Here is a 121,896-nt window from a genome sequence, read left to right on the forward strand (position 1 = left end):
CCTCAGTGCCCATCACCCATTCACCCCCACCCCTTGCCCTCCTCCCCTTCCACCACCCCTAGTTCATTTCCCAGAGTTAGGAGTCTTTATGTCAAATACTGAGATTAAAGAACAAAACCAAAGATTAAAAAACCTCTTCGCTGTAGAGGATAAGGCCTTCCTTATAAAGATGCTTTATGTGGTCAAAAAATGACACCTACAGTTGCCATAATTTTTTATATGTAAAAACTTCAGTCAAAACACGAATGGAATAATATCATTGTCCACTTGAGTCTTTACGTACGTTCTTTTCTTTTTTAGTTAGCAATAATCATGCCTCGTGGACTGACGGGCTACAATTCTGCTAGTGCGCTACGTACGCTACAAATTATTTTTTTAAGCCTTTATTTTTTAGGATAGTTTCAAGTTCACAACAATATTGAGAAGGAGGTACAGAGGTTTCCCATAGTCTCCCTGTCCCGACATGTGCTCACCTGCCCCATCCATTATCAACATCTCTCACCAGGGTAGTAAGTTTTTTGGCAAAGATGAACTTGTATTGCCCCATCACAACCACCCAAAGGTCCATAGCTTCCCTTAGGAACTATGGGAATACTCTTGGTGTTGTATTCTCCGTGTGTTTGAACAAATGTGTAAAGACACATATCCATCATTATTACACATCAAGAATATTTTTACTGCCCTAAAAATCACCTGTACTCTGCCCATTCAGCTCTTTCCCTCCCCTCCTACTGTCCCCAGAAAGCGTCGATCTTTTTATTGTCTCCATAGTTTTGCCTTTTCTAGAATGCCAGATAGTTGGAATCATAGGGTATGCAGCCTTTTCAGATTGGCTTCTTTCACTCAGTGATATGCATTGAAGATTTCTCCACGTCTTTTCATGGCATGACAGCTCATTTCTTTTTAGTGCTGAATAACAGCCCGTTGTCTGGATGGGCCACAGTTTATTTATCCACTCACCTACTGAAGAACAGCTTGGTTGCTTCTAAGTTATGGCGATTATAAATAAAGCTGCTATAAACGGCTGTGTACAGGTTTTTGTGTGAACATGTTTTCAACTCCTTTGGGTAAATACCAAGAAGCACGATTGCTGGATCATATGGTAGGAGGACGTTTAGCTTTGTAGGAGATGCCAGGCTGTCTTCCAAAACAGCTGAATCCTTGGCATTGCCACCAGCAATGGGGGAGAGTTCCTACTGCTTCGCATCCTCACCAGCGTCATAGATTCTGGCCATCCTAATAGGGGTGTGGTGGGGGAATTTTTAAAAGTAAAAAAAGTCCCCCTGGCAGCAGCATTAAGGTTCTGATCAGCCCATGGCTGCAGATGGAGGCAAGGTGGGCGAAGCCTGCAAGCTTTCTCTAGTACACGGCTGATGAACCCAGCATCCCCGGGAGGCAGGTGGAGGGCTTCTTCCCTCTGTGCTATTTAAGCCACATGTGTGAACTTCGGGGTCCTTGAGCTGTAGCCACATCTGAGTTTTCCATTGGGGTTTTCAGACTAAGGGTGGGCCTGGATGAACCAGGAAGAGATGCCGAGATCATAATGGTGATCACCAGGTTAGAGGTCTCAGAGAATAGTTTTGCCCCGTAGTACGGAAAATCTCGACAGACAGACCCATACTTGAAAAGCCCCCGACACACACACGCACACAGTACCAAAGATGAACTTCAGAGGGGCCCGGGGTGATATGACAGAGAAGCAGCATGGTCAGTCTCTGGGAGCAAGAAGAGAGGTGGGTTAAGGTGGGATATGCTGACTGAAAAGGTAATTGTTGCAGACAAATGGGAGTCCTGGCCTGCTCCCCTTCTTGTCTGACTTGTGCTCTGGGAAAAGTCAGAACCCTCTAAAGAGACCAGTTGGGGTAGCCTTCCATTCGTCCTCCAGATCTACTTGTCCCCTGCTCTGTGCCTTTGGAAACCGACTTCTATGAACTCTACCAATGGCTGGCCCTCTGGTTTCCTACTGGTGAGAATCTGCCAGAAATCAAAAGCACTCCATGAGCTGGCCAGATCCCTAAACCAAAGGTCTCGGTTCCAAATAGGAAGCTCTCCTTCAACACATTCACCACTGTCTCTAGATTCCTGTAAGTGGCTTTTGCCGCCCTTTGACCCTCAGGCCTAGAGATGGCAAAGAGCACTTGTTAGTGCTTGACCATCTCCACGCTAATTCTGGTGGTTTCCCAACACCGTACACCGTACACAGAACTCCCTCTATTCTATTTGAGTAGGCCATCTATTTCACTTGGAGACCCAGAAAACAGCCCAAGACATAAATTAATAAATTTTAAAGGGTATACATTGACCATTTTAGTAGACAATTTTTCCTTTTGGAAGTTCCTGCTAGCATATAATTAAATATCCCACCGCCTACATTCATTCACAATTTTTCTTCCACCCATCCCCATCTCCTCGCTTGCCCACCCCCAATGGGTTCTCCAGGTCTCCACACTCCAGCAGCCCGACTCCACTCAATTTTTCAAGTTGAATATCTGGTATTCATTTTCACTTTATTCTTTCCATATTTGATCTGCCCTTTTCTCTGTATCCACCTACCTTATTGTCCCTCATGTGTAGTAATAGTAGCCTCAGAGCTGCTCTCCACTCTGAGAACTGAACTTAACTGCACATAAGCAAAATGGGTCCAGGTCATGGGCTGTGTTCCCAAGATGAAGCCCTGAATTGGCTTAAAGCTACTCACATCACTCAATTTCTCCCTTTCCAGTTATTGCTTCTTCCCTTGTCCACACTCCTACCTTCTCTGTGCTGTCGGTGTCATCACCTGTTTATTGACTGTGTCTATTCTCAATACATCCACTTGCTCCCTAGCATCACATTTCCTTCTCTCTTCTGGAATGCTGCTCCCCTGGACTGACATATCACTAATAAATACCCTTTCCTCCCCCCAGCCCCCAAAATAAATCTAACCATTCAACATCTGCCATCTGCAAAGCTGAGAAGTGCTGGAGAAAAAAAAAATCACACCAGGACATATGATATCAGCATAACTTTATAGTGACAACCTCAACTGTGTGCTCTCTTATTTTCCAGAATAACTGTTTTAAATCTTCTTCAACCTCACCTGCCACATCACAGAGATAGTAGAAGTCAATCAGATGAGGGCTCAGTAAACTCTGCCATTCTCACCTACAAAAGTGTCTACTTATCCTTTCATCACCATCTTCTATTACAAGATCCGAAGCTCAGGACTCCAGAGCCTTCCACCTTCTTGGAGACCTTGAACTATCTATTATCTCTCCTTTTTCTGTGTCTTTAATCTCTTTCTCTCTACAGGATCCTTCACAGGATATCTTCAAAATAAATAAAGAATAATTTCCAGGAGCACCTGGCTGGTTGAGTCAGTAGAGCATGTGACTCTTGATCTAAGGGTTGAAAGTTCAGGCCCCATGTTGGGCGCAGAGTCAACCAAAAAAGAAAAAAAAATAGAATAAATTCTATCTCTGTCCAACCTCTCCCTCCAGCTGCTGCTTAGCTTTCTCCTCCCTTCATGGTCACCCTTCTTGAGAGAATCCTACTCACACCTGGGACTGTCCTTCCCCAAGAGCATAAACCACTTCTATGTTGCTAAGTTCAGTGGAAACCTTTCAGTTCCTTCTTATTGAACCTCTCAGCAGCACTCAACATAGTCCATGCTCTCCTTCTGCAAACGCTCTCTTCCCTTTCCTTCTCTTCTGTGACACTCTACTTTATTAGTATATATCTTTCTACCTACCGAGCTGTTTTATGTTAATCTCCATTTCTCACTCTTTATCTTGCATTTACTTTGAAAGGTTGGAATGTCCCATGGCTCAGCTCTAGGGCTTCCTCTCCTTCCACACGCCTCCCCACCCTGGCAAATCTGCTTCATTTCTGTAGCTTTCCCTGCAATCCACATTCCCACAGCATTGTACCACTCTTGGGATGAAGCTCTTAAGGAGACATGCAAGACCCTGAGTGATGTCTCCTATCTGCCTCTGAAGCTTTTGCCCTCACTTCCTGCACTCCCAACAAACTGACTTTTTTCATTTCCATCACAGCACCGTGACCTTCGTACCCCTGGCCATTTGCACATTCTTCTCCCACAGCTTGTTACAGTCATCCCCATACCTCTCGAGTTTGGCTGTCTGACTTTTAGTCATTCTGCAGGGCCGAGCCTCAGTGGCACTTTCTCAGGGAAGCATTTCTTGCTTGTCCAATTAAGACAGGCTCATTTTCTTTTCAGGTTCAGTTCTGGTTTTTCTTTTAAGATTTTATGTATTCATGAGTGACACACAGAATGAGGCAGAGACAGAGGCAGAGGGACAAGCAGGCTCCCTGCATGGAGCCCGATGTGGGACTCAATCCAGGACCCTGGGATCATGACCTGAGCCAAAGGCAGACACTCAACCACTGAGCCACCCAGATGCCCCATCAGGCTCAGTTTTTATATAATTTTACAGTATAGTGTATCTCTCCAGATTATAATTTATTTATTTCTAATTGTTTACTATTCATTCCCTCACCAGACATTAAGTTCCATTGCCTGTTGCTGAACGTCCCACATATAGTAGGTATTCAATATAATTCATTAATTCACTGAGCAAATATCTTCTTTCAAGAGTCCTTTCCAATTTTATAAGGTGTAGCTCTCCTGATGCATCTCTAATCGCTATCTTGACAGTTAATGGGAGATCCCATTCATTTTTAAAAGTACAACCCCACTCTATCTCTTTGACTCCCCAGGAGTTTTCTGGAAAGGGTAATCCGTGTGGCATTCATGACCCACTGCCTGCTGACCAGTGAGGCAGGGAATTCGGTCATTGCCCTTGGTGATCATTAGAAGGGGCTCTTTGCAAGCTTCACCAGCTGTATGAGAGCCTGGTGCAGACCAGAAGTGCTAAGGTGGTGATGTGCTGACTCCGGCAGGAATGGGGCTAGTTTCATCAGCTGCTGTGCACCTGAATGCTGATGTCTAGATGAGGCTCAGAACGATGCTACTTGCTCTTTGAGCCTCCTTTCCAGGAGTTTGGGCCAGCTTTTGAGATGAAGAAGCAGACAGCAGAGGTGGTGAGGCAAGCTTCATCGGTGATAGACTGTCTTTTGTAAATAGGAAGACTGGCCATCAGCCCCACGTACTCTCCTCATGCCCTGAGGAAGCCTGAAAGAGTGGTATCCAGTCTCACTTTCTGTGGCTGAACAAGCCTACTATTGTAAGGAATAGATCTGCTGGCATTGTAGGATGGAAGGCCATTTTGTATCAGGGTTATAAGAAACTGCTGCAAGGAGTATAATTGGCTGGCAGCCCCTGGCTGCCACACTTTGGAAACGGCTGCAATGGGCTTCACTCAGCCAATAGCTGGTTCATTTTATGCCAGCACTCTCCCTCAAGTCCTAGCTTGAATTTTCCCTCGAGTTTTGTCTCCCCTTAGCACTGCATGTACTGGGGTTGCCTTCAGACACAGGTCGTGGTGGAATTTGATGTAGGAGGTAATTTCCTAGGGTGACTGGTCTAGAGGGTGCAGTTCTATATTTTAGGGGAAAAGGGATGAAGAGTGCTCCCTCAAAAGTCCTCTTTCTGGGTATCTGAAGAACAAAGGCCCATGAGGGAGGCTCACCTTGGACTTCCCTTCATTGATGGCTGGTAGTGATTTAGCTCACAAATCAAAGCCAACCAAATTTCTAGAATCCTGTGCTTTTCTTGGTGTTATTTATGGAAATGACAGGTAGCCACACTGTTCATCCTGCTGATTCCTAAATTTCATATGAAATATGCACTCATCCTACTAACATTCAAGTTTCCCATGAAATACACAGCACTCACAGGATATTCTCAACAGAAACCTAATCGAATCTATATCTCTTTGGGGTGTTTGGGTGGCTCAGTAGGTTGAGCATCTGCCTTTGGCTCAGGTCACGCTTCCAGAGTCCCAATATCGAGCCCCACATCGGTCTCCTTGCTCAGCAGGGAGCCTGCTTCTCCCTCTCCTTCTGCCTGCCACTCTGCCTGCTTGTGCTCTCTCTCAGTCAAATAAATAAATAAAATCCTTTTTAAAAATCTATATCTCTTGGGATCCCTGGGTGGCGCAGTGGTTTAGCGCCTGCCTTTGGCCCAGGGCGCGATCTTGGAGAACCGGGATCGATTCCCACGTCGGGCTCCCGGTGCATGGAGCCTGCTTCTCCCTCTGCCTATGTCTCTGCCTCTCTCTCTCTCTGTGTGTGACTATCATAAATAAATAAAAATAAAAAAAAATAAAAATCTATATCTCTTCTATTACTTTAGGATTATTTTGCTTGCAGTTTGACTCAAACTCATATTTGCCAAGCCCCCCCAAAAAAGATGAATTTATTCATTTAAATAACAAAGAAGTCCAGTAGATAGATGTAGCTTTGCACATTATTTCTTATTAATGGAGCATAAAAGCTTCCAACAGCCCCAGCTTACCTGGTCTTCACAGGTGCTGATCTTAAGAAGGAAGAACTTATTTTACACTAGGACTGGTAAACTACAAGACCTTGGACTGGCCAGTATAAGCTATAAGCCCATTTCTGAATCAATCACTATGGTTAGGTAGTAGAGGCGTTTCACTTGCAATACATATAACCGACAAATGACATAATTTTTTTATATTGAGCATACATTAAAAACTCCTATTAATAAGAAAAAAGACAAATGACCTAGGAGGAATATAGACAAAAGCCACAGAAGAGGAAAACAAGGAACAATAAAAATATGAAAAATTCTCACTACCAATAGTATTTGGTGAAATAAATGTAAATTAAAATGATGAAATACCAGTTTACTCTCTTCAAATGTAGGAAATCAGAGGCAAATGATGATGAGAGTGTGGGGAAATGGGGCCCCTCCTACACTGCTGGGGAGTAAATATACCATCATATATCCATAATTCATGCCTATGTTGTCAATAGATATAATGGAGAGTGTAGTACGTGTTAGCATGGTAAAGCCTCTAAGACATTGTTCAGTGGGAAAAGGCAATTCGCACAGTGGAATGTTTTGGAAGCTGTGGAGGTACACCTTCAGGAGACCTTGCTGCAAATGTGACGGGCTGACAGCCCACAGCTGTCAACTCCATGGACTCATAAGCCCAATGAATGAGGAGACATTAACACAAGGCAAAAAATCTTAAAACAGTGAAGGAAGAACAATGATAGAGATGTGTATGATACACACACATACACGCACACACACACGTATTATGTACATGTGTGTGCCCAGAGGAGGCAAATCCAATGCCACTTGGGATACGGGAAGAAGATAGGGGACTTTTAGTCTGGGATGGCTCCCAGGAGGAGCTAATGATCAAGCTGAGATAGATGTTAACTGTGCAGAGAGGAGGAAAGCATTGCAAGCAGCAGAACAGCTTGAGCAATTCATGGAGAGAAGAGAGCTGCACCTCGGGAACTTACGACAGGTTTCTAATAGAGGCTTGGACTGTAACAGGTGAGGCGAAGGAGATGGGCAGCATCGGGCGAGGCCTCCTTGGTCGAATTAGAAAAGTCTGAGTAGGTTTATGTGGTGAGGAGCCACGGGAAGCTCTTGAGCAGGAGGGTTCATCTGAGAAGAGGTTAGAGGATAGCAAGCCCTAGGCGAGGACAGACAGGATGCTATCGCCATCGTGCCGAGAAGGTGAATGTCTGGAAAGGAGCCTGGGATCGCCTTAGATGAGTCGGCATCAATGGAGGGGAAGAAATCCAGGAATACGGAGTTGGTACCATGTGTAGGAATGGGGAGCGGGCTGGAAGTAGGCGGTGGGGTGAGACATGGGGAGGAGCCCAATTAGATAGACCCAGGTTCTGGCAGGAGGGCGGAGAGGTGGGGAACTGAATCAGATCAGGAAGCCTACACCTCAGGGAACACGGTGATGGTTGCAAAGGCATCTGGTATTGTCCTTCTGCCACTGTCTTAAAAGGGATTCTAAAGGGATTTTCTTTCCCTTGTTCCTCCAGCACTACACTTGCATTACTGGCCTAAGTGGATACTCACCAGCTGGCCGTGTCCATCACTACAGCCAAGTCGGAGAATTCCTGATTATACTTAGAGCCTGTGGAGCTGCTGACACAAACAGTCATTAGCAGACAACCCTTTTGTATCAAAGTATGCTTTAAAATGTAAACTGTGGGCGCATTTTCCTTGCATTGTCCAGAAGGAACTTTCTCCTGCCTGAGCCTGGATTAATCATGAGAGAGCTGGTCAACATTCCACTGGTACATATCCTTACTTTGGTTGCCTTCAGCGGGACTGAGAAACTTCCAAAAGGTTTGTTTCAGGAATCTTGTCTTCATGTTGCCTTGTCACAGTTCTAAGTGCATGTGTGTGTGTGCGTGTGTGTGCTCTGATCACGACTGCTTTGTGTTCTGGGGGCCTGAGTTCTACTTGGTGAAGTAGGGGTGCAATGTACGGAGAGGGAGAAAACTGTATAAATAAGCATCTGATTGATGGTCTCATTTCTACCGGTATCCCTCCCCCGCTTAAGTTCCGCAATACAAAGTTGAGCTGCACAGTGTGCATGAGGAGCTCTGGCTTGGAGGGAAACGTCAGCAGGTAGACTGCAAGTTATCAAGGTCCGTGCTGTTTATGTGTGTGTCAAACTTCAGGGTGGTCTAAACGGATGATGAAAACCTTTTCACGTTGGGGTTGCCGGGAATATAATCAACCCTACTCCCAGATGTCCACAGTGTTTGCTTCTGAACCAAAATCATTTCTATTTTCAGTTTCAGTTTTGCAAAATTTTTAGTATTTTAGGTCCTAAAAACCAGAATTACAGAGGGACTCGCACGATTTGCCTATATAATCAAAGGCTGAAGACAATGAGCTCTCAATAACGTTGAGGTTGGAGGCATGATTGGGCTTGGCAAGAGACTGTGAAAGTTTTTTTTCAGAGCCTTTGGAATGTACCGGAAATAACACCACCTCAGGGAAAGGAAAGGAACTTAAGAAACTGACAGACACCTGTTGCCGCAGCAAGAATGTCCACAGTGATATGGTTTCTGGCCAGTGTATTATGAAACTGAGGCTGGCGTATTTCAAATCAGGAAGAAAGACAGGAAAATATGTGATTTGTAAAGTGACTGAGGGCTTCTTTGAAATGTTTTTAAAGATCCAAGTAAGATGGAATGATATCAATTAAAGAGTCTTCAGATTAAATGTAGTAGAGTAAAAAAGAGTTCTGTGTTTCATGACACTTGGAATTAATTATTTTCCCTTTACGTTACCTTCCCAAAGAACCGAACATGTTTGTGTTGTGTAGATAAGTGAAGGTAGTGTCTGTATGTAGGTGGGCAATGTAGCTGGAGGTATTGTGGTTCGCTAGAATTTCGGGAGTCACACGGGCAAGGCTGCTAATAAGATACAGCTTTCCTCACAAACAATCTGATTTCACAGTTTTATGTTGTTTTGTTTTCCTTTTCTATCTTACATTGGGCAGAGTGATATCTTCAGATGTACTTAAACGTTTAATTGCCAATTAATACTTTAGGGTATCTCCAGATAAAGAAGAATCTAGATCTTTTCAAACAGCTAATAATAGACAGAAAGACTTAACATTGGCTTCAGATTATTTTAATACTTCCTGGTCATACAACGGATGTCCGGGAAGATGGCACCTGAATGTTCACACTTATGGATTATGAGAAGTCTTATTTGCGCTATTCTAAACTACTAAGTTACATAAAAACAACATGGTTAAATGCTAAAATTTACTAAAATTCAATTTACTAAATTGCATAAAGAGCAAAACAATTGATTTTGATGGTTAACATCAGGATTCGGTGCATTAGAAAAAAACCCCAAAACCCACCCCTCTATATAAACAACTTCTAATTTATATTCTAGAAAGAAATGATTTATAGTTCCCAAACTTTATAGGTAAGGCCCTTAATTCAAATGCACACTATCTCTCTTTTGAAAAATTCAAAATATGGTGACATAAGGATAATAAAGCCAAACATCTTGGCTTTTAAATAAAATGATCAGATTGTCAATCCAACTTTGTTTGTTTACTGCTATAATTTCTTATAAAATGAAAATTTTAAAAGAATATTTTTGCCCAGTCCACTCTATTTATGGTAAAATATAAGCTAGTATGAACTTAACACCAACCTTAGCCAAGAACACCAGGCCTAGTAGAATAAACATCCATTAAACTACACACACCAGCTCTGAGAATAGACATTTTCATAAAAACACAGTCCCTTAGAGTTCATGGAATATATCAGCACAAAACCCCCCAAAATATGCTATTATTTTAATACTACTAAAAGTAATAAAGATGTTCTACACAAACTATCTCATAGTTATTTTCTCTGTTCTTGACAGAGAATAAAAAGAATTTTTTAGATGAATACCTTTGTCCTAAGTCCTTTATCATGAACGGATCAAGGAATCTCCACAATACTGTGTTATGAAATAGACTGACAGATTTTAAATAGTGCAAGAGTATTTAGTGGATTCTTTTCTAACTGTCCACATATCATTTCCTCAATAAAATTAATTGTAGCTATTAATTGTAGCATTAATAGTTTGTTGTTTTCATTTTAGTTTGAGATTCCTAATGTTCAAAGACAAGGGGAAAAGACACTCGTTCTGACTCATTATGACTAGTGATACTTTCAGCGATGAGCTCAATATCATAACCCATAAGTAGGAGAGATTTACAAACCTTCATATATGAAAGTAACCAACGTTTCATTGAATACACATCCAAACCACACACTTCCATAGTATTTAGTGCTTTATCAAGGAGTATGAAGTCTGCAGTGGGAGTTAAAATCTGTAGGAGTATAGGAGTTCAGGTAAGCAGCACTAAGTTTGTTTAATACGTACAAAGAACTCCTGTCCAAACTCCACTTTCTAAATTATTCCATTTACCCCCATCCCTAGAAGTTTCTGAGTCTAAGTGATTTCTCTTCAGATATATTTGAGTAACTTCCTCTTCTAAATCGTACGTATACAAAGATAGGATTCACAGATTCAACATATGACTAAGTCAGAGCAGGCACAGCTGTCATTGAAATCCGGGACACCGAGTCCTGGATGAATATTGACGTGCATTGAAAGAGCAACTCATTGCGTGTTTGGGGAAACACAGTTGCTTTAAATATTATTGACCTTAAAGAACAGAAAAAAGGAGCAGAAGTGTCAAGATTTCTGTCACATTTCCAGAGCAGGAGGCAACGTCTCAGTGAAATAGGACTTAAGGTGTGGGGGAAAGGGACAAGAGAGGGGTGAGGACCAGCCCCAAAGGATGTGGCCCTATTCAGGAAAGTCAGCAAAGGAGCAGACCAGAGAATGCAGAAGAACAACATGGGTTGTGCTGAGGACCCAGCTGGGGTTTGGGAGTGAGACTTTGTCGTGGCCTTGATTTACACCACCATTTCACTGCATCTAACAATACCATTAGCACATAGGGGCAGCAAGGACAGCTGGCTGGATTAGTTCAAGGTTGGTGCTTCCCAGGGTCAGTGCAGCTAAAGGACTAGAGGGTATGGGAGCTGAGATTATATGGCAGCATGCCGGGCAGTCAAGGCTGAATAGCGAAGGCAGTGAAGTGAGGACATTTAAAGCCTGGAAGAGAATGTTAAGATCGAGTTCCTTTTCCTAGTCTCTAATGTCTTTCCGTGTGTCTTTAGGGACAGCACATGGTCTCCGTTAGCCTCTGTTTCCTTGTAAAACGAAGAAGTGCACACTCGTGCTCAACGTATAATGCTATGTACCGTGCTAAGGACTGTCAGTGATTGGGGAAATACATGTTCACTCTTGGGTAACATGCCCATTTTAGATGGGTCTCTATGAGACCATGTCTTAACCCAAATGAATTCCCTCAGGAGAGGCAATTTCAGAGATTCTAACAGGCTACCAGCCTATGCCCCACACCAGTCTCGAAGGCAAAGACCAAAAGTGTGTTCTGTAACAAAGAATGAATGATACAGCATTAATAAGTGATTGAGATTATCGATGAAGTTTACAAACTCCAAAGGCATCATAATCAAAGAACTTACATTTTATTATATCAACAGGAGAGTGAATGTGTCAGTTTCTAAGCTAAGCCAAATGATGAGCAATACTGAATATCCTCTTTCTTTGGGGAATCTGAAAAAATTTCTAGCACCAGAGTGTTTTTTCATACTGAAAAAACAATACTGTATTTATGATATTAGGAAAAAAAACATGAATACATCCCAAGTCTGAGCTCTAATTTTATTAAAACAGAAAGAGGCAAATACACTTGGCTTCTTGGTTTTTTCAGTCATTTGGTCGTGTTAATCAACAACTATTCAATCAGAAGCTAGCACGTCAATGGCCATGCGGTAGAGCCCATAAAAGGGTAATGTCATGTCCTTCAAGTTAAGCTACTCTTTGGGTACAGGAAGTGTTGCGCTCATTTTCATGTATTTATTATTCATGTGGTCCTTGGATTGAGGGAAGAAATAGTGCCCTAGTTTAAACAAACTCCAGCTGAGATGAAAGCTGGATAAGAGAATGAAAGTAAACATGAGACAATCTGCTGAGTCAACAGATATCATTAAATACAACAATGTGATTTTGTCACGATTTGAAAGTGGATTTGTTTGGATAATTTTCAAAATTTGAAAGATAGGCAAAGTGAACTTAACCAACTATATCCTGCCTATATAAGTTAATATTAATGTAAACCTTATTCTTCCCCTCTGTCTGTAACTAGTATTATGTTGAAGACATGGAATAGCTTAGAGTTAAAAGAGAAACTTTAAACCAAACTTCACTTTGACATTCAGTTCTAACACTTCATACTTTCATTATGTTTAGACAAGTTATTTAACCATTCTTAGCCTCCATTCCTTATCTGCGAGTGAGAATATAGTATCTGCCTTTATGTTTGTTGTGGTAAATGAGATAATGAATAAAAAGTATAATGCATGGCCCATGGCAGGTTCTTAATTTTGGATGCTAAAATTATTTTTTTTAATATTTTATTTATTTATTCATGAGAAACACAGAGAGAGAGAGGCAGATACACAGGCAGAGGGAAAAGCAGGTTCCCCACAGGGAGCCTGATGTGGGACTCGATCCCAAGACTCCGGGATCATGCCCTGACCCGTAGGTATATGCTCAACCACTAAGCCACCCAGGCGTCCCTAAAATTATTTTTAAAAAGAGTCAAACATGACACAAGACTGCCGTGCCACTGTACATGATGGGAAGGTGTTAATCTAATAAATTTCTTCATAACACCTCATGTATGTCTCCGTAAGCATCAGGACATTGTAACATTACTTCCTTCATCCTAACTGGTCTCTCAACAGTTTGTAAAAATATTAATAGTATGTCTGTTACCTCTGTCACTTTGAAAGTATCAAGTGAGAAGCTGATGAATCAAGTTTATTTTCTTGTAATAGATGGCCATGAAGAATGATTTTGAAAATACAAAATATAGAAAAGCTTAAAATAGAAAAAGTCATCCTGACTTCCAAGACTTTTAACATGTTGGTATATTTTTTTCCATTTTTTCCTAGGTATCATAAAAAACTGTTTATAAAATTCTGCTACCTGCCATTTCTACTCAACATGAATGCATGAGCATATTCTATATTATCTATACTCTTTAACATACCACTTACAGTGACTGTGTAAATAATGTCCTGTTTAGATAAGAGTTGCTGATACATGTTTAATATCCACCTCTCTGATACAAAAAAAAAGGCCCTCATTTGTTGTATTTGTTGTATTTGTTGATTTCTGTACTGTAAATACTCCAACCACACCCAATTTCAAGCTAACGATGAATACTGAATTGAGAAGAGATGGGCAGTAGCATGCCTTTATATACTATTTCTACTGCACAGATACATTGACTGTAAATTACTCCAAGAGTGTAGATAACAGTAAAATATAGTAAAATAATTAGGAAGTAATAAATTTTGAGGATTAATACTCTTTGACATGATTTATTTAATTATTATTATTTTATTTTAATTTGTTAACTTGGGTCTTGTTAACACACAATGTTAGTGTTAGGTTCTGGTGTACAACACAGTGATTCAACTTTTCTATACGTTATGCTACAAGTGGAGCCACCAACTGTCACCTAAATTTATATAATTTAATTTTTACTAGTGGCTCTATTTAACAACTGTCTCACAAAATTCTTGAAAAATTAACACTTGGCTCTATCTAGCAAGCCAATACTAGCCAGCACTAGCAGAGCACAGTCAGAAAGCAGAACCGTATGCTGGAACTTCGTTCCACTGCAGCACAATTAGTACAATTTAGTACAATTAATCTGTTTTGCACAGTGAAAGTCATCTATGTGCCTTTCCACCTTGAGATTATTTCCTTGGGATAGATTCCCAGAAGTAAATATTAATAATAAGTTTGCAAGTCATCCAGAGACCAGCAGAACAACTGAGCTGTTCAGGCTCCCTTTTCTAAATTACCAAGTCAAATAACACACAGTGTTCCATATGGGCAAAGGACAATTTTAAATGCTTCGCCTATATTCGTTTAATGAGTCCTCCTGACAAGCCTCTGTCGTGGTTTTATTATCATCTCCATCTACAGCTGACAATGCCGAGACACTAGCTGGGTGAGTTGGTGGATTGGGAAGTGATGGAACAAAGATTTAAACTCAAGCCCTGTGCTAGCACCTTCCACTGTCCGGCTGCTTAATGGTCCTTCCTTTCAAACAATGGAAGCATTCAGTATTATTAATTCAGCTTGGGGCCCATCATCATCCGCATCCCACAAGCTTAATACAATATCACTGTTTTTATTTCTTAACATCTCTATTCCTATAGAACTCGTAGCTTATTTTATCCATGGGAGCCTTAACACCTATGTAGAAAAGCTGTTATTTCACCTACAAATTCTGCTTTTTTATTTCAGCTATTCTCTTTCAACCTTTTAAAAAGTATATGCCTTTCATAAAGGCCTCAGAAACACAGTTCATTTAAACATCACATCAGTCAATGTGCCCATGTTAGGGATAGAAGAAGGTGTAAGACATGGTCCCTGGCTCCAAGTTCAAGGTTTTTTATAATTGAGTAATGGGAAAAAGACATAAACCAATCATCCTAACAGCGTCTGTGTGACAAGTGCTGTGAGAATGACATTTACAGCATGAGCTAAGGTTAAGGAAAAGGGCATTTGGCTCTGTCTAGCAAGTCTGGAAAATTGAGAGGAGATGCTGCTTTAACTGGATCTTAAGAAAAGAACAACATTAAAGAGGAAGATGTGGGCTAAGTGGGATGCTCCCAAAGGTACCATGTTCCCTTATTCTCAGCCCACAAATGTGTCTCTAAGTTTACTGAAAAAATAAGGTTCATTTAGACAGCGGATGCATGTTTCATGGCCAATGTGCCAGTTTGTTCCAGGTGTTTCATGAGGCTATCACCCTCTACCCTGCATCTAAAATATGGTTCACACTACTTACTTGGCCGTCCTGTGTGCCTTGCATTTTAACAAAAGCAAACATATAAATTTATTATCCAAGTCAGGTACTTGCAGAGTACAGAAAGCACTAGTAATAATTATGTCAGGATAGCAGGCACAACTATTATAGCTGATCATTTTATGTATCTACCCATCCTCATTATCTAGATTGTAGCAGAGATGGGTTTTACACATCTTGTTCCTTCTAGTCAACCTGGTGCTTGCTACATGGAAAACAGTAAATAGATCTCTGATAAATAATAACAATATAGTAATGATGATAATTATTATATTTTTAAAGATTTTATTTATTTATTCATGAGAGACACACACAGAGAGAGAGAGAGAGAGAGAGAGAGAGAGGCAGAGGGAGGAATAGGCTCCATGCAGGGAGCCTGACGTGGGACTCGATCCCAGGTCTCCAGGATCACACCCTGGGTTGAAGGCGGTGCTAAACCGCTGAGCCACCCGGGCTGCCTGATAATTATTTTAAATAAGATTATGCAACGCGGTAGATTTCTGGACTCACCCAAATACAAGTGTGGGCACTGGCCCACACCATCCAGCCCGTGAGATGCCCAGGACCCCACCTTGTTTGCTTCGGTGTATTCATAGGTTTCCTTAAGCATTAAAGAAGGGTGTATCCTACTACCAATAACTTCTCATCCTTCTTAAATTCTTTATCCTTCAAACTTTTATAATCCAAGTGACCCTCATTTCATGGGGGGGGGGGGGGAGGAGGAAAAAAGTCACCGTGTCACAGCTTGTCCTCTTGTTGTCTTTCTTTTTGTAGAATAAACAAATACACACGCATGCGCACATAGAGGTACATACACACACAAACAAAACAATAACAAAACACAAAAACAAAAAACAAAACCAGCTTTGGGATATAACTCCCAAACCACGCACTTCACCCATTTAAAGTATACAATTCACAGAGCTGTGCATTTATCACCAAAATCAAGCTTAGGAAATGTTCATTACACCTAAAAGAAATCCTGTGTCCTTTAGCCATTGATCACCCCCGATCCCTCCACCCTCTGTCCCAGTCCTAGGCAGTAACTAATGCATTTTCTGACTACAGATTGGCCCATGTGGGCATTTCACATAAATGGGATCATACAATATATTGTGCTTGTGATTGGCTTCTTTCACTTAGCTTATTATTTCCAAGGTCTATCCATGTTGTGGTATGTATTGGTACTTCATTCCTTTTTATTGTCAAATAATATTCCATTGTGTAGATATATCAATTTTGTTGACCCTTTAATCTTTTTTTGACACTTGGGTTGCTTCGACCATTTAGCTATTATGAATAACACTGCTATGAACGCAGTTGTGTAAGTATCTGAGGCCCTCCTATAATAGTTTGGGGTACATACCCAGCAGTAGAACTGTTGGATCATATGGTAATCCTAGGCTTAATTTTTTTGAGGTACTACCATACTGTTTTCAACGGCGGCTGCACCATTTCACATTCCCACTAGCAATGCACAAGGGTTCTAATTTTTCCACATCCTCGCCAAGATTTGTTGTGAATGTGGAGTGGATCTAATTGTGGTTTTGGTTTGCATTTCCTTAACGGCTAATGATATTGAGCATCTTTTCACATGCTTGTGTCTCCAACACAAATGAAATTCATATAAAATTTTTGAAGAAATGTCTGCTTGGATCCTTGCCCATTTGTTATTTGGGTTTTTTTTTCTTTTTTATGTATTGAGTCTTTTTCTCATCTACTCACATGCAGATCTGATTCCTTTGTAAATCTGGGTAAGCTTAAACTGTAAAGTCTTTCGTTTGCAGGAGCCCCCTTTTCAAAGCACTCAGTGGGCTCTAGCACTGTGTCCATATGGACGTATATTATTATGAAATTTGGAAAAAATTGTTTTTAAACAATTGTTAAGACCTCTTTCCTTTCTGATTCCCTGAAGTCACACTTCCCTTCACATTGATTTGTGTTGGGTGGCCACAGAGGATTAGTGAACAGTATTCTAGAAGGTTCTCATCTGATTTCTCTTTTTCTTGTAGCTCCTGTCATCACTACTCCTCTAGAAACAGTGGATGCCTTAGTTGAAGAAGTGGCTACGTTCATGTGTGCAGTGGAATCCTATCCCCAGCCTGAAATTTCCTGGACCAGAAATAAAATTCTCATTAAGTAAGTGTTCTGCCTTTTTTCTGGTAAGAATGCCCACTGCTGCCTTGCAATTTAACTGTGTCACAAATGTAATCACAGCTCTTTGGAGTATAAAAGCTCAGCTTCTAGAATATGAAAAATGCCAAATCCCTCATTTTATAAATGTAAGATCTGAATATCAGTGAGGTTAAGAGAATTTCCCAAGGCAAAACAGAGATTTAATTGACTTGGAGACATCAGGGTTATTTCATGGACCCTGGGTTAGGACCCAGAGGAAATTTCAAGTAATTAGGAAACATCATGACATCCTAGGTCTGGGGGCATACGGCACATGTCTCAGGACATGCTGGGGAATTAATAGGGACCAGATTTATCTCCTCTATTTCTACTATCCCAATAAAGTCTGTTGTCTAGAAACCTGACCTCTAGGTCACCATAATTTTGTCTTTTGAGCATCAGAAGGGCCTCCTGATGTATAATGAGGCAGCCTCTCAAACAGATAAAATTCCCATTTGACATGAAAAGGTCATGCTATCTTTTCCTCATTTACAGTAGTTATCTGATCAAAAATACTCTTTAAAAAATCTGTAATGAAGGCAACCACTGGCTTCCCAGCAGGCAATATAGCTTGCATTAGGGCTGGAGTCCTTAAACTGGGATCCAAAGACAGAGGTCTGTGAACTTGCATGCAGAAAAATTATGCCATTATTTGCACCAAACGTTAATGAAATTTAGTGTTTCCTTCTATTATACATGTTGTAATGTGGGAAATCACCCTGTGCCATGGTCACCTTCAGGTTGTCTACCAGGCAAGTTATTCCAAAACTAGAATAGGAAGGCTCAAAATAAGGTGCTTGAAATAGTTTATCAAATCCATTTAAAATATATAGATAGAAATAAGGGGAGAGAAACGGGATAAGTTAATGTACTTAGGAACCTTGGTTCACCTCATGTTTATATGTCCAGTCTCTCTTGTGCCTCAGACATCCCCGCTGCAGTGTTCTTACAAGGACCCACGTGGTGGCTGAGCCCACAGACAGAAGGTACCTGAAGCTAATAACATATACTTTCTCTATTGGACAGATGCAAGCACACCTGGCCATGACTCTAGCTTGCCAAATAGCCAGTTGAACAGCCATGGATTTTAAGGGTTTTTCTTGGGTAGAGTGATGGGGTCATCCATAAAGGGACAATTTTTTTTTTTTGAGAGAGAGAGAGAAAGCGAGCAAGCAGGGAGGGGAAGAGGGAGAGAGAGAGAATCTCAAGCAGGTCCCATGCCCAGATGCAGAGCCTGACGTGGGGCTCACTCCCACAACCCCAAGATCATGACCTGAGCTGAAATCAAGAATCAGATGCCCAACTGACTGAGCCACCCAGGCACCCCAAGGGACATTTTATGTCACCAATGGGTGGTTGATTTAGGGACGACAGAGCTGTCAGTCTAGAGGCGGCATGATTATAGACTTGCCTTTCCATCCCTTTCCACTTGAAGCGATACTCTTCTCTGTTCCAACATATTTTTGATTTATTACATCAATCTTTGGCAGGCTGCTATTTTATTTACTGCCTATATTCAACACACCTTATCAGCTCTTCCTGTGTTTCACAAGTCACTCTCCAGTCTCCATTCAACACGAGTCATTGTGCCAATATCTCCTAAGCTATTGGCTTTATAATTTATATGCTTGATATTCATGAGTTTTCTCTTTTATATGTCTTTGTCTTCTATAACAAGATAAATAAAATAATCTCTTTAAATAATACAGAAAAACTTCATTGTAAATATGGACCATGAATAACAGTGGTCATTAAAGAACCTGTGAAGTTATCACAGAAGTTAGATAGCTCTGTATTACATTACAGTTGTTGCATATATCTTGACATATTTATACTCTTCCCTACTTTGAAATTATAATAGTTGTTAGATACTCAACATTCAGTATTCAAAGGTCAATGTTCAAAGACTACTCTCCCCATCACAGCCCTCCAACTAGTCTGGGAAGGAAGTTTGATGCCTGTATTGTAAATTGCTTTGAAAAATATGGCCCTATGTCCTCTCATGGTTTATCTCTCAATATTATAAGGAGATGAAGAAATGAACAGTGAGAGAGTTTTTAATTACACAAAGAAAAATCATTATAAGTCTACCTCAGAAAACCATAAATATAAGCTCAGCTAACTTGGCTTGTAACACTATGAATAAAATCACTTAATACATTTGAATCTTCCCTTTGTTATAAGGTAAAAATATTACAAATAAATAAGCAAGTGGAGCTATAGGTTTGATTAGTTAGTTGTTAGTCAAAGGATCTGTGAAATAGGAAAAAATGACATTTAGACAACATATTTGAGTGCTCTCTGAGGAATAATGAATAACTGGACACAGGAGAAACCTGACAAGCACTAGCTCAGCCTGGTGATAAAGGTCAATATCAACAGTGAGAAATGACATCGATAGCGTATCCTTTTTATGATGTGATGTGACACTCTGTTTTTGTGATCTTCTTCCCCAAAGCCACAAACCCACTTTTATTGTAATAAAAACATAAGGCAAATTCCAATAGAGGGACCTCCTACAAAATACTTAACAAGGACTCCTCAAAACTGTCAAGGTTATCAAACACAAGGAAAGTCCTAGAAATTATCACAGCCAAAAAGAGCCTAAGAAGATATGACAAATAAACGTAGTGTCCTGGATGAGACTATGGAACAGACAAAGACATCAGATAAAAACTAAACAAATCTGAATAAACAAAGAGTTATATAAACTAGTTAATACTATATCAATATTGGCTCATTAATTTAACAAACGTACTGCACTAATCCAAGATGTTCACAACAGGGGAGACTGGATGAGGGAGGTATAGAGAAAGTACTATCTTTTCAATTTTTCTACAAATCTAAAACTGTTCTAAAAAAAAATTCTGGTTTAAAAATTACTAATATTTGAGTGTTCCTCACAACCCATAAGCAATTTAGCAACAATGATGCAACAGCTTCTAAGTCTTGAAAATTTTCTATTTCACAGGGTGGTTGGACTCTTAGTCCACAAGTCCATCTGCAAAATATTCCAATGTTCATATTTTTCCATGAACACTTAAACCTGGTAAAACAAAACAAAATACAACAGAATTACGTGAGAGTGAGTATCGTGGCTTGCCACAGTTATTTATTGTGATTTAGTAAACTACCCAGTGACTCCATTATTCTTAGTTACATTTGACCAAAATTTTTCCTCTTCAGGATCGGTGTATGATGGTAGTCACCTGTTGAGATTAGAACATCAAGAATCCACTTCCTTTTCCATTTTTCTTTTCACATGAGTTCCTTGTTTCTACTGTAACATATTACCAAAAACTTAGTGGCCTAAAACAATACAGATTCATTATCTTACAGATTGGGGGGGTCAGAAGTCTGAAATAGGTCTCCCTGGGCTAAAATCAAGGTATTGACAGGGCTGTATTCTTTCTGGTGGCACCAAAGAAATTCTTGCCTTTCCCAACTTAGAGAGGGCTACCTGCCTTCCTTGCTCCTTCCTCCACTTTCTATCACTTTGCCCTCTGCCACCACTGTGTCATCTCCTCTCATTTTTCAGCTTCCTTCTACCATCTTTTAATGGCTGTCATGATTACATTGGACCAATCTGGATAAGCTGTGATACTCTATTTTAAGATCCTTGGTATCTGTAAAATCCCTTTTGCCACATAAGATAACATATTCACAGGTTCTGGAGATTAATACGTGGATTTTGGGGGGGGGGGACATGTTTCGGCCTAATGCACATTTTGCATAAAGAATCTAAAAAAAAACAAAAACAAAAAAAAGAATCTTTATTTGGTCCTAAAACCCACTTTTATGTTGATGCTTCCCCTCAAATCTGTTTCCCTAATTCCCTTTTCAACTGATGGCATGTAATTTAATGAGATAATGTATATAAAACATCTGCTTCTACAGTTTGAAGCTGTTCTGCTTCCTTATATATTACAAAAAAAAAAAACAGAACTATGCTTGACACTGGTTAAGCACTCAACAAATATTTGTTTAATAAATGAATACTCAGATAATTGTTAGTTGCTTCCAAAAATATTTAATTCTCCCTGCTGGTCACACATTTACGTGTGTGTGTTCATTCCCTGGCTGTTACTTTGCAATAATTATGGGGAGAAGACTCATATATCTTGGTAATCATAGACTTTCCTGAGTAAACTTCATGTTTGGTCTAATCGACAGACATCACCTTTTGAAAGCATTTTGGAGGGACTCAGTGATGCTTTGATTATTGGAGCATAGGGAAGATTAGAATGCATTGTTAGCATTATATTGCCAACTAAGGTTACTCTAGAATTCTGAACTCATTCAACTTTCCTTTTGCTTTTGATCAGCTTCCTCCATTGACAAGTCATCTTTTTTGATCAGTTTACCACAGCTGGAAAAAAAAAAAAAAAAAAAGATCACACTGGGGTTCCTAACCTGCCATTGCTGTCTGTGACCTGCAGGCTCTTTGATACCCGGTACAGCATTCGAGAGAATGGACAGCTCCTCACCATCCTGAGTGTGGAAGACAGTGACGATGGCATCTACTGCTGCACCGCCAACAACGGCGTGGGGGGCGCCGCGGAGAGCTGCGGGGCTCTGCAAGTGAAGATGAGTGAGTGGGAGAGGGCCTCTGCTCGTGATGTTAAAAGGCTGGCTTGGTGCACCCTGGAGCAGGCAGTAAATAGGGCCTCCCGCACACCTGGAGGCTTAGCAGCCGGCTGAGTTCAAGTTCAAAACACAACCTTGCCGCAGTGAATTCTACACCTTGTATTCCTGTCCTCAACCACAGGCAAGCCCCTTAGTTCTCTAGCTTCTCCTGTTTTCTGGCCTGTCCACAGCTCCTTGTCTGCTGCCCCCTTGCCCTCTTGTCACCAGGGAACTTTCCTCTAAAATCTTCTCCCTGTACCTTTAAAACAGTTCCCTTACGACCAGGTGTGCTTTTTATCTCCAACCTCTTTGCAGACACTTCTGCTCTTTTGCCTTATTTGAAACTTGATGTTCTTGGATGACTTTTCAAACTTGAGTGGTTTATCTTCTTTATTGGAGGCTGCTTATTTTCCCCCCACTTTTCCTGTCTACAAGGCTAGCAAGGACTCCTCACCCCCCTTTCGGTCATTATTGCTGTGCAAAGCCTTTCCTCTCATGAGGGCATGTGCCATTCTACCATTCTCTTTCTATTCAAGTCACCTCCCCATTTTTAAGTCCCTCCCCCCTCATGCACACACACATATACAATATCTGCCAAAGACTTTGATTCCAGACTCATTATCTTTCTATCCAACCTAAGTCCAGGCACCATCCTAATGGATTATAACAACCATGAAACAGCCTCTACGCATTTCAACCTTTCAACTCCTGACCTCCACAAGTCCAGTGATATTTGCCTTTTTATCAGCCAACCCCATCAACGACCTTGTCACCCCTAGGAAATGGTCTGTGTTTAAAATCTTAAGCTCCGGGATCCCTGGGTGGTGCAGCAGTTTAGCGCCTGCCTTTGGCCCAGGGCGCGATCCTGGAGACCCGGGATCGAATCCCACATCGGGCTCCCGGTGCGTGGAGCCTGCTTCTCCCTCTGCCTGTGTCTCTGCCTCTCTCTCTCTCTCTCTCTCTGTGACTATCATAAATAAATAAAAATTAAAAAAAAATAAAATAAAATCTTAAGCTCCAGGATGTCATACTCTGAACATGGGCACTTCTATTTCTAGCTCTGTCCCATGAAGAAAACACTTTCCCACACTCATGATGTGCCTCCAGAGAGAAGGCTCTTAATTCCATCTGTCTCTTTCTCAGCTAAGAACAGAGTCCAGCTCTCTTGCTCCCCTACTCCCACCACACGGCCATCACCAGCATGCTCACGTTCTCCTGCCCTGACTCCCCTGCTCTCCCTTCCACTGACCCCCCAAGTCAAGACTTACTCAGTTCTTGGTCCACTTGGTTTTCTCTCCTACCTGGTGTTCTATCATCAAGCACTCTTACCAGTACCCTGAAATCTCATGACCTCCTGTGCTAGAAGCACTATCTGCTTCCAAACTGTCCACCTGGTAATAATGCAATCTTTATTTTCTTCTGACACCAGGCTGCTGATGGCAAAAATCGCATCAAAATCCATGTGGGTGCCATACCAATCAGCAGGGGCCAGTTCTACCTGGGAATTTTATTGCAAGCTTTGTGGTTATTCCTGATTGTCCTCACTGTTTATCTTTTATCTTTTATCTTTCTACTTTGTTGTCATTGTTTTACTGAAGGGAGTCATTTGCTGCTTCTTTTCAAAGCGTGAGCATGTGATCACATAAAATCTGAGGATGTATCTTCTGAATCATTGCATCGCTGGAAGTCTTTACTTTGCCTTTACTCCTAGATAACAATTTGTCTAGGTACAGATGAGAGTTTAAAAAGGCTCTTCCCTTAGCTTGTATTAAATAACTATTCATCTCACATGGCATTCCATGATTCAGCTGAGAAATCTTTTTCTTATTCCTGTAGGTAAGCCTAGTGTTTTTCTTAAAAATTATAGTACTTTCTCTTCATTTCTGGAATTCATAAATTTCTCAAACTCCCAAGAATATGTTAGGTGGGTTTTCTTTTATTATTCCTACTTAGTTTTAGGTGGGCCTTTTGAATTTAAAACCAACCTTTTTTTTTTTTAATGAGATATACTCTTTTCTATTTCTCTTCTCTTCATTTTATCTCGTTCTTAAACTTTTAACAAATATTAGATCTCTTTCTTTTTCCATTTTTCATGACCTCAATATTTTCTCCTCATATTTTCTAGCTATCTATCCTGATATTCTTCCTTCTTGGAGATTTTTAAAATTTTTCCTTCCCTATCGCGAACTCACTCTTCAATATGACCATTCTATTTTTCTGCCCTTATACTGAGTACTTTGATCTTAAAAACCCATATTTTTAATTCCTGGGAATTACTTCTCTGCTCCTTTTTTTCCCCAGAGCAAACTCTGTGTGTTATATGATGCAGTATTTGCTCAAGTCCCTGTAAGGATATCACTATTGCATTTTTAAAATATAGTCTTCCTTTCCTTGCTTTATTTCTGTTTTCTCCATGATTAAGTTTTGGATTTCTTTTGTTTTGTCTTTTTTCATGTTCGTGTTTTTTTTTTCTCTCAATCATCTACTAATCTTTTATTTTTGATCACACTTATAAATGAAGTTGTAGATTCATTAGAATAGGAATGTTGAGGGGCTAATGGGGCATTGTGGGGAAGTTGATCTGGAGGTTTTGTGAGAAGGGGGTAGGGACATACCCACAAGAAAGCTTTCTTTTAGCATGTGGGGCAGTGAGGAAATCAAGTAAGGAAACTGGGATGTGCTCCTTTGCTAAATAATAAAGGCTTGATTCTGAAGGCAGAGCACATTTAAGTATTTCACTATTTTGTGGTTCTATCTTTCCTTTGAACATTTCTCATATTCTCTGTGGTACTAAATTTTCTTTATTATGGATTTATCCTAAATATTCTTCTCTTCTTTTCTCCACCTTCTCCTTAGGAAAGCTCACACAGTCATGTGGGTATATACTGGTATGGCCATCCCAGTTGCTAACATTTTAGAATGCTCCCACACCGCTTGGTAGAGACCTTCTTCCTGAGATCCCTAAGACCCTGGCCTCCATCACTACTCCAGTTACCCTAGGATCTCTCCCAGGAGCTCCCTCCTCCAAGTTCCTTTTGGTCCATCAACTAAGGGTTTCATGCTGGCATAGCACGATGCTTCTAGCATCCTGCTATAACATGATAAACAGCTCACATTAGCCAATGCTTGTGGCTCCACCTGAAGAGTGTTCCATTACAGTGGGGAATCCATGACTCAACATCAATGCTTAACTCATTCCCAGCTCACTTTATATTCAAGTTCCCATAAGAATTCTCTTCCCTCTCATCCAAAAGATGACCAAGGCTTCTATTTCACTGAAAAAGATGGGAGTTATTTGCTTTGAACAAAGGTTATCTTGGCAGAGGGATGAGTTCAAGGAACCCAAGGGAAGGAATAGGTAATGCTCTTTGACTAGGTCATAGGAATATCAATTCTTAAGCTAAGCTTTTGCCAGCAGTCATATGACAACCCAATCCACAATTGAGGTGCCTGGCCATCATCTAAATGTAGGTGTTCACTGATGTTGATTAGGAAAGTTATGAGCTTTAAGAAGGCAGGCCAAGTAACTAAGTTGATATTTTCCTATAACATGTTTAAAGCCTGTCATGGGGCAGCCTGGGTGGCTCAGTGGTTTAGCGTCACTTTTGGCCCAGGGCATGATCCTGGAGACCTGGGATCAAGTCCCGCATCCGGCTCCCTGCATGGAGCCTGCTTCTCCCTCTGCCTGTGTCTCTGCCTCTCCCTCTCTTTGTGTCTCTCATGAATAAATAAATAAAATATTTTTTAAAAGCCTGTCTTGTAATTTTGCCATAATCCAAGATCATACCAACTCTAAATGGCAATAAATGCCTAGATTAAACATCAAAAGACCATGCAGTCTTTGCAAATACCATTTCCAACCACCACTAACTCCTAGAAACACAATTAAAACAGGAGGGAAAAGTGCTTATGAAATAAGCTTTTTTTTTTTCATGCTTTTCTTCATCAAAGTAACACACTGATTATATAGCATATGACCTGAGGGAAATAAAATGTATCCATTTCTCAGTAGTCTCTCCTGAAAAGACAGTCCTCTGTTTTATATCTGTAACATGAGATCACTAAGGAAATGAATGTAGTTTTCATTATTATGAATGTTTCTAGTAAAATAATAGGCATCCTGAACTTGTCAATTCTTCTACACATTAGATTTAATAACTTGTTCTGAAAGTTTACTATCAGAGAATAAACAGTAGGTGGCATAAATTATTTCTTCTGATAGAATTAATTTAAGAGAGTTTCACAGAACAGTAAATTTAAAAGTTTGCCTCACAGAGTACAGTTACTCTAAATTGTATGACCAAATTTCTCCAATTACTAATATAATAATGTCGAGTTTGGGGGATCCCTGGGTGGCTCAGTGGTTCAGCACCTGCCTTCAGCCCAGGGCATGATCCTGGAGTCCCAGGATCGAGTCCCACGTCAGGCTCCCAACATGGAGCCTGCTTCTCCCTCTGCCTGTGTCTCTGCCTCTCTCTCTGTGTCTATCATGAATAAATTTTTAAAAAATCTTAAAAAAATAATGTCGAGTTTACTTTCTACAAATATACCTAATTCTTAATCACTAAAATTAAGAGTCAAAGTTAGATGAAACTAAAGGGAGAGGGAAAGCAAAATTCAGAATTATATTAAAAGTAGATAAAAAAACTAATAAAAAATAAAAATAGATTAGAAATGTCCCTTCAAATGTTTTCGTGTTTTTTGGTATGAATTGAATACTGTTGAGTTGTTAAGGTAACAGTTTATTTTAATCAACTTTTTATTAACTATCTTTTAAAGTGAAGAATACTAGGACTTCAAACTCCTAATATGTTTCATGAATTTGTGGTTTTCAAATAAGATATGAATAAAACAGATAACCAAAACTTTGAAAAATGGTTTTTGTTTGATATCCCCTCAAAACCTGTCTTAGCATTTGGCATATCTTATAATGTAACAAACTATTCTTAGAGTGGATATTTAGACTTAATGCAGCCATATTGCCTTTTTAATTTTGAATTTTTGTTTCCCTTTAGAGCCGAAAATAACTCGTCCTCCCATAAACGTAAAAATAATAGAAGGATTAAAGGCAGTTCTCCCGTGTACTACAATGGGCAATCCTAAACCATCAGTGTCGTGGATTAAGGGGGACAGTGCTCTCAGGGTAAGTGATTATTATGAAAACATGTCTATACAACTAGTTTTCAAATACAACAAATCTTTGCAAAGTGAGTTACATGAACAAATTTCTAACATGAAAAATTTTCCCATATATAACATTTTAACCAACCTTAAATATTCCTGTTCCCATACATACAAACCGTAAGGCATTCCAGTTGGGACTGGTTAGAGAGAGAGAGAAAAAAAAAAAGAGAGATGGGAACCAGTAGTTCTTTTTAGGGATGAAAAAGGAAGCAAAACAAAAGCAAAGCTAGAATGTTTCTTTGTTGATCAGTTGGTTAGTGGAATTATTTTATTTTTTTAACATTGAAACTTTGAGACACAGGAGATGAAAAAGATGAAACTAAAATCCAGGTTTTAGACCCGACAAACAGTTTCTGGGAGGAGAGTTGACAAAAGAGGTTTGCTTTTCTTTCTTTTCTTTTTTTTTTTTTTAACATTTTATTTATTTATTTGAGAGAGAGAAAGAGCAAGTGCAAGCAGAGAGAGGGGTGGAGGGAGAGGGAGAAACAGGCCCCCTGCTGAGCAGGGAGCCTGGCATAGGCCTCCATCCCAGGATCCTGGGATCATGACCTGAGCCAAAGGCAGGTGCTTAACCCACTAAGTCACCCAGGTGCCCAGAGAAAGGAGGTTTGGAAGAAAAGTAATGAGAACCTCTGGAGTGAAGTTACAGCACAGACATCAAGACTGGTGAAACTCTCCCTAGCAGAGTTTATCTCAGTCACAGAGCAGCCAAATTAAAAATCTATTATGTACATGCTTTTAATGCTTTTGTATCTCATACCTACATTTACTGGTAAATGATTACACTACATCATTGTTGTCACCTACTAAGTGTAAACTCAGGGAGGTTTTTCATTTTACTATGCTGAGAATATTCCACAGAGAAAATGTAGGTGTTGATACACGTCAATTAACTGAAATGAAGTATAATATCAATTAGCTTTATTTAAAATAAAACAAAAATGTTAAATTGTTTATGGTAATTATATAATTTCTGACTTTCCTTTTGTTATAAATATTGGTGGATTTCCTAAAATTAAAAATGCAGGAATTTTTGTATAATACTGAATTTAGAGTACTCAAAGGGAAAGCAATTGTGATGTTTTAACTTCCAACACCAAATTTATGTATTATTGGTAGAAATTTCTAATTTTTCAAAAGACATATATCCCCCTAAGGATACCATATAGAATGTTTTAACTCAAACAGACATGGATGTGACTTTTAGGAAATCAAATAAACGTTTGGTGTCCTCATGTGATGAAAGAAAATGAAAATAAACTCTTACAGAATCATTATTAAAATTAACTTAGGTAATCTTATACTGTCTCATTTAATATTGTGTATTATACCATCTAAATGCCAAATAAGTGTTCCAATGATATTTTTGATGATAGCAGCAATGATGATGACCTGATAAAGTAAGGCAAGTGATTTCTTGATAAAGCCATGGACATTTTAAAATTCCTGTCCCTATCCCTGGCAGGAAAATTCCCGCATCGCAGTTCTTGAATCTGGGAGTTTAAGGATTCATAATGTGCAAAAGGAAGATGCAGGACATTATCGATGCGTGGCAAAAAACAGCCTCGGGACGGCATATTCCAAATTGGTGAAGCTGGAAGTTGAGGGTAAGGAGTTGCATTCCTTCCCATTATGGTGCTATTGGAAGGGCCTCACATTCTACTGTGAAGGCTGGATATTAATTTGCAAAGGCAGAGATGTGGGTAGACCAGTTCCCTCAACTGTTCCCAGATACTAAACCATAAGGTCAAAACTCTGAAAAGAAAAACTGAAAAGAGAAAGAGGCGTTTGCTACTATAATAGCTTATATTCCATCTATTGCCCACAATCACTGGCAATTTTGACAAACCCAGACTAAATTCAGACTAAAATACTAAAACAAGAGGATATCAGTTCAGAACTTATGTCTGGTTTGCACAATTCTCTCTTGCTTATAAATTTGAAAACCCTCATTTTACCTTTTTCAGCATATGGACATGACTTTTAAAAAGAGCAAAAGAAAAAAAAAGTAACTTTTCAGATTGTATTCCACCACACAGGGTTGAAAAAAATAAAATACTCAAAATGTATAACTAAAAATGCTCCTACTTCTCTGACTTACATTGCCAAAGTATTTTTTCATTCTTTAAAATGTTCTTTTAAAGCCAACCAATTCGGCAATTAGTTGTAAAGGTCTTCACTGAGAAATCAGAATCCAGATAGGACTAGGTGTTGTACCCATTTGATTGTCAGATCCTTCTTGACCTAAAATTACATCACATTTTGCTTAAAAATAGAAACTACCAGCATGCCTGTGCTCAGTGAGCAAACTGGGTACAAAACTCTTCCCAGCTCTTCCTGTAATATGCTGTAGAATTAATCTCTGGCTCCCAGTTTTCTCATCTGAAAAGTGGGATTTTTTATGAGTATTCAGTGAGGTAAGGTGTTGATATTATCTAGCTGAGTGGCTGGCCCTTTGTAAACACTCAATAAATGTTGACTATAAGAATCATCACCTGTTTTTCTGATTTTCTCTTTTCTGGTTGATAAAATATTTGGGCTTTCTTACACTGGCCCATATTATAGTTCAATTGAGATTTCAGGAGTTCCCCATAGCTTACTTTGATTCCATCCTACTCGCTTAAGCCCATATCTCTTCCTTCTCAGTCATACAGTGTTTTATTAGCTTCTTTTAGATTATTTTTATTTCCTAGCTAGGCCTTCCTCTCACAGTATTAATAATCTCATATCCCACATCTGCTTCTAATTGAGGTAACATCTTTATTACATCATTACATTGTTCATAAATCTCCACTAACTCCTCATGGAAAAGAATGAGGCTGATGGGAATAATGGCTGTCAGATGTAAAATATATATATATTTTCAGCATAGTTGCTATAATTTAGTATCTTCTACATTAGCAATGGCATTTAAAACTCAGTATGCAATAACCAGTTGATGTGACATATTCAGGGAAAAATAAACATAAAAACACAATCACACATTTAGACACTGACTAGCTGCCTGGATTCAGTGTTTCCTTGAGCTATACATGGAATAATACATAATGAATGTTATCCATTTGTATATAATATCATAAAGATTTTCCTCTTCAAGATTTAAATATAAGACCTATGTATTATAATATAGAATGCAGATTGATTAGGTCCCTATCCACATAGATGCTGAAATTATTTGCTTTAACACTGTCCCAGAGAAAATGAACACAAATCACAATTAGTTGGAGTCCAGTTACAGTTTTGTTTAGGCTTGTCATTTAATTCTGTGTCCCACCTATCACACCTATATCACACCTATCTATATCACACATGAATACAGTCTTCTTTCCTCTTAACACTAAACTGGTCATGCTCATTGCTTTAACAGTTAACGTAGAGAGAGGTTTTATTAAACTTGCTAGTATCAAGAGCTCATAATATTTAAAGTTACTCTAACAATAGGTAGGATGGCCATTATAGCACACATCTATTTCTACTCCATTTTAGTCCCTATTAAAGCAGCCAATATTTGTGAAAATTTGTGACACGCTTAGCATGGTGGCTGGTACATAATAAACATTTAATAAATGGCATCAAGTATAATTATTGCTATTATAGCATAAAAATTGTAGCAAATCTGTGTGGCTTGTCTTGAAGTTCTGAAAGATTGGCTTCCACTTAAAGAAATAGTTAAGGCATTTTCACAAGATATAATGCAGACATGATCTATTTAAAGGAAGGACCAAGTTAACCGACAATTCAGAACAGGTGAAAAACCAACTGAAAAGCAACTGGCACAATTCCGAATGTGTCTGTAAATATCTACTAACTGGGCAATAATGAGGGCTGAAGATAAAGCTGTGCCATAGTCACTGAGGCAGATGAGTATTTGTTATATATTGTGTCTGTCACTCTGAAAATTAGCTTGAGCAAATTAGAATGAGAACTCCATAATGTCATTCAGTGCTGGGCTACACATCCTGCACATGATCGTCATGGAACAGTTGTATAAAATCTTTAAAAACTAAAATAAAATCTTTAAAAGTGGGGAGGCGCCTAACTGTGTCAGTTAGTTAAGTGGCTGACTTCAGCTCAGGTCCTGATCTCGGGGTCCCGAGATCGAGTCCTACGTCTGGCTCCATGTTCAGCAGGGAGTCTGCTTCTTCCCTTCCTTCACCTTCTCCCGCTGCCTCTCCCCACTTCTCATGCCTGTGCTTTCTCCCCCCTCCTCTCAAATAGATAACTAAAATATTAAAAAAAGAAAAAGTAAAGTTGTTTGCCATTTCTAGCTTCTAAAAAAGGAGAGGCATACTAATTGTAGATCTGGTAGCGTGTTTTCGCTAAATCTTAGCTGCCGTAACAAACATGGAACAGTCTTCAACACAAAAGTTAAGCTCCCTCTAGAGACTGCCATCCTCAGGCTGCTGGATCTTTGGAGTGGCAACAGGAAGATATTCCGCTTTTCTGTCTTAACTTAAATGGTTCAAACAGTGACATATAAAATTACTAATGAAACCTTCTAACTCAAGCATAGCCAAACATGGATGTCCTTCCAAAAGGATGAGCAATGGCTAACATTTTTAAATGCTGTTTACATGGATCATTTTATTGAAACCTCACTAACAGTCAGTGAGGAACATCCTATCATGGCACCATAATAAGAAACTAAGGAACAGAGAGGACAACTAACTTAGGTGTCTAAGAGATTGAATAATGCTAAATACTGTGTGTTCTATTAAAGAACAGATGATCACATGTGACATTGCCAAGAGTAGTGACGGGAGGGGAAGCCAAGATTCTATAAATGACAGAGAATGGGAGCTGACAAAAAGAGACAGTGGGTGTCAGCAAATTTTTAGATAAATTTGGTAGAGAAAAGGGAAAAGTCAAGAAAGTGAGCAGTAGCTGGAGGTATATGGTATAGAGGTAAGGTTGCTTTGCAAGATTTCTCTTGTAACAAGATTAAAATGTTAAACAATAGTGAAAATGTTAAAATATGAATGAGAAGAGGCTCAGAGAAAAGGATATTTGAACATAAAAGAGAAGTAGGATGTTCAAGGGAATGTCATGCTTGAGAAAGCCAAAACAGTGTATTCAGGGGACAAGTAGAGTGATATATCCTATACAGAGGGTGACCATTTGTCCCAGTTTGCCCAGGATAGTTCTGGTTTACACCTGTTGTCCTGGAATAATTATTAATAGAGTCCTCCTTGTACCTTCGAAAGTATCCAGGCTTCCATGATAAATTATATGATCACTGTACTTAGGAAGAAGGAACTTCCTTCCTTGTAATAGGAAGGAGAAAGGGGAGGTATATTCTAGTATAAACGAGTTAATGAGCTTGGTAGATGGAATTTGAGAAAGCTCTGTTGGTTTCTATTTCCTTTGGGAAGTAGAAAGTAAGTTTATCTTCTGAAAATACTTCTGTAAAGGGAGGTAGAGGGCTGTGGAAGAGTGGAAAGGTTTTAAAATAGCTGTGGGGAATGGGAGAGATGACTCACAAGGGGAACTAGGATTGCTAGGTAACATTAAAGCTTTCATAGAGAATGGGACTGTGAATATGAATAACATCAATGTGCTTCATCGCAGAAAAAGTAGAAGTTCAGAAAAAGTAGAATGCCAAGTCCAAAGGCAAGATACATGCATTGTAGTTTGCCAGGAAGGAAAACAGGGAAGAGGATTTGAGAATAATTGCAAAAGAATGGTTGAAACAATTAATCAATATTTGTACCAAATATACAAATGTAGGATTAAACACTTATAGCTCCCACAAAATGACAGACAAGATAACATGAACATCTTCCTACTACAAACACCCAGAATTGCTGCGTTAGTCATACAACCCACAGAATAAAATTATATTTCCAGAGGCCATGAATAAATAGGAATTGAAAAAACAGCAGTAAGCTCATGAACTGGTTCTGTATTGTCCTGGAGGTAATGGCACAAGTGTCCATCTCTGTAACTTAGAATACCAGTATTAAGACTCTTAAGCAGATGGGAGACAATGTCTTGAGCCCCTGTTAAGGAAGGTTAGCATTGAGAACTTTCTATAAAGCTGAGAATCATAGAAGTGAAAAGATGGACCAGAAAAATTCCATCTGATGGTACAGAAAGACAATGCAGAGGCTTGTCTCTTCATGAATTCTAGGTGTGAGAAAGAAGAAAACAAGTTTTCCTAGGAATGAATCTATGTTCAATGCTCAGGACTATATCTCATGTAGGTTTGATATTAAATTCACACTGCCAGTACAGTCTGGGGCTCTCAAGCTGGAGAAATTAACATAAAAGTTGACCGCCAACGATTTAACAACAAAAAAACTTTTAAAAATACCTTACCTTACCTTACCTTACAGGATTTTCATGATAAAGTCTCAACCTCAGAGGATTCAACCTCAACACTGAGGATGAATTCACAATGCAAAATTATAACACCCATAGGAAACAAACTGCCATTAGTGAGAGTTAGCTGATATATTTATACAAAGGGATCAAAACCCAGGAAATTCAACTAACACAATATAATAGAGACTTGAAAATAAATATGTTTAAACTAATTAAAGACATAAAAGGAGAAAAAAAAGAAAAATACATTAGAAGAAGAAAGGCAGTTCTGATAAATAATCGAATAATTTTGACAAATGAAAGACATGACTATAATTAAAATTCAATGGATGAATAAGGATATGTTAGAGATACTAGAAGTCATCTCCTCAGAATTCAGTGCAGAGAGATGGGAAAGATAAAATTGAATTAAAGAAATAATTAAGGATGTGCATTACAAAAAGAAAGAATAGAGAAAATATGAGAGACTATACTCAGAAGCTTAATGACTGAGAACTTGCCAAAATTAATGAAAGACTTCAATCTTCAAGAACTAGATACACGAGTCTCAATCAGTAAAAACGAAGAGGAAGGACATAAATAGTTTTACACCCAGATTCACCATAATAAACACCACAGAGGTGATCTTAAATCATTGAAGAGAAAAGAGATTACTTATAAAGGACAACAACTAGGGTGATAGCAACAAAGAAAATCAAGACTTTCAACAATTCCTATTATTTGCTATAGTCTAATGGAGGTGTTTTCCTTTGTTCTTTGCATAAAACAAAATAAAATAAATTTGCACCAAAAGAACACTGATAAAAGTATGTGAAAAAAATCCCATGCAGCTATTAAGAATGCGATCAATCTATATCCTTTAACTTTTACAATTACACACCATATATGTGATTTGGGTCTGTTTTCCATCAATGAGCCTCAGTTTCATCATCTCTAAGAAAGAGGTTAAAAAAAACTAGCACCTACCTCTTAGGTTGTTGCAATGATTACATGAATTAATACAGGTACAGAGCAAACACTATATAATTATTTGCTGTATTATTATTCATTTAATAAGTACCTATGAAGTACTGACTTTGTACAAGGTTCTGTTCTATCTTGCTAGAAATATTAATTCATTAGAAATATCAGTGTGTTCACAAGTGAAAAAGAATGAAAGAATTTTTTTTAAGAATTAAAGAATTATTTAAAGAATTAAGTAATTAAAGAATAGTATGTTTTATATATTCAATATTAGAGTGTATAAATTAAATGCTAATAGTCATCATCTCTCCCTGTAGAATTACATAGGAGGTTAGCACCTATCATACATTTTACATAGCTCTATACTTTATGAATTTTTATAGAGACTTTCATAATTAGAAAGAATACATGTATTTATGTTTTAGAAAAAACATCATTTCTTCCAAACATTATACTACTTTGATAAAGTGACATCAATCTTTCTGTTCATTGGTTTGACATACTATTTTTGCAGTTCTTCTGCTCTAGAACAAACTAAGGGATGAGAAGGTTTTGTCAAAGGCAACTGGTTCCGATGTTGATTAGATATTCACAACATTTAGCCATTGGCTGAAGAACTGAGGTTGAGGGTGAGGTCCTGAAGAACAGAACATGAAACATGCCAGTTCCTTAGGGAAGGAATCAATCCATAAAGACAGAAAGTTCGAGGCCTGCAGGAGGAAGGGAGCCCCTAGGATGGAATGGGAAGTAAAAGAGTTAAGAGGGCAGCATCTGCTAGTGGATTCTCCCTCTATTTGACTCTTCTTTCTTACTTATGGACAGACCTGGAATCTATGATTCCTTAGTGGCTCAGAGGATCCAACACTAAAATTCAATTTGGGTTCTGATTTCTCAGTGAGCATTTTCTACATGGGGTTGGGTGCTATTGACTCAAGGTAAACAAAGGTAAGTGCCCATGGGAAAGTGAAGCCCTACTCCTAGGTGGGGACTATACAGGTATACTAATTTAACATTGGTGGGAAAGTATCTATGGCTTCCCAAATTCCACGGTCACTTGAAATGCAGAAAAGAGTTGTCCATCTCATAACTGTGGAGGCTCTTCCTTGGGAAAGTTCAGCCCCTATCTCATGTACCTCTGTGACAATGGCCTTTAGGATAGGTTTCATGGCAGGATGTGATGAGGGCAAGAGAAATCTCCATATCATATTCCATAGATTCTATAATGTTCATTTTTAAATATTTCACCATTTCTGAGGTGAATCCCAGAGACATTCATTTCTTACAATCACCATTGGCTCACTTTTTTTCTTTGCTGTGTATTTTAGTATCTCTGAAATTGAGATTTGTCTTACTGATCTTAAAGGCAATCACACTTGGTTTGTGGTTTCTACCCTCAAGCTGAGACCATTCCTTAGTTCCTTAGCCGTCTCCAAATACAAGAATGAATATATAATGATAAAACAAAAATAAAGCAATCATATGGGCTCATAAAGATTTCCTAATATTTAACTAGAAATATTCCTTCCTCTTGAGATGATTTTTTTTAATCAGTTCCTCACAGAGATGAAAGCATAATTTTCAGTGGCATGATTCCATGTAGTACCCCCAACCTCACCACCACCAATTATATTTGCTGCTTATTTGTTTTGTTAGGTTGAAAACACAGACTTAGAGACTCTTCAGTGCCCTCTAGAAGGTATTTTAAGTCAAGAGATAATCTTGTCTGTTTCTCCAATCTGCCTCATGTTCTACTTTAGTTATGGAGTGTATCCAAAGAATGATCCATACGGTCTCTCTTATGTATCTTTACTGAAATGGTTTTCTCCAACTACTCTAAAGGCCAGGAAGTCAGACACTCAGGGGCACAGGGATGTGGCAAAGGAATGGGATGATGTGGATAGCAGGGCTGGAGTTTTTAAGGAGGGGCTGCATCATAGAGGCTTTAGATAACCTCTGAAGTACAAGATTCTGATTTTTTACTTTCCTGTTTCTGATCAGAGGAATATTCTCCCTTTAAAAAATCACGTGGATGGAACTGGAGGGTATTATGCTGAGTGAAGTAAGTCAGTCGGAGAAGGACAAACATTATATGTTCTCATTCATTTGGGGAATATAAATAATAGTGAAAGGGAATATAAGGGAAGGGAGAAGAAATGTGTGGGAAATATCAGAAAGGGAGACAGAACGTAAAGACTGCTAACTCTGGGAAACGAACTAGGGGTGGTAGAAGGGGAGGAGGGCGGGGGGTGGGAGTGAATGGGTGACGGGCACTGGGTGTTATTCTGTATGTTAGTAAATTGAACACCAATAAAAAATAAATAAAAAAAAGAAAAAAAGAAAAAAAAAATCATGTTGAGGAATCCCTGGGTGGCTCAGCGGTTTAACGCCTGCCTTCAGCCCAGGGAGTGATCCTGGAGACCCAGGATCGAGTCCCACATCAGGCTCCCTGCATGGAGCCTGCTTCTCCTTCTGCCTGTGTCTCTACCTCTCTCTCTCTCTCTCTCTGTGTGTGTGTCTCTCATGAATAAATAAATAAATCTTTAAAAAAACATGTTGAAAAACACTACACCACAGAAACTGAAGACTTTCTTTTAATTTTTAATTTTTTATTTTTTATTTATTTATGATAGTCACAGAGAGAGAGAGAGAGAGTCAGAGACACAGGCAGAGGGAGAAGCAGGCTCCATGCACCGGGAGCCCGACATGGGATTCGATCCCGGGTCTCCAGGATCGCGCCCTGGGCCAAAGGCAGGCGCTAAACCGCTGCGCCACCCAGGGATCCCCAAGACTTTTAATATGATATATATAATGTAATTCTTTTTTTTATAGCTGGAGTGGAGAGGTCATTGTTGAGTTTTTAAATCATTGGAAAAGATCTACTTAAAAAATTAGAAATATCTCATTTTCTTACATCCTTACATATTTCCCTTACACTCTTTGACTTAACTATTATGAAATGATATATTTGGAACTGAGTGTCAATTTTATTACATTCTGTGAATTTCACATTCAGACAAATTCTGCTTTGTATATAGAAACTGGTTGAGTGTAGAATACTTGAAACTCCATTCAAAATAGATGCACATTGGAATGTACTGGGTGCCCTGTCCAGTGCATTTTCTGTTATTACCTTCTTTACCCTTGGAAGTTTAAACCATGGAGGAGAAGATTAGACAGAAGAAGAGCTGGAACCAGGGGAGGGTTCTCTGTCAGCAATCACTAGTGGGAAGACGTGGCTTAGCACCAGGGCAAAGCTGTAGATGAGAGCCCTTGAAGCAGAACAAGACCAAGAACAGAACCCTTTGAGGTATAAGGTTATTGTAGGCTTCCCAAATATTTAAACAATACCTCATTTGCAGGAGGCCTCAAAAAAGCAGAACCCTGTCTCGGGCCCTTTGAGAGAGGCATTTTGGGGAGTGAGGAGGGAAGGTGAGCCACCTGGTGAATGTAAGTGGCCTCAGTGCATGAGCTTCTATGACTTGTCAAGGCCCTTGAGTGTTGTCAGTCTGTTTTTCTGCAGTCTGAAAGGCTTTTCCATGTATCCTTAGGGCTGACTTGGTTGATCAAAACCTTTTTCTGGAAGATTTTTTATAGATATATGCAGTATATCAGACAACAATTGAATCCCCAAAGATAAAAACAAATCATTATATATACACACATATATATACACACACATTTTATATATATACATTATATATGTATATATACACATAAACATATTTACATACATAAACACACACACACACACACAATGTCCCAGAGGCAAATATCAGTAGATCTAACTATAAGAGATCAGCCCTGTTTTCAAAACTGTTAGACTTCTGGCTGCCCTCTTCCCTAGAGATCAGATTTCCTTATTGCATCTAGAAAAGTGGAAGCGATCATATAATGTTTACACAACATTTGATTTGCTTTTTCCTTTGTTTATGCCACAGCTCTTAATATGACAAATGCCACAGAGAGAGGTATTTAAAACCCAACGTGTGCTGTGCTCTCAGTGATTGCAGTTTTAATAAAATTTGCGGTGGTCCTGTTCCCGGCATCAATTCTACTTGCTTGATGCCACTAACAGGTTTGATTTGCTGTTATGAGTACATTGTGTATCTAAAAACCAAACCAAAGAAAAAGGCATAAGCCTTCGGTATCCCTGGGGGCTATGTGGGGGGGGAATTAAACCTGCATGATTAATAAGGTGCATGCTCTAAAAGAAGAGTACTATCCACTGATTTCAACTTTAAGGGCTGTTATGTTGCATTCCCATCTAAAAAGTTCCATAACGCCTTCAAGAAACAATGGTACAGTGGTCCTTTAGTTGAAGAGTTGTCACTAAAGTTGTCTAAGGAAAGAAAAAGATATATAATGATTATTGCCCCCAAAATATAACTACCTCAAGTTAAAAAACAGGTATGCCCTCTTCAATTGCAGGTTTAAAGAAAAAAAGCTATGCCTCAAAGATTTGTCTTAAATTGTTTAATAATGTGGACATTATATTATTTGAAGTGAAAAGTTACTGTGACCCAAAATATGCATACTCTAATTAGAGTAAGCTTTGATTTTCATTTTTTAGGTATTAAAATGAGATGCACCAGTTCAAGCATACATACACAAAAAAGGAAACATTCTTTCTCTTTAATGCATTGATTCACAGAGACTCCTCTTACACTGTGCAGGATGGAACACCATGCCTTCCTTCGTTGGCCTTGATTTCAAAATATAACAACTTTGAATCATGTAAGGATATAATCGAAAGCTATTAGACTGCTGTGGCAATATGGAATTCAAATGCTATTACTTAAATTATTCCTTTCAGGAATCAAAAATATGACTTTCAAATTGTAATTAGTATGTTCACTGCCATGAATGATAAACTAGGCAAGACATGATTTTTAGAGGGAACTTAACGTACTGGCTAATAACATGGGCTCCTGAGTCTAGAGTAAACTCCTGAGTTCAGATCCTGGCTCTACCACTTGCGTAATGTCAGGTAGGTCACTTAGTCTCTTTGTGCCTCGGTTTCCCCACCTGTACAATGAGATTAATAATGCTCTGCGTCTCATCTCTTATAAAAAGGATAAACTGGGGCAGCCTGGGTAGCTCAGCGGTTTAGCACCGCCTTCAGCCCAGGTTGTGATCCTGGAGTCCCCGGGATTGAATCCCACGTCGGGCTCCCTGCAATGGAGCCTGCTTCTCCCTCTGCCTGTGTCTCTGCCTCTCTCGCACGCGCTCTGTGTTTCTCATGAATAAATAAATAAAATCTTTAGAAAAAAAAAAAAGGATAAACTGGGACGCCTGCATGGCTCAGTGGTTGAGCATCTGCCTTGGGCTCAGGGAGTGATCCTGGAGTCCTGGGATCGAGTCCCACATCAGGCTCCCTGCATGGAGCCTGCTTCTCCCTCTGCCTAGGTCTCTGCCTCTCTCTCTCTCTCTCTCTGTGTCTTTCATGAGTAAATAAATAAAATCTTTAAAAAAACTTTTTAAAAAAATTAAAAGGATAAACGAAGATAACATATTTAAAGCTCTTACAGGACTGTACAGTCATTCAGATAACAGTTACCAGTATTAGTTCTAGGACTAATGTAATGTCTGTGCAGCAGAAGCAATGATTTAAAAACACTTGCAGAGAGAGAATCACAGCTCTTTATTCCGTGTGTCATCTTTATCTTTGAGGTAGAAGCAATCGAGTTCAATGACAAAAAAAAAGTATATGTTTCTTTAAAAGAGAGTTGATTTTTATTAACTTTGGTTCCATCAGAAGAGTAATCATAGGTTTTCAATCTGAAATTGCAATTCTATCCCTCATTCTACAGAACAGGAAATTTGAGACTAGAAAAGACGGCGCTTTGTCCAAGTTAGCAAGGAGCTCAGAATTCTCAGTTCCCAGGCCAGGACATCTTCCATTACCCCGTTCTTGAGTTTTCCCTTTCTCTGTGTTTATGTTTCATAGGCCAGCACGCTGCAGAGCTCACATGCTTTAGCATCAGATAGATCTGGGTGCTAATCCTGACCCTGCCACTTGCTAGTTATGTAAGGTCGGATATTTTAACTCAACCTTTGCAAGTTATTTCCTCATTTGTGAAATGGGGGTGGTATTACTTAGAGCGTAGATTTTTTTAAATGGACTAAGCCTGCATATATACCGTGTCTACATGGAGGCTCCTTGATAAAGACTGGTTGTTGTTGCCTGTTGTTTACATTATTTACATTCTACCCAAGAGAATAGCGTTGGTTAAGGCTCTCAGATTTCATAAATAGAATGTCAACATTACCAACTGCTCCTCTTGTTTCCAAAGAACATAAATCTATCCTCAATCAACAATGCTTTATACCTGCATGCTTGGTACTTGTTAGAGATTATAACTTTGGTTTGGCCCCACTGGCACAAGTCAGTGGGGGAGAAAGCTGATCTAAGAAGCTGTATGAAGATGTGCCTTTACTGGCAAACTGGAAGGGGGCTATTTAGAGTCAACCTGTACAAAAAATATGGTATACACAATAGGAAATCAAACGAACCTTAGTGCACATCCTGAACTTACTACATATTTTACTGACTACAGAAATAGCCCTTTGCCTAAAAATCTTGTTGAAAATGTCAATCATTCCATCACTCACTGCATTAAGGTAAATCATAAGTGAGAAATTGCTTTAAAAATCTAGCGCCTATGGGTGGTGGGAAGGTGATCTCTCCTGAAAAAGTGGCCTTTTGTTTCCCTTCTTATAGCAAGAATGGTGTGCTTTATTTTTACTTTGTTTTTTTGCCCTACCTGGCATGTATTTCAGAATCCAAGTCATAGTATCTATTACACTAAACCAACCAGAAGTCTCCTTTTCCCTGATACTAATGGGTTTGTTATTTCATTTAATTTGCTGTCACATCATTGATTATATTCACTTCAAAACTTCTTTGGAAAGAGATGGAAATAACAAAGTTGATGGATTAATATAATTCTTCCTCCAAGGCGGTGATTCTCAAACTTCAATGCACATTAAAAGCCTCTGCAAATCTTATTAAAAGTTATAGCTCTAGGATGCATTCCTCATAGATTCAGATCTGATAGGTCTGTGTTAGGGCCTTTTAACAACTTCCCAAATGACTTTTACCTGAGTAGGCTACGAACCCACACATTTAGAAACATTGACTTGAGGATTTCTACTTGGAAGGTCTTTATTCCAGGCAAAGCTTAAACATTTAAGGAAAAAGTTAGCTTATCCATAATTCGTAGGTTAAAAATTAGAAGAAGCTTCAAATTTATTCACTTGTTGAGTGCCTACTGCATTTCATAGAATGAGGTTATTCCCAAGGATACAGAGATAAAAAACATGACTTATTTCTTGAAAAGTTTTCAATTCAGTGAGGAAAGAAAGATGAGCATGCAACAAGTAATTATAAAAATTAAAGTTCAATTATTTGCAGTGATAGAAGTTTGTGTAGGATACAGGACAGGGGATATGGTGGGAGATCAGGGAAAGCTTCAGAGACGTGAGGTCCAACAAGGCTTTGATTGATGAACAGCAGCCCCTGTTACAGATCATATCACAGTGATTGGGTGGGAGGAGCAGATTTATCATGAGAGCTCAGGTTGCTATGGAGTCAGGGAGTAAAAGACGGACTAGAGATTATGAGACAGTATCTACTCGGGTGCCCTAAAAACCAGAATGGGCTGCAATTTGACTCACAGACTAACACTGAGATTATAACATGTGGTATTCTTTCTTAGACATAGTTTTCAAATGTCATCTCGTTCACATGGGGACCTACAGTTTGGAGTCCTGTGGTCCTATCTGGGCATCTGGAACTCCATCTCAAAGACCACAGCCATGTTCTCAGGCCAAGCCACTTGAGACAATCAGGGTACTATGGTGACACTTATGCCTAAGGTTATGGCTCCTGTTTCTTTTTCCAGCTAAAATTTCTGGTGAGCTAAAATAACAATAATAATAATATTTTAAAAACAAAAAACATTCTTGGGGCACCTGGGTGGGTCAGTGGTTAAGCATCTGTCTTTGGCTCAGGTCGTGATCCCAGGGTCCCACACTGGGCTCCCCGCAGGGAGCCTGCTTCTCCCTCTGCCTATGTTGCTACCTCTCTCTGTGTGTCTCTCATGAATAAATAAATAAAATATTTAAAAATAAATAAATTCTTATTTTTCATAAACCTTACTTTCTTTGATTGCTGTCACAGCTCAAGTATCTTTATTTTCATGAGATTAGGTCCAAAATGTTATTTAAAAGTAAATTAAGATTTTGATAAATGTACTATATTTATATAATATGTTAGCATTAGAGGAACTTGGGTGAAGGGTACTTGGAGACCCTCTATATTATCTTTGCAACTCTTCTGGAACCCTAAAGTTATCTCAAAATTAAAACCTTCAAAAAGGTTAACCAAAAAAGGCTTCTGTCCTGGCAATTAAGCAGCTTCACATCTCTTCCCATTAAAACCAAAATATACACTGTTTTAAAGAAGGAGAAACATGAATCACAACTGAAGTCCAATTTCTTCATTGGCTTATGCTTAAACTTCTAATACATTTTCAGAATCATTTCAACAAAAATATTCTTAATCGTTGTTCTCTCTACATCTAGTACTGAACTAAAACCAAGTTAACTTTGTGTGGCTCTTATCTGATTTACTTGATAAACACTTCTTGCGCGTAGTCATTATTCACCATCCATATTTACAAGCTAGGAAAATGTTATTATCTCAAAGGCCACAGAAACGTTCCCAGCCCAAGCCACTTTAGAGAATCGTGATGACACGGAGCCAGGCCAGCCTTACTTTGAAGATGCGAAGGAAGGCTGTTTGTGAGGGTGCTGTGTATATTTTCTAAAGGAGCTTGCATTCTGATTCCTTCAGAGATGGAGCCACAGTGGATAAACCTCATGCATTGCTCTGCTTCAAAGGAAGCAGAAATGTAAACAGTGGCAGCACACTTGGGTCGGGTTTCTTTGCTTTAGCTACCAAGAAGTCAGCAAAGAAAATCCAGGTATTTACTTAAGTTTATTATTATTATTGTCACATGCTCTTCTTTTTTTTTTAATTTTTATTTATTTATGATAGTCACACACACACACACACACACACACACACACACACACACACAGAGGCAGAGACATAGGCAGAGGGATAAGCAGGCTCCATGCACCGGGAGCCCGATGTGGGACTTGATCCCGGGTCTCCAGGATCGCGCCCTGGGCCAAAGGCAGGCACTAAACCGCTGCACCACCCAGGGATCCCGTCACATGCTCTTCTAATGATTGGAAAACAAAAGGAGAATGTATTCAGAAACAGAGTACCACAGAGTCTCAATATGATTACTTTTCAACAATCCTCTAAGCCAATTCTTTTCAAGTAAATAATAAAACAACTAAAATGACTCTTTTTTTGCTGCCTGTGGTGCTTATCTTCTACTAGGCATTTCCAACGCATTAATATTTTTTGAAAATTTTATTTATTTATTCATGAGAGACACACAGAGAGGCAGAGACATAGGCAGAGGGAGAAGCAGGCTCCCTGCAGGGAGCCCGATGTGGGACTCGATCCCAGACCCTGGGATCACGACCTGAGCCAAAGGCAGGCGCTCAACCGCTGAGCCACTGAGGCATCCCTTTTTTTTAAAAAAGATTTTATTTATTCAATGCAATAACTCTTAAAATACAATGCTAGATGAGACAAATGTAGCCTATTTAAGAATGGATTCAAATAATCTAGCACCCATGTTTTAATAATAAGGTCTGAACAATGGACTTCTCTTTCTACAGAATGCTGCCTCTCTTCTCAGATAAGTGAGGAATGGACTTAAGGACTTAAGTACGCTTTCAACACCTACAAAAGGGGTACTCAACACGATCAATATCTGGAATGTAGCTTGCTAAGGCAGACTGAAATTTAAAAATAAAATAAACCCACTCTCTTCAAAGGCAGTTGGAGAAACAGCTTTCATCAGTCAGGAAGATACCATGCGCTAGAAATAGCTCTGAAAAAAAAAATAAATGAAAGAAAGAAAGAGCTAGAAGATCTGGCTTCAAAATTAGCCTCCAGTCCTTTCTAGCTGTGTGTTAGTTGCTATATTAACTGCTTTGTGCAAATCATTTAAAAATGAAAAAGTCCTAGAATGGTGTTCTGACAGTACCAGATGATCAGAGATTTCTTTAATGTTTGCCTACAAAGAAAATTATAAACAATGCCAACCTACAAAGAGCAAGAATGTGCAAGAACAGCTTCCATTGAGACTTTGGCCTAGGTGGCCAGATCTCTGTTATCTTCTTGGCTCTCCTAACTCTTGCAGTCTGAAGAATGGGAGAGATCCCACAGTTATGCCTGTTTTCTCTTCTAGTCTGTTTCTTTCTCTCCACAAAATCTACGTGACCTACATGGTCTTCCTAAATAAGTTCATTTCAGCCAGGGAACTTTGATGGCTTTCCCTCTTCCTACATGATAGATTTCCCCTTCCAAATTTTTTCTCCAATCAACTAATACAGTGAATTGAGTAGGAAAAACTTAATTTATCTTTCTTAGAATCAAAGCATATTCTCACACACACACACAAACACTCACATTCAAAATTGAAGAGCAAGTATAAAAACAAGTGGTAGGTATTCATGATTCTCAATGGAATATGACCTCACTGTATTTTTATATAAATGCACATAAAAATGTATGCAAATTTCTAGTCATAGAAGTAGAATATTAGAGTCTTACTATTCTGTGACTTTGTGAGACTCTCTATGTGTGTGTCAGTTTTAGTTCTGGGGTAAATTAAGATAAGAAGGTAAGGTAAGAAAGTTCAAAAGTGAGCAATCAGCATGGTAAACTGGGGCTATAGCAAGCTTGGAAAAATGAAAATATTTGAAGGCCTTCTTTTTTTTGTCCAGTGGTTAGGAGTAGAAACTAAGCCTTGTGGGTATTAATTCTAAGGAGACTGATTTTGGTTTGATTTAAAATATATTCCTTTTTTTAAACAGTATTTTAAATAGGTTGCTATGATAGTACTGAGTTCCCCATAAATCAAAGTATTCAAGAAAACGATACAGATACCATTTAACTCGGATGTTGATTATATCTCAGAATACTCCAACAGAGATTATCTCTTTTAAATGTCTTATTGAGCAATTCCAGGACAGTAGAAAAGGAAAATGAATTGCTACCCAACTCCTTTTTGAAGTATCTTCTTTTTTCTATAAGAGACTGTGCCAAACTTTAGGGGTTAAAGGAAACATAACAAAAGTAAATATGCTATACTGCTCCCTGCCTCCACCCCCTCAACAGAGATTCCACATCAGTTTGGAAGATGAGACTGATGCATAACACATAGAGCAATTAAATGGGAATAAAGACCATAGAGCCAAATATTTAAAAGTTGATAGGTGGTAAAACAGTAAGTTCTGAAGTCAAGAGGGATCATAGGCTAAGCAAGCAGGATACGTGGAAAAAACTAGAACTATAGACTAACTCAGAATGACCAATAATCTAATACACCGAATGGGTGTACTAAAGTTTAAATAGGTTTTGCAGATTATTCTTGCATCATTTTCTCTAATTTAAAGTAATCTTAATTGTGTGTGTATGTGGTATACATGTGTATAAATCTATAAGCAACTGTAAATACATATGTACAGAGCTGTATATCTGCACTTGTGCCTAGAAAGAAACTTTGAGAGTCTCTATATGAAGATATAATTTCTGGTAGAACTTTGACCCTCCTCCTAGGAAAATGGCAGATCTTGGACAATCTCTCATCTCTCGAGTCAGTTCTGTAGATCTGCAGTGGAGAAAATGGGTGCATTCTTTCAAAACTTCACATTGCTCCCAATTCCAAAGAAATCAAGCAAAATGAACAGCAGTAATAACAATAGTTACAAAGTGAAAGGTAGCAAAGGGAAGTCAGCACGGTCTTCATGGTACACTCTCAAGGGTGGTCCCGTCAAAGACCACTGGAGCAAAAGTAAAAGGAGACTCAGAATGTACCTGCACTTGCTCCAGAACCCAAAAAAGAATATTGTAAGAGAAAAAACAAAAATTATAATTTTTTTTTAAAAAACGAAGAAATAGGATTCTCAAAATGTATGGAGGCCTTTTAACTTGGGTGGAAAAAATTGGGGCAACGACAGCAGCCAGGGAATGAAGACACTTAATATTCCCATAGGAGTCCCATACCCATCTCAGTCACTCATAGATAGTTACTTGGCTGATGGAAAACAAAAATAGTAAGATCTGGAAATAAGTACAACTGCGTTAGGGAGCTAGGAAAACATGCCCAGCCTAAAGGCATCCAAATGCAATTTTTCATTTGGGCTAATCTGGTCCAAACATGGACCTCCGTGTTATTTTTCCTGATTAATGTCTGTGTTGGAAACCAGGGAACTCGGCAGTTTCAAGTGTCCACATGACCAGTTTTCAGTATGAAAAATACCAGGCACTGTTGGGGGTGTTGTAAAAAATGATTTTCTTTGTGTAGGTACATTTCTAACTCTCCTTTTAACCATAAATGTATTCAAATATAACAACTTTCATGTAGTCTTTGACCTTCAAAAAATAAAACAGGAATGTGCCACGGACTTGGTTGGTGGAGATAGGGAACATTTAGTCAGTACAATTTAAAAGGGAAATTATAAGTTCGCTTACATTTAAGAGGGTTGAGCATTAAGTGCAAAATGAGGATTTCTTACTATGAAGCACCTTAGAAGGGGGAATTGATGTCTGGAGGGGCATTTCTGGCTCTGACCCTGCAGCAAGGCTCTGAATCTCAGATTCCTCGTCTGGAAAATGGGCTGAATAATATCAGTTATGTTTAATCACAGGTATATGATCAGGGTTAAAGGAGATAATGTGTGCAAATATCCATAACCTGGGAAGAACTATGCAAATACATCCTTAGCATTCAAAGTCGTTAACAATAGCATAGTTATTTTATACTTATAAACAAATGCTACAGTCAGCTTGTCTAAATTGACATAAATAAACTTTCAGGAAAGAGAAACAGAGCTCCATGTGGGATCTACATCTGATACAGTTATTATATTAAACATTTTGGAACAATCAATTTGATGGTTGTCTCTTTTCTAGGATTTAAAAAAAATCACAAATTCTCGATTCTGCACACACCGCATAGACATTTTTACATTTTCCTTTGGAGCCTGCTTCACTGGTAGTTTCCTGCAAGATAGTGATTTGCTCCTCTCTGCTCTGGGAGCAGCCTTAGGGAGTGGGTAAGAGGAGAGAATCTCTGTTGGTGGTAGGCTCTGTTCTGCAGAAACCCCCTAATCCTCTGTTTACCACAACATGAGTCTATTGCCATAGAAATGATAGTTGAGATCCCAGAGTCAACCTCACTGACTTCACAGCAGGACCTTGTAAAAGGAGAAGCCATGCTAACAAAGGGAAAACACAATTTATCAGAATAGTAGGCAGCCTGTTGCCTTGAAAGAAAGGGGGATTGTCAACATTCAAATAAAAATGCATGAATGAGCTATGCTGTTGGGTATGCTGTAGTTGATTATCTGTGTCGTACTGCCCGACTAAAAGTAGTCATTTGAAATTTTATGTCATTTAATAGTTTGCTTGAAGAGGTCAGGAATTTCCCTTGATTGCACTTGTTTCTTATTGAAATAAGAAACAAGCAGATTCTAATTAATCTTGTTGTGCAACTGATGTTTCTGTGGTCAAAGATTTTCCCTTTTCATGATGTGTTGTTTTTGTTTGTATGTTTGTTGTGTGTGTTGTGTGTGTTTTGTCTTGTTTCTATTAATAGAAGAAAGTGAACCTGAACAAGATACTAAAGGTATTTTTTTTCTTTCTGCCCTTCTTTTTAAATATATGGTTCTATTCAATTGTTTATTTTTTGCTGACCTTATAGACAATTCTAGGTGCCTATTTTTTTATTTTTATTTATTTCATTTTATTTTATTTTACTTTATTTTATTTTATTTTATTTTATTTTATTTTATTTTATTTTATTTTATTATTTTTAGGAAATAACAAATGATGGACCAGGAATATTGTCAGCATTTGACTGAGTGTTATTAGATAGGCTGCTTTGTTTTATAATGTACTTATTGACCACTTACTTTTATTAAGTAAACTCTGAAAATGCAAACAAAATGACATAAATCAGCTTGAGACTATAAATCTCACACTGGTTGTAACAGAAAGTTACCTTTTGACTGAAAGCCTTTTTGGCGGAAGGGGATGTAGTGGGAAGGGAAGGTGTTACAAGTTTTGGAGAAATGTAAAAATGTCAAGATGCCAGCTTAGGTTCTTATTGTTATTATTCCAAGAAGACAAGTATTATGAAACTGCTTGAAACAAAATCAAATCAATCAAATTTAAATTAATTTTAATTGTAGATATATACATCTATTTTGTGGAATATGTTTAGAAGAAAGTAGATGGATTTGTTTGGGGGGAAAAATTCTACTTTGTAGAATAAGAGTTTTTCTTCCAAGTGAGCACCTTCTATCTTGATTAAGATTCAAGCTTTGTGTTGTTCTAACCTAAACTTTTATGTATTTTGGATAAGATTCACAAGTTCTCATATGATACCATTTGGCTCTAGAAATAAACTTTAGGCTGATAGTAATTGAAACAGCACCTCCTTAGGATCTCAAATAAGGTATTTGAAATGCTTTTCTATTTCCAAACATCAGGCTGTATACAATCAAACTTAGATAAAATCATTTCACCTGCTCCTGTGTGATTCTTTTTTTTTTTTTTTTTTTTTTTTTTTTTTGCTTTCACTTCATTTCCAGCAGTCACTGCTGGTTAGAATCAAGTAACCTTTAAAAAATCTCCTTAAGGCACACTAGAATTAAATGAAGAAAGGGAAAAAATGACAGAAAATAAAATCCATGTGAGCTCATTGTGTCCTTTGAAATAATTGCTCAGGAACAGAATTTATAAGGGATTTAAGTATTCCTCTGGTCCTACCAAGAAAGGAGAGGCAATTCATCTCAAGCCAAACTGCTTGTGCATTTCGAGACTTCATTTGGGTCCCCTGCCCTAGGCTTTCCATTGCACCATCAGGGCAATTTCAGACTGAGTAATAGCTCTATCTCCCTATTACAAATTCAAATTATACCTTAAAATGACAATCAGTAATAAGATTTATTATGTATCTGAAAGTGCTTTGGAAAATGGAAAGAGAAAGGGAAGGAGGGAGGGATGAATGAGAATGAGAACATAATATGGTTATGTTTTTATATAGGATTTTGGAATCACTGGCTGCTTACGCCCAGTTTTGAAAGTATGATTCTCAATCTGCAGTTAGTGCTGTAGATTTACGCACAAGAAATTAAAGCCCCAAACTCATGAATGAATACCACAACAGAAAATCCAGGGATAAACAGATCGCCTATGTCTATTTCCCATGATGCAGATGAACAGTAATTTGCTTGCCCCCTCAAGAAAGCAAGTGGGATAGGGCTTACAGCAAATTGGAGAATAATGGATAAGACTATAGAAAGAAGAGTTGCACCGTGTTTTTTCTTAAAATCCATACCAAAACAGTTGTAAACATCCTCTAAATTACTAAGTAATGCTGTACCTCTTCTATTAAGCAACTAGTTTAGGTAACAAAAACACTTTTATACTGTTTTTGGATGCAAATAAAATGCAAGATAGGGATATTCAGTGGATATTTTACTTGATATGAAATATACCACATTACTTTTAAAATGGATGACCTAGAGTGCATTGTCAGTTTGGGGCTACCACCAAAATAATGGGTGTGTATTACTGCATGACATCTAAGTTTATTATTACCAGCGCATTATTATCCATGAAAGTCAGCATTCGTTTTTAATTGCAACTGGCCTTACTGTTTTTCAACGTTTGATAAATACGGTGGAATTTTTTCATCCCTCCTTCACCTCTTCTGCTTGAAGCTAGTAACAAATACAGATGGGTATAAAAATATCAGTTTTATTGCTGATAAAGCTGGATTGAAAAATAAAACTTTCTACTTTTCCATCCAAGAATTAGACTAACATCTGTCTCCTCATCCTTCTCAGCCCCTCCCCGCTCTTTAACCTTTCACCCTAAGTTGTAAGACAGAGAAGCCCTGAGCTGGGATGGTTACTGCACCTTAACCCCATACCCTTCTTGTTTGAGGGTAGCTGGGAGACTGATGGTCCCATGGGAGCTGTGATACTCATAACAGACAAGTCCCTTTCTCCAATATCACCAAGCAGAAGAGTCATTCATTCATTGATTCATTCACTGATTCAACAAATATTTATTGAATGGCTGCTATGTACCATGCAGAGCTCTATCTACTTATCAATTGGCCTGTGTTAGTGAACAAAGCAAGCTCTGCCCTTATGGTGCTTACATTCCAGAGGAGGAGACTGCCAACAAACAAACAAGTCAATAGTTATGACCTGGTGATAAGTGCTATGAAGAAACACAAACAAGGGTAAGGGACTGTGTTGAGAAACATTTTGATAAGGAGACATCTGTGACCTTCTTTGGGGTTGGGGAGGGGGAAACCGGCAGGAAGGGTGGAAGACATCTTTCAATACTGGAAAAAGGGGACAAGTTCTATTTTATCTTTTGGCAAGAATGTGGGTGCGCAAAAAACAGCTTCCCTTTTATTCCTGGCCTTTTTCCCCTCTTAACCCACTAGACTTAACAATGCATGTGGAGAAGCGGGAGCTGGTTAATTGAATAAAGAGCACTGAGGGGACACAAGCTACCCACATGGGGTCAGCAAGGAGCTCCCTCAGCATCCCAGCTCCCACTTTGGGGAAGTGAAACCCATGGGTTCACTGTGATTGAAGGCGTAGTTTCAACACACCCACAGAAAGGAAATGGAATCACAAGATTTATTATTTACAAATCTCAGAAGCCAGGGTCTCAGGAACATCCTGTGAGCCCAGGGAAGGGCAGTCCTCTGACCCAGGTCACAGAGAAGAGAGTGGGACAGCAAGAAGCTATACTTACAAGGTTATTGGGACAGAAGATACTCACTTTTTTAGGGCTTCCCTCTAAGTGATCATTTTAAAAGGTGCCCAGGAAAAGCAAAGTGGGGATTTATGACAGACATCTGAAACTCAAGTCCCTATCTAAATGTCTAGATTCTGGGTGTGGTAAGGTTATCATATTTTAGAATGCTGAGGCAGCAACTCAGGAAAACAAAGTTGTTTTTTTCAAAAGTTGTTTTTCTCAACACACAATGAAATATACCCTGGCTCAGAGGAGGGTATATCTATCTGCTCTTTTGGAGGAGGAGACCAGAAGTTTATCAGCACCATCACACCTTCATGAAGCCACTGAAAATGCCAATCCCGCTCTTTTTTGTACCATCCTGTGCCCCACTGGACCCCCTAGAAGGTTCTGATATGGGACAGAGCATTATATTAAGTAAATTCACTACAAGGCCATGTTGACTCTATCTTATTTACCATCTCACATTATGCTTAGCTATGTTGTGCAATATAGATCATCAAAAGTTTGCAGTGAGCCCAAATGATATTCTAAATAATATAATACCAGCCAAAAGTAAAAAAAAAAAAAAAAAGCTGTAAATTAGAACAAAATAAATCCTCCCTTATTACTGCATTTCCAGGAAGAATTTACAGTCCCTAAGTGAAAACTTTTGTCTCTATAAATTAAAGCAGAAGTATCTAGATTTCATTCTTATCCATCTTTTTATTTTGCTCTTTAGCCAGACGGCTCTCATTCAGGTTCAAGGGTACAGAGTTACCTGCAGTAGCTGCTGGTTACACTTTTCTAGTACCTATGGGATTGAGATAATCCCACTCTCAATCTCTCAAGGATCCTGCTTTTTTCAGAATCTGAGAGGTAATTCGATCCATAAAATGATGAATACAGTAGTTTCACACTCAAAAAATGTAAGACACACAAGCATAACCTCAACCCCAAAAAGCTATTTCAACCAAATGATGAACATGGACTCAGATATGTTGTACAATCTATGTCTCTACAATTATAGTCAGAAAACATTAGAAAAGAAGCAAATATCGGAGAGCACCCTTGCTAGGATGCCTTCTTTGGGGGTGGGAAGGGGGAAACTGGCAGGAAGGGTGGAAGACATCTTTCAATACTGGAAAAAGGGGAAAGTTCTATTTTATCTTTTGGCAAGAATGTGGGTGCGCAAAAAACAGCTTCCCTTTTATTCCTGGCCTTTTCCCCCTCTTAACCCACTCACTAGACTTAACAATGCAGTGGATGCCAGCCAGTCTGTTGTCAAGAGTACACAACCTGTGAGTTTGGACTGAGTTGGGAGAAATCTCCCATCGGGTGGTCAGATGGGTCACCGTGTGTCACTGCGGTACATCTGGAAGAAGTGTGCACTGCCTCCAAGCTGGCTGGTCTTGAGAAATTTAGTATTTCCAGGGAGGACAGCCTGTCACTTAATCTTGATTGACACTTGATCCTTCCGAGTCATTCATTATGCAACTTTTTTTTTTTAATGCAACTTTTTAATTTCCTATTTCACCTTGGAGTCCTGCTTTTCTGGAACTTCAGTAGAGGTACAGACTTCACGCCTTCTTTTAAGGTGACATGTTTATCCCTGACTACCAGGACTGGCTCCATAACCTGTGGGCCAGGTGCAAATGACAATGATTTTAATCCAAAAATCGCTAGTAAGTTCAAGACACAGACAGCAGATAATTAAACCAAGCATGGGGCACTCGTAGCAACGTGCCCCATGAAACCCCACAGGGTCACTCACTTTTCCAGCCAACTCTGCTGATCACTATGGCTACTGCCACTCATTGTGCTATGGAATCTTTCAGGCTCTATAACTCACCTGGTAGGGAAAATTTTCCCCACATTTCGTTTCAATTTAGGATTATCCCTCATAGAATTTTGATCTAAAACTATGGTAGATATTTCTGAGGCTTTTAGGATTGCTGCCTCTGCCAAATGTTCCTCCTCAGAGCCTTACTTGCCTTCAGTTTCAGAGTTTTCTAAAACTTGATACTATTTGAATGGCAGAAGAAGTGTAGGTCTCATCACATGTTCTCTGGAGCTGTGGAGTAGGCTCCACAGCAATATTTTAAAATGTTATTGTAAGATTTCCAATCTTACAGAAAAGTAGGTACAGTAATATAGTGAACTCCCATGTTCCCATTACCCACCAGCAACAACGATCAACAGTCTACTGATTTTGTTTCTTTGATTCTACTGCTATTTTATTGCTGTTGGTTTCTTTTAAAGCAAATCCCAGACATAGATTCAATCAACCAATACGTACCTTAGTGTAGGGATTTTTTAAAAAAATACAATTGCATTATCATTTTTATTATTCCACCCATCCGCAATTAGCACTAATTTCTTAGTACCATTTACTATCAGGACTGCACAGTTTTAATCCAATTATCTCAAAATATCTTTCTTCATCTGATCTATTGAGTAAGAATCCAAATAACATCCACACATTGCATATGAGTTTATGCCTCCTAAGTCTTTTTGACTCTATAATATTTCTCTTTTTCTTTATCCCCTGATACAAGTTATTTATGGAGAAAATTATAATTTGTCCTATTGAATTGTCTATATTCTGAATTTGAATGAGTTGTATCCCTGTAACGTTGCTTAACATGTTCCTTAACCTCTATGTTTTGTCAGATGGGAATTAGACTACAGGATTTATTAAAAGCAGTCTCAGTTTTGTTTCAGGGGTCAGATTCAGCTGTATTTTAAACATTTGATGCCTTTTTTAACCACCTGTTCCCTTAAAGATGGAGCCTTCCTTGCTTTTCCTTTCTTCTGGCTTTTGTGCCTAACATTGTATTTCTAACATGCTCTTCTAGATTCCATCTCTTACAGTCCTCAATATCAAAAAGTTGGGAGTTGAATTAATCTGAACCTGCAAATCTAAAATTAGAATCTGCAAAAAGGATTCAGTTGTCAAATCATATCTTCCTCGGATGTTCTCTTCATTAATCAGTAGGGATTCAGTCTCAGAATAGACTATTAATGATCTATTCTCCTGCTCACACTTGGCCTAAAATATTTCTTTCTTTTTTGGCACAATGTGCTCATTTCATTCTCTAAAACATTTGACAAATTTTGTGTGTCCTCCCACTGTGATATAGTTGAAGATATAAATCATTCATTAATTATTTAATTAATTCAATTAAATACTATTACTTTGGTCAGGCACTCTTCTGAACAAAACAAACTAGGTTTTTGGTTGCTGAAAACTCACAATCTACAGAGGGGGAGAGGGGCAGACAATAGACAAATAAAAAATAACTTATGATAGTGGTAAGATATGTAAAGGCAATAAAACAGGATGACAAAAAAGTGAATGGAAGCAGGCTATACCTTATGTTGGGTGGTCAAGGAAGGCCTTTCTGAGGAAATTCCACTTAACCAGAGACTGGATGATACAATGAATGTGCCACATGAAGATCTGGGATGAGTGCTCTAGGCCGAGGGAAAGCATAGACAAGCTCCTAAAGAAGGAAGAAGCTTGGACAGTGGTGAGAAACGTAGAGTTATAGCATTAAGTGGCTTAGAAGCCACAGTATGGCATTTGGTCTTACCTTAATATAGAGGGAACATAGAAGGAGTTTACACAGGAGAACACAATTTGATCTGCATTTTTAAAAGACCACTCCAGTTTGAGCATTCCCTTTAGGAGTCACTCACCACTTCTGTTTTCCTAACAGTTTTTGCCAGAATCCTGAGGGCTCCTGAATCCCACAATGTCACATTTGGCTCCTTTGTGACCCTGCGCTGTACAGCAACAGGCATCCCTGTGCCCACCATCAGCTGGATTGAAAACGGAAATGCTGTGAGTGCCATCTGTACGGGGACTTGTCTGGGGAAGACTCAGTGGAGAGGAATTTCAGGATAGACCACATAAGTGTGAAGTTACCTTGATCTCTGTTACTGATCCCACCTGCACCTCCATTTTTCAAAGTCTTTCAGGATTTTCATCCTAGAAGTCATTGCCCTAAAAATTATACTCCATGGGTTTGCCTCTTTCCTTGTATCGTAGAGTAGAAAAATCAAAAAAAAAATTTATGCTTTTATATAAAAGTGAAGAGGTAAAATTCCTTCCCACACAGGTAAAATAATTTTCACAAAACTCATCAGCATAAAAATTAGTTCACTGGAACTAGAGGTACTTTGATGAAAAACAATCCAGAATTAGAACCCGTAACTGTCAGTTTAATATCCTTTAATTCATTTTTATACTGATAATAATAACATATATTAAGTGATACTGTGTACCAGGCTCTGTTCTAAGCACTTTACATATAAATGTTCATTTACTCATTCTACAAATATCTACTGAGAATCTCCCAGGTATCAGGCAATATTTTAGACATTATGGATACAAGAACAAATAAAACAAGTAAACTAAGTCAGTCAGAGAAAGACAAATACCCTATTATTTCACTCATATGTGGAATTTAAGAAACAAAACAGATGAACATAGGGAAAGGAAAGGAAAAATAAAATAAGATAAAAATTGAGAGGGAGGCATATCATAAGAGACAGTGAACTCTAGGAAACAAACTGAGGGTTGCTGGAGGGGAGATGGGGGCAGGAAGGGACAAGAGGGTGAAGGGTATTAAGGAGGGCACTAGATGTAACAATCACTGAGCATATATGCAACTGGTGAATCACTAAATTCTACCTCTGAAACTAATAAAATAAAAAAATAAAGTCATATTTTCAAAAAGAAAAACTAAAAAAAAAAAAAAAAAGTGAAGTTCCCTGCCTCAAAGAGCTTACATTATGACAGGGAAAGACAAACAAAATAAAACAAATAGCAGAATATTCTATGCAGACAGTGTCGAATACTATGGAGAAAAATAATGCAGGAAAATGAGACAGAATATGCAACCTTAGGAGAAAGATTCCATTTTCAATAGAGTGGTCAAGGAAGCCTCATTTAGATGAAGACATTTGAGCTAAGATGTGAAGACTGAGGATGAGACTATGTCAATAATCATGGGAAGAAAACTGGGGAGAGTCAGATAAACTTGCAGAAAGTATGTCAAAGGAGGGATCCCTGGGTGGCGCAGCGGTTTGGCGCCTGCCTTTGGCCCAGGGCGCGATCCTGGAGACCCGGGATCGAATCCCACGTCGGGCTCCCAGTGCATGGAGCCTGCTTCTCCCTCTGCCTATGTCTCTGCCTCTCTCTCTCTCTCTCTCTGTGACTATCATAAATAAATAAAAAATAAACAAATATATTAAAAAAAAGAAAGTATGTCAAAGGAATAGCAAGTAGTCAATGTGACTGGAGGTGAGTGAGCAAAGAGGAAAGAAATAAGGGGTGTAATTTAGGAATCATGGATCATATAAGCTCATGTAGGGCATTGAAAGAACTTTGGCTTTTGAGTGAGATGGGATGCCATTTTAGGTGTCTTTCTGTTACCTGTTTTCCTGCTGACTCTTGTTCATTGTGCTTTGTTTCCTTGTGTGCCTAGTTATCTTTGACTAAGTGCTGTTCACTATTTAGGGGGGAGGAAGCCAGGAATTAATTTGAAGTCTAGATAAAGGTACCTTTCTCCAGAAAGAATTTTTTGTTTATTTCTGCCAAGGACCGGAAGCAACTACTTATCTTGGACCATCTTAAACCTAATTCAAGGTTTGAGGCTTCTTGGTTATCCCAGATAATTATCCCAGCCTGCAATTCTACATCGGCTATTTCACTTGTAGTTATTATTGACACCTCCCTGATACTTGATTCTTTGAGACATTAGTTTCTTGTATCTCTTATTAGACTCCTAACCCTTATGAAACCCAGAGTTTTGATTTCTCTCTCCTCACTCCTCAAAGGAAACACATTTTTCTGGGTTGGAAAAATGTCTTAAGGAGAATGAAAGTTTCTAAGTTTGTTATATTTTTAAAAGTATCTTTCCAGAATTTTAATTTTTTTCAGTGTGAGAGCTGGTTTGATAACCCAGCTTACCAATATCGGAAATAAGAATCTATCATGAATTATCATAATTATATTTTATAGATTTTAATCACTTCATGTTTGGTTTGCATTCAGTCTCTAGTTTCTGATATTCTTTATGAGGTTAAAGATATTTATTTTAATCTTAATCTAACAAATGTTTTTAACATAAATATGTTGTAAACTCAATGAAATGCCTTGTCATTATTTTAACTTTGTGATGAACATGTCATTTTTCACTTTAAATTGGAAAGTTTTTTCATTCTTTAAACACATTGCTCTTTTTTTGTTTGTTTAATTGTGTGGTTTCAAATTTGCTGTAATTTCTTTAGGATTATTGCATATATTTTCAAAAATGGAAATAGCCTAGTTTTTAAGAACTCTCCTGCTCAGGTTTTGTTAACAATATTATGCCAGCCCTACAGAATCAATTGGTAAATTGATGTATTTTCTTTCGACACAGAATTTAAAGGGAAGAACTTGAGATGCAAATCTCTCTTAAACTCAGGGACATTTTCCTCTATTGTATCCTTAACAATTGTTTTTCTCTTCTCTACATTTTATCTCTGCAGAGCATAAGATTAGAAAGAATGTAGTTGTAATAGAAATTCATTAGACTTCTAGTAAATAAATTTATTTTAAACCCACAATCTTTCTAATCTTTATGCTCTGCATATTTTTGTGGAGAGATACATAATCTGTCAACTTTTTCTCAGGCTCTAGTGCTTAACATAAATGTCCCCCACAAACACCCATGAAAGAGGCTCTAGCCCATAGATAGATGCCTCAGCCTAGTGCTATATGCACTCCTAATAGTTCATAACGTTCTTCCACTACTCTACTCACTCTCTCAAAGTCTGCCCCTACTTACAGCCTTGTTATCTGAACTCTGGAATTTTCCATGACTTTATAGGGAGATGTATCCATTCTCCTCTCAGTGAAATTTAGGTTTCAGCGACTTGGATGATACTAATTTTTCTATGAAGCCAGTCACATCTCTTTGTATCTTCCAGAAATTGCTGAGTATTTCTGGCCCTTTGATTATGATACCCTTCTGCCCTTCTATAGATTTATTTTTCTTAATTTTAGGCTTGATTTATCTTTTGGGATTTGGGGGTAGAAAAAGGAGAGTTAAACATATGGGCTGAGATTATCTTTGTAAACCGGGTGCTGAGCAAGCATGACTTGCAAGCAATATGACCTCATTTAATATCTTCTTTTTTCTTCGAAGTTTCTTCAGCAGGGTAAGTTCTTTTCTCACCATAAAGTCCTGCCCCAAGCAGGTTCTGTGACTTTCCCAGTTGCTTTTAGGTGATTTTACATTACTAACACCATCCCAATTTAGTAATTCTAAGTACCTAACCCTAAGTAATGACCAAAGTTTCCAACTGCAATTCACAAATGGGAACTTTCTCTTTCTCCCTTTCTTTCCTTTCCTTTCCTTTCCTTTCCTTTCCTTTCCTTTCCTTTCAGATTTAAAAAAAACAAAACAAAACAAAAAAAAAAAACTCCCCACTCAACGTGGGGCTCAAACTCACTACCCTGAGATCAATTATTGCACACTCTACAGAGAGAGCCAGCCTCCCTTTCTTAAAACTACAGATTGCATGCCACCTGCCTTCCACAACAGTCCTGCGGTTGGCTTCTTCTCTCACACTCATTCACTCTTCCTCTACTTCCTAACTGCTATTTAAGACTCCTACAGGTTTAGGGTTGGAAGAAGGGAGGAGCAGTAATTGAAATGGAAAAGTTCTAATTTAACTGACACTGTTTTCGGCTGGTTTTCCACCACTGTTCCAGACAAGTATTTAAAATGACTCTTTCCATCATGGACACATTCATGATTCTTCAGAAATCAAGGCCTATTCAAGATGACCTTAGTGACTCCTTTTCCTCAGAGCAGCCATCTTCCTCTTAGCTTCCAATTTGTTAGTTGATGAGAAGTCTTTCTGTTGGGATCCCATCAATGTCTCAAAAATACCTTTGGGGAAGATTGAAAATAATTCCAAACCAGATCTTCTATAAAACCTGTATATCCACAGTGATCCAGATCACTGAGCAGAGCTGCCCCTCTTTGCTCCTTCCGTTGGAGCTGCTAGGCAGCCTGGCTCTGCCCTTCAGACTTTACAGGTGGGTATCAGATACATCTCTGCTGTGTCAACAAATTGCAAGTGTGTCAGAGTCCCCAAGACCACCTTCAAATTTGATGATTCACTAGAAGGATTCAGAGAACTCAGAAAAGCCATTATTCTTATGGTTATTGTTTATTACAGTGAAAGGACACAGACTAAACTCAGTAGTGGGCAATCAGTTGTTCTCTCCATGTGGAGTCCCATGGAGAGCTCCTAATTCTCCCAGCAATGATGTCAACATGTATGGTGTCTTGTAAGGAAGCTCAGCCAGCCATGGTGTCCAGAGTTTTTCCTGAGGGTCAGTTACAAAAGCATGGAGGTTTCACATGACTGACCTTAGTTAGCCTCTGACCTTTCCAAAGGTCAAACTGATACAGTATAGCCTAGAGTCCCTGCTGAACAAATAGAGCTATTCACCATAATTTTCACTGTAACACAAACTATCTGGCATGGCTCATGGTCTCAGATATACAAAGACCCTCTTATGAGGCAGGATTTTCCAAGGGATGAGAGGTTATCTCTTAGAAGCAAGTCAAAGGCCAGTCCTTTCTTTCAAATGTTCAGGGTCTGAGCATCTTGAGTCTACTTTAACGTTAACCCTTTACTACACGGCAGGGGACATATGCCAACCCTTCAGGTGGTCCTACTGAAGATCCTCTTTCATACCTTAAGGAGATGGGGTGCTTTTTGAACCAGTCCCTTGGGTGGAGTGAGGATGGTTCTCACTACAACTCAAACCTTGATGAATCATCTAAGGGATTCTCAATTATTTTCATTTTTCATGTCCTCCAGTATGGTCTCTCTCCAACTTTTTGGGATCTTGGTTTCAAGGTCCACATGTTGTCATATTACAATATATTAACATTTAAAAGCATTTTAAAGTCAAAGGAACGTTGTAAATGAGGAGAAAAAAAGAAACAGAAGGAAAGAAAGGAAGGAAGGGAAAGTGCAGTCTGAGACAAGACATGGGAAGGGAAGGAGGGCAAGGAGAGAAGTGTGTGGGAAACAAAGCACATCCCTGTGTGAAATTCTGGTGGATGTTGTTAACACCAGGAAAAAGATGCCAAATTCTAAGCCCACCTCAACTAATGAAGAGTGTTATTCTGCAATAGCAGCCACTTTAGGGCTTAAATTCATTTATTATTTTTGTTTTCACTATTATTTTTGCTAAAGGGGTCTTTTTCCTGATACATGCACAAAACTGTTTTCGCAAAAATTATGTTTAAAACTAATTTAGCTTGTCTAAATTGCCTACTATCCATCTCTTCAAAATATAGTCAGTAAGGAAAATAATGTCACTCTATGAGCTTGCTACTTGAGGTATGATAAATAAGAACAGGTGAAGGGTTAGCAGACATAAGCAAGAAATGACTCTCTTCAGCAAATATAATTGTAGGGAAGCTCACTCACCTCTCAGACACTGATTTTCTCATGTTTGTAATGACAGAAGTGCCAGGTGGCTGGAGAAAATGATCCCTAATATGACATCAGGGGTACGTTCTCCAATGCTGTTAAGTTACAATCAAGAAACTAGTAGTTCCTATTCTTCTCTAGCTCTCTAATTAAACTTCAAGTGTCATTTAAAATTCAAATCTTATTTGGCAGTTGGTTTTGTGGCTCTCCTGTGGAAGCTGCTGGTGTTGTCTTTGGCCTCTCAAGGTAGTGTAAAGTTATGTCCTAAGAAAGCAGGTGGACTGATGATAGGACTTTATTGATTTGACTTCCTCTGTGAAAACAGGAATAAAGAAAATGGAAAGACACATGCTTTTAAAAAAAATTCAATGTTTTCAGAGGCTCACATGAGTGTAGAACTGGAAGATGCAGGATTAGTCTCTGTTGGAGTTGAGAAGTAATAAAAAAAAGTCAGATAATTTGAATTAGTTTTGGTCTTATTGAGAGCCCAACTTAATCATTCAAGATGTGATTCGCAAAAAGCAGGAAGTAAAATAGACCCATTGCTTCAGATTCTAAAAGAGGAACTAATAGTGACTTTCAGGAAGAAAGCAAAAGTACATCTGTGGTTCTCATGGCCAGAGAGAGGGTTGCTCTTACAGCCAACTTTTGTTCATGGTGCTACTACCCACGTCCAAATAGAAACTGAGATGATCTTGCTTGTGCTGACACAAATTACAGGAAATGGAGGCAATCTCAGGCATTTAATAACCAAGCAGCAAACCAGAAAAGTCTATTGAGAACAGGGAAGGGCCCACAGCCCTGGTATTATTTTGGGTGGACTGAACAAACATGAATGCAGAGCTGGGAGCTAATTGGCACAGAATAAAACAGAGTTTGAACTGTAGCTCTTCACTAACTACAAATCAGTGAACTAATTTCACTAACACACTAGTCAGAATAATGGGAATTCTAAAGGATGTGGCGGCTCCTTTCCTCCCTGCCTCTATGAATCCATCAATAACCTGAAACCCTGAGCAGTTAGAAGAGAAAGGCTAGCCATGTGTCCCAAAGCAATCAAGAATTATTTTGTTTTCTTCCTACGGAAATGTCATTCATTTCTCATGAAAATTTGTAGTCTGAGATGAATTTCAGAATAAGTAGTAATATTCCTTTCGTTTCATAATATTGAAAGTAGTAGTTTCATGTGGATAGAACAGAGATTACTTTTCTAAAAGAAAATAAACTTGTATTTTGATGACCAGGTTTATGTCAAGTTACATTGATGATATCTCCATTATTTTGGCATTCAAATAAAAAATGTAGAATTACATGTCTCTCTTGTTTTTCCAATAAATACACTTCCTAAAATATTTTAAAAGTTGAATCACTTTAATTTGCTAAAAGAATTTCATAAAACAATGAAATTATCTGTGTCGGAGATTGTGCTTTTGAATTTTCTTAAAGGGAGGCTTTTATTTTATACACATTTTTTAAGAGGTAGTATTTTGGGTTCAAAGTATATGAACTTTGGAGTTATCTTATTAGCTGTGTAAATGAAAATAATTACATATATCAACTGGGATATATCATATGGAATATTGTAGCAGCCAGATTGAAAGAGGTCACTATGGTGATGTTGATCAGAAACAATATGGAAAATTTTCTCAGTCTGTTATCCCTTTTTTAGGATGTGTAGACAGACATTATTATATCTCCCTAAACATGGACCCTTCTGGGCCATACCCTACAGCTCCATGAGGTATTCTCAGCAAGCTGGAACTACATGTAAGACCAAGCCATCGAAGCCAGAATACCTTTCAGAGGTCTTCCTGCACCAAGGTCAAGTCATGAAGTTACGACATTATCCATAACTTCGAGGAAATTCTCTCAAACCAGCATCATTAATGTATTGATGATATATAAAAATATTCCACAGGTCAATACTAGTTTGCTGCTTTCAAAAAGCTTTGCCACACATTATCTCAAGTGTAAACATATTTGCATATGCATATTTATGATCAAGTTTCCTATTTGCCTCTTCATGAGGTCACTGTCTCAGAAAGAGAACCCCACATACAGAGCAGAGACCTGTTTATCCATCTCCTTCAGGTCAGTATGTCTGAGTGACTTGGAGAAAATCACATGTTTACTGTAAATACCAGCTATCGTCATCTCAATTAAGTACTCAGTTTTGCCTCAGCACACCTTGCTCAAAACTCAGTAATAATTGGAAACTTAGGGACAAAAAAGAGATCAGAATGGAGGGCAAAGGGTTGTTTTTATTTTGAGGCCATCAAAAAATACTTAACGGTTGGTCAGGATGATCCATGAAGAAAGAAAAACAAATTCAAACTATGACTAACAAGGCTTGCTGTGCATGAGTCACAAACTGAATCAGGCAAAGCCTCTGGAAACAGGAGGAAAAGCCTTTAGGAGCCACATCATAACCGAGCAATGAGCCTTGTAACCTGTTGGTCTCCTTGCTGAACTATTTCCATACCTGGCTGAAGTCCAGGAGAAGAGAGGCCAGCCAGTTTAAAACTCATCCTCTTTCCCACCAAGAATGTTCTCAGGGACCTTGAGGAGGAGTTTAAGGAATGACTTTCTTAGGTGTGAACATGAAAATAGTGCTAGTTCAGTCAACTCTGGGGGATGACTCGTTCCCAACTTGTCTCCAAGGCCTGTGCGCTGACCTCCTTTCTGAAGGGGGGATTAACCTCGTGAAGGAGCGGGGGCGGGGGGGAAGTAATTGTTCTGTAGATTTCACTTCTACAAACTGGGAAGGGGTTATATTTATAAATGAAATACCCCAATAGCATAAAGCGTGTTGATTGAGCACAGACGTTTGAGGCCTGTAGCCTTTTTCTCCATTGTTGCTCTGTTGCTAAAATTCAGAGAGCAAAATTGTATTTCAAGTTACTCCATCTTCTCTATCTAACTTGGAGATTCAAACCCATAAGACGTTGTGCTTCCGCTAAATATGATAATGATGCATCCTATCTTAATTCCTGAGTCTGTCTCTTAAAGATATTTTTTTCTCTGCCTTGTCAATTTCTCACAAAGTTCTAGCTATTTATCCGGGGAATCTGCCATAAGACTTGATCTGACTTAAATTGATGCTCACCTGGAATTTTTATCATAAGGATTGAATCCAGTAGTACAGAGAAGGAATACAAAGACAAAGAAGCTAATTGGACCAACTTCCCTGCTTAATAACTACAGAGAGAGCTTGGATCCAAAGCCAGCCAGCCACCTGGCAGCAAAAAAAGGAAGCTGGTTTCCCCTCCCCCTTGTTAGTCTAACTGTTGAAACAGGCAAAATAGCAAAATAACTGGTTCTAATTTTCTTATTTCCAGCCCTGTTCCCTACCATGGGACAAAGAGAGAGAGCTTTCAAGGCCACTCCTCCGAGATGAGGCCAAGGTGAATCATGGCCTGATTCCTTGGTTGTCTTTCCATTCAAATTTCCCTCAGAGACAGAACATAAAGACTCCTAACTAAACTGGCATCTTCCCCTCATACAAACAGTGATGATTAAAGAATAATTATCATAACAAGGGTACAGATTCTAACTCTGCAACCTCATAGAAAGTGCTGGGCAACTGTCTTTCTCACAGAGCTGAAAAGGTGATGACTAATGAGCACTTACATATATTAACCCGCCAGTTGGGGACCAATACTGCATTGATATCCTGGCGCTTCAAAGACATTTGCTTTTCTGATTTAAATAGTATGGCATGGTGTATGTCATGCCTCGGAAACAGAATTGGTTTTTATAACCTTTTCATAACCATCTATCTATCTGGTGTGCATTTGTGGGGAACTGAATAGGAGTTAACAATTATGTAATGCTCACAAGTCTGTGGGTCGACAGGGTGGTTTTGCTGATCTGGGCCATGATTTCATGATCTTGGCTGATCTAGTTCCTAAGACTGGCACATTGACTGGGGGCTAGTTGATCTAGAATGGCCTCGCTTGTATATCTAGTGGTTGTTCTTGGCTCTCAGCTGGGGCAGTGCAGAAAACTGGGCCATGTGTGCCTCCTCCTCTAGCAGGCTAGCTCTGGGTTGGTCATAGGAGGTCATGGGTTCCAAGAGCAACAAGAAAGTAAGCCACAATGTGCAAGAATTTTACGAGTCTGTTTCTGATTTTCTCCTACAAGTACAAGGCCAAGTTTAGATTCAAAGCACAGAGAGAGATGCTACCTCTTGGGGGAAGAGCTACAAAGCTACGTTACAAGGTCACAGGCATAGAGAAAGAAAAGGTTTTGGCTATTTTTGCGATCTACCACATGTCTTTTGATCATAATTTTGATGCTGTCTCTTCCAAGTCAACTGATGCAGTATATCAGGAAGTCCTTGACCTAATTTTATCTGTTTTTTTTTACCCTCTACTCCATCAGGTTTCTTCTGGGTCCATTCAAGAAAGTGTGAAAGATCGAGTGATTGACTCAAGACTGCAGCTGTTCATTACTAAGCCAGGACTCTTCACATGCATAGCTACTAATAAGCATGGAGAGAAATTCAGCACCGCAAAGGCTGCAGCCACCATCAGCATAGCAGGTAGGATGGATTTTCGTAATCATATTGCTCCAAGAGGAGAGAGTTGGCACTATTCCGTATCTCATTTGGGGCAAAATCTTTTTTCTTTTATTTCTTACTTCAGTCCCCTCTGGGCAATTTCTTTCTCCTTGGAGGGCACTCCAGAGGTTGATCTAGATAATTGATCTTGAGTGATTTATTGCCTCAGAAATGAAATCCTCCGATAACTGTCCACATGATGGGTAACAAGCGTCCAGGAGTTCATTTCTCTTCCATCTCATTTCTTTTCTTTCCCTCCCTTTCTTCTTCTTTATTACCTTCCTCCTGCCTTTCTTCCTTTTTTTCTGTTTTGCCTTTTCTTTTCTTTCCTTCCTCTCTCTTTCTTTCCTCTTCATCTCTCTCTCTCTCTCTTTTTTTTTTTTTCTTTTGTGGGGCTAATCACACTTTTCAGGGCTCTCAAAGAGTAACTTGGCAGATCCTTCACACGGTTGTGCCAATTTCTGCATGGCTATTTCTTGAGGGCATTTTTACTTATGAGTATTTGATCTACTTTGTGGTCTTTCCCTTTCCTGTTTCATGAAAGTGATAGCAGGACTTACAGGTGTTTTCAAGGAAAAGAGCTGACATACAGATTTCTAGGATATTTTGTTGAGTTATAAAGGTTTATTTTTAAAATGTAAATGCCCCAAAGGCTCCTGAGAACATTTGTGGAATTCCTAAAGATGGAAATAATCCCTGTATCAGGAAATGCCAGGCATGTTATACTCCTAATGTGTCTACTTCCCAAGGGTCAGCAGAGATGCTTGGCCTCACATGTAAGGCAAGCACTGCTAGAACCTGTGCTCAAAGCCAGCTCTCCAGATCCTGCTATTTCTTATTACCATGGCACTTCTTTGATCTTCCATGATGGGGAAATTCCTGGTAATGTTTGTGATTTTAATATGACATGAATAGAGACCACAGAGAGATATACAGGGAGCGCTGGACAAGGCTGGCCTTCTAAAGCATGCCTAGGAAGGAAGGAGAAAATTCTAAAACCAAGGATTCCTTCTGCCTTCCTCTCCAGAGTAAAATCTGCTTATAGCACCTTGAGCTAGAATATCAATTATTCTAGAATTTCCACTGATGGGAAATCATTTCTCCTAGAGAATGATGAGAATTCTAAAAATGAATTTGACTCAATTTAACAAACAATAATAAAACAATTATTGCTTATACAGTATCTTGTTGTTTGTAAAATATTCTTATTTATTAAGCATTTATTAAACACTAGATTCAGGCCATCATTATGTAGACTAAAGGATGCAAACTTAAGTAACAAATGGGATAATTAACAATGGAGTCCCTGCCTTTTGGGGACTCTCAATCTAGCAAGGAAGTCAGCCAGCCATATATATTACGATGCAGACTAGGTTCTACTGCAGAAGCACAGACAAAGAAAACAGCAAATTGGTTGGCAAAGCTTAGAGCATGATGGAGACTGGGAGCAAGATAGAGAATGGGAAGAAAGGCTTGAAATGTGGGCTCTCGGGATCCCTGGGTGGCGCAGTGGTTTGGCACCTGCCTTTGGCCCAGGGTGCAATCCTGGAGACCCGGGATCAAATCCCACGTCAGGCTCCTGGTGCATGGAGCCTGCTTCTCCCTCTGCCTATGTCTCTGCCTTTCTCTCTCTGTGACTATCATAAATAAATTAATTAATTAATTAATTAATTAATTAAAAAAAAAAAAAAGAAATGTGGGCTCTGGCCAGGTTATGAATAGCCTGAATAGGTTGATGTATTCTTCAATTACTGGGAAGTCATCTAATTATTTTAGAGGAGATTAGTAATATCAGAGATACCATTGCCAAATTAACAGATGTTGGGTGTAAAATATTGGGAGATATGGCACACAGTCAGGAGGCTATTCAAAGAATCTAGAAAAGTAATGAAGGTCTGAAAGACAACTGCAATAATTGGTACAGAGAGAAGAGGAGAGATACAGAAGACCTATTAGGATAAAAAATGATAGGATTTGAGGGGTGCCTAGGTGGCTCTGTCAGTTAAATAACCAACTCTTGATTTTAGCTCAGGTCACGATCTCAGTGTTGTAAGATTGAGCCCCGTGGGATCTCAGGGTTGTGGGATTCTCTCTTTCTCTCTCCTCCCTCTGCCCCTTCCCCCTCTTCTCTCTCCCCTAAAAACAAACAAACAAACAAACCCAAGAGGATTTGAATGTGCTAGAATGTAGCAGTGTAGTAGAACGAGTTAATAGTGTAGTAGATGTAAGAGCTTAAGAAAGGTGTCTAGGACAAATAGTAATTTATAAAACAAAACAAAATAAAAATATAAGAACATGAGGAGGTCCAGGAGATTAAAAAAATAATTAAAATTATAATGCCTTTGAATAACCTGGAATTAGTCTCAATATCTTATGTTTTATTTGATATTTGATCAAGAACCAACATTAAGTAAATAAATAAATAAATAGCAATTTACAGTACCTATCCTCTATCCATCCATTTATATCATGTGCATGTGTGGAGGCGGGGGAGGGAGGGAGAGAGAGAGAGAAAGAGAGAAATATTTACATATGAATACTCAAATCCAAGAAAATAAACTGATTTAATCTACTTTAACCTATGCCTTTTCAGGGTGAAAGAGAAAAATTAGTGTTGCTAATCTTAAGAGCATTTCATTTGAGGTAATTAATTCAGTCATTCACATATTAATTCTCTGCTGGGGCTCTTCCTAGATGGCGGGGGGAAAAGGGACTTGGAACCAGGCAGTAGTGCCCCTCTGGAACAAACCTCTACCCCATTCTCTAGTGAAGTCTATAGCTGGAGATCTTGGGATCTCATCTCTTGGCTTTGTTAGGATGTAGAAGACCCTCTCCCCTCTGGCTGGCTCAGCACCATTGAAGCTCCTCCTGTAACAGCACAGTCCTCTCCATCTTTGTCACATCCTTCATCAAGCCCCTCTCTAGAGTCTACTTTCCAACCTTTGCAACTAGGTCACCCTGTCTCTCCCTATGAAGGCAGGCCTGTTGAGTTCTAATTCAGCTCCTTCTTTATCCCTGTGGGGCCTAAAGTAACTTCTGGATCACTTGCATGTTATACAAAATCCAAGAGAGATTTAGACCTATTGACCCAGTTCCATTGTCTACCCAACCATGTCATGCTACCATTTTTACACTAATGTGGCCATTTTATATCAGAGTAAGGGATGCCTAATAAGGTTCCTTGCTTCTAGAGTTCCAAATAAGAAGTAGAGAAAAGTCCCCCTGCTTTGGCTTTTTCCTTTATTTATATCTCTCTTCGAGGATTTTGGTCTACAGCAAGGACTCTATAAAATGTATATCTGAATTCTTAATTCCTCTACCTTCCTCCTTTCCATAACACACCAAGCTGGAGACAATCCCTTTAGCACAGCAACTTTCAGGGTCTACCATCTTAAGTACAAAGATGAGTATGAAGGCAGTACTATGGAAATAAGTAAGGAGAACTAATATAATGGGTATATCTTCATCACACCAAGGCAGACTCATTGCACAGACATGATCTTTAAGATGCTAAAATGACTACAAAGCATGATTACCGCCATATTGTATACAGCAACTTCACCCCTTCATCCCTGACCTGGCTGATCCAACTCTATTAACAAATGGAATATACCTGATGAGAGCCTGATCCGACTGCATTAATAAATGGAATATACCAACAGAGAAGGCTAAAATACTAAAACACTAATGGTGTCTTCTGGTGGTAGAAAGAACCTTCAGTTGTGGCAAGCAGCATAGAAGATAAATGGAGAAATGGTCTTGGGCATCAATGCTGAGAGAAGACCAGAGTGAGGACGGAGGTAATCAGCAATGGTAGCCTGCGGGAGAACAGCAGTAGCATTTGTATGGGGAAAAAGATGGTAGAAGCAATGCATGGACTGGTATATAGCGGCAGAGGACTTGAAATCTCTTGCAGCAGCAGAGTTGAATGCAGATGAGGAGCAGTGACCTCAGTAAGTGTAATGGTCATGTTGACTGGAACCAGCAATGACTTGACTTTAGCCAATGGGCCTGGCAGTGCACGTTTAGCAAGTGTTAGGTGCTGTATGTTAACCAATAAGTGTGAATCCTTCTGCACAGGGAAAAAAAATGTTACTAAGATGAGTAAAGAGAGACTCCCTTAAGGAGCTAATTCATAAAAAGCTACAGTATCCTTTTGTTCATCCCCTGATCTGCTTTTCCTGTTGTATCTCATGGACTATGAGGCCTGAAGCTCCTCTACTTTTCCTAAAATTTCCCCAGGCAGATCTAATGAGAGTGTCTCATGAGTGCAGTGGAATAAGACCTCTGAACCCCATAAGACATCTGCCATTTTCTCTTCCTCTCCTTGACCCCATTCTTTTCCATTAAATCTACTAGATGCCTCAAAATGTTCGCAGTGTTATCAATGAGGAAACTGCCTCCCAATCCTGAGGTGCTCCCTTAGGTAATATTCCAGGAAAGTGAAGCCACATTGGTGAAAATAAGATCCATGGAGCCACTTAATTCAGAATCATTTTAAAGAACCATGGTCTTATGCTCCCCAGACCTCCCAGAGCTTGAATGTGGCATCCGCTTTCTCCAGTCCTGCTTTCAGCCCCTTTCTCCTTTGGCCTCTGATGGCCTCAGAGGTCCAGAGTTTTGAGTCAGGCGTGGTGACTCCTCTTGACATTCTGGCAATGCTTCCTTACCCCAAACTCTCCTTTCTCTCATTTCAGCCATTCCCATCCTCCCCTAGTGTTCTGTAGTCAACAGCCTCCTTTGTCACATTCTCTGTTTCCCTTTGAAGCTTTTCCTCCATCGGTTTATTTACTCATCCCAGCAGGAAAACTGGAAATGGAAAAATCTGGTCTAGTGTTTAGGATTATCTCTAATGATATTTCTAGTGTTTGAAGGAATATAAAAAATAAAGATCAGTCTTCATTTTCCCACAACTCTTCCATGTGTATGCCCCAATCCTTATGCATTGTTTGAGAAATGTGATATACTTCTTTCTGACTCATTTACATTTGCTGTTAGTCATCAAAAGGAGTCAGGAAAATTTTGGAACCTCTCCCTATGAACCAGGAAGTTGCATTTCCTTCCAGCCACAACCTTGAAAGGCTCAAGTTGCAATTTAAAATCACCAGGATGCTGGGTATTTGGCCAGGTGCCTTCTCTTTGTCATTAGAACCCTCGGCTCTGTGACAGAGACCAACAAGACAGCCCACGATCCCTATACTGAGCACAACTCTGAAAGAGCCAGATGCCACCAAATAGGCACTGATACTAAATCTACCAAACATTTAAAGAATTATACCAATTCTTCTCAAACTCTTCCAAAAACTGAACAGGGGGGAACATTCCCAAACTCATTTTATGAGGCCAGCATTACTCTGATATCAAAGCCAGATAAAGACATGACAAGAAAAGAAAACCACTTTCCCTGATGAACACTGATGCAAAAATTCTCAACAAAATTTTAGCAAGTCAAATTCAACATCATATAAAAGAGGACTTATCATGATCAAGTGGGATTGATCCCTGGGATGCAAGGATGGTTCAACATACACAGATAAATGTGATACACCACATTAACAGAATGAAAGATAAAAATCACATGATCACCTCAATAGATGCAGAAAAGCATTTGAAAAAATGCAATATCCTTTCACGATAAAAATGCTCAACAAACTGGGTTTAGAAGGAACATTCCTCAACACAATAAAAGCTATATATGACCAACCCACAGCCAACATTATACTCAATGGTGATCTTCCTCTAAGATCAGGAACAAGAAAAGGATGCCTACTCTCACTACTCCTATTTTTTTTTTGAAGGTTTCAAATGTACTTTATTTCTTAAATCATGCCATATTTTAGTGGGTGGGTGCACAGTGCTTTCACTTGGCATCAATTATGAGTTGGTTTTGAAACAATTCATTATTACACCAGCTGGGATTACTGATCCCTCCATTCCTTTGGGGTGACTCTGCCAACAGGGGGCCAACAGAGTGCCTACTCTCACTACTCCTATTCAACTTGGTACTAGAAGTCCTAGCCAGAGCAATTAGGCAATAAAAAGAAATAAAAGCCATCCAAATTGAAAAGGAAGAAGTAAAATTGTCTGTTTGCAGATGATATGATCTTTATATAGGAAAATCCTAAAGACTCTACCAAAAAAAACATTAGAATGAATCAACAAAACCAGTAAAGTTGCAGCATACAAAATCAACATACAGAAATCAGTTGTATTTTTATACACTAACAACAAAACATTGGAAAAAGAAATAAAGAAAACCATTCCACTTACAATAGCATCAAAAATAATAAGATACTTAGGAATAAGTTTCACTGTGAAGGTAAAAGATCTGTATGCTGAAAACAAAAAGATTTTGATGAAAGAAATTGAAGACACAAATAAATGAAAAGATACCATGTTTCATGGATCACAAGAATTAATATTGCTAAAATTCCCGTATCACTCAAAGCAAGCTACGGATTCAATGCAATACCTATTAATATTTCCATGGCATTTTTCATAGAAATAGAGCAAACCATCTTAAAATGTGTATGGGACCACAAAAATTGTGAACAACCAAAGCAATCCTGAGAATGAAGAATAAAGCTAGAGACATCACACTTCCTGATTTCAAACTATATTATAAAACTATAAGTAAGAATCAAAATAGTATGGAATTGGCATGAAAACAGATTCATACACCAATGAAACTGGATCGAGTCCCTCATGAGGCTCCCCGTGGGCAGCCTGCTTCTTCCTCTGCCTGTGTCTCTACCTCTCTGTGTCTCTCATGAATAAATAAATAAAATATTAAAAAAAGAAACCATCAACAAAATGGAAAGGTTTCCTATGAAATGGGGGAAAGATAGTCTCAAATCACATATCTGAGAAGGAGTTAATATCCAAAATATATAAAGAGCTCATACAACTCAACAGCAAAAAAGCAACCTAGTGTTTTCAGAAAAACATACAGAGAATCTGAGCAGACATTTTTCCAAAGAAGACATAAACAGATGGCCAGCAGGTACATGAAAAGATGCTCAACATCACTAATTATCAGGCAAATCAAAACCACAATGAGATACTACCTTACACATGTTTGAATGACTATCAAAAAAAAAAAAAAGATGAGTTAAGTGTGATGCAGAGAAAATAAGATCCTTGTGCACTGTGGTGGGGATGTAAATTGGTTCAGCCACTATGGAAAACAGTATGGAAGTTTCTCAAGAAATTAAAAAAAAAAAAAAAAGAAATTAAAAACAGAGGTACTATATGATCCAGCAATTCCACTTCTGGATATTTAGCCAAAGGAAATGAAAACAGGATATTGAAGAAGTATCTACATCATCATGTTTGTTGCAGCATTATTCACAATTTGTCAAAACAGCAGATAAGTTATAAGATATGGAAACAACCTAACTTTCTGTCGATAAACAAAAGGATAAATATGTGATATATGTATTTATAAAATATCTCAACGTATATCTCATAGTGCCTCATGTATACATACAATGTGATATCATTCAACCATGATGAAGAAGGAAATCTGGCCATTTGTAAAATGGATGAAACTTGAGGGCATTATAGTATGTGAGAGAAGTCAGAGAAAGACAGAGATGTAGGTTATCACTTCTACGTGGTATCTGAAAAGTCTTACTCATAGAAAGAGTACAGTGGTCGTTACCCCGAGCTGGGTGGTAGGGGAAATGAAGAGATGTTGGTCAAAGGGTAAGAACTTCCAGTTATATGATGAATAAGTTCCGGGAATCTTTGCACATATGATAATTATACTGTACTATACTTGAAAGTTGCCATGAGAATAGATCTTAAATGTTCTCACCACAAAAAAGAAATGGTAATTATGTGACATGATGGAGGTGTTAGCTAATGGTAAGGTGGTAATTATTTTGCATTATATAAGTGTATACCTTAAACTTACACAACGTTATAATTAGATCTGAGTAAAACTGGCCAAAAAAAAAAAAAACAACAAAAAACAACAACAACAAAAAAAACAGACAAAGGGATTCAGTAGAGGAAAAGTTTGTATTTCCTATTCTTGGTGGCATTAATAGTCCTTCCTGGAAGGCTGAGGTTCAGAGACCCGTCTATCCTTACCCAGTCTTACCAGTACAGGAATGAGCTGTGTTCCCATCCTTCTTCTAACGTAAGCCACTCCTCACTCTACCAACACCCCCACCACCTGCAATACTCCTTCTTCAGACTGACCTCAGGATCTGGGGCTTCCGGTCGCTAAATTCAAAACTCAAATGAATATATGTAGCATAACCAAAATTGGGCGTAGGGAGAAATCTGATGTGATAGCATGGGAGTTCCCCACCCCTCCAATGGACCACGTATTTATATTACACGTATTTAAGTGCTGACATTTCACACTTTATCAAAAAAAAAAAAGAGAGAGAGAGAGAGAAGTTTGAATTCTATTTTCACAATCGATATAGCTGATTGAATGTACTACCCTGTTTCATGGCCCCTCTCATGTCTGATAGTCACACTCCTTCCAGTGTCTTTCCAGTGTTCTTCCCAATTATGAGACACAGGGGGTGAGGTGGGGGGGCTGGATCAGAAGCACACGACCACCTTTGCCACTCAGTGCTTCAGCCAGGAGATGTAGCGTGCTCTTACCAACAAACCAGACACCGTCCCCTGGTGTTTCATGGCGGCTTTATCTAGTTTCAAATTGATTAAAGGTATTTGTTTTTGTTTTAAATGAAAGGGAAAAGAATAAATGAGTAACAGCCAGTAGCCACACTAAATTGCTACCAGCTGTTCTGCAGTTAGGCAGAAGAGGCAAGCATTCTTTTCACAATCAGGCAGCTTTCTCACATTAAAGTTACTGTGTGTTTTAGAAGACAGCCAAGGTTTTACTGACTTTTCCAGATACTTTTAAGGACACTACACGTATTGATGACTGCTGGAAATTTCTGGAATCTTAAAAAATCTTGAGATCAAAGCACTTGCTTATAATGGCAACATTCTTGGACCTTCCCCTGCTCCCCACCCTCCCTCCAAAAGGAAATGCGACTGGAGGAATTTCTGTAAGAAACACATGGAAGCCCTCTGATTCTCTTACTATTCTTGACACATCCAAGCACCCTTAAATTAGTTTCCTTTTTCTTTCCTTCCTCATCCTTGAAATAGAAGCCTATCTAAGCTTATTATCTCCTCCCAAATACTGTGGCTGGGTTCTCTTTGGCATTGGCAAGATCTTCAGGGCCTTGGGTCCTCCTTTCACAGCTTAAATTGAGGGCTCTTTCATATGCATAACCTTGGCCTCCCGGTATTTCAGCAGGGTTCTCTGCTCAGCTGCTATTAGAACCTGCCTTTGCCCCTCCAAATTACCATTTTCTCTAGAAGAATTTCCTGATGTCTCCTTTTCCTTTTTCTAAAGATCTTATTTATTCATTCATGAGACAGAGAGAGAGGCAGAGACATAGGCAGAAGCAGACTTCCTATGGGGAGCCCGATGTGGAACTCCAGCCCAGGACCCCAAGATCATGACCTGAGCCAAAGGCAGATGTTCAACCACCGAGCCACCCAGGTGCCCCCTGATGTCTCCTTTACTATCTGTACGGTGGTAGAACTGTCTTGTGGCTTGGGTCCTGTAGGTGCTTTATAGAGGTTGGTTTCTCATCTTTAGGCTTGTTTTTGTAATACTGAGTCCCTTGGTGGCTAATGGAGGGGAATTTGGAGTGATGACTCTGCCTGGGCTGATGATGCCACGGTGGTGGACCCAGAGTGAAAAGAATATAGCTCCTGGGACTCTCAGTTTTCTCTTAATTTCCTCCAAATCTGCCTGTTAATGCAGTGTCTGGCCTAATTGAAGAGAACTTTCCAGAAACTTAGTGCTATCAAAGCTATCTCTTGCAAATCTTAAGATCAAAATATACTAACTTTTGTTTCTTTTCCCCCTTTTCATGTGATTTCCTGTGGGAACTTCCTTTCCTGTTAATAGAATGGAGGTAAGATATATCACTGCCACATCGAGGTTTTGTTGTGTTTTTTGTTTGACCTGCTATTATTGCTATTTGCTAAGTACTGTAAAAATTTCAGAATCCTTCTAATTTCTAATCCTTTTAATACTCTTATGAGATGATAATGAAAATGAAGATAGGTAACAACTATTATATATTTAGTGTTTATCAGACACCGTGCTAAGAGCTTTACATGCATTATTTAGATTTATCCTCAGGACATCCCTATGAAACAGATACTACTATTATCCTGATTGTACAGAAAAGAAACTAAGAGAATTTCTTTGAGCTGGAGAGTTCCAGTGACTTGCACAAACATTAAGTGATAGACTTAGAAATTACTATTCTTATTTTTTAAAGAATACCTTTTTTTAAAGATTTTTTTTATTTATTTATCCATGAGAGACACAGAGAGAGAGGCAGAGACACAGGCAGAGGGAGAAGCAGGACCCTGGGATCACAACCTGAAAGACAGATGCCCAACCACTGAGCCACCCAGGCATCCCTGGACTTGGAAATTAAACCCAGACCTGACTCCCCAATTCTCCCTCATAGCTTTATCTTGCAGATAAGAAAGTGTGACCTTGTAATATAACATTTTGCAATGTACAGTGTTTTATTTTCAGGAAAATTGACTTTCATAAAAATTCTATGAAGCTTCATAACTGTTTTTTATCTAATTTTACAAATAACAAAACTAAGATTCAGAATGATTAATTAATAATAGTAATAATAATAACAGCTAAGTTCTGTGGTACATTTACGATCACCACTTTTCTCATATTAACATTACAGTGACTTTATGGGGCCAGACCTATTATGATCCCTCTTTTTTAATATGAGGAACCTGATGCAATAGGAGTTGCCCAGACCACATAGCTTGTAAACCATAAACCCTCAATCTGAGCTCAGGTAGACAGACTCAAGAACTTAGGTTTGATAACTACCACACTAACCCAGATAGCATGATAACTCAGCAGGACCAAGAATTCCAACTACTGATTCTAATTCCGTGGAATTATTATATTCTTAATAATGCTTATTAAAATCATGCTAAATAAAAATGCAGGATACAAAAATGCTTTTACAGAATAATTCTAAATAAACTGTATATATAACCATATGTGTATACACTATATTTAGTATATATGACACTGTATATATTATGCTTACATATAGACTGATTTAACTGACATGTGCACAAATATATACAGTGTTTATATATTTGGCTAATATAATTTTCAAATTTTTGAAATTAAAATTTTCTTCTTTACATCATTTTTTACATCTTTATTTTACACAAAAACTAGGTGCTAATTTTAGTCAGAAGAACTACAACAGGTGTTTTTCAAAGGAAACCATATCCATTTTAGAAAAATGACATTTGATCTATGTCTTAGAGTAGGGGTTAGCAAACCCTTTTTCTGTAAAGGGCCAGATAGTAAATAGATTTGGCTTCGTGGCCATACAGTCTCTGTTGCAACTGCTCAGCTCTGCTGTTGCAGGACTAGAGCAACCACAGACACTTCATAAATGCTTGAACGTGGCTCTGTTCCAATAAAATGTTACTTATGGACACTGACATTTAAATTTCATATAATTTTCACTTCTTTTGATTTTTTTCAATCCCTTAAAAATGTAAACACCATTCTTAGCTCATGTGCAGTATAAAAAAAACAGGCAGAGGGCCTGTGGATTATATTTGCTGCCCACTGCCTTAGAAAACGAACCATCTACAAAGACACTAGGCATGAAAGAATAAAATAATTCCAGTTTGCTCTAGAGAATGGAAGTGGGGTAGAACCCTGTCATCACACTTGTTGAGAAAGTACAGTTGCTGTAGGCAGTTGCTATATAAGGAAAGTTCCTTTATCCACAGGTGGTATGTTCCAAGACCCACGGTAGATACCTGAAACCCTGGGTGGTACTGAACTCTACATATATTATGGTTTTTTCCTATATATCCATATCTATGATAAACGTTTTTTAAAAGATTTTATTTATTTATTCATTCATGATAGACAGAGAGAGAGAGAGAGAGAGAGAGAGAGGCAGAGGGCAGAGAAGCAGGCTCCATGCCGGGAGCCTGATGCGGGACTCGATTCCGGAACTCTAGGATCACGCCCTGGGCCAAAGGCAGGTGCTGAACCACAGAGACACCCAGGGATCCCTTATGAAAAAGTTTAATTTATAAATTAGGCATAGTAAGAGACTGACGACAGTAATAATGCAATAGAACGATGATAGTGATATACTGTAATAAAGTTATGAATGTGGTCTCTCAAAATATCCTACTGTACTGTACTCACCCCTCTTGTCATGATTTGAGATGATCAAATGCTAATGAGATGACACAAAACGAGGTGAGTGATAAGACAGTGTGAGGCTACCTGTGATCTTCTGATGCTACGTCAGGAGGCGCATCTGCCTCTGGACTGTGGTTGACTGAGAACAACTGACACGAGAGAGAGGGAAACCATGGATAAGGAGGAAATTCTGTGCCAGGAGACAGGAATAGCTCTCAGGTGTGCCACCTCTCAGGAGGTTGGGGAAAGATGTGGGAGTTTCCACTGGAGGAGTGGGATTGCTTTAACCCAAACTAGCCTCAGCTGGTCTTCTAGATAAGTCCTTGTTTCTATGGGACAGCTCATAGAAACTGCAAGATCACATTTAAAAATCCTCTATTGGGGGGCACCTGGGTGGCTCAGTGGTTGAGCGTCTGCCTTTGGCTCAGGTCGTGATCCTGGGGTCCTGGGATTGAGTCCCTGCAGGGAGCCTGCTTCTCCCTCTGCCTGTGTCTCTGCCTCTCTCTGTGTCTCTCATGAATAAATAAAGAAAATATTTAAAAAATAAAAAATAAAAATGCTTTATTGTATGTGGTTCATGTCTGTTAAAGCAGAGAGAAATAAAAGATATAGTGAGAATCCTTCAAATATTCAATTTGACCAAGGAGAGTTGTCTGTTACACGTTAGAGGGACTTGAGATCATATATCCATTGTTGCCTCTAAAGAGAAAAACTTTACAGAAAGGGAGGTCAGCCAGGTTTCATTTGTCAGGAGGCAAGAGAGGGACTGGCTCGATGCGCAATATGAACTAGCATTTTTGGAGCTTGTCCGGCAGACCATTCCAAAATAACCAGCATTCTGTGAACAGATCCCTGTGACCTCTGCCCCACTGTTTCGAAGGACCAACAGGACCAGCTGCTTCTGGTGTTGCTCCAATGGCGGTTCCAAGAGCTATGAGCAGAGGAACAGAACTTCAGTTGGACAGGTCTCATTCAAAAGATAGCAAAAGACATCAGTGGAAATTCTTTGCATTCATCTTGTCTCCCCTATTTTTGCTGTGACCCTCATTTAAATTTTTTAAGGGATAGGGTTAGGAGGATGAGGCACAATGGCCTTACATGCCTCCATGTCTTGCCTCTAAAATTTGACCAATCCAAAAAAAAAAAATTAGAGGTGTATAAATCTGCAAAAGTGGAGAGGAAAGGGAAGTGGTTTAAACTCTGAAAGTGTGACTGGGCAGTCTGTATATATGTATATGTGTGTGCGTGTATATATGCGTGTGTGTATGTAATACGTATGTATTTGATCCTGTATCTCCTTTACCTTGTAGAGCTGATCTTAGCATAGCTACATTTCCAAAGCTAAGTCTTTTAAGGCTCCTAGGAACATCACAGAGGCATAGAAAATTAGTAAGAACCATACACTTTATGTTTTATGTCTTTCCTCAGCATGCAGAGGGTTTCCCCAGGCTACTTCTCTGCAGGCTGGCAGAAAGAACCAAAATTATAAGGTCTCATTTCTATTCAAAACCAATTCTGCTTTTTTTTTCTTTTCTTTTTTTACATTATACAGCTAATAAATAAATGAGGACCCAGTACTAGCAGGCCAAAGATTGTTGTTGTTTCAAAGATTTTTCCTGGGCTCCTATTAAGAAAGGCAGTAGACATACACAGAGAGGGACTGATTATTAATTGTCAATAATCCTTATTTTTGAGGCTATTTTTATTAATTTTTCTTCTATGTTTTCTGGATTTTCTTTTTTGCTTGTATAATTAAAGGAACGATCACGAATGCTGTTTGATTTCAATAATACTTATGAAAAAATAAAGACAGAGTCAGTTGATGGTTGATACATGAGAGCAGAACCTGAGTGAGTAATTCTCAGCTCAGAGGCACTTGGGGAAATAGTTAACTTACATGATGCGGTTTTTGTGTTAAGTGAAAAGAATCCTACCTGCTTTTATCTATCCCCCTTTTATATTAATATGTGAGACCATTTAGTAAACCAGTTTGAAGTACTTCTTGTTATTAGGTATTATTCTTCAGTTTTTTAAAGCACAACATTCTTACCTCTCTTGAACTTTCTTAATACTATCACAGACCAGGTTTCCCTGAGAAGCTGGAAAACTATTTTTCTGGGTGTTTGCTCAACCCTACCTGGCCCAAGTTTTCATGAGAGCTTTGTTTTTTCTTATTCAAGTCCTTCATTTTAAAAAATGAACTACAAACTATAAGTAATATAATAAGATCTGTTTTGGCTAACAGTAAAAGGCTAGTCTGAATTAGAGAAAGATTCTATATTATAAAACATCATTTCAAAGTCTGGTATTTCTTGGAAGTTCATGGATTCACTGGAATGAGCTGTATGTTGTTTAACAGATTTGCTTTGAACACCAGTCAGTCATGGTTTCTAATTCAGATATCAATTGTTCAAATTTAAATGGAGTCTCTTCACAATTTAAAAATTTCCCACAAATTCCAATTTGTTTAATTTTCTTACCTTATAAGTCCTTTATATAAAGATAATGAAATGTGAAATTCCAACAACTGTACAAATGTACGTAAGAATACAACTTAGTTTTTTTGTCATTGTTAACAATATAGATCTGATGGAAGGCATAAGAATATGTTGAGACCATCACAGTGCCTACACATAATTAGTGCTCAATAAATATTTGTCAGGTGAGCATAGGAGTTATTATAATTCCCAGCATTCCATTAGGGGACAGTGGATATGTGCAGAGAGTACCAGCAGTATTTTCCATTCTCCCTCTCATTCTCTTCAGTTGCTATAGCCGATAAGCTTTTAATCTTATTTTTGTGCTAGCACCATGCAATTTAGGTTTCTTCCTCATATAGTATCCATTAACACATAATCTGAGTTGAGATTAATTACTAACATCACTCAACAGATTAGGACCTCAGCACTCTGAGGGACCAGATGACTTGCCCCAAGCCATGTGATGAGAAAACAGCAAAACTGAAGATCTGTTTTGCTCCTCTGAGAGCCTGATCCCAAGCCTCCTCCTCCCTATGTGGCTTTCTTTTTAGTCTTTAATGAAATGCTGGGAAGATGTGTGAGTGAGAGAATCTGGGTATGGAAGGTATCGCAAAGATGTATGTGTTCTACAAAATTCAGGAACTTAACTATCACGACATATAAATAAACTACATCCACCACGACTGTTATGCTCAGTCATTTGTTAATCGTCACCGTGCGTATGTTCTTTAGATGTATTTTACTTGCTGACATCAGCCCCATTCGTAAGGAGCAAATGAAGTGGCTTAACCCAGGATAGTTAAATTCTATTTATAATGTGAAATGATAAAAAATACTCCAATCTACCCAGTCCTTGATTGTTCTCAAAGCTTTCCACATCCCTTATCCCATATGATGATCCTTCTAATAACTCTCCAGAGTAGCTGGAGGGTGACAGAATTATAGCTGGAAAGCTGGGAAGATTATAGCACAATCTTCTCCTATTTCTGTGACAACACAGAGGTGGAAATCGAAAAAATAAAAAAAAATACAAGCTAGACTGAATGCTAAGGAATAGCATGGGATGGAGAACGCTGTTCATTTCTTGTTTCAGTAAGCTACAGAAAGACAACAAAGGCTACTGCGCCCAGTACAGAGGGGAGGTATGTAATGCTGTCCTGGCCAAAGACGCTCTTGTTTTCTTCAACAACTCCTACGCAGACCCTGAGGAGGCCCAAGAACTGCTGGTTCACACCGCCTGGAATGAACTGAAGGCAGTGAGCCCATTTTGCCGGCCGGCTGCTGAGGCTTTGCTGTGTAATCACATCTTCCAAGGCTGCAACCCTGGGGTAGTGCCCACGCCTACACCTATTTGCAGGTAAAATAAAAGAAGAAACAGATGGGAAAATTCTCTTGAAGGCAAACAGGAAGAGCTTTTCAAAAGAGGTTGTCATGTGCTACGATAAAGGCAAAAGGTGGCTTTTGTCCAAAACAGAAAATAATTAATTGGACAGAATTCCTACCATGTAAATCACTGATGACATCCTATAATCCGAGGGCTCTGAGCTTCTAGAAAATGTCATAAAAGCTATCATACTCTACTTGTTATTGTTTGCATTATCATATTCATAAATATTCTAGCTTTCTAGGAAATTTTTAAAAAATCCTTAAAAAAAAAAAAGGCCTAAACAAACATGGACCTCAATAGTAAGCAAAAATAGAGAAAAGGCCCATTTCAAATGTTTTAGCACTATCTGCCCATGATTATGAGACCCTGGTGAGCATTTCAGAATATTACTTTCTATAATATGCATATTATTTTAAGATACATTCCACCTGATGTTCTAATTTAAATACTAACATTCTTTCTCACGGTGGTAGTGGTGATGGTGGTAGTAAATAGTGATTTCCTTAAAACCCCCATACTCTTTAAACATGGAAATTCATAAATCAACGTTTGATAGAACTATTTTGCCTTTATTTACTTCTTATGTAGGAAAGACAGGAATCAAACTGGCTTTTGAGCCAAATAGAACAAAGTTGAAATACTATTTGTACTGCTTTCTAGATACATGTGATCTTGGCTAACCTTCAGTTTCCTCATCTGCAAAACAGAGAGGATTAAAGGATAAATTGTTCCCGTGGAATATGTTAGAAACCAGACAGATACTGTTTTCTTCTGAAGAAAACACATGAAATCTACCAGCACAGCACATTTCCACCTCTGTTTTGATAAAACCAGAAACTATTTAAATATTGATATAATTGTAGGGCAGTGAGGTCATTAAAACAGAATGCTCTATTCCTCAACACACTGCAAATTTTGAGGGTTTGGAGAAATTGTAAGAGGAATATAGTTTGTTTGTTCCTTCACCCAAGAAGATTATATTTTTATCACACAGGACATCTAAGTATCTCTTGAGAAGCAACCAGAATTAAAATTGATCGCAACTTTGTATACTAGCACAAAATAAATTTACTGAGTAACTTTCCAACATGTATATCCCTAGGCCAGTTTACATGCAAGAGCCACAGATGTTGTTTTTAAGATTGAGAATAATTTACCTCTTTTGGTCTTTTTAGGGAAAAAAATCCCTTTCAATGAGATTTCAAATTTATTAGAATAGTATAATCATCTCCTAAATCTTTAAGTCAATGGTAGCATAAAGAGATTTCTTTCCTAATTCCAATTGTTATTTCAATAGTACTTGTTATCTGAAAATTGTTTCTATTTTTTTAAATCCTTGTGGTTGAACATTTCATTCACAATGAAAATATATAGTCTAAAATTTTAGTCTAAAATATAGTCAGAAAATATAGTCTAAAAATTTTCACGTTAATATCATATTGAGGTCTTCTTTTGTCTGACATATAATTGTAAAATAAATTAGACACTTAAAAAAAGACTCTCTACTTTTAAGCTACAAAATTCAAATTTATTATGTAGATATTACTATAAACAGTAATTAAATTGTCCAATGCTTTCTGCCCCTAAGGAAGTTTCATCTATTTGATTCAATAATTTGCTAGTGATACAGTAAACCTTTTCACAGGAAGTGTTTATTCTAAGGATGCTTCCTTCCAGTTCTGGCATCTTCTGCTTTTTGCACCAACAGCATTCAACTAAAATTGAACTTATTGTTAATAACTAGTAAGTCTGCTCTTCAGAGATTCTCATTTTATGCTTCCTTGCTGTTTTGGTAATGGCTTTTATGATAGCTTTTGTTTGCCTTATCCTTCCAAGGGGTTCAAAGGTGTTCAACCAATTTGCATTTCTAGTTATTTCTAGTTTTTTTGTGAGATTTTTAAAAGCATTTTATTATTCATGGTTTTCTTCTCTGTCGTCTTCTTCTTCTTCTTCTTCTTCTTCTTCTTCTTCTTCTTCTTTTGGTTTCAGGAGTAGAATTCTATGATTCATTATTTACATACAACACTCATCACAAGTGCCCTCCTTAATCCCCATCACCGATCTAGCCCATCCCCCACCCACCTCCCTCCATCACCCCTCAGTTTGTTCTCGATCTTTTTAAGAGTTTCTTATGGTTTGTTTCCCTTTTTATTTCCCCCCTCCCATATGTTCACCTGTTTCTTAAATTCCACATACACTCATGGTTTTCTAATCATAAATAGTAATTAAATAATTTGTGCAACTTTCCATGAATGACAAAGAATTTCTTTTATTCAACAAATATTTATTGAGCTTCTACTGGTCTCCAAGAACTATGCTAGGGCATTTGTTCATGAGGCTTACATTCTAGCAGAAGAAGAAAATGAGCAAGAGATATAATAAATAAATAACTTCTATATTACCTTAGGAGGTCTCTTGTATCATCAGAAAAGAAAAAATGAACACTAGGTTAAGGGAGATCAGGAGTGCCAAGGATGGCAGATAAGTTGTGATTTTAAAAACATGGTGTTGAAGGTAGGCCTAATTAAGTATAATTTGACTGAATACACTTGATCTTTAAATTTTATCTGGAATTGTAAATCAGGTTAGTATTATTCAACTGTTTTCTCTGCCAATGTTCAATTTTTAGACCATTATTTTAGCTTTTATATTTGATAACATAATCATATATACAACTACCTGATACAGACCTCTTATGTATCCTTGATGCTCACTTTCATTCATATCATAGAAAATCTTTGTTTTTATTAAATTCATCTCTTGTTCAGCTAGAGTAAGTATTTTTTTTAGAAGATTGTATGTAAAAAACTCTTTACCATAATCTTGTGTGTTTGTGTTTTTCTTTTGTGTGGGGGGGTGGTTTTAACTATTTAAGTCTTGTGTTACATTCAGTTTTCCTCAAAATCTTATGCCCTCTTAATTGTTTTTTTGGCTGTGTTGCCATGAAGAACATATAGAGCAATCCCGAATCTTGTTCCTTTATAGGGAATATTTTTCTCTTGCCAAATGGTAGGGGGATTTTTTTTTAATCTTTGAGATTCAAATATTTGTGAAATTCATCTGGGAGTAATTCTATTTTAATTATTTTCTTTCTTATCAATAATATAATGTGCCTTAATGATCAGGTTTACATCCTATCTGTCCTAAGAATGTTTTCTTTTAGTATATCTTCGAGTATTTTCTTTTCTTTTTTTTTTTTTTTTACATGTTCTAGTTTTCTTATTGGGAAACATTATCTGTACTCTGGATTTCTTGCTGGCTCTTCCTCCTCAGCTGTCTCCGCACACAACAGTTTCACTGTTCCTTCTTTCTCTCTGCATTCAGTTCAGACTTGCCAAATTCTCCTCTGTTATTTGTCCAATGTCTTGCAGTCCATTTCCTTACAAATTTTAATGACAATTTTAAGTCGTTTGGTGTCACTTTCACTTCTTTGTGGTCTTTATTTTCTTCGGTTACTACTATGTTCAAGTTAACTTGGTCTTCAGTTTATTTTCCATTTCATCCTTATTTTTTTTCCTTGTGAAAAACTCTTCTATAGAGGTCATCTTTAATACATGTCAATGAAACAAAGCAAAACAAATAAAAAATTTTCTAATGTGTTCTTCTGTTTAGAGCAAAAAAAATAACTCTCCAGGGTATTGGCTTCCTCCACGTAATGTGGGCTACAGAATTTTTTTCACCTGCCACGAATTATTTTTGCCCAGTTTAACAGTGCTGTCTGAATGCAGAAAGTTGTGTTTGTGTGACCCACAGGTGGGACCCAGCATAAGGAACAGCAAACTAAGCAATGCTCCTCTGGTTCTTCAAGTTCTCAGAAGCCTGGAAAGCCCCATTGCTCTCCTTTCCATTACAGACACTTCAAGAATTCTAAATCCTATTGTTGTTCCCAGGACCTCATTGTATCCCATCACATTCATATGCACGGCCCTTTCATTCCACACATGTTCAGTTGGTGCACATTGACAGGTGGTTGCCCAGAAAAGTGGCAGTGTAGGCATGAGTATTTTTAAAAGACACCATTGTGACATATATATGTATATGTATACACACATATACATATACACACACACACATAATTTCCTCCTCTCTGAATCCTGTAGATACTGAAGGGGCAATATTGTTAGTAACTCTAATTTCTTTAATAATCTTTCCTTTTATTTTTAATCCCAAACATCTTAATTTGGAGTTAACCAGGTTTCTCCGATGTAGTCTATCCTATTTTCTATAGGATGAGCTTAAACAAAATATACAAAAAATATACACAAAATTCTAATTAGTCCAACTAGTCTTTCTTCAGCCTCTTCACTCATAATAAAACACATGGATGAACATAACATTTCATATTTAAATAGATTAAATTACTCTGGCTTTTTCAGATGGAAGCACACACAACAATGGGATAGCGGCAGCTTCCCCAAGGCTTAGGTGGGTAAGGACCCAAAAGCCCTCCTGTAACCTGCCAGAAAGGTGGCGCTCTTCTGTTCTGGTGGACAACACATGGAGAGGCACCAACTGTGCCCTTCAGTCCTTTGCCCAGTAGCCTTGAGATTATAGGGAAATCTCTCAGGCTGGAAACTGATTGACGATGATCTATGACTTTTATTACGTGTGTTTCTTAAACTCTATATAATTTGTTTCTGTCACTCTGATTTATTTTAACATGAATTTGAGAGAATGCATACTAGGGATGCCTAATCTGTTACTTTTTGAACTTCAAAATTCTTTTCCCCCAGGAACATGAACTAGGCTTTCAAAACAAAACACGATAGCATTTCATCTCAGGGATAATATGCTATATTTCATAAAGTCGCACGTTATTTACAATGAAAGGATCCTTTCAAAAACACTTTTGCAAGAACAGACAATGTACTCTAATGATGTTTTGAAAATACAGAATCTAGGCTCTGCCACAAATTTGGCCTTAATATGCTATGATTCATCAAGTTTCGTTCTCCATAAAATATTTTAGAGAGTACTGCCTGGCAGTAAAGGAGCTTTTCTGTGCAAAAGAATGGCTGGCAATGGAAGAAAAGGCTCACAGAGGACTCTACCGATCTGGGATGCACCTGCTCTCCGTGCCAGAATGCAACAAGCTCCCCAGCATGCACTGGGACCCCACGGCCTGCACCAGACTGCCATATTTAGGTAACAGAGTTCTCTCAAGACTTCAGAGGTTAAAACAAATATACTATTTTGAAGAAACTAAGTTGTGAACTTAAATCTCCTAATATTTCTAGGCATTTCTAAATTATTTTTTTGAGTTCTGCCCTTTTTAGATACCTAATCACAGAATCCTACCACCTATCCTAATTGCACAAATTAGCATTAGGGTTTAATTTCATTTGTTCAAAAAGAAATTAAGGAGCACTTTTAACTGCTGCTTAAGATCTTATTTCATAAGGGGATCTGATGAGAGCTTGTAACATCTTTTGGAATGTGCAGAGAACTGGCTAAGAAACCTCCTATTATGTCAGATGAGTGGAATAAAAGAATAAAGTCCCCCTTCTTAGCCGACAAAGCAGATTTCCAAGCATGCAAAAATAAGCCACATGGTTGAAAATGCTGATCTCACAAAACAAAGCTGAGTTGCTGCATGTTGTTTAATGAACTTCATTTGTAAGGAACTATGTTGTTAGCCCTAACAGCTGGTTTAACTTCAATGACACAATCCTTTCTCATTCGAATGCAAAGAATGTTTTCTGGTTGTATACTGAAAAACTGAAAGAGAACTTGCATTTCTTAGCACTCTCTCACAGAATATGTGAGGTATCTGGATGCTCATTTAAAACAAATTTTTATCCTTTCCCCCTCAGATTATAAAAAAGAAAACTTAACAAGTAAGTAATTTTGTTTGTGCCCTTCAACCCTTATGTGTATGTAATTGGATTCGTGCATGCGTATTTACACTCCTACTTCATGATGTCCAGAACAGAATGTACGGCCCCTCTCAAAGGTTTTTTGCTATGCTTACTGGCATAAAACGTGAGGAAGATCATCAGAGATCTCAGCTTACAGCTTCTAATTAGGCCATGAAGAGCACCATATTTACTGAACGAAACAAATATCCATTATCCCAAGGTTATAAGTTGTTTTCATGGCTACAAAATCAGCCAAACTGAAAATGTCCCCTTTTGATTTCACATTTTTGTTTTTATATCATCTAATTATTTACAGATGAAAACAAATTTTATTTCTTCATTGAACCAATTTGTGATCTTCACTTGTGACAACAGATCTTTCTTTTGGAAGATGGGTGCTTTTAAGATAGCTAATTTCCAGTAGAAAGTTTACAGGGTCAAATCAAACGGTTTTTTATAAGCAGGTGCCTCAAAATCCCTAGAAAAGAATTCAAGAAGGTTGCTTCCAAAGAGACATCCTAGACACAAAGTTGGATGAGATGATGCTTTAACCTACCAGAATGGAGAAATTCAGAATGAAATTAGGAAACCTTTCATTTCAATTAACTTCCTCTGATTTGAGTGTTCTAAGGCTTAAATCATAATCATTTCCTGTGATCTATCTTATGGGCCTAATTGCCTCAGCACCTGGATAAGAGCCAGGTCTTGATTTTACCAGCTTCCTTCAAGGACTAAGACTTACAGTATTAAAAAGAAAGAATGCTACTGGTCCCACTTGAATGGCTCAGTGTTAATAAACAAGAGAGGTATGGAAACCCTAAAAATCTATTATTTCAGAAGCCTGTCAAATTGTTATTTCCAAATTGAAGGAATGAAAAAGAAATGGTTCAATTCTTTGTCATATAAGCAGCTAAAGTTTAGTTTGATTAGACTTCTAACTGGTGACTGTGGTCTTTGTTATCCTTTGATTGTTTACTCATTCATCCATTCAAGCATTCATTGGGGGGGTCTCCTGTGGAGAACGTCAGTCCTACATTAGACAGGAACAGGAACACACACACACACACACACACACACACACACACCAATTTCTGCCTTGTATACTGATTCTAAAACATGTGAGCAGCATAAATCAGCTACAATAAGCCAGTTTCCTGCCCTCAAAAACCTAGTTTTATGCTATCTTTGGTACCTGTAAGAAAATGAACAGCAAATGTCGTCAACGGATCATTGCACCTGACCATGTCATGGGGAATGTCTAAAAGTGTGCTCCCTGGTTAAATGCAATTATTATTGAAGAAGTTGGCTTGAGTTTTTCAGATAGGCTAATATGTTAAGCAAAGAAGGCATGGAGTGTATAAAGCCCTCAAGTATTTCCTAAAGAGTTTCTTGATTTCTGAGTAAACTCTAAAAGATATTACCAGTTCGCTTTGAAGGGTGATGGAAAAATTTTTTTCTTTTTTTTGCTTGAACGTACACAGAATTTCAGTAGTTTTCACTTTTATAACTTTTTTGGAAGTGAAATATCTTTTTGAGCTTGTAATGCCTTCATGCTATTTGTCTCTTTAGCAGGCATTTCACTATTCCTGAATTCAGTAGGGCTGTATATACTTTATGCTTGTCCTCAGACGTGTTTGTGGGTGACACAGTCTCTGTATCCCAGATCTTCAGATTAGCTTTCTTTCACCTGTATAGTTGAAAGCTCTGTTAGCTGGATACATTCATGAAAGACATTTCTCCTCTTTCAGGAATCTATAGATGTGACTTCACTCTTTTCTTGCTTCTAGTTTTGAAAATGACTGGTCATCTACTATAAGCCGGATTGCTTTCTCCTATAAGCAATTCGTGGCTTCTGTTTAGAAAGAAACTGAGGTTTTTCTCTTTATATCCCTGTCACCTGCATGGTGGAAATCCTATAAAATGGTGTGTTACTGAACACCTATTTCCAACTCTGCATTCAGGACTTTGAAATCAGTCGTGGAAGTCAGGCTGCAGGCAGACGATCTTTCTAAAGCAAAAAGCAGATCGTGCTACTCCAATGACGCTAATCCATCCGATGATTCTCTCCATTTACTGCACAGCAAAGTCCAAATTACCTCCCATGGCATGTAAGGCCTTTTATGACCCAGGCCTGATATCTGCAGCCTTGTCTATACACACTCCCCAAGTCAGCACTGAAACCTGTAGTTGCACTTTCAGGAAAGCACTACAACTGTTTGAGTTGGACCCTGATAAACGCTGGTCCTTCTTTATGAAATACTACCTCCCTTCCCACCCCCAAACTCCCACTCCACCCACACACTTACACCTTCAACTGGTTATTCCCGATTCATCCCTTACATTTAACTTAAAATTATTTACTCTAAAAACCTACCTAGTAAGCCTTGACCTGGGCCCCAGGATGTTCACAAGCATATCAGTCTTCTAACACTTCTTACATTCTATGATAATTATGGGCTTCCTAATTGTTTCCCAGCGAAATACTTTAACACAAAGACTTGTCATGTCTACCACAGTATCCTTGATACCCAACACCAATATGAACTTAACGAATATATTAATGTATGGATGAATGAGTGAATAAAAATTCCCCTGGCAATCAAATGGAAAGGGTAGAGATAAAACTGATGACAGAAGAAAAAGACAAAAAGAAGGAGATCCAGATTGATCATTTGAGTTTAAAGAGATAGCCGATGTCGCTCTAGGGAAGGCCACAGCAAACAGATCAGAAGCAATAAACAAGGAATAACAAAGCTATCCAGAAAGGAAGATATCATAAAATTCATAAAACAAAATTATTATTCAAACAATGCCAATTTTTTTGCGTTTTGAAAATAAATCTTACTAAGTCATCATGGATTATTCCCTAAATATGTCTGATTTTTTTTTAAAAAAAAAGATTTATTTGTTTGGGGGAGGGGGTGGAGACAGAGAGGGAGAGAGAGAGAGAGAGAATCCCAAGCAGACCTCCCACTGAGCATGGAGTCCAACACGGGGCTCAATCTCATGATCTGAGCCACAATCTTGAGTCAGAAACTTAACCAACTGAGTCACCCAGGTGCCGCAGGTCTGATATTTTTGATTAAAATATTACCCTTATATTTACTAATGAGATTATACTACCAATTTCACAAATTACATTATATTCCCTCACGGGTAAATATGGTTTGAACTGCCCTGCAAAATCCAGATATAAAAACAGTCACCTCTTCCTGTCTTTCAATGATTGCTCCTACTTTATTATTAGCAGGAAGTTCAGCTTTCCAATTTAAGCCCCCCACCCCACCCATCTTGGATTGATTAAAAAAAAAAAAAAAAAAAACCTTCAGATGACTCAGTCCAAAGAAAGTCCGTTCAGCTTTCAAGCCAAACGTAAAGGAACCTGGGAAGTCAAAGTCCACCGTTGCTGTGATACCTGATGAGATGTGCTATTATTGCTGCTGTATGAATGCACTGCTGTGCTTTTCTTCCAGTTTCAGTGCCTGAGCTGATGGTCTTCCTGCCACAGCAGTGACCAAACTTGGTCTCCATGGGCTCTGAAACCACGTGCTACCCACTGGTGCTCAGGCCACAGAAACTGTGTCCACCCCTACATTAAGAAGTCATATATGGGCACCCCCTGAAATGTCTGCTTTTACAAGTGTCCCATTTCAAATAGTTTTAGGCATCTACTGCAATACAAGTTTTCTTTTGACTTTGTGATCTGTTACTATTCATATATTTCCTTTTTTTAAAATATATTTCCTTATATCAACCACATAATTCTTTTACTATGTTATAGCCAATTGGTAACATTTCATATAGGATTTTTGAAACCTACGTTCCTTAACTAGGTATGCACTTGTCTTTTGTGCTAATATTGCCAGGTTGTATTATTAATATTATAACTTTCTAAAATAGTTTGGTAGATTTTTCTCATATTGGAACATTTTATAAAATCTGGAAATTTTATCTCTTCTCGAGACCAAAAGAATGTATCCATAATTCTGTAAGAGTGACTTTTAAATTTCCTGGTTGACTACCTTCAGATTTTCTGATTTTTCAAATTTGGTAATACGGCCCTATCATTTTTCTAAAGATTAAAAAAATGTAACTGCATAATTACGTTACTGCATTTTTATTTCGATCTGTCATAACTCTTTTACCATTCCTAATTTCGTATGTTTGTGCCTTTCTTGTCTTTTAAAAATTAAAATTCCACTGATTAGACCACTTTATAAATATAAGATCAACTATTGACCTATTTTTAAAATCTAGCATTTGTGGTATGTGTAATTCTAACTTATTAATTTCTGCTTGTACATGGCTGTTACTTTCTCATCTATTTTTCTGTTCTCTGTAGTTTTGTTTCTTTTTCGAAGTCTTGAGTTAAATGTCTAGCTCATTCACTTTCATCCTTTTTATCTAATGAAAAGAGATAATTCTATGAGTTTACCACTGAGCACGGCTTTGGCCAAAGTTCATATACTCTATCAGAAGGTCGTTTTCTAATCTGTCACTATGGCTACTTTTTACTTTTTGAGTGAAAAGTTATTGAATTTTTTCTTTTTTTTTTTTGATGTCCTGTTGGATTTTACTTAGTCTACTGTTAATTGCATTTTAGTCAAAGAATTAATCAGTGTAATTTCTGCTTTTGAAATTAGAGATTTCCTTCCGTGCCATGACAAAAGACCATGTCTGCCAATATTCCACAAATATTTGAAACCAGGGTTTATTCCCTCTGTGTAGGGTTCAAAGTACACTGTCTGCTATTAGAACATTCTTGTCAATTATATTATCAAGGTACTCTGTATCCATGCTTTTGTCTTTACTCAGTCAATTAAAAGAATATAAAATATATATTAATAAGTTTGTTTTAATAGGTATACAGTGGACTTTGCACTCTACAGAGTGACATGAACATGGCATCTTTTGGTTTCCAGGGTAATGAAGATTTTACCTTGTTTTCATATTGCAGTGACCTTTTTAATAGGACTTTGGCAGGAGTTCAATTTTTATTTTTACTTTATTTTTGTTTTCTTAAAGATTTTATCTATCTCTTCATGAGAGACAAAGAGAGAGCGAGGCAGAGACACAGGCAGAGGGAGAAGCAGGCTCCCCGTTCCCCGATGTGGAACTCAATCCCAGGACCCCGGGATCACGACCTGAGCCAAAGGCAGACGCTCAACCACTGAGTCACCTAGGCACCTCAGGGGTTCAATTTTTAGATGAACCAACTTCTCATTTGTGTCCTAATATTTCCACTCTTCATCTTTTCTATTATTTTTGTTTTGTTTGTAAATCAAAAGTAAATGTGTAAAAAGCTCAGCTTTAGACAATCCTGACTCCAAATGCAATTTCATGAAATTATTTAATAACTTCATAATGTCTGTAACTGTTGTCAGGTCATAAACAACATGATACAGTGTAAAGATCACTAGCCCAGGATCTGCATTTGTCTTAGAAAGGAATAGTTCCTTTCTCTGGGCCTCATCCTTAAACTTCTGTAAGTTGCTTTTACTTACAACTGGATCTCTGGGTTCTTACACTTGGACTTTATAGATATATAGCCAGGGAGAACCTGACACATGAAACCATATTCTTAAAATTAAATTCAGTTGACTAAATTTGCTTGAGTTCAGCGAAGATTGCTTGAATGCAAAGATTGCTTCTTGAAAGTTTAAGAATGAATGAAAAGAACTCTGGTTTACTTACAGCATTCCCACCCATGACGTCCTCAAAGCCGAGTGTGGACATTCCAGACTTGCCTTCCTCTTCTTCCTCCTCCTTCTCTGTCTCACCTACGTACTCCATGACTGTAATAATCTCCATCATGTCCAGCTCTGCTATATTTGTACTTCTTACTGTAACTACTTTTTATTGCTGCCGAAGACGAAAACAATGGAAAAATAAGAAAAGGTGAGATTCTCATTTAAGCTGACCACATGTAGTAAGTAGCATTTTAAAACCTACAAATTGAATATTGGGGACAGGAGGAGGAATTTTTAGAACACTGCTCATCTCTTTATGACATCAGTTACCATGCTTTAAGATTAAGTGCCCCACCACAATCTTTAAAAATATCAATAACAAAAAAAAAATATCAATAACTTTTTGCCTGGATCACATGTCCTAAAGTTAATTTTTCACAGCAGATAACATCTAAACAGTAATTTGGAAGAATATGGCTATTCCTGTTCCCAGCTGCCCCCACCTCTTGGTCCTACTGCCATGCTAGATTGGATAGGAACAAAATTCCTAAGAAAAGGTGACTTCTGATTCCCAGATCAAATGAAATATCTCTTGCTCTAAAACTGAAGGGTCTTTGGCTGCCTTAGAATAATTTGTTTTGTTTCCTCCTAACATCGTACCCCTGTAAAACCCAAGCCTGAGTACAAAGATCCCACCTGATTGGTCTTCCCTGTCTTACCTACAGAGAATCGGCAGCAGTAACCCTCACTACTCTTCCTTCTGAGCTCTTGCTAGACAGACTTCATCCCAACCCCATGTACCAGAGGATGCCACTCCTTCTGAATCCCAAATTGCTCAGCCTGGAGTATCCGAGGAATAACATCGAATATGTGAGAGATATTGGAGAGGGAGCATTTGGAAGGGTCTTTCAAGCAAGGTAAAGTTACCCATGTGAAAAATCTTTCCACCGAAATACGTATTATCTGAAAAGTTACCAGACCACTGCCTTGATGCCTATGCTGTATGTATGATAATTATTATCAAATAATTCTTCACATCATTAACCCCAGTTTACTGACCACTATACTTTGAATCTTAATAATTTTTCCTCCCTGATGAAAAATAGGGCTGGACAGGAGAGAATCTTCGTTTGTGTAGTGTTCAAACTACATGCGATTAGCAAAGTTTAAGGAGATTCCTTTTTCAGAAAATAATTTTATCATACATTTTAATCATAATTTCTTGCTTTGTTTTTGGCAAATAATTGTAAATTTTACTTCTCTTCCATTTTCTATGCTATATTCTCCACTTTGTTTAAAATTTACTTTGAACTAGTATTTCTACTGAAGGATTCAGAGCCTCACATGTGTAGATATGAAATAGATGTCCACAGAACGGCAAAACAGAAATGGGGGGAAAATAACACAAAAATGCCAGAAAACAAGGAGCTCAAGGAAAGAGTCATATAAGGGCCAATGCTAGCTAGCCTGTTTATTTCCTCTGTGTGAAGTGGAAGGAAATACCCTTTCTGCATGGATGTGGCTCACAGACACACAGTTGGGCCAGAGAACATGGACTTGGTTTTTAATCACCAACCGTCGCATTGTCCTGGTGTTCTTGGGCAGGACACAACCTTACCACCACTCGTAGTGGCCCTGGTACGGAGGTTACATGTAGGATTAATGAAAATCCTACACAAGTATTTCTGGGGAACCAAATAAATATATGCAAGGCATCATTTTAGGCTTCAGAAGGAAATAAAGATGAGTAAGCCATGGTCCCTGCCTTCGAGGAATTTAGATTCTGGCCAGAGATTAAGGGTTTAGGACAGTAATGATCATCTCATTGGGTCTGTGTACTTTAGAATTCCTGAAATGTACGAAGAATGCATTTTTAAAACCATCTGTGTTGAACATAGCCCCACTGATTTTGATTCACTGGAATCAAGGAGTTTTAAGTACAATCTACTATTGGTATCTTTCTTTGATTCCATGGCTTTGGGAAAGGCTGCACTAGTGGAGGGAATGTGTATGGATGTGGGTGGATTCATGTGGGCACGTATGATGTTCTTGATCTTTGATTTCTTTCTAAATAAATGTATCTCTAGGGCTCCGGGCTTACTTCCCTATGAACCTTTCACCATGGTGGCAGTGAAGATGCTCAAAGAAGAAGCCTCAGCAGACATGCAAGCTGACTTCCAGAGGGAGGCAGCCCTCATGGCAGAGTTTGATAACCCCAACATTGTGAAACTCTTAGGTATGGAACTAGAGGTGGCGAAATGTATTGCATCCCCAAAACAGAGTCTTTCCAAGTTCCCCTCCTTCCTCCCGCTCTTGTGCTTTTTCCCTTCACTTCTTCATCAGAAAGACACCTCTGTTCCTTCCCATGTAATATTTTCTGCACCGGGGAGTGGAACACTGCATGGAATAAGCTCAATTCAAAAATTTGGTTTTTTAAAAACTTCTCAGAAAAATATGCTGTCATTTCTTTAATCTTCTCTCTAGCATCTATACATACACTGATTGCCAAATCCCTGGAATTAAAAACCGACCCCCACACTTGATGCGATGAGCACCGGGTGTTATTCTATATGTTGGCAAATTGGACACCAATAAAAAATAAATTTAAAAATAAAAAAAAAAAAACAAAAACAAAAAACCCAGCCCCCAGATCAATAGGCCAAGATAATTAGCATTCACTATTTCTCTTCCTTTTTGAACGGAGACTTCTAATTTTTGCCTGAAACAACGATAACAGATCTGATCATCTATTTTCCCAGCACCGTGAAATTGTGCCCAAACGATCTAATCTTTCAAGGTATCCCATTTCCCTCTCGAAGATAGCAACAATCTAAGATTTGCAAATAGCAAGAATTTAAGATTCTCGCGCCGGGATGTCCTCCTGGCACTAAATCCGAGGCTCTATTCATAATATTAACTTTTTTTTTTTTTTGTCTTTCTGGAACGAATATTGTAAATCCTAAATTTTGCAATGTTTTACCGAGTGCTTCACCTAAGATCCCGGATTGTTTGCCATGCTTTCCGCGTTTCAGACCGCATCTTCCTTATCACCCTTCTCTGCAGAAGTAGCAGAAACCCAGAGCATCGCAGGCTCAAGGCAGCCCCCCCTCTCCATTCACTAGATCGCTCCCCAAACCTTTCTTGAGCGCTGGCCAGTGCCAGACACCTGGGAGAGGGGAGGGGAGGGGATTTACAAAAGGATAAGACGCGATTTCTGCTTTCAAAGAGCTAACAGGTTGCAAGGACGGTCGTCACAGGCTGGCAGGGGGCAGGCCACCGAGAGGCGGGAAAGGCGGCGGGTGGTGGGGAGCGCAGGAGGGGGAGAGGCGAATGGGAGACGCCCCGCCCACACACTCACCCCGGGACAAACGGGGTGAGGGCCGGGCTGCGATGCTGTCAGCAGAAATCTGGGCGCCCCCCCCCCCCGCCCAGGTGAGGGTTCCCGACCTGGCCAGGTGCGGTCGGGGGGCTCCGGCCGGAGGGCCCGCTGCCCCCCCGCCCCCCCAACGAGGCCGCGCTCTCTCGGGTTGCAGGCGTGTGCGCCGTCGGGAAGCCCATGTGCCTGCTCTTCGAGTACATGGCCTACGGCGACCTCAACGAGTTCCTCCGCAGCCGGTCCCCGCACGCGGCGCCGCGCAGCCCCGGGCCCCCGCCCGCCCCGGGCCGCCCCCCGCCGCCGCCGCCGCCGCCGCCGCTGTCGTGCGCGCAGCAGCTGGGCATCGCGCGGCAGGTGGCGGCCGGCATGGCCTACCTGGCCGAGCGCAAGTTCGTGCACCGCGACCTGGCCACGCGCAACTGCCTGGTGGGCGACGGCATGGTGGTCAAGATCGCCGACTTCGGCCTGTCCAGGAACATCTACTCGGCCGACTACTACAAGGCCAACGAAAACGACGCCATCCCCATCCGCTGGATGCCCCCCGAGTCCATCTTCTACAACCGCTACACCACCGAGTCGGACGTGTGGGCCTACGGCGTGGTGCTCTGGGAGATCTTCTCCTACGGCCTGCAGCCCTACTACGGCCTGGCGCACGAGGAGGTCATCCGCTACGTGCGCGCCGGCCGCACCCTGGCCCGGCCCGCCCGCTGCCCGCTCGAGCTCTACAACCTCATGCGCCTGTGCTGGAGCCCGCTGCCCGCCGACCGGCCCGGCTTCCCCGGCATCCACCGCATCCTGCAGCGCATGTGCGACGCGGCCGACGCCGCGGACCGGGCCCGGGGGGCGGAGGCCGAGGCTGAGGCCGAGGCCCAGGGGGGCGCGGGGGGCGCGGGGGGCGCGGGGGCGCGGGGGCCGGGGGGGCCGAGGGCGCCGAGGGGAGCGCCTGAGGCCGGGGGAGGGGGGCGCAGAAACTCGCAGAGCCCCGCAGCCCTGTCCCCCACCCCCACAGCCCTGCACCCCACACCCTACCCCTCCACCCCATCCCCATCACTCCACCCCCACATCCCTAGCCCTCCACCCCCACCCCCGTATCCCCCAACACCACCCCTACAACCCCACCCCACATCCCTAGCCCTCCACCCCCACATCCCTATCCCCCACCCCACCTTCGACACCACCCCTACAACCCCACCCCACATCCCACCCCCACCTACACATCCCTAGCCTTCCATCCCCACATCCCACCACCACCCCCATATTCACCACCACCACCTCATCCCCATCACTCCCCTCTACCTCCACATCCCTATCCTCCACCCCCGGATCTCCCAACACCACCCCTATATCCCCCACCCCCATCCCACATCCCAGCCCTCCATCCCCACATCCCTGCCCCCCACCCCTGCATCCCCTGATACCACCCCTACAACCCCCCACCCCCACCCGCACAGCCCTACCCCTCCACCACCCCCATCCCTCCACCCCACATCCCCAACACCCCCATTCCTACCCTTCCACCCCCATCCCGTCCCCCATCCCCCCACTACTTCCCCCCACCCCTGGGGCCCCAGATGGGAAGCCACGTTAGCAGACACGCGAGCTCGCAGCCCCTGGTGTCCCCACGACGGCACAGGCGGCGCAGACCGCCCCGGGGACCCACCCGGGACCCACCCACCCAAAGTCAAGCTCGGAAAGGCAGACGGAGGGTGCGGTTCCGCCAAGCATGCCACGCCCCTGGGTCCCCGGAACTCCGGGCCGCAGACCCCTGGGTCCCCGACCTGCGGCGTCGGATCCAGAGCTTCGTGTTTCAGTTACCTCCTGGCCGTGGTGAGAGCCTGTGACTTTCCGGAGACCTGCAGGGACGGTGCAGCGCTGCGAAGGGAAAACCATTCATTGTCTCCCCACCTGAAGACGGGTGCTGGGGTCTAGTTTTCTTTTTTTTTTTTTAATTGAATTTTAAAAACACACATTTATGCATAATTTTATATTTGTTTGCATTCTACAGAGTTGTGCTTATACCTTACAGATAGGGGGCTTCTAAGGAATAAAATGAGAAATCAGTAAGGCTATGTTCTTACTGTGATTCCAGTTTCCTTCCCTGTCTTGGTGCTGCTTCTCCTGTGGAAGATTTTCCTTCGTGTGCGCTTGTCATAAATTTAATCTGCTTCTTTTATTCCTACAGGTTTTCTGAAAAAAAAAAATGTTTCTGTCTCACTGATTTTTTTTTCTTTGAAATTTTTATTGGTATCTTTTCCTTTGCTTTAATTTTATCTCTTTCCCTTTCCAGGACTTTTTGTCCTTTTCTGGTTATGTAACTTTTTTTTTTCTTTTTACCTCATATATACAATGAGGAACCTGGCAGACATAACTTTTAGAGTAACATGTACACTGCTATGTATATATAATCTTTGCAGAGTAATACCATTTTCTTCTATACTTGCTTCTGAAGCTACGCATATCAAATTTGTCATCCATTAATTTATTGCCACAGTCTATTAAATCTCTTAATCCACAGTTTACGAGATGTCACAAGTCGGTCTTGTGGCTCCGAGTTATTTGAAGCTTGATGTTTTTGTGCATTCTGACATTTTCTACTGCTAGAAACCAATTCCATGCACAGTAGAGTTAATATAGTGTTGTTTTTTGACTTTTTGCAGGGCTATTAACCCAATCTTGTTACATTTTGATTCTTAAAAAAGAAAAAACAAAAAATCCTCTCTGGAACTCAGGTCCCTGGTGCACTATTTTTCAAAGGACCTCCACATGATATATCTTTTTCTAAGGTCAACGTGAATAATATGAATTTATTTCTGAAATGGCATGAACCCAAATTCTCCTGAAAAGCAAATAAACAGGGAAGGGAAAATTACAATCTACTGTAGACCAACTTACTTTAATTCAAAGTAATTGGGGGTTAGGACAATGGAGAAATGGTCTAAATTCCTAAAAGCAGATTTTCAACCGTCTGCTCGAAGAATCCACCTGAAATCTCCAAATGGGCCTTCATGCGACAATACCTCATCTTTGCTCGAAAACCTGCCATTTCTTGTTCCTAGCCCCTCCAGGCAACCAAGACAAAAACATAGGGATTACCCTGGACTTTGCCTTCTCCTTGCCCCCTGACATTCAATCCATTTCACTTTCTAAAACCCTCCTGCTCGTATCCTTTTGCTCTTGAGTCAATGGCCCATTAAACTCAGACTCTATCACAACCTTCCTTCCATTTAGGGCCCCAGCAGATTCCATGGCTTCGACAATATGAGGACATGCTTATTCACAGTTCCCATTCATCCAGAGAAAAGTCACAATTTAGGACTGAGACCCAGAGAGGTGCTTTAGATGAAAAGTCTTGATTGTAAGTCCACAATTAAGACAATCATGCAAAGGGCTCGTTGGAGAATAAGGTTGCAGCATGTGCCCAAGACAAAAGGCTGAGAGGCCAACAGAGCAGAAAAGCGAGAGAGGGCCAGGATCCCGCGTGGATCTTTCGTGTCGATATCCATGGCATACTGTATGTGGTTCACACGTGTGTGTCATAGAGGCTCTGCAAACTTCTAAAATGTCTTTAGGTTTCCCCAGCTGTGAAAGTTTTATTATATATATAAAAAAAGACACGTGGCTTGTGCTGCAGGAATCATGCTGCCCCTCACAGCCACGTGTCCATAGCCTTTCTACCATCTGCCAGTTTGAGCGCCTCTGGTTTTCTTCCTACCGCTGAAAAACTGCCCTTTACCTTTCCAGGCTCTTCCTCACAGCTTCCAGAGCCTCATGGATTCTCTGTGTGTTTTTTAGGCTCTGATAATCAAGATCACAAAGCAAATAAATCATAAAGATAGCAGGAAATTGAGTGAGTAAGCCAGTCAATAATATGGAAACCACTCAATCTTATTAAATACTTAGAGTAACTGAAAACTAAAACAAGCAGAAATCCCATTATAATATGGGAGGAAGAAAAATAATACTATCAGCCAGTATTGACTGACTGTTTACCGTATATACTCTGAGGCCTCTAAACAGATTAATTGTAATTGTACAATATCCCTGTGATGTCAGTACTATCGCTATGCCCATTTTTAGGTGAAGACACAGGCAAAGGGAGATTGTGTAATTGACCCAAGCACACAGAGCAATAGAGCCTAGTTCGTGACCAAAAGAGGCTGAGCTCGCAGTCACCATACTGTGATGCTTCCTATGAGTATAGACGGCACAAGGGAATCTAGATGGCTCTGTGGAGGGGGTTTGTAATCTCCATGTGACGTGCATCAAAGCACACACTATACGCCTTATGCTGTTAACTTCCTCTCTAAGTCTTGAACAGCAAACAACAGAAGAATATTCTGAAGTTGCAGATTTAACCAAAAAGGTAAAAATAAATGGCATGTTTATTTTTTTGTTGTTGTTGGTTCTAAGTACGTTTTCAAGTTATGTAAGGTTATTTCCTCCACAGTCACAGTAAGGTTCTGTATCTCAGGAACAGACCCATTACTTACCAGTACCATTTTCTTTGTTAAATATAGATCCTTCCCACTGTAAAATCACTGTATAAATTCACAAGGAGAGACGAGAGAAACACAGTACCATTGTTACCAGGTGCTGGAACAGGCACCAACAAGCCATTTTGGGTGGTTCAATATCAAATGTGACAAGAGCACCAGAGCGTTCCATGTGGCACCAAAAGAACACATTCCCTTGGTTTGTGATAAAGCAGAAAAAGAACACTTCTTTCCACATCGCAGTATTCTATAAACTGTTCCATGTCCTTAACTATTCTTCTAAAAGTCCAATTTAATTTCTGAATGATACTCCAATTTATGGCTATACCATAATGTAGTGAATTTAGTTTTGAACATTTGAGTTTTTTCTAATTTTCACTATTATGAACAATATTGTAATGGTCATCCTCATTTGCACATGTCCATAATTAACTCTTCATGGAAATTCTGAGAAAGGGAATGTCTAGGCCAAATGGCATGCATGGCATTAAGGCTTCTGTTAATGTATTATCATGTTATCTAGAAATATTGTTCCTATCTGCGTTGTACAAGTGATCTCATAGCCCTAAACATTTGCTGTCACAGAGAATTCTCTAATTTTTAGAAGACTTGTCTATTTGGTGATAGAAAAAGATTATCTCATTTTGATTTTATTTTTTAAATTACTAGTGAGGTTGAATTTTTCTTGCTCCTAGGTCATTTATGGTTTTTATTTTGGAAATCATCTATAGCCCGTTTTTCTGCTGTGTTGTTCATTTTTCTGACTTGCAAGAGTCATTTTATGAAAGGAATATTAAACCTTTGTCATACTTTAAACAAAAGGGAAAATATATGCATACTTGTACCTTAAAATAGCATTTACTTTTTGTATTGCAAAAGCAATACTTGTTTTTTTTCAATACTTGCTATTTTAAACAAAAAATAATAAGCAATATACACTATAATATACAATGTACAATAGAGAAAATGAAAAAAATACCAACCAGTGGTAACTAATTAACATCATGATAAATACTGTTCCAATTTTTTTCAGATAGGTGCATAGGTAGGTAGGTAAAAAGATAAATGATAGCTAGATAGATATGTAGGAATAGAGAATCATTTTTAAATTAAAACAAGATCATACTATTATTTTGAGCTTTGGTTTTTCACTGAATGTATCATAAACATCTTCCATTTCAACAAGTATTCATGTGCAACATCACTTTTGATGGCTGAATAATATTCTATCATATGGACCTATAATATTTAATTATTATTCCATTGTTGGACATCTATTTTTATTTTTCATTATAAATACAATATTTTAATTATTAATCTTATTGCTAAATTTTGTGAATATTTATCTCAAGTGATTAGCTCTAACTTCTAGAGGTATAATTTCTAGATCAAAGGAGATATATGTATATACTTTTAATGCTTTTTAATATATTGACAAATTATCTTCCAGAACTGTTTTATCAATATATACATCTTCCAACTAGATGAGAAAGTGAGCCTGTTTCTTTCAAATTGTCCAGTATTAAGCAATTTAATAGTTGCCAGTATAATAGCTTAAAATCTTTATTTTGTAGCTGATGCTTACATTTCTTTAAATGAAATAAGGTTGAATATTTTTTTATTGTTTTGGGGACAATTGATTTACTCTGTGACTTGCTTCCTATTATTTTTCTATTGGGTATATCTTTCTTATTGCTTTGTAAAAGCACTTTATATATTAAGGAGTTTAATTTTGTCATACATGTTTCAACCACTCGTATCACATCAAAAATATATACCTCTATTTGTCTTTTACTATAAGAATTTATTAACTGGGAAAGAATGTTGAATTTTCCATCTATTGGGATGATTATGGCTTTTTCCTTCATTGGTCTGTTAATAAGTAGAAATGTATGAATTGATTTCCAAATGTTAAAATATCTCTATGTTCTGGGAATAAACTCTCTTTGGATGTGTCACATCAATCTTTTAATTTACTACCAAGCCTGTTTTGTTGACATTTATTTGCATCAGTATTTATAAGCTCATAAAATTAAATGTTTATCATTTTCTTCCTTGTTAGAATTTGGTATCAGCATTACGATAGTTTCAAAAACTTACGAGTTTCTTCCTCTATGATCCTGGTTAATTTTAAGATAATGGTTACTTAGTAATAACAATACACACACCTATTTTCTAAGAACACTCCTAAGAAGGGTACAAATAAAAAATAAAAGATCCCCTCTTCTGATTTATCTGTAGTCCTGGCCTAAGTGCAAACAACTTTACCCATTTCTGGTTTCAGTTCTTTTAGTGATTATCACTGCAGAATAAATATGCTTACCTTCTAACAAATAAGCTTTCTGAATCGATCAGTCGGAAAAGGAATGCAGTATCTCCCTTCATAAAAGATGGCCAGTTCAAAACACTTTTACTCAAACTCAAGTTTCTGAGATATGTTGATTAACTTATTATCAGTTATATTATTTTCATTTTACTTTTAAAAATACACTTAAAGATCCACCACTGATTCTGGACTATGTAAGAAACAGCTCCCACACTTCCACTGCCTTTTCCTTTCCTTCTGCACGCGGTCAGCTGTGCACCTGTTTCTATGCAGTCCAGTGTCTATGATATTTGCATTTGGGTCTGCAACAAATTAAGATTTAGCATTGAAAATAGGTTGATTCTAATCATGAAAACAATAAAAGCAATATCTACAATAATGTGATTATGTGTAAATATGTGTTGCCAAAGAAATAATGATATTCAATTATTTTAATTTTATATTTCAATATCCATTAATTCTTCCATTTCCTCTATCTACTGGATAAAATATTTAAATATCACAAAATTTTATGTGCTCTTTTGTTCTTTATATTATTTTTTTTTCCTCCTTTCTTCTAGTCCTCTCCTCTCTCTCGTGGTTTTGCTTTCCACAAATGTCTGGTGATCATTGATTGAACACACATAATTACAAGTGGAGAGTTATTCTGATTCATATTGGTAGCAAGAGTGGGCTTCCTCTGCAGATCTGTTGGTCTGTTTATGCAGCAGGCCTCTCTTTAATGGGGTGACCCCCTATAGGCTCTGAGGATGTGGCTCGTGGGGAGGCCACAAGCAGGCCGAGTTACAGCTCCCACACTTGCCAATGTAAGTGATGAAAAGCCTCTACTCTGAGGAGAGAATATTTCAGTATATTTCATTTCTGGGGCCAGCTGGTTTCCCTTTACCCCTTTTATCCCCTGTGAGAGTCTAAGCTTCTTCCCATATTCTACTGTGCCTCTCTACCTAGATTCAAAACTCACACCAAGGGCTTCTCCCAGGCAAATCTTCCAATCTACTCAGAGAGCATTTCATGGGGCTCCAGGGCTCCAGCTGGTGGTGAAGCCTCTCAGTCCACCTGTTCTGTATGCAAGCCTCTCGCTCACCACCCTGATTGACAACCCACAGCCCATCCTTGCTCGCTGTATCTGCTGACTCAGAGCCTGGAGTCTTTACTCTAGTGATCTCACTTCCCACCTCCCCTGACAGCTGGCTCAACTGTACTGCACGCTGCGGTTTACTGTTTCCTGTGCTGTGTTATTTATGAATTAAGAATATGAGATACCTTCCCGCCTACCAAATATTTGTCAAAGTGATGGCACTTAGGTTGGTTTCAGCAGGTGCCTGCAGCTGTATTCTTATTCATGTACATTTACTGTCACATCAGTGATATTTGGGGATGAACGAAAAGGGTTCAGGTCTACCATTGCGATCAAGAAGCCTTTCTGGAATGAGGTTAATAGCTCAGAAATCACCTGCTCCTCCTTCATCTTCTTTGTTGGATTTTTCTTTCCTCCCTCTTTGCCCAGCCTCTGAATATTGGAACATGCCACAGCCCGATCCTTGGGCAGCATCTCTCCCTCATCTGTACTCTCCCCTAGTGATCTCATCCAGCCCTCACATGCAAGGCTATAAATACCACAATATGTTGAAATTTTTATCTTTAGTTCCATCCTCTCTCCCCAGCTTCATACTCCTATTTCTAACTACTTGTTATAAATGAGCTTTAAATCCTTAGTGTCCCTCCCTCCCTGCTCTGTCTCTGGGCTTGATCTAGGATCAAAGCTGAAAACTGCTCCACGGTCTATGATACTGCCTTTCGTGTCAGGGAGGAGTCTCAGAGGCCCTCCAGAATGAGTGCACACTCGGTGTCCCAGTGCTGAGGATCTCAAGAGGGCAGACCTGGCCTGTTTTAATGATCTCCAACATCCTCACCTGTTCCCATTACGGCTGGCAGAAATGCACCAGTTTCTTTTTTTCTTTTTTTTAATTTTTATTTATGATAGTCACACACACACGCAGAGAGAGAGAGAGAGAGAGAGAGAGGCAGAGACACAGGCAGAGGGAGAAGCAGGCTCCATGCACCGGGAGCCCGATGTGGGATTCGATCCCAGGTCTCCAGGATCGCGCCCTGGGCCAAAGGCAGGCGCCAAACCGCTGCGCCACCCAGGGATCCCTGCACCAGTTTCTTGTATGAACCTGTCACCCAAAAAAAAAAAAAAAGAAAAAAAAGAACCTGTCACCCTCTCTGATTTGCAGCACCGATGTGCAACTTTCCTTTTTAAGTGGTGTGTGTGTCGGTCTGTGGGGATTCAGGAGAAGACCACTTGACACTGTACTCAATTCACCTTTTTTTTTTTTTTTTTCCAATTCACCTCTTTAGCCACAGTCCACCTTCCTGTGGGAAGGATCTGCCTATGCTTAGCAACTCCCATCCTTACAGCAAATGTATTTCAGGCCACTATTCTTTTATTTCAGATTTACTCAAGTAGCACTCTTCCCAAGATGCACTGATAAACCTTAACTTTGGTACAGATCACTGTATTCATAAGTAGTTTTTGGTATATTATTTCAGTATATTATGTAATTATAAACAGAAAACATTAGCATCTGGATATTTGCCTTACCTTCTAAAAGATCATGTCATCTCAGTATAAAGCAAAACAAAGGTGAAGGAAAATGATTGCATGACTTCTAAACCTTTACATGCCTTCCTTCGTGAGTCCCTCCTAATTAAAAACTTCTAAGAGATTCACAGAGGCTGCATTTTTTCTTATAAGCTTCGGCATCATACCTGTAATTACACAAGTCACCATCATTACTCTTCTCTCAAACCACAGCCTCTGGAAAGTATATGCCATATTTAGAGTTGTGTCCTTAAGAAGAGGAACCACCTGCACTATCTAAGGTTATGTCAGAGAGATGTTAACCACAAAAAAACCTGGACTTAGATAGACACTATCATTTTCTGGGTGTGCTCTTAACTATTTAGAGCTGTGATTAAAATTAGAAGTGTTGGCGTGACACCACTTTCTTTTTTAGCAATGTTAGCACCATGGTAGTGAGTATGATGCTCCTTATTTCAGTCGATGCTTTATGGAAGTATGGACCAAACATATGATTTGATGTCAACTCCATTTTTGCCACCTTGCTTTTTAAAATTATTAGGATGTGTTACATTTGAGGATCTTAAGAGAGTCCGTTAAATGTCATGTATTCACTCACTTTATCTTTATTCTTTTAAGACACTCATTGAGTCTCTTAATGATCTGGGAAGGAGACTCTCAAGATAATCCTGTCCTGTATCATTCTGTTCAGGTCACTTTGTTCATGGTAGCCTGAAAAAAAAAGAATCACCCCAATTTCAGTCTATTTCCCAAGTCTTTCGGAAAGGATAGGCAATGAAGAATAAAACCACTGAAGAAGCAAGACCTACAAAGGAGTGACATTGAAAGAGCAAAGAATCATGAGTAAATTCAGTTTCTAAGAAGGCAAAGGAGACAAGAAATGCATAAGAAGTCACAGTTTTTTAAGATAATTTTTAATAATAAGCCTCTAATATTTTAAGGAAAACATACTTATCTCATGGCTGACAAATCTAGTTTCCAATTATGAGATCAAGTTTTGCAAAGCTTTATGGAAACAATTTTTAATATTAAAGTACTTATGACAATTTTGGAAGGAAATATGTATTTACTCATCCAGTGTTAGAGAAATTTGGAGAAAATTCAGTTTTCCTGATGAAAGACCTCTTACTGCAGTAAATGTGAATTTATCTGGCACTTGCCCAGAACTTCTCATTACTAGGTAAATCATTGCATCTGCAACACAATCAGCAAGATGATTCCAAGGCACCACAGCTCTAAAGGAAGAATCATGTATCCTCTGCCGTGAATATTTTACACTTAGATGCTGCACTTGAAAAATCCACATGTATAGGGGGACCCAGGTGGCTCAGTCAGTTAAACATCCTTCTCCTGGTTTCAGCCCAGGTCCTGATCTCAGGGTCATGAGATCAAGCCCCACATCAGGCTCCACACTCATTGTGGAGTCTACTTGAGATTCTCTCTCCCTTTCCCCATCTTGTTCATGCTCTCTCAAATCTCTCTAAAATAAATAAATGAATATTTAAAAAAAAATCTACACTTCTATTTTTCCTCCAAGATTGCCTTGTTATTTAGTAACTTGCCAGTGTTCCATTAATAATCAATTTGGAATATATTTTTATATTTTAAATATGAACATTCACAATATTTTAATGGCTGTATAATAAGCCATTGTATACACGTGACATAAGCATTATCTAGACAGTCGATAGAGTGGTGGGAGCCGTGGACCCAGGCACTAATTCAAATCCCAGCAACTGACTAAATCCCTCTGTGCTTCAGTTGTCCTCATTTAGAAAATGAGAATGATAATAACACTTCATTTAGGTTGTTGGAAGGATTAAATGGGTTAATATGTGGACAAAGGTTAGGAAATGCCTAATCCACAGTAACTCCTTCCCAGGGTTTTGCTATAAAATTGTCCAATTTTTACTGTGATATAGAAAGCTGCCATAAACCAGCCTATAGCTAGATCATTGCTCATCTCTTTTCCCTATTTCCTAAGGAAACAATAATAGAACTAAAATATTGGGTCAGACTCAATAAAAATTTTTAGGAATTTTAATGTATATTGTAAAATTACTCTCCAGATATTTTGCAACAGTTTATACAACCAATAGCACTGTGTGAAAGTATCCATTTCTCATACTCTGGCTAGCTGAGACTGCCATCAAATTTTAATATTTAGCCTGTTTGGTAAGGGAGAAAATTTGTGTCCTTGCTTTGATTTTTTTAAAAAATTCCCAGAGATATCATGGATTTTTCACATATTTAAAAAAAAATTTTTTTTGTCATTTTGTGAATTGTCAAGTATATTCCCTAATTTCTTTCCCACTGAGTGTCCTTCATCTGTTCAGTTCTGGTTTTTTGGAATCCCTCTAAGAATGCATGTCACCAGATGGCCCTTCATATTCAGTATCTTTACTATCACTATATTAATTTTATATAATTTCCCTCTGAGTTGGAATAAATGCCTTAATTGATTTTCTAATGCATTACATCATTTATCTAAAGGATCCAATCCATTTTTTTACTGTTTCCATTGCATTCATTTTTATTTAATTATTTTAATAGGTAATATAGTCACTTGAGTCAAAATCCAAAGGTTATAAAAATCTTTACAGCAGACTTCCACTTCCAGGAAGACAGAGTAGATGTGCTCTTCCCTGTACCTCCCACTAAATACCTCTAAAACTCATGAACATCGTGTACAAAACCAACATAAAGAGATTATAAAGGAGAGAAGAAGGCAGATCAGCTGAGACAGACCCAAGGTCTAGGGGGGCCTAGTTTTGCTTTTTGCTACAAATAACTCAGACTTGGAGCTGAAAAAGTTGGCAGCCCAGAAACACTAATGGACATACACCAAAAAACAAAACAAAACAAAAAACCAAAATCCCTAAATAAAGCCTGTTCTTTTTATTAGCCAAAGGACCAGGAAAAGGGCAGCCTAGCAAGACAGAAAATGTTTAAACAAAAACTGTTCTACTTCAGCCAAACACCGCAGCAAAACTGACCTCACCCCTCCCCAGGCCAGCAAAACCCAAGTGGAGGCCCGAACTTGCACCTTCACCGGTTCATAAGGAGGCAATCCCGCCCAGTCCAAGTGATGTCAGAAAAGTCTGAGTCGCTGGGAGCTAAGGCTTTCATCCCCACTGGGTTCTAAATGTATGTAGAGGAAGTAGGAAGGGAATTATACTATAAACAGGGGAGGCTAGACAGATGGAGGAGGTGGCAAAGCTTCTACACTTCATTTGATCTGGTGGGTGGTTGGCACCAAGAGACTCTAAGTTGCATACATACAATGTCATACCTAGAGCAACGAGAGCGAAGCTATACGAAGAGATATACTTAAGAACATTGTAAGAAAAAATAAAAAGTCATAATTAAAACTTAAAAAAGAATGTTATAGATAAATCAAAATGGGATTTTAGAAATTGTTCAGTTAGGGAAGTCAGGAAAAAGAAAACAGAAACAAACAAAAAAACCAACAAACGGAAAGCAACAAATGGCGCGGAAGACTTGAGCCCTAACATATTAATAACTACACGAAGTGTTATTTTTTATTTTTTTTATTGCACGAAGTGTTATTATTGTGGAATCTTAAATGTTCTGATGAGCTTCCAGTTCAAGATGAGAGAGGGAGCTTGCTTCCCCACCCGGGCCTCAGATTTTGATACATTTCTGGAAGCCAGAAAGTAGATGGAGTCACGTGGACAGAATATAGAACAGAGCAAACAAGAGAATGACACAGCGGAAGTAGAAAGCAGTTTTCTTGGCTAAACCCTTGAGAAGCTAAACAGAGACTATTCCCTGAGATCTACTAACTGAAATGTTACCAGCTGGCAGGAGGGGGACTCCACACCCTACGGATGGTGATTGTGCGATTGGCAGGACCTGGGCCTTCTCAGTGACTATTTTGACCCCCACACCTAATAACCGATCTCCTTTTCAGCCATTCTTTCTTCCAACCCATCTATGAAAGTCTTATTCATTTAGCCAATGGTCACTGACTAGCTACTAAATGCTGGGCACCGTTGTAGCTATGGAGAAACCAGAGTGAAGAAGACGGACAAGGTCTGGGATGTGCTGGATTTTGAGTTCTGGTGGAGAACAAGCAAAAGCATGAAAACAAAGATTTAAACAAGATAACTTCAAATAGCAATGGGCGCTGTGAGGCCAAGACGTTGCACAAACTAGTGTATTTGCTTCCACTTGCTCACCAGAAAGAAACTCATTAGCAATTCTGCTGCTACCATACCAAGGGCTGTCCATGCTGTGCCCACCCCCAAGGGACAGGGTGCCTTGCTGCTGTCACTGAGGGACCTGAGCCCAGGATCCCATCCCTAGAGGATGCACTCCAAGGTCACTGTTTGAAGTCAGGTTTCCTGGTAGCCAAGCCTGAGGTGAGGATGCCTGTGCCAGTGATTTGTTGAGGGAGTGTTCTTCGGGGAAGTCCTTAGGGAGGGAGGGAAGCAGGATTGGGCAAAGTGGTGGTTTCAGCTAAAGTGTAGCTCAGCTTGACCTCACTGGGAGTTCTTGAGCATGAATTATATCACACAGGTTGTCTTACCCGGAGGAAAAAGAGACTGAACTGGTAATGCCTGTGGCTCTGGCCAGCCTCTGGCAAGGGGTTAGGGCAGGGGCAGTGGGGAGGGGGTTGTAGCAGGTAACTTTTCAGTCAGCACCATTTAAGATAGTTCCTGTCATTGGAGGACGGTCCCCTAGAGAAGGGTGTTGGGTTGCAGCTGGGGATGGATTTCTGGGCCTGGGAAAGAGGAGGTGAGTGGAGCTTTAAAGCATCTACTATTACCACTATCATCTTCAGCTCTGCCATTCTGGGTTAAAGGAGTCCACAGACTTCTGTGGGTTGAAGGCCTTTTTCTAACTGCTTCTTGAACAGTCTTCCATCATGAGCTATCAACCCAGATTCACCTATTCCTAGCCTTACAAAAAAAAAAAAAAATCCTCAAAGTTTCTAACTTGTAGCTAATAACCTTCCTCAGTTTCCATTGCTAATACAGAGTTCCCTCTCACTGGATTTTTTTTCAATGGATTCCATCAAAATATGGAACAGGGGAAGGCATGAAGGGGCTAAACGGTATGCTGAAATCACTGTCTTGAATTCAACATCTGAGTTCCTTGACTCTCTGAAATTTTCAGCTTCAAAACATTCCTCATTATCGGGTGTATTTCTTGTGGCTGCAATCCACATCAGAACCATGGTACATCAGCCTTTTATGTGGACCACCTCCCATAGGACTGCTAGCAGATATGGCATAAATTCTGGTAACAGCATCCATCGTTTTTGGTTGGTCCAGGACCCTGCCTTCTTTTTTTTTTTTTTTTTTTTTTTTGGTCAAAGCAACAGCTGAACTTCAAGGAAAGAACAGATTCTCCAATTCAATCTGAGCTGCCTACCAAAGAAATGAGATGGAAACCCCATGTTCCATCTTTTCTCTAGATGACACTAACAGCACACATTTATACATTTTTTTTCATTAATTAAATCTTCCTCCCTGCAGGAAAGCTACTACTGATTCCTGGTCAGGGGGGGCTGTACATTTTCCCAGGCTTTTGGAGCCCTCAAAGTGTCACAAATGCTGAGAAGAGACAAGGAAAGAGGAAGGAGAAGAGGCAGGGAGATAATCTTCTGTCTTCTTTACTATTTACAAATCATAGCATGTCCCTGATTTCTGTCATGGGTGCAGGCTGGGTTCTCAGCACTTATGAAATCAAGTTTTTCCCATAGCCCTGATGAAGAATATTCCTGGAGGTCTATGCCTCCAATGTGCTGGAAATGAGAAAGGGAAATTATCCCATTGGAAATTTGGTAAACCATAATTCTTCCCGTTGTCAAGGATTTCACATCTTTGCTCACACTTGGGAAAGTTCTCAAAGCTGATCTGGATAGGGTGGGGGGAGCCAATCTGACAATGTTTCACAAACACCACAAAAGGACTTGCTCAGCAAGGAAAATTCTAAGCTTGCCATTGTAATGTAATGTAATCTATCAACTGGCACCAGTGAGTCTCACTCATCATAAATAATCCATAGCACAGACCAGTACCAACAATAGACCTGGGCAGGAAGGGGCCCTGACTTAGGCCCCACAATTAAGAGGCCCTCACTCTGGTCCTTCTCCAGCAATAACTCTATTTATGTGATGAGAGGTCTCAAGGAGCCACAGAGACATGCCTACCTAGGGCCTGTCCAGCTCCTCGTAAACCATGTTAGAGTAGCAGGTACCCTAGAATTTCAGCACTGTCACGGACCTTTCCTGAGTCCCTCTACCCCAGAGTGGACTGTTCTGGTATGCATACCTCTCTGCTGGGGGGCCGTTGGTCAAGGGGCACTGCAAAAGCATCTGTGGCACAGGAAACAAAGCCCTTAAAACTGGGAACAAGATCGAGAGGGAAACTATCTTAAATATTTCTAAGTTTTCCAGCAGCAAAATGAAAATAAGAAGTAATATTTCAATAAACCACCATGTGGGCAGTATTTGAGTTGTTATACATTTCGCATTATTTGCATATTTTAAATTGCAATATAAAAAATTCATCGTATATGTGCCTCTCTTTCCTTGAGATGAATTTCGACTAGCAGCAACAGGAGATATCGCTTGCAGGGCCTGGCTTAGTTAAGCAAATGTAGAATGAGGTCATTCATTTCAAGGCTGAAAGGCAAAGGAGAACCTCTTGCCACTAGATGGAGTTTGCTTTTCCCAGAGACACCTTAATACATATACCCTGAAGTGGGCCAGACTAATTTCCAGAAAGCCAATGGTTTCCTGGAGGAAATTCAACTCCTGATGCTGAGATTCAAAGTTAGAGAACTTGTCAGAATGGATTGTGCTGGTCTGACCAAGTTCTGCTCACAAAGAATAGCAGAGCCCCACAAAAGCACTAACCAGAAGAAAGGAGAAGCGTGTGGGATGTGCCGGAGCTCAACACAGGGGTATGAAACGCAGTAGGGGAGAGGCTGGTTCTTTAACAGCATGAGGGTGAAGTGACAAGCACCTCTGGACCAGTGACCCATGCCAAGGCTTGTCGGTCTAAACCCACAGCACAGGGATGCATGTGGACTAGCAAAGACATCACCGCAACAGGGCACAAGCGGAATCAGATGTCTGACAGCGACAATTACAGCAGTAGGTCTGATGGACTGATTCATCCAGTTCCTGGATTCCTCTGGAATGTTACGGCAGAGCCGGTCTCCTTTGACTGAGGTCCTTCCTTGGACAATTGAGGATATAGAAGGAGAGAACTCAAGAGGAAGACTTTGTGAGTGTTTAAATTGGCAACTGGAAAAATAAGAAACGTGAACACATTTGTATCTCAGTCTGGAGAAATAGGTCATTCAATACACTATCAGAGTCACGGATTTATCCACACCATAGTACAGAGTAGATGGAAGCTTTTTTACTGCTTCTTCATATATTCCCACCTGCTGCATAGAGAGGAAACCTATGTTTTTATTGACCACAATAAACTTGGTCCCCTAACTTTATTTTTGTATTTATTTAATTAATTAATTAATTAATTAATTTATTTATTTATTTATGTGAGATTGGGGGGCGGGCAGAGACATGGGCAGAGGGAGAAGCAGGCTCCATTCAAGGAGCCCGACGTGAGACTCGATCCCAGGACTCCAGGACCATGCCCTGGACCGAAGGCAGATGCCAAACCACGGAGCCACCCAGGGATCCCCAGTCCCCTAACATTATTTAAACAGTCCTTTAGGAACTCCATCATCTCATCTGAAATTCTCTGGCTCTCAGATGGATTCACTCATCCTCGGTCCCTTTCCAGGATGGGATCTGGGTAAGCAGCAAAGCATTCTGGCTTCATGGAAGTAAGTAAAGGGATCCCAAGGTTACATACAGTGTCCCTAGATCCTTACTGGTCCCTACAGAAGAAAGCTTTTCTGTGGGTCTCCTGCACTGATGACCTCTGAGACACACACAACTGGTTACATACTAGTATATACAACTGAGACCATGGTGTAAGCTACATGGCCTCATCCCAGACTTTCTACCTTATACCAGTTGTAAACCAAAAACAAAACAACAACAAAACCCTCAACTGAAATAAAAGAGTTCAATTGGAAATAGTTCAAATATTGGAAAATACTGAGGGTGTGAGATTATCCGCATCCGTGTTACAATGAGAATGTACGTATATAAAGGATTAATTAGTGTCCTGTATGTTCTTTTTTTTCCTCAGTGTGTACTGGTTCATTGGAGTTAATAAATTCCAAACCAAGCCAAAATGTTTCCTATTTAAGTTCTAGGAATTGTAATCATATGCCTTTCATGATTCAGTGGGCAAACAAAATTCCAGCCAGAGATAAATTGCCAGTGTTCTGGGCGAAAGAAAGGCACACTATTATGAACACCATTAGCACCATTTACAAGGACATTGTAAGCAGTCAGGATTTTCTTCTCATTTCCCCAAGCCAAAAAAAAAAAAGGGCTCCCACCAACACTTCAAGGCAAAGAGATGAAAGAATTGGTCATCCTCCCTAAGTCTTAAATCTTAAAGCTGGGGGTAAGTAACTAGAGGTTTGTGCTGTTGGATAACCTCTGGCTGCTGACCAGGGTGCAGGGTGGGCAAGCTGCCTGAAGTACTTGTGAGCCCAGAATCTCTTGAGCAGAATCATTGGCGTGAGAACAGTGTATCTTCAGGAAATTTCTTTGCTGGGGCAGGTGGCTTGGTTGGGAGGAAGGAGAGGAGGGGGAGGGAGAGGCCAAAGGGTTTACTTTACTTGAGATTTTTTTTCAGCAGAGAGATTTCAAAATAATCGTTATTCATGTCTAAATGTGTCTTCCCCAGACAGATTAAAGACATTTCCAAGAGCCATAGAGCAGTTTTAAGGGAAAGACTGTTCAGTTTAAATTAGATTAAGCCTGAAACTGCTTTGCATGATCTGGCCCTGGAACAACTAGCACCAAAAGGCAACTGAGAGTGGGCTTTATGAGAATGTGCCTTTTGAAAAGAAATCCTTAAAATTAATATCCATTTTTTTGTCACAAAGGAAAAATTGAGCCACAAAGTGCTATAAATGATAGAAAATGGACAATGGTAATATAAATCAGTTTGCTTATATCCCTTAACTTGAGGATTTCATGTTTGGATATCTTAATTTGGGAAGGGTTTATGGTGAGGTGGTAAAGGTTTAGGTGAGCTTCCAGTTCAAGACAAAAGAGGAAACACGTGTGTCTCTCTCACTATCCAGGGCCTCAGTGGACAAGAGATTTGATAAACTTCTGGAAGATAGAAAGGAGACAGCATCATGTTGACAGATAACATGAGAGACAAGAGAATGACACAGTGAGGATAGAAGCCACTCGCCTTGGCTAACCCCTTGAGAGGCTCTGGCCAGGCAGAGGCAGGTACAAAGAAAGGGACAGAAAAATAGAAGTCTCTTTCTGCCAAGGCAACAGCTGCTCCTCTCAGCCATTTGCTCCTTCCCCAGATGCCTGGCCATGCAGAAGGATGGGTGGCACCAGCATGGAGCCTCCAACAAAAACTAGAGGCTATTCTCTAAAATAGCCACATCTAAATATGGATAGAATCAAGGTTGCCCCTGTGGATACTGATACCGCAGAGTAAAGTGATCCTCATTTAGGTATTTGCCTGCTTTTATTCTCTAAATTAAAGTCTGCCAAGTACACCCAAACTGCCAGCAGCTCTCCCATGCAGGGGAGAGGCCAGTTGGAAGAAAGACGGATTGGAAAAGCTCACAGCTGTACCATCTGTTAATCAACCCAATCCTTCACAAGAGGGAACAGAGATCCAGGCATCAGCAGACATCTGAGACAAATCACAGCACTGGTGAGAGGGACCAAGATGAGCATATTCTAAAAAAATAATGACCCCTAAGGAAAAACCAAAACAAAAAAAAGCCACATTTCACAGAACCAAGAAAATCTAGGGGAAAAAAAATATTCCAATTTGTATCCTCCAAGAAGTTTAAGAAGATCCCAAGAGACTGCATCCAAAACTAGAAGAGCAGGTGGCTGTGCACATGGAGAGCAAAACAGCAAGTTTTTAAAAATGTGACTATCTTGGCTAAAAGAGAAAAGTTAAAGACAATATGGTTGACTGACTACAGTAATGAACCCATTTTTTATTTCACCTCTGACTTTATCCATCTCCTCCGCTGTTTAACAGTGTGGTACCTCCCCTCTTGGTCTCTGGGTTTGTCCACGCAAATTCCTTCACCAGTATTGCTAGCAAATGTGGCAAAATCTGGAAAAACGTGTTCCCTTCCTTCCACTTCCACCATCGCCTGAACCAGGATTCTGGAAGTACCTGGAGGAGAGCACCAGCCGGCAGCGTGCCAGCCCTGAGACACACTGTGGGGCCCAGGAGACATCAAAATTGCCTATTAGGGATCCCTGGGTGGCACAGCGGTTTGGCGCCTGCCTTTGGCCCAGGGCGCGATCCTGGAGACCCGGGATCGAATCCCACGTCGGGCTCCCGGTGCATGGAGCCTGCTTCTCCCTCTGCCTGTGTCTCTGCCTCTCTCTCTCTCTCTCTCTCTGTGACTATCATAAAAAAAAAAAAAAAAATTGCCTATTAGCGTCTCAGCTAATGCTTCCCCTCAGGGAGGCTTCCCTTAACCCCCCCATCTAAGGAGCCCCTCCTTAGCAGTTAGAGCCACCCCCCTTTATCCACGGGAGATGCATTCCAAGGACCCCCGTGGATGTTTGAACTGGGGATTGTACTGATCCCTACAAATAGTGTTTTTCCTAAACATACATGCCTATGATAAAGCTGAATTTATAAAATAGGTGCAGTAAGGGATTGACAACAACAACTAATAATAAAACAGAACAATTATAACAATATGCTTGTAGTAAAAGTTATGTGAATGCGTTCTCTCTCCCTCAAAATATCTTAGTGTCCTGTACTCACCTTTCCTAGGTGATGTGAGATGACATGCGCAGGAGAAGGGACCAAGGGAGGTGAACGATGCAGGTGTCCTGACGTACAGTTAGGCCGCTATTGGCCATCTGATGATTCATCAGAAGCAGGTGTATCTGCTTCCCAGCCCCAGCTGACGTGGTAACTAAAACTGCTGAAAGGGAACCCACAGATAAGGGCGGGACCCCTGTACCTCATTAGGTTTATCCTGCCTTCACAGCACCCATCACTACTAAACCATCACGTCTACATCTTTGCATTCATGGTGATGGTCTGTTCTCTCCACTTGAATGTAAATGCCACCAGACTAGTTGTCCATCATAGTCCATCAAAGTCACTTGTGTTTCTCAGGCATCTACAACAATGCCTTGCACTCAGCAGGACAGCGGTAAGTATTGGTTGAGTAAGTTTTAAAAATGAATGAATGGGTTGGCAGAATGAATGAATGAATGAACTGGAAAGAAGACTGGTTATTAGGAGTGATCATTAAAATATTTACCAACTGATGTGACCCAGGCACTGAGAGATTAGAAAGGTTGCCATCCAAGGAAGGCCTCCCTCTTGCTAGATGAGTAACACTTCAGTTAGTGCATCTGGGGAAGACCCGGAGGATCCTGGAAGTATTTTAATTTTTTAACAACTGGGTTGGCCCCTGGTGCCTACCATTTGAGGACCACTCTGCTGGTTAGGACAACCATGCAATGGGCAATAGTAACAGAGTCCCGTAAACTGGACAAATCCAGCAAGGGACTCATTTTTGAGTGCTCAGTAGTACCACTTTAGTGCCCCCACACCACACATTGCTATGGTTGGACTTCATATCTGTGCATCCACGACTCTGTAAAAAGAGCTTGAATGTCAAACTCTCAGGCATCCTTCTGGCTTCATGGGATTGAAGTCATTTAAGGAAAAAGAATGAGATCACTTACACTTCTTAAAAACTCCGGGACTCTCTGAGCTTCCCACCAGCCCCACTCACATTTCTCTGAAGTCAGTGAGGCACCACTTCTGCTTGCCAACAAAGAGCTGCCCTCTCTTATTTCCCAATGCCCCCCAGGCTTGGCCAAAATAATCTTTCCCAGACAGGGACATTCAGAAGGAATAGAAGTCTCCAGAAATGGGAGGAAGGGGTAGGGGCGGGGGGAATCCCACAGAAAAGGCCCTGGCAGTGCTTAGTTAATGAATTCCACATTTGGCTAGGAACCAGCAGCTGACACACATATGAGACGATCAGGAGAGAATGTGTACTGGAGAGTTCACCAAAACAAAAACAAAAAAAAATTTTTTTTTTTTTAATTTCAGGCTATGGAGAAGAACGCCAGTTGAAAGAATAAAGTAGTTAATTTTCCCTACAAAATAATCTGTTCACTACAGATGGCAAGTTAACGACTGACCAAACTAATCGACGTCATAAAATTTCACTTGTTTGGTTGAAAAAAGGAGGCCTGCTAATCAGAGCCAATGTTTAAAGAGAGAAATGAGTTTATTTCTCTACATGGCCTTTTAGTGAACAAATAAGGGTAAGTACTAATAGTCCTCTGGAAAACCTATTGAGAATGCATGAGAACAGTTTTAATGACTTCAAATTGTTCTATCCAGTTGCTTCTAGCATACATAAAAATAGATTATTATCATGGTATTAAGTGTCCGGTCTGGTTTCTCAGAGATATTTTCCCCCATACATGTTAACATTTAAGACATCAGCCCATGCCATGATATGGTGATTAAAACCACAAATAAGTTGGACATCAATTAATGAATTTTTCCATTTTTAGAAAAACAGAAGCATTATCCCAGAAAGGCATGAAAGAGTTGCAAGTACACAGCTCTTAACCCTGCCTCCTGCTGCCAAGGAGCTGTTAAATATTTGCAAATAGAAAGCAACCATAGAAGAAAGGCTTTCGAATTAATGAGTTTCTCAGGAAACGTCCAACTTGAAAGATATTCTTTTCCCTGCCTAAAGCTGAAAAAGTCTCCAAACCCTCTCCCACTATAGTTTCGGGAATTTTTTAAATGGTTTTCCAGAACCACTAATAATTCAAGAGGTGACTAACAGGATATATCCCAGTGACATGGTGTCCAGAGAAGACCAGCGTGGTAGTGATCACTCCACATTCAGAGTTTCACCTAATAATAAGAACTGGTAACTAACCATAGAGACATATCATAGATAAGCCTATGGAGAGAAAGGGGAATGGAGTAAGGTTAGTTTTAAAAAAGTACTACTCTTCATTCTATAGTTTGGATGACTCATTGTTTTATAAACTCCCAAGCTGAGTCACTTCATTATCATAAGCCAAGAAAGATGAAATGAGAGACTAGGCTGGCTTGCGTCCTTACTATCTTAGGGCAGAGACTGGCAGCCCCAAACCAGAATGATGCCTGAACAGGTCCTATTTCTCTTTCAAGTAGACCCCACACCAAAACTGGCACAAAGTCACTTACACGCTTACCCAAATTATAGAGAGGGCCAGTAATTTTTGAGAGTCAATGTGCAATAAAAAAAATTATTTAAAAAATCCCTTATCTCCATGATGAAGTAGGAATTCAGGCAGTTTATCTAGTGATACAATGTCAGATATAGCTTATTACTAAGGCAGTTGGAACAAAGCTTGAGACCAAGGTCAGACCGAAAAAGACAGAATGGTGAAACATCAATGTTGAGTAAAAGATGAGGACAGAGTCTAAAATTAAGAGGTCAGTACACCAAGTGGCCATTGAGGAAGCTTAAACACCATGGGCAAAGAGGCACATTCAAGATCAAGGACATAGAATTTGGAGAAGTGGATAGGTGTCAGAAGCGCCACACAGTACCTCTGAGAGCCCAACTCCATGGCAAGAACAAACATGAATTACAAGCAAGTACAGGTAAGAAGAGGAAGAGATGCATGGAGCGGGGGGCAACAGGGGAGTCAAGACCTGAGTCCTTAATGCCCCATGTATCCTGGTTCTTACACTGTTTTGGGTTTTTTAAAGATTTTATTTATCTATTTGAGAAAGAGAGCACAAGTGGGAAGGATAGGGAGAAGCAGGCTCCCCGCTGAGCAGGGAGCCCCATGTGGGGCTCTATCCCAGGACCCTGAGATCATGACCTGAGCCAAAGGCAGCTGCTTAAATGACTGAGACCAGGCACCCCAAGTTCTTATGCTGTTTTAAGCCCCAATTGCAACTCTACCTTCAAACTGCCTGTGATGATGCCATAGTCTTAAAAAAAAAAAAAAAAAAAAAAAAAAGGATGAAGTTTCTTATAAGTCAATTCAAGTTGCTGCCTGTTACTTACAACAGAGGAATTTAATTAACATAGCACATGTGCATTATAAAGATCTCGAAGTATATTGCCAAGTTGTTCTCCTGTGAGTTCGTAGGGACTCATTTATACAACAACAGGGTCTTGTTTTTCTCCACTCCTATTAACTCTGGATATTTCCATTCTTCCAAATCTTTACAGATTCTCTTTCATGTTCTAATGGCTGGCATAGTCAGAAATAGCTTCTGAACACCATGGCTTTGCCACAAAAATATAGAAGGAATGGATAGCAGGAAAAGACGCAGAGAACAAGTGCTCCCATTGATATAAATTTGTGTTCTCTTCCATTGGGAAGATCATGAGATCATCTGCGGCTAAATACAGGGTAGTAAGATCATGCCAAGCAAGGGAATCTTGGAAAGAATGGCAGAAGCGTGGGTGAATGTGTGCTGCATCACAGTCTGGGAGGAATCAAACACAGAACACACCTCTTGATCTCAAGAAAACTGCCCAACCCATAAGGATTTCTTCTTCTCATGATCCCACCCAGATGATCCTTCAAAAGCATACCTAATCCACCATACTGTACTAATGATAACTGCACAATAAGGCAAGATGTAGTGTAACTATTAGAAAGGAGGAAGCACCATCATTTTATAGATAAAACCAATAGCCTGAGTATGAGTAACTGAAGATTATAAGAATTTATGAAAGAGTTCAGGAAGGTAGTTAAAAATTAAACATGTACAAATCAATATATTCCAGATAAAGCTAGCTAAAATCTACAATGCACATTATATCACTCTCAACCACAAACAATAGAAAATATCTGGGGACTGTCATGAAAATAAATCTGTAAGATCAATATCAAGAGCAGCCACAACAAAAAGCTGGATATAAGGACTGCTTAAGGGGAGAGACATAGGTTTCAAGATGGGACTATTTAATACTCTAAGATGTAAGTTATCTCCTGAATTCAATCAAAATTCAATGAAGATATATTTAGAACTTAGCAAAAACACTCATCTGAAAGAAAAATTCACGAGGTTTATAAAATGTTGGACTCAGGGGCACTTATCCAAAAACATTAAAGATTATCCTCAAGCAGTAATCAAAAAAGGGTGGCATTGGCCATAGAATAGAATAGAAAAAAAAATCAAATAAAAATAACAATGTGAGGCAGAGACACATGTGACCTGCCCACTGCCCTGGGTGTCCTAGAATCCTGCTATAGCCACAGATCAATAAAGACAGGAGACTAGGAAAAAATTAAAAAAAAAATTTTTTTAAACAGACAAAAATATATATGAGTATTTGGCTTATGATAAAGGTTACATTTTAAATCAGTGGGAAGAGAATGGATTAATTAATGAACTATACTTGGGAAAAAATAAAGTTAGAACCATTATGCATCTATCACATTCAGTTGCAAAAACCCAGTATCTTCTCCAACTAGTTGAAGCAGAAAGGAATTTATTGCATAGTACTAAGTTGCTTACAGAATCACTAAGAGGACTGGAAAAAAATAGGCTATCGGCTGAATTTCCAGGAATGA

The 121,896-nt window shown here is 39.3% G+C and overlaps 1 protein-coding gene across 1 annotated transcript; it reads left to right on the forward strand.

The window, feature by feature from the left end:
• The first annotated feature begins 7,906 nt into the window (after positions 1-7,906).
• On the forward strand, positions 7,907-113,390 carry MUSK (muscle associated receptor tyrosine kinase). Its single transcript, XM_049115950.1, has 18 exons — positions 7,907-8,254; positions 17,435-17,561; positions 22,037-22,188; positions 27,239-27,366; positions 28,873-29,014; positions 55,338-55,462; positions 65,512-65,671; positions 75,645-75,651; positions 81,543-81,806; positions 86,806-86,981; positions 87,650-87,673; positions 93,391-93,592; positions 94,110-94,301; positions 95,472-95,620; positions 96,918-97,621; positions 98,332-98,587; positions 99,817-99,920; positions 113,160-113,390. The coding sequence occupies exons 1-18, from the start codon at positions 8,176-8,178 to the stop codon at positions 113,388-113,390; spliced, it is 3,222 nt and encodes a 1,073-aa protein (XP_048971907.1). The 5' UTR covers positions 7,907-8,175.
• The last annotated feature ends 8,506 nt before the right edge of the window (positions 113,391-121,896 follow it).

This window comes from Canis lupus, chromosome 11 (assembly GCF_003254725.2).
Source record: "Canis lupus dingo isolate Sandy chromosome 11, ASM325472v2, whole genome shotgun sequence".
Lineage (NCBI taxonomy): Eukaryota > Metazoa > Chordata > Mammalia > Carnivora > Canidae > Canis > Canis lupus.

What these genes read in the sequence shown, in the direction of transcription:
- MUSK (XM_049115950.1), top strand. Translation starts at nt 8,176, where the DNA reads ATGAGAGAGCTGGTCAACATTCCACTGGTACATATCCTTACTTTGGTT. An exon ending in AGAAATAAAATTCTCATTAA is followed by an intron (nt 17,562 to 22,036) that starts GTAAGTGTTCTG and finishes TGTGACCTGCAG; the next exon opens with GCTCTTTGATACCCGGTACA. An exon ending in GGATTGAAAACGGAAATGCT is followed by an intron (nt 55,463 to 65,511) that starts GTGAGTGCCATC and finishes CTACTCCATCAG; the next exon opens with GTTTCTTCTGGGTCCATTCA.